The sequence below is a fragment of the Arachis ipaensis genome, chromosome B10, assembly GCF_059453495.1.
Source record: "Arachis ipaensis isolate K30076 ecotype BB chromosome B10, ASM5945349v1, whole genome shotgun sequence".
Classification (NCBI taxonomy): Eukaryota; Viridiplantae; Streptophyta; class Magnoliopsida; order Fabales; family Fabaceae; genus Arachis; species Arachis ipaensis.
The window spans coordinates 29608357-29752535 of NC_142435.1; the positions used below are offsets into that span (position 1 = coordinate 29608357).

Consider the following 144179-nt stretch of genomic DNA (forward strand, 5'->3'; position numbering starts at 1 on the left):
TATAAACCCCACAGTGCCATATCTATTCACAGTTGAATAAACCATTCAAATTTACAGAGTTTATTACACAACAACAGTATAACACAATGATTCAAGTACTTTAATCTATAAGTATTTGTGTACAAATAATTTTTAATTTAAAATAAAATTAAATTACCTATAATACCTAATGAGTTGAAGAGCAAAGACGATGGAGACGGAAAAGGGCTGGTCTGACTCTGACAGATTCATGAAGCTGCTTAGGGAGACAATCAACCACCGCCGATGGAAGAGAAGACCAAGTCGTTAGAGGAGACGACCTCACTGCTGGAGGAGGTGACTGCACCACTAGAGGAGACCATCGACCGTGAGCGTTACGCCAGTGAAGAACGCGACCTATGGAGAATGCATATGGAGAACGCCGTGTAGCTAGAGCTTGGAAGAAATGATGACCTTAGGAGATGGTGATGGAAAGAGAACACCGGAGATAGAGCGAGGTAGAGCCGGTCAGAGAGGAGAGGAGGAGCCAGAGTTTGAGAGTCTGAGTGAGAGTCTGAGACTGAGAGGAGAGTCTAGAGAGTGAGAGAGGAGCGCCGTAAGGTAACATTAGGGATTTAGGGTTAGGTCACATTACAATAGCTATTTATATGATGTGCGGATCTGCAGATCGGATCCACGGGTATCACTGCAAAATCTGCGATCCGATCCTACCCCGTTGTGGATTGTATCTGATCCGATCTGATGACTCTGCGGATAGGATAATATCCGCAAAATTTGAATTAGATGCGGATAATTATTGCGGGTATGCGGATATTATCCGATCCATGTGTAGCCCTAGGTTCAAAGACATGCGGTGGTCAATCTATCGAAAAGTCACTAGCATGAGCTAAGACGGAGCTACGACCAACAGACAATTCAGAAGCAGCCGGCCTTTTTGTCTAGATAAATGAAAGAATACATTGGTCTCTCTCAATACTTGAGACAAACTAATGTTACCAAATGGGTTCAATGGACTAAATTGGCCTTCTGTTGGAATTACCATTTGTGGTATATATGGCTCTGCTGGCGGTTGTGGTTATGGTTATAGTTATGGTTGTTGTTGTGGTTGTGGTTCCGAAATAGGTTCCTGATACTGTTGCTCATAACTTGGAATCAGTTCCTATTGCATATAAGCTAGTACCGCATACTGTTGCTCATAAGCTGGTATCTGATACTATTTTTCATAAACCAGTACCTGATACTGTTGCTTATAAGGAGAAAATGGGTGTCATTGCTCATAACTCGGAAAGGGGTGTTGTAGCTCATAACCCGAAAATGGGTGCTGAGGTCCAGGTGGTGGCGCGGGGTATAGCTGTGGTTGATTCACCTCAAGGTCTGCAGGCACAATGCTATCTGACATCTTTAGGTGATTGCCATACTATTATGTACCACTCATAGTACATCAGGAGAGGGTGAAAGTCGACAATTGCATCTCCTATTTGGAAGACATCATAGTGACCAGAATTTCACATATCGACCCAAACTCTATTCATTTCCCTCTAGCCATGGCACTGTGTTCCAGTCAACGCTTACAATGATCTTGTCCAATTTGGAATTCTTCCTTTGGTGGAAGTTGTGCAAGACCGATTGGCGTCTCATTCAATTTGTTGGGTGCCATTCTATACGCTCGAATGACACCAACGGAGACCTTATGGAGCACACTAACAGATGCAAGGATAATAATAATACGATGACCCTCAGGAACCATAACTCCCATATATGGCTGCCACACAAACTGCACATCAATAAACACGATGACTATCAGTTAAATTATTAAATATAGAAAACTTCTTAAAGAAAATCGTTAAAATATACATCATTCACACCCATGTCATCTAGTTGTTGCCTAAATTACGCCATAGACATTTGACTATAATTTCTTTGTCGGCGCCAATGACTCTATCTAAATCAGTTTAGATTGATAATAATAATAATAATAATAATAATAATAATAATAATAATAATAATAATAATAATAATAATAATAATAATAATAATAATGACGATAACCATTACCGTTGCTCAATTGGAACGCCACCCACTAGAAGCTCATTGCAAGGAACGGGTGCCATCCACGACATACATTCCCATGCCCAAACAAAAATTAGAATAAGTGGTCAGGCTATCTCTTTACAGTCGTATCGCAATGCACAACACAACGACCTGTATGAATGTGCCAGACTAGCTGTCTACCAACTGTAAAGTTGAATTTGATAAAAATCTCGAAGAAGAGGTAACCACTTCGAGTTGGCAGAAGTGGTCGACTTGTTTGGAAACACAATAGTTCCAAGCAAGAGGAATATGTGAGCCCGGACATACTGCTCGATCAACTCTTGGGTGTCTAATGATTCAATGTCTCTGCATTGCTGAACCCATGTTAGGTTTACCTTTTCCAACGTGTGATCGTTGGGACCGGGCTGCCTACCAAAACTTGCTAAGTAATTATCCACCAAGAACTCATGACTGCTGTACATTCTACCGGTCACAGGGTCTCCATTAATCGGCAGGCTAAGCATATGTGTGACGTCTTTTAGAGTAATAGTCACTTCGTCGACTGGAAGGTGAAACGTTTGGGTTTCAGGACTCCATCGCTCTACCAAAGCAATCAACAGTGCAGAATGTCCGCTCGATTCACCTATTCATGAAATGTGATGGAATCCGGTTGATACTAGGATGATTGCAATTATCTCGTTATAATTTTTTAGCGGATCAAGTTTTCTAGACAATAAATTTTCGATAGTCTGCAGAAAAAAATTAATAATAATAATAATAATAATAATAATAATAATAATAATAATTTAATATTATTATTATTATTATTATTATTATTATTATTATTATTATTATTATTATTATTATTATTATTATTATTAACTATACCTAATCATAATAATAATTATTAGTACTACGAATATTAACAGCGACATTAATAACAATAATAATATAACAGCAGTGTACTTAATAATAATAATAATAATAATAATAATAATAATAAGGACAAGTTATCTAATCAAAATGTTTGGAAACCAATATTATCAGAATTCAATTGGTAAACATTGTAGACGAAAATGTAATTTTTATATTTTTATAGAAATTGCGAAAGAATATGGTGGTCTACAAAGTACAGTGGTTTACGTAGGAACGTGAGGAAAAACCTCATCCCTGTAGCGGTTTCTGAACAAACTGAACAATGAAGTCCTACAACAGTTTCTTTATAAATGGCGCATTATAGTGCTCTTATAGAAGTTTACATGTGCCTATATAGTTACTAATTAACACTAATATTGATGGTGTCTTAAACTTGGTGTAAGTGGACTTTTTCATGAAGATCCTTTTTTAGGCATTATTGTCTTTCTCTGTGGCCATGTATGCATAGTCAACATTATTGGAATTGAACCATTCTTGTAGCTTCATCACTAGACTTGATCCAATTTCTCTTCTTCTATAATTTGGTAAAACCTTTAGGCCTAAAACATAACCAACCTTGGCTAATTTCTTTGGAAGGTGGTTATAGATTGTTACCACTTTTATTGAACCTTGAATCACTCTAACCAATTCTTTATCTATTTCTGTCACCTAATACCATTATTCAACACCAATTTTGATTATTATAGTTAGTAGGAGACATGATATGAATGAAAAAATAAAAACAAATAAAAGAAAAAAATTGAATTAAAATCATGCATTGAAGAGAAACTAAGTCAAACTATATGAAGTAATTTGTATATATATTGGTATATATTATATGGTAATGAGTATTACATATGTACTCATTATCATATAAAAAATAATTTGAGTACTCTGATGTTTTAGTAATTTTAATTATTGATTTTAATTATATGTATTATAATTGAGATTATTAATTAAAATTACTATAACACTTGAAATACTTTTTATAATATAGAATAAAATGATTATTAGAGAAGAAAAAAGAAACACATAACTAAGAAAATATTAAATTGGGACATGAATAATGTATAAAAATAAAGATGGGGTAAAGTAAATAATATAAATTTATTATATAATAGTGATGATATTATAGGATAACTATAACAATATATTCTATATAGTATATAGGACAATATGATGGTTAAATACAAGATATAGATTGAATTGGAATGATACATGAAAAGAAAGAAAAGAGAAGGGATATAATTGAATTTAAAACATATGAACTAATTATTAATTAACTTTAATTATTCTGCAGGTCTTATAGTTTCACTGAATTTTTAATTAGGTTATTATACTTTTTTTTCTTTTCAATTGGGTCCCTATACCGTAACTTTTTTTAATTTAGTCCCTATCGTGACAAAAATATTTGAAATAACAGAATATTCTGTTAAAAAAAAAAGAAATATTCTCACAATTAAAATAAAATACATAATTAAAAACACCTCCACATTTTTAAAATACCAAAAAAACCCTTGGTATTTTATCTCAAAGTCAGAGAACTCTGTCCCTAAGTTCTTCTCGGATCTCCCGTCTAGCCGCGTTTCTCCTCCGTAGCATTCTGGTGTCGTCATCTGTGGCGTGGTCATCGTCTGTCACTTGGTGAGTGATTTTTCTCATCCGCCGAAACACTTGAAAGCGACACAGTATGCCTTCTTTCTTCATCCTCCGATCTCAATCCAAAATGAAACCAACATAACATACTCACCGCTACCATTTCCAACACTGGAGGCTGGGGATTTTCGTGCTTCTCCTTTCTCTTCCATCTTCAAAAAGCCGCTGCCATTGCTGCCGAAGAGATCTCTCGCAATGTGCGTATCGAAATCAAATGTCGTTTTTGCTTGTGCCTCCACTGCATTTTCTTTTAATCCGTGATTTTGTTTTGGATTTGTTGTTCTAGTTATGGTTTAATTCCAAGTATAAGCTACGATTTTTGCATTTAACATATAAGAGGCGTCCATTGGTTAGATCTACAGAGCAGAATTAGTTAGTAGAACTTTTGTTACTTATTATGCAGATGGGGGATTCTAATATATTTTGATTTAGGTACTAGTAGAGTATGTAATTGTTGAAGTCTTTTCAGTTTGCATAGCGTTTCGATGCTTCAGGGGAACATTATATTAGGATTTATAAGTGTCAACGTAAAATGAGAACGTGGGAATGGAAGTGAAGGAAATTAAATTGCGATGTCTTTGGTAACAGGGCAAAAATATAAGTGTGACTAAATTGGTATTTGCCAATGACTAATGGTATATGTTCATAATCCTACATTTTTCAGTTGGTGAAAAATATAATGTTAAATGAAAAATTATATGCATTTATAATATGTAGAATGCTACAATATATTTTGATACTTTAAAAGTGTTTAGGATGATTACTGTTGTGATTTGGTACGAGGATTCAGAGTTATTCACTTTGAATTGATCCTGGTTTCAAAATGCAGGTTGTTGCAGTTGTAGACACAGCTTCAAAAAACTTTGCGGAGTTGCATGGCAGTGTTGAGAATTCAGAGCCATAGAAAAATGCCGTTGGAGAGGAAAGTGATGACGAGGATGACAAATTGATAAAATCTGCACTGGATAAATTGGAGAAAGCTAGTGAAGATTCATTACTTAGCCAGAGCTTGATGGCTTTTGATAGATTTGATAATTCTGTTGAGACATTTGCTTCTGGAGCATGGACTGCTTTAGGAAACGCATGGAGAGGGAGCACTAAATTGGTTCAGAGGCTTGAGAATTCAGCATCAAACGTTGCAACATCTGTACAGCAAGGTGGGTCTCCAGTTTCTAATTACAATTCACCGAGGGAAGTACACATTTTTTGCCAATTACACTCAAGAGTTCAAAGCATAACTTGTTATTCTCTTGAAAATTTTGCTTTTTCCCACCTCGAGCTAGAAATTCAGGTAATAAGATTAATTTTTGAAGTTTTTTTCAGCACGACTTATGTTTATAGCATTAAAAATCTTGCTTTTTTTAATCTATAGGTTTGTGGAAGAGAAAACTGAAAAGAAGAGAAAACGGGAAAGAAGAGAAATCTCATAAAAATATGAACTTATTATAGGTGAAAGATAGGGGGTATATAAGTAATTTCATATTTTACTAACATTTTTTTATGTTTAACGTTAACAATGATTTAACAATGATTAAATTAAAAAAATTATGGTATAGGGACCTAATTGAAAAGAAAAAAAGTATATGGACCTAATTGAAAATTCGGTAAAATTATAAGGACCTGCAGAATAATTAAACCTATTAATTATTATAGTGGTGTATGTTATATATATGGTAAAATAAATATTATTAATTAGTAACTATAGGCACATGTAAATCGTTATAGGGGTACCGTAGTTTCTGCAATGCACCATTTGTGAAGAAACCACTGTAGGGGTGTCGCGGTTTCTTCGTTGTTTAGTTTGTTCAAAAATCATAGCAGTTTCTCCTCATACGCGTTCCAACGTAAACCACTACACCTTGTAGCAGTTTACGTTTAATCCAGAATCTACCATACTCTCTCGCGGTTTCCATAGGAATATAAAAGTCGCATTTCAATCTATTCAATAGTTATATTCTGGTAATATTGGTTTCCAAACATTTTATTTAGGTAACTTGTCCTAATAATAATAATAATAACAAAACCGGTAATAATAATTATAATAACAGTAATAATAATAATAACATTAACAAAAATAGTATAATATACTGATAAAAAAATAAAAAAATTACATATTAGTATTATCCATATGTTTAATAACATGTTCCGCAGCTAAGGTAAAATTACAAATCATTTGAACTGAATTAAAATAAAAAAAAATAAAAATTGATATATAGTAGATGAACAACGAAATGTCCTTCATCCTCTCACTCACACACTCACGAAGAACTACTTCACCCTCTTTCTTATTCAACTTTAAAACGCAGGCAACCACAAATATAAAAGCCAAATCAAAGAGAAAAGCATTCAATGGAGGGATACGTGTCACACATGCACTTGCTTATAGAGCGGTGCACCTGCAAAACACAAGTTACGCTTTACTCTGCGCAACTGGAAAATGCAAATTGTGATTTACTTTATCCTGGTTAAACGGGGACACATTTCGAGCATACAATTCCTTATGCCAAACGCAGGTTGCGTTTTGCATGTGTTTTTTTTTTCTTTTTTTTTTTTTTGTTATTACCAAATGCAAGTTGCATTTTGCAGGCTTGTATATTTGCATATCCACATTTCTGCATAACACACCATAATACAATATTGTTGAGTAATACCATTTTTTTCCATTCTTAAATTAATTTTTGACACAATGTAGCACATTTCAGGTATTGAGACTCGAAGAATTAAAAAAGCGCATTTCGAATATTAAGTCACTAGGATAAGTAACATTAAAGATATTAAATATCCCAGGTGATAATGCATAAACTCGAGTTTTCGCATCCGAGATATGTTTGTATTAGTATTCGGGTCTCAATATCTGAGATACGTATAATTGCACCTATATATAGGTTGCAATTGAGATCAATGCTCATTTTAAAATTTTTTTTTTATAAATTTAGAAAGCTTGGGTAAACTTTTTTCAAAGTTCTTTGAAGTACTATGATAAACTAACAATACATGCACTCAAGAGACATCACCTGGCTAAATGTAATGTGATACGTAGTTGGGACATTGAATTTTGAAATTGGTTTGTTTCTCTCTTATTTTAAGTAAATAATTAGTTGACATGTTATGATATTTTGATTTACTTAATTTTAGTTGAAATATTAGGATATTTTGATTTAATTAGTTAGAAGATGTATAAGAATAATGATATGTTAGATTAACTTAATTTAAATAATTAGTTAATATTTTAGGATAATACGTATTGGAATATTAACATCTTAGATTATTTTGATTTAATAAATTAGTGGATATGTTAGAGTCGTTGAATTTATTTAGTTAGAAGATAACTTTTGAAGATAATTAATTAATTTTTTAAATTTAAATAAAGTTTTCTTTTTTACTAAATACTTAATTATATTAGAATATAACTAATTAATGTTGTTATATGATTATATTCATAAAAATATTGTAATTAAATTATTTAATTAGTTAGAAGAGAACAATAGAAGATGATTAATTAATTTTTCAAATTTAGATGAATTTTTTGTATTGAATACTTAATTATATTAGGATATTACTAATTAATTTTGTTATATGATTATATTCATAAAATCGGGTATTTTTTTACTAAATTATTTAATTACTTAATTCTAATATTTAATTACATTAAATATTAGAAATCCATGAATTATATAAGGTTAATTTTTATAATTTAGTTATTGTTAATATTGTTATACGCAATTACAAAAGACTAATCAACCGTATTTTTATAGACATATCGGTTGCACTTGTCACGTCGTACGACGTTGTCTATCCCATAACCTAACATTTTAATATCTGATATATTAGGGAAGCTGGGTTCGAACACGTAGTAAAGCTAAAGGATTTTATGTTTGACAATAGCTTGCTCTTTATTTTTGTTGAGCGGTAAACACCCAAGACCCATAATTTTCACTTTCTATGGGGTGAGGCTATCATTACATTCTAGGATGTGGCTTACTGGTGCACGGAAATTAATTCTGTACAACTGAACCAGCAAGTGCACTAGGTCGTCCAAGTAATACCTGAGGTGAGTCAGGGTCGATCCCATGAGGATTGTTGGTTTGAAGCAAGCTATGGACACCTTGTAAATCTTAGTCAGGCAATTAGAAAAGATGTATGTTGTGAAAAATGCATAAAGACTAAATAAAGATAAATTTACTCAGTAGTTATGAATTCAATGATAAGAAGATGGTTAAGGCTTCGGAGATGCTTTATTCTTTTGGATCAACCTTTCTTACTATCTTCTAAAATTGTAAGTGGTTCCTTCCATGGCAAGATGTAAATGATCAGCGCCGGTTCAATGGCTGCCAATCTTCCTCCTTCAGGCTGAACGCCAGGTTTAGTGTGCGCCTTATCTGAATGAGGGTGAAGCTCCTGCAGTTCATCCCCTTGATGATCCTACTCAAAACACCACAGACAAGGTCGAATCTTCTGGATCTCTAAGAATGTTGCGCCTTGGCTCTAGCCTCTACCACAAAGACTCTAATCTCCCCATGCCTTGGCTGAACTGGTGTTTTGAGAAGTCCCCAACAAAGTCGTGGATTAGCCGTCTAAGAGATGTATAATCAAGCTTGTGGTTCAGTGATCTTCGGTTAAAGACTCACACTGAACCCTTGTAGAATGGAGATAACTTGTCACGCTTCATCTCATTCATAAGGTTGAAGAACGAAGATACATCTTAGGATAGAGTCACACACAAACTGAATAGAACAGTAATACTTTTATTAATCCATGAAAATCAGTAGAGCTCCTAACCTTAACCTAGGAGGTTTAGTGACTTGTATTGAGAAAAATACAATGGAAGATTCGAATGGGCAAAGATGAGGTCGAAGATCAAAAGTCCTTAAACAAGAGTGATCTTCTCCTTTAAATACTAATCTACTAACTAAGGATTATAGAAATAAGATAAACTAACTTGATAGTGCAAAAATCCACTTTTGGGCCCACTTGGTGAGTGTTTGGGCTGAGCTTGAGTGTCTCCCACGAACTAGGGTCCCTTAGGGGCGTTGAACGCTGGCTAAGGACCCCCTTTTGGGAGTTGAACGCCAGCTACTCCTCTATGGGCGTTGGACGCCAGGAATGGGGTAGGTGGCTGGCATTGAACGCCAGTTTTGGGCCTTTATTTCCAAAGAAAAGTATATTTCTGGAAAGTCTTAGATGTTAGCTTTCCATAGCCATTGAAAGCGCGCCATTTGGACTTCTGTAACTCCAGAAAAGCTCTTTCGAGTACATGGAGGTCAGATCTTGACAGCATCTGCAGTGCTTTCTCTGTCTCTAAATCATACTTTTGTTCAAGCTCCTCAATTTCAGCCAGAAAATACTTGAAATCACCATAAAACACACAAACTCAAAGTAGAATCAAAAAATGTGAATTTAGTACTAAAACCTATGAAAATATAATAAAACTTAAATAAAACATAATAAAAACTATATGAAAATGATGCCAACAAGTGTATAAAATATCCGCTCATCACTTACCATCTTAGTTTGTGCACGTATAGTGAGCCGATTAAGGGTTGCACTCAGGTTTCCAGTAGCAAGGACGATTCTACGTATATTATTGTGGGGGCAACTGCCCCCACTACAATTTAGAATTTTTTTTAGTAGTACATGATAATAATATTTATTTGTTCTATTAAATTATTAAAATTTGACCCTGTGATGAGTGGATAATTTATACGCTTTTTGGCATTGTTTTTAGGTAGTTTTTAGTATGATTTAGCTACTTTTTAGTATATTTTTATTAGTTTTTAAATAAAAATCACATTTCTGGACTTTACTATGAGTTTGTGTGTTTTTCTATGATTTTAGGTATTTTCTGGCTAAAATTGAGGAACCTGAGCAAAAATCTGATTCAGAGGCTGAAAAAGGACTGCAGATGCTGTTGGATTCTGACCTCCCTGCACTCGAATGGATTTTCTGGAGCTACAGAAACCCAATTGGTGTGCTCTCAATTGAGTTGGAAAGTAGACATCCTGGGCTTTCCAGCAATATATAATAGTCCATACTTTTCCCAAGTTTTGATAACGCAAACTGGCGTTTGAACGCCCACTTTCTACCTATTCTGGCGTTAAACGCTAGAACTGGCATAAAAGCTGGAGTTAAACGTCCAAACTGGCACCAAAGCTGGCGTTTAACTCCAAGAAGAGTCTCTACACATGAAAGCTTCAATGCTCAGCCCAAGCACACACCAAGTGGGCTCCGGAAGTGGATTTCTGCACTATCTGCACTTAGTTACTTATTTTTTGTAACCCTAGCTACTAGTTTAGTATAAAAACTACTTTTAGTGATTTATTTTAGAATCCTTGATCAATTTTATGCTATCATAGATCATATTGTACACGTTTGGAGGCTGGCCATTCGGCCATGCCTGGACCTTCATTACTTATGTATTTTCAACGGTGGAGTTTCTACACCCATAGATTAAGGTGTGGAGCTCTACTGTTCTTCATGAATTAATGCAAAGTACTATTGTTTTTCTATTCAATTCAAGCTTATTCTTATTCCAAGATATTCACTCGCACTTCAACCTGATGAATGTGATGATCCGTGACACTCATCATCATTCTCACCTATGAACGCGTGCCTGACAACCACTTCCGTTCTATCTGCAATAGCTTGAGTGTGTATCTCTTAGCCTCTATTCCGAAAGATCGGAGTCTTCGTGGTATAAGCTAGAATCAATTGGCAGCATTCTTGAGATCCGAAAAGTCTAAACCTTGTCTGTGGTATTCCGAGTAGGATCTGGAATGGGATGACTGTGACGAGCTTCAAACTCGCGAGTGTTGGGCGTAGTGACAGATGCAAAAGGATCAATGGATCCTATTCTAACATGAGTGAGAACCGACAGATGATTAGCCGTGTGGTGACAGCGCATTTGGACCATTTTCACTGAGAAGACGGACGGTAGCCATTGACAACGGTGATCCCCCAACATACAGCTTGCCATGGAAAGGAGTATGAATGATTGAATGAAGGCAGTAGGAAAGCAGAGGTTCAGAAGGAGCAAAGCATCTCCATACACTTATCTGAAATTCTCATCAATGAATTACATAAGTATCTCTATCTTATTTTATGTTCTAATTATATTTTAATTATCAAAACTTCATAACCATTTGAAATCTGCCTGACTGAGATTTACAAGATGACCATAGCTTGCTTCAAGCTGACAATCTCCATGGGATCGACCCTTACTCACGTAAGGTTTATTACTTGGACGACCCATTGCACTTACTGGTTAGTTGTGCGGAGTTGTGAAAAGGAGTTGAGATTACAATCGTGCGCACCATGTTTTGGCGCCGTTGAGATCACAATTTCGTGCACCACCCTGCAATAATTTTTTACTCAATTTTTAATACTTAATATTCAATTTAGGAACTTCATATTAGATATCTGCTAGAATGATCAATTCTCAAATTTAAATGAGACTGGTGCTCTTTCTTAGAAATCGAAAGAGTACAAATATCTTCTTTTGAAATTAGCTTTACTTTTTCTCGGAATAACTACATTGATTGAAGGTGGATGCTAGCATGATGAACTTGATTTTTTATTCTTCAGCTGAGGAAATGACGTGTAGCAGTGGAGCACTGTGCATGTCATGCATCAACAATATCTGCTGAGGTAAGTGAGTTTTGTAGGCTGCTGGTCGGTTGGTGGTTTAGTTAGGGAATTATGTTTAAGGTTTAATAAACATCACAAGCTATTGAAACTTTTGGTATTTGCGGAGAACCTTTTTTTGTTGAGTTTGGACTTTCTGTTGAATTACCTAATATGCAAAGAATTTTTAAATTTTTTTGTTTGTAGGATGTAATTCGGGTGTAATAATTTTTGTGGATGGACAAATTTATGTTGGATGGCCTTAGAAAAATAAAAAATAAAAGAATGATGTTAGGGTTATAGATTAAAGAAAAAATAAGTATTAAGTTTATAAGATTACATAGAAATGGATAATTTAATACTGTTTAGAGTAGGGGTATAATCGGTTAGGTTTGGTTTGGTTTTGGACCGAAAACCAACCGAACCGACATGTTTGGTTCTTTGATGATATCAACCATTCGGTTTGCAATTTGCAAGACAACCGAACCGAACCAACAACGATTTGTTTCAGTCGATTTTTTCGATTTTTATAAAGCCAATAATCAGAATTTAAATCATCATAAAATGAAGTTTAAACGGTCAATAAACTAAAATGAGTATATCACATCTAAATTTAATATAATTTCAACTTGTCCTAATAATTAAACATAAAAACAAAGATAATTAGAAATGTCTAACAAACAATAAAAACAAACACACTTTAAAACTAAATAAAGACCGAAACAGCCACTTTAAAACTAAATAAAAACCAAAATAGCCACCATGCTAAATCTGAAACTACACCAGATTCATCATCATCTTCTCTGGTTGGTGTAATTTCTACAAAAACAAAATAAAAGAAATTAATATAGATTATAAATTATAAAAATAAACTCTGAAAGGAACTTCAAATTTCATTTTTGCATACTGACGTGGCGGAAATTGACCGATTAAGAAATTAATATAGAAATAACGTTGCGAGTACAGTTCTTAACCAGCAAAAATCCGCTTATCAATTTAGAAGGGTTGTCACAAAATTAGAATAAAATACTGAGAGTATGAATCCCAGGTCGTCTCCCAACGAGTTGACAAAAGAGTGCTATTTTATTAGTCAGAAATTTTCCGAGAATTTTTAAGAGTTGGAGAATAGGAAATTAAATGATTATGAATTAAAGCAATGTAAATTAAAAGAGATTTATGTATTCGAAATAAAAAACCTTGACCGGGGGAATGATTAATTGGAAGTTCTATCCTTGTTGGATTTTCTCAAGTGTAGTATCAAGAGGTTGTTATTTTCACTTAGTTAACCCTTACTAAATAAAGGAAAGTCAAGTGATTGAGCTAACTCTTATTTGCAAGTCCTAATCCTCTCCCTTGGGAAGGATTAGCGTTAGTAAATAGAGAATTAGCCAACAACTTCTAATTTAACTAATCACTTGAGCATTCCAACTCAAGGGTCTCCTTTTAATCAACCCTCAAGTCAAGTTGGGAGTCTACTCCATTGACATGAATGTAACGTTCACAGAAATATAAGAAGGAGACATGATAAATTAAATAAAATAGGAACTGAAAATTAATTAAAGGTAAAAATAATTCTTTGCATTAATAAATCCCAAAATGCAACATACGTATCTGAACAGGGTTAATAAGTAATCAAAAGAGTGAAGGAATAAGAAAACAAACTAGAATAATAGCAACTTCAACGGAGGTAGTGACTCTTCTCAATATCCAAAGCAAAAGCATAAAACTAGAAATCTATGAATGTGAAGAAAACCCAGAGGAAGAGTGATTTTTCTCTTAGATTCCAATCTAAAACTAAAAACTATGCTAATGAGAATGTCTGTTGAGTCTCTGCTTGTCCTCTGGCTCTAGTCTGTGTTTCTGGGCCAAAAACTAGGTCTAAACTCGGCCCAAAATCGCCCCCACCATTTTCTGTGATTTCTGCAGGTTGCGCATGTCACGCGTACGCGTCAGGCACGCGTGTAACACCCCAACTTTCGACACGTCATGACTAATGCCAAATGTTCAGGTGTTACTCGTTGTGCGGCCTACTTAGCTCTAGACTCAGATTTTTATAAATTAATTATCAATAAAAGCCTTTATCGGTTTAATCGTGAACAGATTACTACTCGTGGAATAGCGTTTAGTTGCTCGCAAGGTTAGTTTCTTCAGGGTTGTCGTGTAAGAAAACACAAGGCAACAGAAAGTAACATATATAAACATATATATAATATACACATGAGTTAAGTTCAAGGATACGTGTCATCCATCAAAGTCGAGTATCACACCAAGTTATATGTACAAATACAAAAGAAGGAATCAGTCCCAACCCTCACACGGGTTTCCTAAGCTGGAACCGAACTACTATGACGTCCTACCCCTCTAAAAGTACTACAAAAGTGAGGGGAAAGTGATACTAAGATCATCAAACAGGAGCGAAAGATCCACTGCGACTAACTCTGGAGTGATCGGTCCAAAACATGCTCCATATGAAGACTCCGCCGCGCGCCGGATCTTCATAGCTCAGCGGTTAGAACGAAACTCACAGGGCTCCTCTGCCGGACCCGTCTGGGGAGGGGGAAAAGAAAGAAAAGAAGGGTGAGAACCTAGAGTTCTCAGTAAGGAAAAAGGGGAACCTAGGGTCTTTATCTCTAAGTTGTCGCGAAACAGAAAAAGAACAAACACAGAGACTCAAGGCACAAACATATTTATAACAAGTAAGTAGCATGAACAAGAAAGAAATGGCAGTAAATAATTCACAAGAAGTTCATATGCGCAAACAAGATGATGCATGCCTATTCCTAGCGCAGGCCATGAGCTCATGCGTCGGTTGTCTACCCGCAACCCGACGTTACTCAGAGTGAATCCCGAGTATGGTCCCTTTACTGTGTCAATTAGACCTCATTATAATAACATTTCAATGTGTATCACAGTAAGGAATAGTGCTATCAATTAGGCGAACATTCCCGCATTAGCAATCTCAGGCTATCCATTAGGCGGGCACTTTCGCATTAGCAGTTCGGCACAAGGTCCATTCAACATACACTTTTCATAATTTACTTATTCATTTCAATTATCTCTTTCAAACATGGTTTCTCATTTACTTTCTCTTTATCATGCCTCCGCATCACCAACACTGTAAAACATACCTCCGCATCACCGCCTAACTATACATACCTCCACACCACCGTCTAATTATACATACCTCCACATCACCCATTAACCTTAAACCTTCTTGGAGACAACTTACACATTTACATTTAATTAAATTCCTGAACTTTTATAGAAATTCGGACATAGTCTCCTCTAAAATAGCACTAAAACCACCCTTACGGGTTCCTCAGCTTTAACAACGTTCAAACTTTCCTTAACAATTTACCAAGTAAACATTCTTAATTGGTCATTATACTCTCTTTAATCCCTTTAGTTATTGTAAAAACACGGGTTTAGAAAATACAACTTGGTTCGGGGGCATTCCTACCATAATTGAAATTTGTACAAATCTTTCAAAAATTCTACTATCATTGCAGAAAAAAATAGCAGCGAGTAGTAAATTTATTAAATTCACTAAAAATCCAATTCTCATCCATTGCCTTTTAAAAGTTCATGTACTTAAACAAGACTCTTCCAGATTTCTAGAAAACTAAATTTTAGACTATTACCATGTCACATGTAAAAGTTATGAGGTTAGGAACACAGCCCTGCCTTATACAAATCTGTTTTCAAAATCCAGCAAGCAACTCATACTTTTTGCAACATATCTAATTGGTTAAAAAGAGTTTTGACACGAAATTTAAACTGAATATTTTAGACACATAAATCTTGAGACTGCCGTTGGTTTCAGCCCAATTACTCATCAGAATTATAAATTAAGTGAGTTGGAAGTTGGTACTTCTGCAGTAAAGAAACAGAATTTTCTGCTGAAACCATCAATCTTCAAAAAATCATTTCTCCCAATCTACTTATCAATTAATTCTAAAATTTTTACGAGATATTAAAAACACATTAAAGTTTCATAGAAAAATAATTTCATCAAAAATTATGATCTGGAATGCTCCCAGAAATTCGTTCATTCTGCTGCCAATTATGCAAAAATTGCAGAAATTCTGCATAATGCACTTCCAACAACCTCACATGCCAAATCTTATGTTCAAGCCTAAAATTCATCTAAAACCATAGTTTTACCTTTTTTTTGACTAACTAAAGTTTCTAGCATGGTCAGCATAGCTCTAAGAGGTTATACTCATTAATTTACCCCTTTTTACAAACACACATTCATAACTCAAATTCACTTTTCTGCATTTTTATCAAACATAACAATTCATATAACCTAACCATCATTCAAACACATACTAGAGCCTCATTTATCATAAATCAAGCATATAACAGTTTATCTCTTCTCATCACAAGTACAACCACAAGAATAGTAATCTATTTGTCCTAACCCTTACCTCTTTTAAAGTTGGAAATTCTATTTTTACTTCTTTCTGAAATCAGAACCCTAAGCGTATGGAATTGGAGCTTTGGCCTCTCTTTCAAGAACGAATGGCCGACCTCATCTCAAGCAAGGGAAGAGTTCTTGCCTACAGTCACTACTGTTCTAGCAAGAATTGGAATTAGAATGGCAGAGGTGGAATAAAAGGGAAGAACAGAATTTGAATCTGAAGAAGAGGAAGAAGGAGAGTTGCTAGTTCTCACCCAAAAAAGAAGCTTCAAAGATTCAGAGTGATGAGAGGTGGGGTGCCTTCCTTCTTGTTGTGGATGGCTTCTTCCTTCCTCTTCAGTTTCGTTTTGCTTCCCTTCTCTGTTCTTCTCCTTCGTTGTGCGTGTTTTGGTTCAAAGAAAATGAGAAGCACTATTAACAAGAGATAGAAGAAAAGGAAGTGGGTGAGGCGGTGCATAAGGCTTCGTGGCTTCTCCTCACCTCAACACAGCATCAATGCATGCTTGAAGAGGTGTGACCATGGTTCCAAATGGCGCTGAGAGGAGAAGTGATCAGGGTTAGATTTGTGTAGGGAAAGTTTGGTTCGGTTGAACCGGGAAAAGGAAAAGAAAACCGTGCTTTTGAAAAAGAGGAAGGAAAAACCGAGTTAATGGTTGGTAACACTTTTAGGCTAATTTCTCAACTAATTCATTGTCTACGCTTTATATTTTCATATATCTAATCCTATGCGCGCCAGCGAACGCTGTAAGGAATCAGAAATCATAGGCCTCATGGGATAGGGTGGTTACAACGCGCACGCGTCGCCGTGCAAAACTCCAATCCACGCGCACGCGTGAGCCATGCGTGCGCGTCGCTTCTTGACAAACCCCAATTTGACGGTTTGTTTTGCATTGAATTCAGAATATTTTGATAACCTTTTGTCACATTTAGCCTAGGAATTAGCATGATTTTGTTATCTCTCCCATATTCGTGCTTAAGTGTAAAAACATGCTTTCTAAGCCTTATTTTGATGAATTCTAGTTCTTCTTTGATTCCATAAGATGCCTTGAGGTGTTTGCTAGTGATTCCAGGATTGAAGTAGGCTAGGCATGGATCAAAGGAAGCAAGGAAGGAAGCATACAAGTGGAGAGAAGCATAAAAAGTCAAAGAAGCAAAGTCAGCCATGCACGCGCACGCGCACAAGGCGCTCACGCGCACATTGCAGAATCGACCAGGGACGCGTACGCGTACCATGCGCGCACGCACCGATGATGGCACATGACCTCATTAATGCAACACGTGCCTGGCGATTTGAGAGGGTTTCTGAACCCATTTTTGGCGCCAAATTGCTAAGGGAAAGGAATAAAAGGATGAAGGATTAAGGGGAAGGCATAATAACATCATCATTGTGATAACCATCACTGCCAACTAACTAATCACTTTAGTTTAGGGTTTTAGAGAGAGAAGCTCTCACTTCTCTCTAGAATTAGGATTAGGATTAGGTTTAGTTCTTAGATCTAGGTTTTAATCTTTGCTTTCTTCCACTTCTATCTCTCAATTCTTTGTTACTACATTCAATCTTCTTTTACTCTTTTGTTGTAATTTCCTTTATGTTGTTCTTATATTTTGTTGTAGATCTAGTATTGTTCCTTCTACATTCTTCCAATTCAATAAGAGGTAATTCATAATAAATGTGTCTTCTTTGCTTTTCTATTGTTGATCTCTTGTTTTTGTAGTTGTAGATTCCTTTAATTCTTGCATTTAATAATGTTTACTCCTCTTGCACTCTATGTGTTTGTTGAAATGTCTCTTTTAGTTTTAGTGTAGATTTTGTTCCTCTTGGCCTAGGTAGAGTAATTAGTGATACTTGAGTTATCTAATTCCTTTGTTGATTGATAATTGGAGAGGTTGCTAATTGGTTTGGAGTGCACTAAAGCTAGTCTTTCCTAGGGAGTTGGCTAGGACTTGTGGCTCAAGTCAATTCATCCACTTGACTTTCCTTTAATTAGTAAGGGTTAACTAAGTGGTAGCAATGAACAATTCTCATCACAATTGAAAAGGATAACTAGGATAGGACTTCTAATTTTCATACCTTGCCAAGAGCCTTTTATAGTTGTTAGTTTATTTTCATTGGCATTTACTTTTCATGCTTCTTATCCAAAACCCCAAAATAACTCATAACCAATAACAAGACACTTTATTGTAATTCCTAGGAAGAACGACCCGAGGTCCAATACTTCGGTTTATAAATCTTAGGGGTTTGTACTAGTGACAAACAACTTTTTGTATGAAAGGATTAGTGATTGGTTTAGAAACTATACTTGCAATGAGATTTCATTTGTGAAATTCTAAACCGTCAAAAATCCATTCATCACTTCTCGCTGGTTGTCTCCTTTATTTCTTGTGCTCCTTCCATTTTTGCAAGCTTCCTCTCCATCCTCTAAGCCATTCCTGCCCTATAAAGCCTGAAAACACTAAACACACAGATCACGGCATCGAATGGTATAAAGGGGAATTAAAAATACACAAATTAAAGGCTCAGGAAGCAAGTTTTCAACCATAGAACAAAACTAGGAAGAAATTATAAACCATGCAATTTGTATGAATAAGTGTGCAAAGACTTGATAAAACCACTCAATTGAGCACAAGATAAACCATAAAATAGTGATTTATCACATACCTAATTCAAGTTTCTAAAGCTCCTCAATAAGCTCCTTAAAATAAGTTATTATTAGAGAAGCACCAAGCCAATTTTTTGTGCAAATAAATGCCTCAACAATAACAAAATTGAGAAGTTTGCAACAGACCAGCAACAGCAACAAAATTATAGCCATAATGAGGTTGAAGATTCTACCATTATCAACTTATAACATTCAAAAACTCATGAAATTTCCTAACAAACCAGCAACAACCACAAAATTATAACCATAATTGAGAAGTTTCCAACAGACCAGCAACAACAACAACAACTAATAACTTATCAACTTATAACCTTCAAAAAAATTGTTTCCAACAAACCAACAACAACAACAACAACTAATAACTTCAACTTATAACATTCGAAAAAATTGTTTCCAACGGACCAGTAATAGTAACAAAAAGGCTTATGCAACAAATTGTGAATAACTGAATATACTGTTTCCAACAAATTGTAAGCAACAAATTGTAAATATACTTACTAACCTCTAAAGAAGACATTGTGAGTTGCAGGAGAGGGCTCGGACTAAGTCTATTGCTCGGTGACGGAGACTCGGCGATGAAGAGGAACTGCTCGACGATGGAGAATGCTACTGAGTGACGGAGAAGAACTGCTCAGTTTAGGATTGCTGCGACGGCGCCGACTGGGTGACGGCACAGACTGGACAACTGTTCGGACTGGACGACGGCGTCAACTGGAAGACGATGTGAACTGCACGACACTGCGGGCTAGACGATGGCGCTCTCCAGCTCTTTGCAACGCTTGCGACGGAGATGACTATATAGTTGCGACCTGCGACGACATCCTTGAGAGCGACGATGGACGACTTGCGATTGCGTTGTGAGATTGAGTTGTAGGCTTGTGTTGTGGTTAGGTGAAAGCTGAAAGGGTTAGGTATTTGGAGGTTTTGTTATTAGGTTAAAGGGTAAAATGGTAAAAAGAATGATCACTTAACCACTTCTTCGGTTCAGTTTGGTTCGGTTTAGTTTTAGCCAAGCCAACCGAAAACCAAATCGAACCGATCGGTTTAATTTGAAAAAACAAAAAATCAGTTTTTTTAGTTTTTTATTCGGTTGTTGTAAATTTCAGTTCGATTTTTTGGTAAATTTTGGTCCGGTTCGGTAACTTACACCTCTAGTTTAGAGTTTCAACTTTAAGGGTTTATAATTTAGAAATAGAATTTGTGTTTAAAGTTTATTATTATTAAGGATTTATGAAAGAAATAATTTTTTTGGTATATGATGAATATTTTTTTTCATAATACTTTGTAATAAAAAATTTGAATATAAGTCTAAATTTTGAGAATATAAAATTATATTATAAGAATGACAAAATACGATTGTAATCACTCAATTGTTTGTGGGATTATTTGTGTTTAGGGTAAAGAGATAATATTTAATACGGATAATTTATTTATGTACCATTAATTTGTAATAAAGTATAAAATAATAGAAGGTCAAAAAAAATATTCTGGAGATGGTGAAGGCTTGTTTGGAGTTTAAAATAATTTTATCAGCCACCAACACTACAGTAATTGACTAGGGTTCGAATTTTACATGGCCATAGTATTCCTATTCTACCCGAGGCGTTCCCAACTCCAAAATTCTTGAAAGGCACCCTATGTTGAAACGCAGGTTGGTGAAAGTTTCTAGAATTTCTTTGTAGCAAGTTTTGACGACCCATCCTTTGTTGCCGCCATCTTTTTCTCACAGTCTTCCATAAGTTAGCTCTTGTTGACGAGTTCTGCGAAATTTCGAAGTTTCAAAGGCTTTAAAGTGTGCATCAGCTCATCGTGAAGTCTTCCTTCATACTTCAGACATTTTCATTCTTCAAAACTATCAGGATCTCCTTGGCAAATCTTTGAAAAATGACACAGATCTTCGAACTTTCGAGTATACTCAGCTATTAACATGTTTCCTTGACTCAGTTGCATCAACTCCATCTTCTTAGCTTCGCGAACAGACTTCGGAAAGTATTTCTTATAAAACTCTTTCTTGAAATCTTTGATGCGTGAGCATCTTTTCTTTATTTTCTTATTATTTTAGATATGAATTTATTGAGTTTTATTGAGATTTTAGTGTTTGGAGCTTGTTTAGATGCTACTTTGAGGCGTATTGTGCTTTTAATTATTTCAAGAAAAATCCGGACAATTTTGGCAGAGTTCGTGCAGAAGAAAAAAGAGAAAAATTAATGCTGCCAAGCTGGCGCTAAACGCCACTACCTGGCATTTGGCGCCAGACATTTCGTGCTACGTGCAGGGTCTCTATTGGTGTGGCGCTAAATGCCCCGACCTGGTGTTTAGCACCAGGTGCTCCGTAACTCGTGTAAGGACCTCACGCTAGTGGCGCTAAACGCCGAGCCTGGCGTTTAGCGCCAGGAAGACAACAAAGCCACGAATCTTCTCTACCTCGGCATTTAGCGCCAGTAGCGCAAATTTGGAGTGTACAGAAGGGGCTTCATTAGTAGATTTAGTTAATAATTATTATTATTTTATTTTATTTTCATTATTGTTAAAACAAAATACAATCTTTTGGGCTTATAGTAGTATCATTTTATTTTAGCCTCAAATCAATTAGGTTAGATATAAAAGAAAAAAGGATTCAGCCCTTCGGTCTCTCCTTCTGCTCTTCTCTTCCTCATTCCGCATGAGACACACTTTTTGAAACCATAGCTTTTGCCTGAGTCATGAACAACGAAACTCCCTTGTTAAGGTTAGGAGCTCTGTTTATTCTATGGATTAATACTATTGACAGCCTACTTTTAATTAATGTATTGATTTAAATTCAATGATTGCTTTCGTTTTTCACCTTATGAATTTGAGTGTATTAGAAGATAACTCTTTTTCTACATGATTTCTTGTTGATTCTTGGAAAAGTTAACTTACTTGAATAACAGCTTGAAAGTAACTCCTCCTAAATCACTAATTGTCTGGACTTAATGTGATACGTGACATATAATTACCTTATACTTGGGTAATTAGGATTTTTGTGGCTAATAAGCTAGAATTGGACCTAAACCTTTAATCTTAATTAAGGAGATTAAATCACTAAGAAATTAAGGTTTAATCAATTAAAGTTTGGCATGAATTGAATCTTGCATGATTAAAGTAGTTGGTAAGAATTATTAATCCAGAAAAAATAAATATCTTTGAAACCTTAATTATTCTCTCATATACTTTTCACACCAAATTTACTAATTGTTTTCTTAATTTCTGAATTACTGTTTAATGCAATTTGAACCCCAAAACACTCTTTTCTGCTTGTCTGACTAAGTAAATCACTCAACTATTGTTGCTTGGTCCATCAATCCTCGTGGGATGGACCTTCACTCACCTGAGGTATTACTTGGTACGACCTGGTGCACTTGCCGGTAAGTTGTGGATTGTAGATTCTGCATTAATCTTCCCAAAGAATCTCCCCTGTATCTCGCCGCCACAACCTCTTCACTCCATGGCACCAATGTTCAGCCTCTCCATCCAACATATATGTTGCGAACGCAACGAACTGTACTTCTGTACTTGTTGCGCCCTCAATGACTTCTCTATTCCTCAAAACCAGTTGTCCGCCTCGGTTGCCACAAGCGTCCCCTTGAACTTGGGCGGATTCACCTTTAGGAATGTCGCCAGAGTCATCAATTTGTCATTGTTCTCAACACCTCCAACGCCATTACCATCCTCTGCACGTACCCCACTGCTAGTCCTATTACGCTCGCCACTCCTATCTCCTAAACGGTCAATTGCTCGAATTGTAGCAGTCGCCGTTTCACGCATAGCCTCAGCTATGGTGTTCACTACCGCCATAAAGGCATCGGGATCGCACGTTGGAATACCTCTCAAAACCTCATGTCGTCTACCACGACCTCGTCCCCACGTAGCCGTCTAGACCCTGTTCACATCCAGCAATCAATATTAAGGTGATCAGTCTCAACGTTTCGAGTTAAAGTGTGAATAGTTCCTAAAATGGATACACAACGCAGGCATGCAATCTATATCACAAGGATATCCTATAAGAATAAGACATAACACAGAGTATGCAATGAAGCATGATTCAGTCCATTCTTTAGGCTTTAACAAGAACGAACAGCTCTGATACCAAATTGTAATGACTCAATTTTCAGTATGGTATGCTCATATCGAAACATCGAGTGTTACTAACTTGAAACTATACTGACATTATTATTAATAATATCAAGCCTATAATCGGGTTAACAGAACTCGATTTTTATGAAAAACCTTCCTTAAAGAAAATAAAATCACAACCAAAACGATAAATAGATACATACACAAACAGGATTATAAACTATATATACATATATATATAGCACCCAAAAAATGAAAAGTTAGTTACTCCCTCACAGTCATGAACATATATATAACTCAAAATATCTCTAGAGTCCAGCCTATATAGAAAGCCCCTAATCTGACGCCCATACTAGCCTAGTCTTCTAACCTGATCTCTCGAAAAACAAAAGTGAGAGTCTAAGACAAAAGAAACACTAAACCAGAGAGCTGTCAAAAGAAAATGATGATGTCACTACCTAAGCGTCCTTAGAAGTCAGATCCACAATCTCTATCTCTTTGATGTCCTCGTCGTCAAAAATAATACTCTGGGGACTATTATCACTACTGTTGCCTGCAAAAACTATACCACTAGGAGAAATCTGCTGAATTGCTGAGGGTTGACCAGAAGTTGCGATGGAAGTCCCAATAGGCTCTATGGTGAAAGGGTCAGAGGAGCAAGTAGAAAGAGACTTTATCGATATATCCAAACCTACTAGAGGAGACTCAGGGATGTAGTCATCAACAACAGGGCCAAGCTCAGGCACTGCATATCCATCTTGCTGTGCTGGAACAGGATCTCCATACACATGATCAAAAGGATGATGAACGGAATCAGTATGTAAGTAAGATAGCAGAAAAGCATACGGTGCATTAGGATCAAAGAGAAGTGAAGCTAGCGAATGCTGAAAGGGATGATCTCTAACTACATACTTAAGGACTCGAGACTCCGCGGCCACCACATAGAAGCTGTGAAGGATAGGATCCTTGTACACATAAGGCTGCTCGATCTCATAGAAAATGTCACCCGTCTCCATCTGAAGGGGGTAGGAAGATAGGGGATAAAAATTGGGGAGTTCTTAGTAGGATCGGGGTGAAATAAGTTAATTTGCTTTTTATATAATGGCCACGTGTCCCAGATCAATCAGACCACAACAAAAGAATATAGAGAAAACAACAAACAAAAGAAAACAGTAACATAACATACAATAAAAGATCGAATTCAAAATACACAAGAGATATGTGCAAAAAGTATGATGTATGTCTAGCCCTAGTGCAGGAAATGAGTTTATCTGTAGGTTTCTAACCCACGCCCGACATTACATCCTTACGAACGTTATCTCTAGTTGCCATCGCTTCTGGGTATAGTACCCGATACACTCTTGGGTTATAGCGCCCGCACGGTCTTGGGCTATAGTGCCCGTACCGCTCTCACGATTAAAGTGATGGGTCACACTCTTGGGCTATAGCGCCCGTACCGCTCTTCGGTAAATCACCGGATAAATCGATGACAAGAAGAGTCATTGGTGTAGCACTTCCAACCACAATTATCTCATCACATAATCAAATAACTTGCAGGATATAATAATTCTTTTATCCAGAATTTCACAATTTTTTTAAAATAATAAACTGAAACAGAGCGGGTCATGAGATTTAACTTTAGAATAACTTTTTCGAATATCTCAGAGTTATGCTTAAATTCTATAAATACTTTTAAAAATATGCATAAATATGCCCATTGGACTAAAATACATAAATATGCTTAAACTTTGAAAAATGGCATATTCTATAAGTTACTTTAATTAAATTTACGTATTTTAAAAATTACTCTAAATAACTCTGAACTTTTATAAAAAGACCTAGTCTTCACTGATTACTTTATAAATCATTCAAAATATTGTACAATTTTCAAATACTCAAAATTTTATTAAAATAAGTAAATTGGGCACAATTCTTCTGTTTTCAAAATAAAACCTTTTTCGTTCAATTAGAGTCATTTTTTTCCAAAGCCGTCTTCCACTTTAAACCCGTTATTTCAAACCAATTATTTTTCTTCAACAACCAAACTCAATTAATTCAATAAAGTTTATATATTTATAAATAAATAATTTTTATTTATCAAATCTTTCTCAAAAGTCAAGCCTCTGTTCCTTTTTACTCGAAACCTCTATTCAAAATATTCGTTTTAGTTATATTTAATCCCAAATCAACATCCGACCGATAGAACTCAATTACATACTATTATATAACTCAAATTTCAGCCAATTATTCAACAACATCTCAGTTCCCAATTCCTCAATATGGCCGAATCACAATAACAATTTCAATAGCAATTTAGCTAAAACTTCAACAGCCAACAATCACAGATTTAAACAACAAACACCAACAGACAATAATCTAATCACATATATCAATTAATTCATAATTTTAACCAATTAAAAAGTCAAACCCTACCTCTGTGAAGCGCAGAACACACACAAGATACCGGATGAGGTTTCTGATTGATCAAATAGAGCGAAATCGTCAAAAATTTGGTGGTTTTTCCCCTCCTTTGGTTCGGCCAAACTGGTTCCTGGTAGGGATAGCTCCACTATATGATTCCATCGAACAAGACACACGTCACTACATAGAGGAGGAAGATACAGTCACTTCTATCGAATCAAAATTATTGTGGGGGTCACGAATATCAAGAAATCAAGCTGGAAAGTTAGAAATCAACCAAAATCCTTCCTTTTCTCTCCATGCATGCCTCGGCTGGTCCTTGAGGAAAGAGAGAGAAATTTGTGCTGTTATATAGCTTGATTAGTGACTAAGTATCACTTAATCAAGGGGAAGGAGGCATTGCGACACGCGGCACATTAAGTGCTGCGTGTCACGATTTTAAACCGCTAAGTCAGAGGGGTTCATTTTTAAATATCTTGGAAGGTAATTAAGATAATTAAGCATGATAAAAACTTAATTAATTATCTCAAGTGGTGGCACTTAATTAAAATAAGAATTGGGTAAATTACTAATGTAACTAACATTAGTAAAGCCGAGCTTTTATAATCTTTTGGGCCCAATATCAAGTGATCATCCTTCGTCAAATAAAATTAAATAATAACATAATATTAATATTACATTTTTATTCATTTTATTTAAAGATCGCAGAAAAAACTTATCATAGATGTTACGCGAACAAAACGTAAAACTCGCATATGCAACTTTATCGCAAAACCAGGATGTTACATTCTACCCTCCTTAAAGAAAATTTTGCCCTCAATATTTCTTTTACTTGTAAACAGATGAGCATAGTCTGCTCGCATCTCGTCTTCTAGCTCCCAGGTTTGCCCAGCTTCAACGTTGCATCCCCACGCTACTTTGCCCAAAGAAACCATTTTGCCTCGTAGCTACTTATCATTCTTATTGACAATCTCGACCAATGTTGCAGGGTATGTTAGATCGTTCCGTAATTGTACTATCTCGGGTCACAAGACATGACTCTCGTTGGGATTATATTTCATATGCTGAGAGACATGGAAACATCATGAAGGTTGGACAGAGAAGGTGGAAGAGCTATTTGATACGCGACTGGACTAACTCTCCTAAGGATCTGAAAAGGACCCACGTACTTAGGGTTTAACTTTTTAGTGCTAAGGGTGTGACCTATACCGGTGGTAGGACTTGCTTTTAAGCAAGCATGTTCACTTTTCCTAAATTTTAAAGGCTTACATCTATTATCGGCATAGCTCTTTTGTCGACTTTGTGCCGTCTGAATCTTCTCGCGAATCTTCTTGATCTTAGCGGTTGTTTCCTGTACCAAATCCGGATCCAACACTATATTTTACTCTTTGGTGCCAACACAGTGGAGATTGACACCGTCGTCCATAAATAGTTTCATATGGGGCCATTTCAATACTCCGTTGATAACTGTCGTTGTAGGTAAATTCTACCAGTGCCAATTGCTTGTCCCAGTTTTCCTGCTATTCCATTACATATGATCTCAGCATATCTTCTAATGTCTGAATCGTTCATTTTGACTGGCTATCTGTCTGTGGGTGATAAGCCGTACTTAAGCTCTGTGTCAAAAGCTTTCTGAAAAGCTCCCTAAAATCTTGATGTAAACCTTGGATCTCTGTCGAAAACAATTGAAGAAGGTATTCCATGCAGTCGCACCACTTCTTGAATGTACAAAGGCGTAAGCATTTCCGATGTATAGTTAGCTCGGACTGGAAGAAAATGAGCCGACTTTGTCAATCTGTCCACTATAGCCCATATAACATCATGCCCAACCGACGTCCTCCGGTAATCCAGTGACAAAATCCATGGTGATTCTCTCCTATTTTCATTGAGGCACTTCTAAAGGATGTAGTCTTTCTGAGAGTTTCTGATATTTTACCTTAATCTTCTCACAAGTCAGGTATTTAGATACATATTCCGTCACATCCCCCCTTTAGTCCCAGCCACCAGCACATACTCTTTAAATCTTGGTACATCTTGGTCGTGCCTGGATACATAAAAAATTTACCTTGATGGGCCTCCGTCAAAATTTTTTGACGCAATATTCATTATATTAATATTCTTGGTACTCTTCAAAACTTTTATTCATTATATTAATATTTTTTTTTCAATAAATTATTGAATATATGGTATAATAAGTACAAATAGATTAATAAATTATTTAAATTTAAAAAATTTATTTATTATAAAATTAAATAAATAATTTTTAATATACTTTTTAAATATATAAATAATAAAAATCAAAGTACAGTTAATACATAAATAATAACTGCCCTATGATATATTATTAATATTATGATTTATATAATTTTTTCAATAAAATAAAAATAAATAAACACATTATTTGACATATGTGGCATTTAATGATAATAGTAGTCACAATAATAATTTATAATTATTAAATAATTATAATATTTTTACTAGGTATTGATACATATAAATTTTTTTTGAGTAATAATAAATTTAATTTTTTATCTCTTTAAAAAGATGACAAATTAAGTTTGTCATTACTAAATAAATTTATGCATACCAATGCTGAATAATAATAATAATAATAATAATAATAATAATAATAATGATAATGATAATGATAATGATAATGATAATGATAATGATAATGATAATGATAATGATAATGATAATGATAATGATAATGATTGGGTAAAATATATTTTTTGTCCCTAATGTTTGTTAAAAGTTTCAAAAATATCCCTAAATTTTAATTTGTTTCAATTTTGTCCTTCAAGTTTTTGATTTGCATCAATTTTATCCTTATAAATAATTTTTTGATAATTAATATTTTTTTATAATTAATTTTATCCTTTCGAAATCTCAAGAGTATGCAAGCACTATATCATGGATCATGTGCCAGGCACGATATCCCAAGGGGTTCCCATTTATTCGTGACCAAAAGGCGACATCTCCATGAGATGTGTCGGATTAGCAGTTGAACCGACGATGTGATATCACAGCCAAATAGGACAGGCATTCATCATGTGCATGTTCTATATGTTTGCTTGCTTTGCCTGTAAAATTAGTAAAGCTAATTTTAGAAAATATATAAATAAATAATAACTAAATAAAATGAGAGGTAATAAACAATCTTAGTTTATAACCTTAGAATTTTAATGGTTGAAAAAGAGAAAAATTATATACCTCTAATTGACGGATGGTTCATATTGAAGAGACTCACCTATAAATTGAGTTTTTCTTTAATTCATTTAATCAAGTCATCCAGATAGAATAACATAATATTTCTTTGAGTAGTTTTCTCCTATATATAGAGAGAGAAGTGTGTTCTCCTTTTGTCAAGAGAGAGTGTTATTGTAATCTCCTTGTGATAGAGAGAAGTTGTAATTCTCAAAGAAAGTTATTCAATTATTTCCATATTTTATACAAATTTCTAATTTTTCATCTCTATATTTTGCTGTGTCATTTGTCTGGTACCTAACATTGCCGACTTGCATTGTTTGCCTAATTGTATAAGATGCTTAATTATTGCTTGAATTACTTGATATACATAATTATACTGTGTTTTACTTGTATTGCTATTACTTGTGTTTTCTACGGGGATTGAGGAGGTTCGGTAGGTGGTGGCGATGGGATTGCATGGCGATTACGTTGGCGAAGGCTGTGGGACAGTGGTGTAAATGTTAGTTAAGAAAGTCCTTAAATTAGATTACCCCATTTCATTATGGTTATGAATTTTATTATGCTTTAAGTTTGAATCTCATGATTGATATGAAGTTCTAGGATTGTCTTTGGCGTCCCAGAGTCTTATATCTTACATTACTGGGCACTGTTACCATACTGAGAATCTCCGGTTCTCATACTATATTCTATTGTTGTTTTTTTCAGATGCAGGTCGTAATCCACCTCGGTGAGTTGTGAGATGGTGATAGAGTGGAGGATCCTAATTATCTTTTGGAGTCTTTTAATTACTTTTGTCTAGTACTCTCACGTTTGTATTTTTTTTTTGCCTTAGAGGCTTACTTTGAGAGATATGTTGTATACTGTTTTAACTTTCAAAACTTTGTATGTCTGTATATAACTAGTCAGCCTAAACTCCGCGGGTTGAGGCTAGTATCTTATGAATATTATACTCTTATATCTACATATACCTTGTTATTTTGTATCTATACCTTGTACCTTTATGCTTTTAGCTCCGTGTGAATGTTTTGCGCTTTTGAAACTCTATTTTGAGCTTATTTATTTCTTCATCGGGCTTCTAGATTTACTATTTCTTTCTATATATATTATTGTATAAGCCTTAGGATTGTCGTGACCTTTAGTTATCCTTAGCTTTACGGCATGAGGTAAGGCTTAAGATAATTAGGATGTTACACTCTGTCGTCTGTCGTCTGTCGTGCTGGTCCTCTCTCCATCAAATTTAGGATTATGCAGCAATCGGGTTTAATGTTGAAACCGTCAACATTAAATTTTAAGTTTGGGATTTAGGTAACAAATTTTCTCATCTTGATTCAATGTAAATGTTTTTGGCGGATTTGTGGTACTGGATTTAGAACTAATTAAAGAGATTATTCTAAATGTATGCCAATTTAGAAACTTGGCAATCCATGATCAGAAATTACTTAGTATTGGTGACATAGTCAACTAAAGACTGGTGAATAAGACCATGGTTTAGATGAATATCGGTTAAAATTTGTGTCTCTGTTTTTGAATGTGTGTGTGGGTGGGTGGGGGGATTCATCCCTGGTTGTTGTACACATACAATGTGAAATTCTTCTATCTCATGCTATATACATTCCTACTGCTAGTTATAATGCATTGATGTTTTGTTAAAATTGTGCTGAAAATCTTGATGAGTAAAAAAAATTGTATTATGTTGTTTGTGCTAAGGTTTTGTACTGCTACATATTTGTTCATTTCACCTCTTCATGTTTCAGGAATGGCTTTTGTTGGTCTCGTTTTTTAAGTATTTGTTTTATTTTTAATAATTTGTTCCTATCTCATGATACGCTTTCAGGTCTCTAGAGGTTATGCCAATGTTCCATGAGAAAAGGAAGATAAAGTTAGGGTAATTAGACATTGTTTATGTTATAATTTCTTAATACAGTTCAGGCTTATGTAGAAGAAATTGTGCTTAGATTGTGATTGATAAAAGAAGAAAATATGAAATTATAACTGATTGAATATGAATCTAAGTTCAATGAATTATTTATTTATATTTCATTTAGGTCATATTGAATTGTTTTAAAAAATTTTGTTCGTCGTTGAGCCACTATGCTTGTTATTTATGGGATTAGAATTTTGTAGTTTTATTTTTTCTTGATTGCATCTATAGATCTCATTGGTTATGTTTGGTGGCTCTGAAAAGTAGGTCTCTGCTTTGTATGTTGCAGCAGTGAAAGCTAATTCAGCCAAAAAGATCAAGTTTGAGAGTTTTCAGTTTATTAAGGCAGTTAAGAACAATATTATAGTTTTTCAGTTCATAAGTGACTTGTATGTGAAGAAAAATATTTTAAGGTTTATATTAGACTATAATTATAATTTAGAATGTTTATTTATAATTTATTTATTATTTTATTATAAAATAAATTTTTCAATTAAATTATGGTTCGATTGATTAGACAAATAAATTAATGAATTAATGACTAAAGTGGTTTAATAACTGGTCCAATTTTTAGAACTTTGATAATAACTTACGTGAGAACAATTAGATTGAGGAGCGCATCTAAAAAATTACTTTTAAGGTATTAATTCACAAAATGTAATTTATTATAAATAAAGTGATTAGTGATAATTAAAATGTCTTTATTAGAAAAAAATTGAATTGTGATCATGTTTTTATATAGCTCGTAAATTTATATATTTTTTGAAAAATAAAAAATTTAGGGATTGACATATTATCTTAAAACTCGATATAAATGAAGCATATAATAAGATTGAATACAACTATTTAAGGAAGGTAATGCAAAATTAAGATTATGCAATAGATGTATTAATTGGTTAGAAGAAAGATAAACTATTAAAAATGTATTCGAATTATTTTGGCGCTGATAAAATGCTTTTAAATTTTGTTATTAACAAAAATGTTCTCAAATTATTTAAAGAACGATCAAAGTGTCCAACATTAAATATGTATTTTCAAAAAATACTTTAGAGATTGAATTTTGATGCGATTTTCAAGCATGATTAAAAAATGAGATATTTTTATTTTTATAATTTGGTGATTTTTCGTTAAGTATATATATTGTAATTTTTTTTGTCAACAACCAATAATATTTTTAAAAAATAAAAAAATCTAAGTCAAATTTTTATCCGATTTTTTGTATGTATTTTTTAAATAGTTATCTAAATATTTCTATAAAATTTTAAATCAAATGTATATATATGCAGTTTGTTAAATACAAAAATCGTTTACTGCTTATATAAAAAAAATTATTTTTTGACATTTTTATTACGTTTTTTTGGTGGTATATCCATAAAAGAATGTGTAATTATTGAATCTTATTTTATTGTTGTGGTACGACAATCTCAATTTACAGACGATTGTGTTCTGTATTGCATGGCTAACAATCAAGCATGCCAAATATTAATGCAAATCTTCCAGGCAGGGACGAATGCTTTGATATTGTTATGGGACAAGTATCCTATTAGAATTTGAAAATTTATGAGTAGTATATAAATAATAATAATATATTTGTCTTCTATTATGTTGTTAAATTTGATTTCAGTATATTAAATTATTATAAAAATTATTTATTAAATTTGACTCCACTAATAAATATATAATATCTTTGTGTTAAAATAATCTCAAATTAAAATTTAATTTTCACAGTTTTAGAAGTTATCTAATTTGTTTTTATTATTTGAGAAAAAGTTATTTAGTAATTATTAATAATTTAAATATAATTAAATAATTTTATTAAAATATTATTTAACATTTGTTAAATGCGATAATATACTTGCTTATCAATGTTGTTCCTTTATCCTTTTGGGTTCCCCATTTTGCATTTGTACTGATGTCCTAAGTTTGGATCTACTTGTATTCATTTACTCTCTTAATGAAAATATATATCTTTAGTTAAAGAAAAGGAGAGACAGTAACAAAAAAAAATATAATCTCCATATCTTATTTAGTAGTACTATAAATAAGGCATCAAAATTGAATGAAGGAAACAATTTTCTTTTTCCACTCATCAACCTTTTATTTTTTTCATTTTGTAAATTTAATAGCTAAGGTTAATAATATATAGAGTAATTAAATTTTGCTAAGAGTTAAAAGAACAATTATTGTACATATAAGTTAAATTTTTAAAATAACTAGCCCGTCTAGCTCAGTTGGTAGAGCGCAAGGCTCTTAACCTTGTGGTCGTGGGTTCGAGCCCCACGGTGGGCGTTTTTTATAATTTTTCATTTCCTCCATTTCCATTGCAGAGACAAGGCCAAACGTGCCACCTTTGTATTTTTTTTCCAGCTGGCCCAGATGCGCTTCTTAAAAGCGTTTGAATAAGGTTTTGTTTCGTAAACATGATGGGCCTATAACGGGCTTTCCAGATGGATCACCGAATGGTTCGAAGCCCAAGTACTTACATCAGACGCCACCACTATCCCCCTTTCTCTATATCCAGTGCGAACTTGATTTTTCTGCTCCTTTTTCACTCTCTCACGCTCGACTCTCGCAAAAACCCTCACCACTCTTTCTCTCGCCCTCCATTTCTGAAACCCCAAGCGAGAGCGAGTAGCAGCATCCGAACCAAGCAGGTATGGGTCCGAACCTAGAGTGCCGTATGTACGAGGCGAAGTACCCGGAGGTGGACATGGCGGTGATGATTCAGGTGAAGAACATCGCCGACATGGGCGCGTACGTTTCACTCCTCGAGTACAACAACATCGAGGGAATGATCCTCTTCTCTGAGCTCTCGCGGCGCCGGATTCGGAGCGTCAGCAGCCTCATCAAGGTCGGTCGCATCGAACCCGTTATGGTGCTTCGTGTCGATAAGGACAAGGGTTACATCGACCTTAGCAAGCGCCGTGTTTCTGAAGAGGATATTCAGGCCTGTGAGGAGAGGTATAATAAGAGCAAGCTTGTTCACTCTATCATGCGCCACGTTGCTGAGACCCTAAACATTGATTTGGAGGTAATTTACTTGCTGTTTCCAGCTCAGTTGTAATTTTGCTTTGTATGCGAGTGATTTGAGTATGCTTGTTTTTTGGTTGTTTTATTGGACCTGTGTTGATTGGCGTTGTTGTAAGAGATAGTTGCTTGTTTGGGTGTCTCTTTCTTGGTTAAAGAGGACCAATCAGTGTGATTGTCTAATTTCTCTTGGTGAAAGTAGAAATGTAGAATTACAAGGAAATGATAATTTTTTATGGCATAAAATAGATGTTCAAGAATGTGTTCATTGTCCATGTGTAGAGGGAGGAAATGAAGGGAAATTGGTTGAATAGGATTTGTTTTGAGTTATGGACTGTATTGGAATTGTTACCATAATTAGGAAGGCGTTGGTCAAAGTGGCATATGATGTTCATTTCTTTCTTGGGCTTTGAAAGCCTAATTGGCTTTACTCATGCTGGTAGTATTGGGTAGGTCGTCGACTCTGTTCAATTTGCCTTTTTTCATATTTTGCTAATGTTTTGGTTTGTATTTGTTCGGACCTCGCTTGTGCTATTCGCGGTTCACGTGTTGATTCGTGGAACCTGACCTTTACTCAAACACACCGGAGCTTATTTTCAAGTGATTTGTTGTAGTTCTAACTTAAAAATGCTTTGTTTGTATGCTTAATCATATTGCTTCTGTTCAAGTATGGTGCAAGTATGTTTGATTATACTACTGTCCACGTTAGATCACAGGCTTATTTGGTGTTTTCGCTTTGATTTTTACTCCGTTGTAACTTGTAGTTCTTGCACTATCCGATCTTATAGGACACTTGCAATTTGCAAACATGTCTTTTGATTAAGAAATAAGGGTTATTAGCTTGAACTTCATAAGAAAATTTTCATGAGAAATTACCACTGACTGAAATTTCCTTTGTTGATATAAAACACTATTCATCCTCTTATTGATCTATTATGTTTCTGTCATTATCATAGTCTTCTTTTCTGTAGGCATGTTTTTCTACCTTTCTAAACATGTCTGTCCACTTAATATGTCTTGATATTTAGAGAAAGGGATCTTTGGGAAACTCTTGTTTTTGTGTTAGTGAATAGAACCCTATACATAGATATTTATAATGGTGAAGAATGGTATAGCAGTGTGTTATATAACTAATCTGTATGCTGTGGAAATCATATCATAATAACAATAATAATAATAAATTATGAATATCTGATTAAACACTTTATTTACTGGTCTTACCATTGCAGTTTTGTTTATTGAACTAAATGCAAGTGGCTTTATGCAGGAGCTGTATGTTCACATTGGATGGCCTTTATACCGCAAATATGGTCATGCTTTTGAGGTAAAGTTCCTTTTCTTTCAGAAAAGAAAATATTTTCCTAACAGTTCTCTGAAGATGCTCTGAAAAGTTTATTGACTATATGCACCTCTTTTTATGCAGGCATTCAAGATAATTGTGACGGATCCTGATTCAGTGCTAAATGCCCTCACCCGTGAAATCAAGGAAGCTGGCCCTGATGGGCAAGAGGTAAATATTTGTTATAATAGAATAGAACTATAGACTACCTGCCACGTAAATCACACTGATGAATAAAGTTTTTTTTTTTCTTTTTTTTTTTTTGCCGATTCCCATAGGTGACAAAGGTTGTTCCAGCTGTCACAGAAGAAGTGAAGGATTCTCTAGTAAAGAATATTAGAAGACGAATGACTCCCCAGCCCCTGAAAATTAGGGCAGATATTGAAATGAAATGTTTTCAATTTGATGGTGTTCTTCACATCAAGGTCTTAGCCTTTTCTCTGGCCCTGAATTGCATAAAAAGTTCCCTTTTTCTTTTCAACATCTAGTCATATAGTTTGCATATAACGTGCTATTAAGTAATTTCTGGTTGCCTATTTCCTAAAGTATTCTGAGGCATGGTAATTTCTCTAATATGCAGGAGGCCATGAGGAAGGCTGAAGCTGCTGGAAATGATGACTGCCCTGTAAAAATTAAACTTGTTGCGCCCCCACTTTATGTGCTTACCACTCAGACTCTCGACAAGGTTAGTGCAACGTTGACAGAAAGTTTGATATGTTAATTGGCTTTTGACCTGAATTCAGTTAGTGCCTACTAGTGTATGGCTTTGTTTTTTTTATTGTGGGTGTTTTGGCACTACAACTCGGTAAGTATAGTTTTTCCACATGTATCAATCATCATTAATCGACAGCTGCTGTCATTAATGGACTCGATCTAGAATTTTTTCCCTATTCAGTTCAAAGTTTTTTGAAATTTGTTGCTTTGTTATGTATTCGTTTTAAAGGTTGGAAAATTGTTCATATGACAAGGGGGGAAAAAAAAAGAGGAGGGGGGGGGGGGGGCTAAGGCAGAGTTTATGAGTGCAAGAGGGAATTAATTGAAAATATCTTGCATTTACTGAATTTATATGGTGTTCGCTGTGGTAAATCCTGTTACCTTCAAAACTAGGATGGAATTGTTTATACAGGAATAACTGTTCTTTCCTACATATCCTTGGAATTAATTAATGAACCTAAAGTGGAAACTAGAGAAAAGTCTGATACAAGCAATTCATATTCCATTCATGTCTCCTGTTTGGGAACTCTGATAACTTAGCTGCTGTTGTAATTTATTAGCCATATTATATTATAGTACACAATACACTATATCATATCATATATGGTCCAATTGAAAGTGATGCTCATTTTGTAATAAACTTGACAGGAGCAAGGGATACAAGTCCTCAACAATGCCATTACTTCTTGCACCGAGTCAATAGAGCAACACAAGGGTAAACTTGTGGTGAAGGAGGCACCTAGAGCGGTGAGTGTCACTCCTCTATATTTATCATCTACATTTGTTTACACGTGTACATATTCTGTCCTCTGATTTCTGTCTGTGGAAACTTGTGATTTGACGCTGCATTTTTATGCAGGTGAGCGAACGCGATGATAAATTGCTTGCTGAGCACATGGCAAAACTACGACAAGATAATGAAGAAGTCAGCGGCGATGAGGACAGCGAAGAGGAAGAGGACACAGGAATGGGCGACGTCGATCTGGATAACAACGGCACCGGAATCACAGAGTGACACCAGACTGAAGGTAGTGTGTAAGGCATAGATAGCAAAAGATGGCTTTACTAATTTTTGTCTTTGATTTGATTCTTTTCAAACTGTTTTCATATGCGGTTGTATCATACAAACATGAAATACTATATGTTGAGAGGTTTTGTAATTTGCTATATTACTATGGAGTCTCCGCAAAAGGGTGTTCAACCCAAACTACGGTGTTTTACAGTTACATTAGAAAGTCCATCATCTCTCTATTAAGACGTTTCTATGCTAATTTCAGTTAATGTTGGCCACCGGTGCTCTCGTTGCAAAGCCCACGTTTAGATGCACTCGCTTATGATCCACTTGTTTCAAGTTATTTTTAAAATAATGGTTTGCTTTTTGAAGCCCTTTTTGCAAAATTCTTATATACACATTTTGTTGGAAAATGAATCTTTTCAATTTTTTTTCTCAATTGATTTGTCAAATATGTTCTTTCATCATTTAATATTTTTTCATCCAATTTTTCTTGTTTCACTTAGGGTGTAATGAGAAATTATACTTGGTAAAATAATTGAAAAAAAAATTGATAAGATCTATTCTCTATTTTGTTGTACAATATTCTAGCGTGCGAAGTGCATTGATCCCCTCTATGCAAAATTTTAGGCGGGTCTTTACTCTTTATGGAGAGCTTATGCGAACTGTATAAGTTTGGTTGTAATAAAAAATGAATACGGGTGGATGAAATTAACAAAATAAAAAATGACTAAGACTTGATGATTTTTCTTTTAGGTGAATATGAGAGTTGATGATTTGAGTTGTTATTTGTAGAAAGAAAAAAAAAATAAAAAACAAAGAAAAGAAACATTGGCTCATTAAAAAAATTGTTTTTTAATCTGTCCTTTGCTAAATTGTTGTTAACAAGAACAATTTAGAAGTTGTTAATTCCACCCCTTCATTTCAATTTACGTAGAAAAGGAAAATTAGCCAAGGCAATGTTTTATAAGCTTCAACACAAACAGAATAAGCTATCATATAAAAATAAAATTTTGATCTAAATCATATCTAACAATGAGTTAAATTTGATTATATGCCGACATAGGATGAGAATGTAAATTTCCGAAACCCATGGTCCATGGATGTGACATTTTAGTATTTTACTATCATGTCCATGGTTGATTGTGACAGAAAACACTAAAACCTGTCATTGTCGGTCAGATGCATGACCTAAAAAATAACTTTCAAGTTTGAAGCATTATAATATGCCGTCATATTGGCAGAAAATGTACAATAGAATCTGTCAAATGCATATTCTAATCTGTCACTACTCTGCAAAATCACGGTCTTCTTCTTTCTGTTCTATTCTGCCCCTCTCAAGGTACAACACCAACACAATGTTACTATTATATTACACTACCTTCCTCGTCATGCAATATCACTCTTCTTTGATCCGTACCCTCAGATTCAACGCTTTATTAGCTCCACCTAAGGATTAAATTTAAAATCAAAGCACAAAGATGCTGGTATGTCATTTTCACCGACTCTCTTTCCACAAGTCTTCATTAGATTCAAGGATTTGAGTTCACACCAAAAAAAAAAAAAAAAAAAAAAAGAGAAAAAGCTAAGTTCTCACAAAAGCCAAATCTTCTTCTCTTCCTAACATCACAAGAATTAGTTGTTTGGATCATCGAAAATGGCGATTCAAGTTGAGGGAGGAATCTTGAAAGAGAGGAAATACCCTTTGGTTTTCGTGATATTGTTGTTGCTCATTTGTGCCGTGGTTCTTCTCTTAACCAACACTGCTTCCACCTTGAATCCAACGAGTTTCTACCCTGATGCCGAAAACCCTGAGCCACTCTCAGAATCAATCACAGAAGAACAAGAGAAGCCGCCCGAAGAACAAAGAATATTGCCTCTGAAAAAGGAGGAGGATGATTTCCGTGACGATTTTGTGGATTCGATTATTCATTGGGAAGTTTGTAAGGGTGGGATTGGGGTGGATTACATGCCATGTTTGGATAACATGAAGGCCATTAAGGCTCTAAGGTCAAGGAGGCACATGGAGCATAGGGAAAGGCACTGTCCTAAATCTAAATTGCACTGTTTGCTGCCACTTCCCAAAGGGTATCGGGTCCCCGTTCCGTGGCCTAAGAGCAGGGACATGGTGAGATTGATACTTTTTGGTAAGAAAAGAAATTATGATTCTTAGTGGTTGATTTGACTCTGATTTTGCTGTCTGCATAGAAAATTTTAAAGACTGTTTCATTCTCTTGATATGATCGGTTTTGTTTTTCTTCAAAACCAAAGATGATTTTGTACAACAATTGAAAATTGTTTGTAACTTAATTTGACAAGTTGATTATTTCTAAGATGGTGAGGTTGATACTTTGAGCAAGAAAATTTGTGGTTCTTAGTGATTGCTTGTATGTGATTCTGGTATCTGTATAGAAACCATTTGATTTTTGCAATGATAAAGACTCTTTCTTGATTGTGGTCTAAGATTGTGCTTTGCATTTTACAGAGTTTAAGAAATTTGACACCATAGTGCTACTTGCCCACTTCCATTTCGGTTTACATTTTCATAAATCCATTGATGAAATTTACTTCTGGTTCTGTTTTTTTTCAGATTTGGTATTATAATGTCCCTCATACAAAGCTTATTGAATACAAGAAGGAGCAGAATTGGGTGGTGAAGTCTGACAATTATCTCGTCTTTCCCGGAGGTGGTACTCAATTCAAAGATGGAGTTGATCATTATGTTGAGTACATAGAGAAGGTATACCATAGTACTAAATTATCATTTTTTTTTTCTTTTTTTTTTCCCTCCTCCCTGTTGGACTTTTCTTCTAGAAATAGAGGAATAAACAAAGATTTGAGAGGAGAAGGATATAGGGACCAAGATGGAAGATTTTCTTTTGATTTACTTGCACACAATTCCTTTTGAGAATGAGCCTGTTAGCATAGTAATGGTGTAGTCTAATCCAAGAATCAGAAAATTGAAACTAGGCCACCATAAGATGCGAAATAAAAGGGCAGCTCGGTGCACAAGCATCCCATATTAATACGGGGTCTAAGGAAGGGCTGCACCCAAAAGGTGTAATGTAGGTAGCCTAACTTGATAATGACATCAGTCTCTAAATCTACTGCTTGAACATGTGACCTTGAGGTCAAACGGAGACAACTCAACTGTTTTATTCAATTTATCCGCTAATAAGTGTCGAATTGGCAAGATTGGTACCTAAAAAAATCAATACATTCGGAAATAATTTATATACGAATTTGTCAATTTGACACTTACCAGTCGATGGAGGTTGTATGTGGCTAATAATAATCTGATATTTTCTACAGGGCAAGAAGCTATGAGCTTAAATAATTAGTACCATACACATGTTCTTGTGATATTAGTATATTTTGATAGTATTGATTTCGTTGATGTCTCTTTTTTTTGGCAGACACTACCAGCAATTCAGTGGGGCAAGAATATCAGGGTGGTTCTTGATGTTGGTTGCGGCGTTGCTAGCTTTGGTGGCTATCTTCTGGACAAAAATGTTCTTACCATGTCATTCGCACCAAAGGATGAACATGAAGCACAAATACAGTTTGCTTTGGAGCGAGGTATTCCAGCAACCCTGTCTGTCATTGGGACACAGAAGCTGACATTCGCTGATAATGGATTTGATTTGATCCATTGCGCACGATGCAGGGTTCACTGGGATGCAGATGGTACTTTTACCTACTTTTCTTCTTCTATAATTATCTTCCATGTTTCATCTGCTAGGCCATGTTTGGTAAACGTCTCAAGACGGAAATTGCTTTGGTTTTCCTCTAAATAAGTCTTGTGTTTGTGTATTTCTATGTTGAGACAATTTCCAAACTAGGCTAAAATTTGATAAAACTGTGTATTCACAAACCTTGCTCATGCCTTCAGGTGGGAAGCCATTATTCGAGCTCAATCGAATTCTTAGACCAGGCGGTTTCTTTGCCTGGTCTGCAACACCGGTTTATCGTGATGATAATGAAAGAGATAAGAAAGTGTGGAAGGGTTAGTCTTTGACTTCACACCTTTCTGCTTCTGTTTTTTTTTATCATTTTATCTCCTTTTTCTCCATGCCTAGAAAGTAGACTATATTGACAATAGGCTAATAAATATTACCACCTTCATTTCAAAATTTCTGGCAATTTGGGCAAAAGGTGGTATATTGAAAAATCAACATATCACCTTATTCAAATGAACAGATATTTTGAAACAAATCGAGTATTATTCGGAGATACAAGTTTTAATCTTCCGAGCAACTATGTTTTAAGAAATAAAGCATTTTTTTTCTTTTCAAACATGGCATTTTGATTTCATGAAGAATGTTAGAAAACATGCAAAATATTCTTCTAAGAATGGATATTGTTATTTATTTCTGCAGCCATGGTGAGAGTTACAAAAGTAATGTGCTGGACTGTCGTGGCTAAGACCGTTGATTCAAATGGAATTGGTCTTGTTATTTACCAGAAACCTAACTCATCTTCCTGCTATGACAACCGAAAAGAGAACGATCCTCCAATCTGCAAAAATATGGATACCAAAGATAAACCATGGTAGTTAGCTATATCACCTTTTGGCTTATATATCTTTGACATTTATATATCTACAAAATTTTGGTTTTTGATAACAACATGACAGAGAAATGTACAAACATCATTGCAGCTTTGATATTTTTCTTTTCATGAATTTTGTATAAATACAAATAATTAGACTTATGCGTCGGGTTTCTCCCCGAATCCTGTATAATGCAAGATGCTTGTGCATTAGGCTGCCTTATGCTTAAGCAATTAGTCTCTCTGTACAACATGTGGTCGAACTTTTAGTATAATAATATCTTGGCATCTATAATTTATTATTCAGAAAAGTTCCATAGAAATTGTTAATGCATGATCAATACTGATTTTAGCTTTATACATTTATTTCTATCTATTGCTAATTTTTCTTTGCACAATTATGTTTAGGTATGCCTTACTCAGTCCCTGCATTACCCCTCTTCCAGTTGATAGTAATGGCAACATACAGAGCTGGCCCATGCCTTGGCCTCAGAGGCTTACCGCTAAGCCTCCTAGCTTATTCACCGTACCGGATGCCGGCGAGACGTACTATAACGACAGCAAACACTGGTCTAAACTAGTTCCAGAAGTTTACATGAATAGCCTTTCTCTAAATTGGTCAAGTGTCAGAAACATTATGGACATGAACGCTGGTTATGCAGGGTAAATATATAATATATGTTTCTTAGAGATTAGTTAGTTTTCTTGCCCTTTTTCCCTTTAGATTATTGAGTTTAATTTCTATCCATGGTAAATCCAACAGTTTTACGCGAGTAAAGGTCTATTCTAGTTTAAATTGTGGCCGTGTTCAAATTGGTTCTTGAGATTTAAAAAATGTAATTTGGTTTCTGAAATTATACTCTATAATTCACTTTTGTCAGAGATGGACCAAAGTGAATCACAAAGTATAATGACCTAATGACATTATTGAAATGTCAAGAATCAATTTAAAACTTTCACACAATTTCGAGGACTCGAATGAACCTTTACTTAGTTTTGAGTTAATATCTAATCAAATCCTGTTATGAAGAAATCACTTTCTGTTAACTTGACATACATACATACTTTAATTGGAAGTTAGTGTAAACCCTTTTTTCTTTTTTGAAAGTGCACATACCAATTAAACTCTAGATTATTAACTAAACTTGGATTTCATTATGAATTATGATACTTGATCACTTTTGCCTGAGAACTGATACTAGATTATTTATTTTCAGATTTGCAACAGCACTAATTGATCTACCAGTTTGGGTGATGAATGTTGTACCAATAGATATGGCAGATACTCTGGGCATTATAAATGACAAAGGGTTGATAGGAATGTATCATGATTGGTGCGAGTCCTTTAACACCTACCCTCGCACCTATGATCTTCTTCATTCTAGTTTTCTACTAGAAGCTCTTCAGAAACGGTATGCGTATGTTATTCTAAACTCTAAAGAGTTTAATTTTGATACCATCAAATTTTTTTTAATCATATTCATTCTTTCAACTTACCATTCAAGTATATTAAAGATATATTTCAATATATTATTAAAGTTTGTTTTATTCTTTTCATATATACACAGAGTAAAAATAATTTTTTTTCAGCCAATATTTTTTTTCATTAATCTGTACTTGTCAACTACTTTATTTATTGATTACTGGTTAAAAAAAATTCCTTAGCAAAACCTAAAAAGGAATAAGTAGATAACGTCAATATATCAAAACTTAAACTCACTTTTTCCGTGAGTTTCGTTAATTTGTTCTACTAAGCAAAAGCATGTGCTTTTTAAAGAATATGGTTTTATAATTTTGTCATTTTAGCTATGTTTTGGGACTTCAACAATGCTAAGAAACCAACATGGTTCAGCCAACAGGTATTGGACCAGCCAAAATGCCCAATAAAACAAAAACAAAACACATTGTTTGAAATTACTTTTTTACCTTCGTTTCACCTATATCCACCAGCCACTTACCACCACTATTGGCCACCCTCCTGCCGCCGGCGCTGGTCATCTTAAATTTTATACTCTAAATTAGTTTTATTTTGTTTCTTATTTTTTTAATTGTGTTTTGGACGTTTTTATTTTTTTTAGTTTTAGATTTTTTTAAATAATCAATTATTAACTACTTTATTGGTTGAAAAGTATTGGTTCTCAACACTTTCTCTTATGACTTTGTATTTGTTAGATGTGACATTATGGACGTGGTTGTGGAGATAGATCGCATATTGCGGCCAGAAGGGTACCTTGTGGTTCAAGACTCCATGGAAGTGATTAGAAAGCTTGGTCCAATCTTGCGTTCACTTCATTGGTCTGTCAAGTTGTATAGAAATCAGTTTCTTGTTGCCAAGAAGAGTTTTTGGCGTCCGCAGCTTTCATAATAATCATCTTTCTTCTTTTATTATACAATCTTGTTATATGAATTCACTTTTGATATAGGAAACCAAACAAAAGAGAAAGGGAAGTAGAGAACGTGGGAAAAAAATTGTGAAGTCCACAACTATTATTGTAGACGCTAAAAGTGAACACACACGGTAATATTTTTTCTTTAAATTATATTATAATGTTACAGATTGTATGATCAAAAAGTTTTTCTGGGAAGGAGAAAGAAAGTTAGGAATTTTAGATATGATGTTCATGTTTCAAACCTATAATGTGCCCAAATTATTTCCATGATTTAGAGTCATAAACTTTATATATGTGTATACATTGACATTATAAATCAAATTCGATTCTTAAGTTTGTATGATAAATCAAGTAACTACACAAAGGGGATGCTCTGAAAAGAAAAATGTTTTTCGATGAAATATAATGATTTAACAATGAATATGTGATATGTGAAGAAAATTTATATTTTGGTCAAATTTGATTTACTTATGCTCAGCAAATAATAAAATCAACTTTAATTACATACTAAATCCGTAAATCGCAATTTAACTATTTATTCAAACTTAGTTCACTCATTTTCGGTCCCATAAAACTAAATTTGATCAGATATTACTAGACTTTTTACGTATCACGTTCTTATTCCTCAACCATACTATTTCAGTATTTCATCAAAAAACCTTTTTTGCTTCACTCCACTTCATCATAGTATCCACCATGGAGAATTTTTCTTGGCCTCAATTTATAGCTAACTTGTTATTTGTGTCATAATTAATAAATATGAATTTGTTGTGAAATAAAAGATATATATAATAGAGATGTATAAATAGAAGACTCTAGTATTAAAATAATTAGCCCAATAATAATTTATATATATATAATAATATAATATGTTGTAATGTGTATATATATACAAAGATAGAAAGGAGTATTAAAAATAAAGAGAGAGAGAATCGCATTTGTTTATTGTTACAATCTCAATATAATAAAGATGATTAATATTGCTATTAATATTATATGTAAAGAGTAATAGAAAATAGAATTTAAAATACTTATAAAATAAAAGAAGAGAAAGAACTGTAGTAGTAATATAAAGAGAAGAGTATTTGATTGTAACATAAAGAGAGAGTATTTGATTTTATTATTGTTATGTATATTCTCTTGCCTCAGATCATGCTTTTATAGGCAAAGAGAAGTTTACTTTTCAAACTACATTTATTTCTTTCATCCTAAGAACTTGTTCTCTTCAACGTAGAAAATGGGTTGCCCATTAAATGGACATCCATTCTTATCCTTTCCTAGTCACAACACTCCCCCTTGGATGTCCATTTAGGATTATGCCTCGTTAAAACCTTACTAAAGAAAAACCCAATGGGAAAAAAAAACTTTAGTGAAGGAAAAAGAGTACAAAATCCTTTGTGATGAGAACTGCCTCATTAAAAACCTTGTCAAGAAAAATCCAATGGAAAAAAAACTTGACCAAGGGAAAAAGAGTACAGTCTCCCCCTCTTGCTGACATCATTTAATGTCTCGAAATCGGCGCATCCCAATCTTATGTACCAATCTTTCAAAGGAGGATTTTGGGAGTGACTTTGTAAATAAATCTGCCAGATTGTCACTTGAACGGATCTGTTGGACATCAATTGTCCCTTGATTTTGAAGGTCATGAGTGAAGAAGAATTTGGGAGAAATATGCTTTGTTCTATCACCTTTGATGTATCCACCCTTAAGTTGAGCAATGCATGCTGTATTATCTTCAAACAGGACAGTTGGAGCTATCTTATGATCAATCAGTCCACATGATGATAGAATATATTGAATCAGACTCCTCAGCCAAAAACACTCGCGACTAGCTTCATGAATCGCCAGTATTTCAGCATGATTAGAGGATGTTGCAGCAATCGTCTGTTTCGTGGACCTCCAAGATATAGCTGTACCACCATATGTGAACAGGTATCCTGTTTGAGATCTCCCTTTATGTGGATCAGACAAGTATCCAGCATCTGCATAGCCAACTAATTGTGACTTGGATCCATAGGGATAAAACAAACCCATATCAACCGTCCCATGAAGATATCGAAAGATTTGTTTGATTCCACTCCAATGTCTTCTGGTTGGAGAGGAACTATATCTTGCTAGTAAATTCACAACAAATGATATGTCAGGTCGCGTATTATTAGCAAGATACATTAGCGCTCCAATGGCACTAAGATATGGTACTTCAGGACCAAGGATATCTTCATTTTCTTCTTTAGGACGGAATTGATCCTTTTTCACATCTAAAGATCTTACAATCATTGGGGTACTTAATGGATGTGACTTATCCATGTAAAATCTTTTCAAGATCTTTTCTGTGTATGTTGTTTGATGAATAAAGATCCCACTTTTTATATGCTCGATCTGCAGGCCGAGACAAAACTTAGTCTTTCCAAGATCTTTCATCTCAAACTCTTCTTTTAGAGTTTTTATAATTGTTGGAATCTCTTCAGGAGTCCCAATGATATTTAAATCATCAACGTACACAGCAATTATAATGAATCCGGATGCAGATTTCTTTATGAAAACACACGGGCAGATATCATCATTCTTGAATCCGTTTTTGGCCAGATACTCAGTAAGACGATTATACCACATTCGTCCAGATTGCTTTAGACCATATAAAGATCTTTGCAATTTGACTGAGTATAACCCTTGCGAATATTCATTGGATGGTTTAGATATCTTTAGTCCTTCAGGGACTTTCATATAGATATCACGATCTAATGAGCCGTATAAATAGGCTGTTACCACATCCATTAAATGCATATGCAGTTTATGATATGCAGATAGGCTGACCAAATAACGCAATGTTATTGCATCCACTACGGGGGAATACGTTTCTTCATAATCTATACCGGGCCTTTGTGAAAAACCTTATGCCACAAGTCGGGCTTTGTAGCGCACAACTTCATTTTTCTCATTTCGTTTTCTCACAAATACCCATTTGTATCCAACAGGTTCTACATCTTCTGGTGTACGGACTATAGGTCCAAAGACTTCACGTTTTGCAAGTGAGTCTAATTCAGCCTTCATGGCTGCTTCCCATTTTGGCCAATCATTTCTTTGTCGACATTCTTCGACTGATCTTGGCTCAAGATCCTTACTTTCATGCATGATATCTAATGCCACATTATATGCAAATATTTCATTGACAATTGTCTTATTTCGGTCCAATTTCTCTCCTGTAAAGACATAATTTATCGAGATCTCGTCATTTTCACAATTTTCAGGTACCTGAACGTCTTCTGGCGTTATATCAGAATTTTGGACAACTGCAGGTGTCTTTACTATGTCTTTTTCAACAGGAATCGTATTTACCTCTTTTCTCTTTCGAGGATTTTTATCTTTGGAACCGACAGGCCTGCCACGCTTCTGGCGTGTATTTGCTTCAGTGGCAGTTTGTCCAACTGGGACATCAATTCGAATTGGGGCATTTTCCGCCCTGCCACGCTTCTGGCGTGAATTTACTTCAGTGGCTACTTGTCCTACTGGGACATCAATTCGAATTGGGGCATTTTCCGCTGGTATATACGACTTGGTTATCCTCTTTGTATCGGAAAATGCATCAGGCAATTCATTTGCTATTCTTTGCAAATGTATAATCTTTTGAACTTCCAGTTCACATTGCCCTGATCGAGGATCTAAATGCATCAATGATGATGCATTCCAATTAAGTTCCTTTTCAGGAAACTTATTCTCTCCCCCTAATGTTGGAAATTTTGATTCATCAAAATGACAATCCGCAAACCGGGCTTTAAACACATCACCAGTTTGTATCTCAAGATACCTCACTATAGAGGGAGAGTCATATTCAACATATATCCCCAATTTTCTTTGGGGTCCCATTTTGGTGCGATTAGGTGGCGCAATGAGAACATATATCGCACACCCAAATATTCTTAAATGGGAAACATTTGGCTGCTGGCCAAAAGCTAATTGCATAGGAGAGAACTGATGGTACCTCGTTGGCCTCAAACGAATAAGTGCTACAGCATGTAAAACTGCATGCCCCCAAACCGAGGTTGGGAGATTTGTTCTCATAAGCAAGGGTCTAGCAATTAATTGGAGACGCTTAATAAGTGATTCTGCTAACCCATTTTGTGTGTGAACATAAGCTACTGGATGTTCAACACTTATTCCATTAGCCATACAATAAGCATCAAAAGCTTGGGAAGTAAATTCACCAGCATTATCAAGACGAATTGCTTTAATTGGGTTTTCTGGAAATTGTGCTTTTAATTGAACAATTTGAGCCAGTAATCTCGCAAACGCCAGGTTGCGAGAAGATAATAAGCACACATGTGACCATCTCGAAGATGCGTCTATTAGGACCATAAAATATCTAAAAGATCCACATGGTGGATGAATAGGTCCACATATATCACCTTGAATCCTTTCTAGGAATTCAGGAGACTCAAATCCAATCTTTACTGGTGATGGCCTTAAAATTAACTTCCCTTGAGAACATGCAGCACAACAAAATTCACTAGTTTTAAGAATCTTCTGGTTCTTTAGTGAATGTCCATGAGAGTTTTCAATGATTCTCCTCATCATGGTTGTTCTCGGATGACCCAATCGGTCGTGCCAAGTTATGAACTCATTTGAGCTAGTAAACTTCTGGTTTACAGTGGCATGTGATTCAATTGCACTAATCTTGGTATAATACAACCCAGATGAAAGTGAGGGTAATTTTTCTAATATAACTTTCTTATTTGAATCATGAGTTGTTATACATAAATACTCATGATTTTTCTCATTCATCGTCTCAACATGATATCCATTTCGGCGAATATCTTTGAAACTCAACAAGTTTCTCAGAGACTTGGTAGATAATAGTGCATTATTTATTATAAATTTTGTTCCTCCAGGAAACAAAATTATAGCTCTTCCGGAGCCTTCTATCACATTGCCTGAGCCAATAATAGTGTTAACATATTCCTCTTTTGGCACAAGATGGGTAAAATATATATCACTTTTGAGAATAGTGTGCGAACTTGCACTATCCGCAAGGCATACATCTTCATTACATATCCTTGTCATTCTCTTCAAAAACAAATAATAATAAAATGAGTAGTATGCACAGTTAAATTGAATACTTGATCAGAATTATTTTCTAAGAAACACTGTACATAAAATAATGTCATATACCAAAATTTTATTTTAAAATTTGACACAATTAATAATTTCAAAATTCATAAATATCAATATTTCATTATTTATGTACATCACATTTGAAACTTAAATACATAGAAAATAAAACTTTAACAATAAATTTTTTTTTTACATTATTTATTTACATAGATACTTCACAATTTCACATATTAAACTATTCCATCATTGATCAAATGGCCAATATTTCCTTCAGGGTCCTCAAAGAAATCAGATACATCATAATGAGTGGTGGAGTTCTCAGCATCATTTGAAACAAAATTTGTTTCCTTTCCTTTGTCGTTCTTTTTCAAAGATGCCTGGTAAAGATCGACTAGGTGCCTTGGGGTACGACAAGTACGTGACCAATGGCCCTTTCCACCACAGCGGAAACACTTCTCCTCGGTTGATTTATTCTGCCCGATATTCTTTTCTTTGTCCCACTTCTGGTGAGATCCTCTCTTTTGAACATAATTCTTTTTTCTTCCATAATTTTTTTTGTTATTAAAAGCTTGCCATTTACCTCTTCTGGGGTAATGATTTGCCGCATTTACTTCAGGAAATGGGGCGGCGCCAGCTGGGCGCACTTCATGATTTTTTAATAACAACTCATTGTTGCGTTCAGCAACAAGAAGGCAAGAAATTAACTCAGAATATTTTTTAAACCCTTTCTCTCGATACTGCTGCTGCAGGAGCACATTCGAGGCATGGAAGGTTGAGAAAGTTTTCTCCAACATATCATGATCAGTTATTTTTTCCCCACACAATTTCATTCGTGAGGTGATCCGAAACATTGCAGAATTATATTCATTTATAGATTTAAAATCTTGTAAACGCAAATGCGTCCATTCATATCGGGCCTGAGGAAGTATCACCGTTTTCTGATGATTATACCTTTCTTCAAGGTCTTTCCAAAGATCTGCAGGATCTTTTAATGTAAGATATTCATTTTTCAATCCTTCGTCAAGATGACGACGGAGAAAAATCATGGCTTTAGCTTTATCCTTCTGGGATGCATTATTTTCAGCCTTAATGGTATCTCCAAGATCCATTGAATCAAGATGGATTTCAGCATCTAATATCCATGATAAATAATTATTTCCAGATATATCAAGAGCATTGAATTCAAGATGAGAGAGCTTCGACATAATGAAAATTTGTTACCTGAGTCTTCCTAAAAATTTGATCAGAGTCTCGTGCTGATAACGTGTTGTGAAATAAAAGATATATATAATAGAGATGTATAAATAGAAGACTCTAGTATTAAAATAATTAGCCCAATAATAATTTATATATATATAATAATATAATATGTTGTAATGTGTATATATATACAAAGATAGAAAGAAGTATTAAAAATAAAGAGAGAGAGAATCGCATTTGTTTATTGTTACAATCTCAATATAATAAAGATGATTAATATTGCTATTAATATTATATGTAAAGAGTAATAGAAAATAGAATTTAAAATACTTATAAAATAAAAGAAGAGAAAGAACTGTAGTAGTAATATAAAGAGAAGAGTATTTGATTGTAACATAAAGAGAGTATTTGATTTTATTATTATTGTGTATATTCTCTTGCCTCAGATCATGCTTTTATAGGCAAAGAGAAGTTTACTTTTCAAACTACATTTATTTCTTTCATCCTAAGAACTTGTTCTCTTTAACGTAGAAAATGGGTTGCCCATTAAATGGACATCCATTCTTATCCTTTCCTAGTCACAACAGAATTAAGGGTTTTTTTGTTTTTTAACCAATAGAAATACTAATCTCAGTTCTCATTTTGGTTTCACATGTAGTATTTATTAATATTTGATCAGAATTTCATAAATATGATCTAATCCACAAGCCTATAGAATTGGATCCTATTCAATCTAAAAAAGAAATTGGATCAGATATATGATGTTTAGAGAAGTATTTGCGTATTCAATCCGCAATCTGCATATGCAATTAAATAATGAAAAATTATAAATAAATAAAAATATAAGTTGTTATTTTATGTTTGGTTGTACACTGGTGTAATTTTATTATGTTAATAGTGTTTAAGTGTTTTTTTATTTGGTTTAGTTTTCAATTTTTGTTGCATTCTTTGAATGTTGGTATATTAAAATAAATTTGTATTATTACTTGTTTGTCGTTGTTGGAATGTTAGATAATTAGATTTGTTGTTTTAATTCTATTATTATTCATTATATGTTTAGTTATTTTATTTTCTATTATTTAAAACATATTGTTTAATAATATTCTGGAAGTAAACAAATATAAAAAGAGTGAAAAAAAAAGAAATATTGACTTTATTTAAAAAGAAAAGTTAAAAATTATATATATATTTTTTGTTTTCGTGGTCTAGTAATATCTGATCCCATTTAATCTGTAAAATGGGATTTGAGCCAAAAAATGCAAATATCTAATTCGATGTTTTGAGTGCAAATCAAATTGAGATTTTGTTGTTGATATCTAATTCAATTTACATGTCATAAAACTCACTGGTTTTTTGTTTTAATTTTTTAACCAAAAATATTATCTCAAAGTATAAAAAGTTTCTCTCCGTCCACACTTTTCAATCTCTGGTGATCTCTCTTCAAAGGAATTTTGTGTTAGTTCCATATCTTATAACTTTGATAATTAATAAAAATAAATATAATTTATAAATATCATTAATTCATTTGAAAATTTCTTCGTGAAAAGTGAATTGGGTGAAGAGTAGTAAAGATAGCAACTAAATAATTTAGGAATGTGCATTACATGTGATACGCTTTATTTTTAATATTTTTTTCTGTTGTAAAAAAAAATTCATTAAAAAATACTAGAAAAAAAATTAAATAGGTCCCTAACATTTTACTCCGTGGATATTTTTGTTACTGATCATTGAAAAATACTTTTAAGTCCTTGACGTTCTTAAAAATTGGGCGGATTAGTCCCTCCGTCCAAATGTCTCCGTCAGACTCAACAGAAAAGTCTGACGTAGCTTCCGTTCTGCTTACCTGGCATTACAGCTGTCCACGTGGCACGTTAGTGAAATGAAACTTTTGAAAAATGGACAAAGAAGTCCCTGTCTCTCAATGCGACGTCGTTTACCCCACCACCACCTACCAAAGCCACACTTTCTTCATTCCCTCTCCCAAAAACTCATTACACATCAAGTTCATCATGTTCTTCGACTTCAAGAAGGTTCAGAGTCAGGGCCTACAACAACACCAACAAGTTTGGAAATTTCCTCAACTTGAAGCCTGCCCATCAACCTGAACCCTTGGATTTTGATCTCCCATGGTGCCATCCTTCTGATCGATCTTGTTTCGACGTGATCATCATTGGATCTGGCCCTACAGGCACTCGCCTAGTAGAGCAAGTTTCCCGCTATGGAATTAAGGTTTGTTGTGTTGATCCTGACCCTCTCTCCATGTGGCCTAACAACTACGGTGTGTCGGTGGATGAGTTTGAAAGTATTGATCTTGAGAATTGCTTGGAGGGTGTGTCTCCAATGGGGTTAAATTTCACAAGGAAAAGGTATGGGGAATGAGCCTTACTTGAGAGCTAATAATTCCAAATTTTCTACTTTTTTGTATGCAATGCCTTTCAGTTCCAATATGATATTTCTTGAGGAAACTTCCCTTGTTTGCTGTCCGATTTTGTCTTACATGGAGGTGAAGAAAAGGATGGTTGCAAGGCTAAGGCACTTAGGAATCAGAGTGAAAAAGATATTGGAGGATTATAAGTGTTTGATTCCAATGGGGGACTTCTTCCTAGGATCCCTCAAAATGTAATGGCCATTGGCGGCACTTCTGGGATAGTACACCCTTCGCCAGGGTACATGGTGGCTCGAACAATAGCCGTTGCACCATGTGTAGCCATAACCATAGCAGAGTGCCTTGGCTCAACCAGAATGATCAGGGGGAAACAGCTCTATGCTAAGATTTGGAATAGCATGTGGCCAATTGAGAGTGAGCTCAACAGGCAATTCTACTCGTTTGGATGGAGACTTAGTTGAAGCTTGACTTGAATGGATCCAGGCGTTTCTTTGATGCATTTTTTGACTTGAAACCTTACTATTGGCAAGGGTTCTTCTCTTCAAGATTGAATCTAAAGGAACTCGCTTGGTTAAGCATTTCACTCTTTGGACATGCTTAAAACCCTTCCAGGTTTGACATTGTAACAAAGTGCCCAGCACCATTGGCTAAAATGATAGGCAATATTGCCTTGGAATACATTGGATGATGCAAGGTTGTGAAACATGTACCATAGTCAATGTATTTTCATGCTTCGGTGAAATATGAGGTATTGTTGAAGGGGCCTTAAGCTCTGGTGGATTCTGCTGAGTGATTCTCTGAGTTGGTGCTGGTGCATGCGCCTCTCTTCCAAGCTTTGTCGTCGGGAAAGGTATTGAGAGCAAGAGTTGGTGGAGTTGGGAGGGAGGAGGCAGTGGTGGCGGATATGCTCTTAGGAGAGACAGGGACTTTTTTGTCCATTTTTCAAAAGCTCCATTCCACTAATGTGCCGCGTGGGCAGCTGTAATGGCAGGTAAGCAGAACGGGAGTCACGTTAGACTTTTTCGTTGGGTCTGACGGAGGCATTTGGAGGGAGGGACTGATCTGTCCAACTTTTAAGGATGTCAGGGATTTAAAAGTATTTTTCAATGGTCAGGGACGAAAATTTTTGTAGGATAAAAGGTTAGGAACCTATTTGTCCTTTTCTCAAAATACTATTCACCGTAGCATTACTCATATAAAACCTATACATTTAGTACGAAAACACCTCAAAAAGTAATTGAGTTACCGATCTATCTTAGAAGCTACAAAGAATTAGTTCTTACTAACAAAAACAAAAAAATAATTGATATAGTGTCTAAAAGTCTTTGTCTAACTTATTAAAGAAGATTAAAAATTAATATTTAAATTTAAAAGTATAAAAATAAATAATTATTGAATATTCAAATTTTATCATAAAAAATAAGTTAGATAAAAATTAAACATTAATATAAATTATAGGCAACATAGAATTCACTAAACAAAAAATTATCCTTTTAAGATTTTAGAAAATCATTCAAAATAATAAATACCTTTTGACCTCAAAATATGAGGGTGTTGAACATGACAAACTGATTATAAAAAAAAAGAAAAAGTTTTTCTCACTTTATTACAATAAGTATCAATAGTTTTTTATTTATGCTACAAAGCATCATACCATGTGTTCTTGCAAGGATACTCTTTCCGAGCTATACGTCGGCTACTTGTTGATCCTGGTATGCTTGGTAGCTTGAGCCGGATCGGGAATATCCTCGTGAACTCGGACTCGAGCGTGGTACCTGCAAAAAAGACTCCGACGCCCAAGTTAGTAAAGGAATAATTTAAATGAAAAGCGTGTGTACAAGTGCGGATGTTGCTCCGAAGTATGGTGTTGTGAGATGAGTTATTGTGTGTTTTATCATTAACACCGTGCTCGTTTTATAGCTTAGTGTGGGGTAGAACAGTTTGCTTCGTCCGAGATTCTGGTGACTGTTTTCATTCCGAGATTGTGGGGAGTGTTCTGTTGAGATAGAGCCGTTATGCCGAGGTATGACTCGGTTTTATCCGAGATCTCAGGGGTACAGTACACAGCCCCCAAACTTGACTTGATGTAATTTCAGCAAGTTGAGTTTTTTCTTAGAGTTATTCCTCGGCATTTTGAGGTAGAATACTAAAGCCCCCAAGCTCAACGCGCATTTTAAGCTTGGGCTCAAAAGTAAATGGATTTCAGAAAATATAAAAATAAAAGTAAAAATTCTTTTTGAAAAAAATTTTTGCTTTGTAAATTGGGCTGCAATAAATTTGCGCTTTAGGTGTGATGGAGCCGGACCGTTTTGCATTGGGCGGGTAATTGTTGTTGTTTCAACTTCCCACTAAAATAGTGGGTTGTAATTAAACTTGTGCCGTTTTGGAAAACACGAGATACGACTTCAGTTTACAAAAATTTGATAAGTGTGAGAAGACATGTCTTCCAGAGGTTAGTCTTCTCCTCTTCTAACTGTCTTGTCGTCTTCTCAGTGTTCCTTTCATTTCTTCCCTTTTGTTTATTATTTGAAAAAATGGCTAAAGAAAAAGAGAAAGAAAAGGTGAAAGTTGTCGAAGTAAATAAAGAAAACCCTTATCATTGGGTTCATGTTGATGTGAAGACTCGTGCGTCGTCATATTGTGATCATGAGTCGCTTCGTGTTTTAGAAGCCCCAAAGTTTGTTAAGGGGGGTTCTGGCATTCGTATTGAGTTTCTTCCCTGTTCTAGTGAGGAGAGGGTTTGTGAGAGGAGAAGGAACTAGGGTTATTTTTATATGTATGTTCCTTGTTTGTCTGAGTTGCATGTGAGGTTTCCTTTTTCATATTTTGAATGTAAGGTTTTGACTCAGCTGAACTGTGCTCTGTCGCAGTTGCATCCAAATTCCTGGGCATTTTTGCGTGCATTTGAAGTTCTGATGTGTTTTCTGAAGTCTCCTCCTTCTCTGAATGTTTTCTTTTCTTTGTTTCAATCGAAAAGGGTTCGTAAAGGGCTTTGGGTGTTTCTAAGTAGCTTCCCTGGTCGCTTTCTCTTCTTGTTGTATAAATCTTCTTTTAAAAACTTTAAATCGATGTTTGTGAAGGTTTGCTCTTTGGAATCTGAATATCCTTTCTATTTAGATGATGATATGAGATAGAGAAATTCCCTTTGTATTGGTGTTCGGAACCGTTGTAAATCCTCGAAGCAAGTGAGAGAAGTGAGGAAGAGGACTATTCGTTAGTTTTTAATTGAAAACTTTGCTGCTGGGGAATGTTTGTCTATTCCTGATTTATTGAAATATGAAGAGGAAAATGACATGGAAAGGTTGGAATTGTATATAGGTAATTTTGTTTTTTATGTGTTTTGATTTTGTCTGATTGCGTATTTGTTCACTTTCTACTTTTTGTTGTGGTAGGTAGTAGGGTTCCGAATTTGAATGTTGCTAAGTTTCAGGCGTATTTGAAAAAGAAAGGTGAGAAAGGTGGTAGTACTTCTGGGGTTGTGAAAGAGACAGATGGGGATACCACTTTTTTTGCTGCTCAGCCTCCTCCTTCTCCAAAAAAGAGAAAAATCTGAGTTAGAAAAGTCTTTGGAAGTGATATCGGAAGGTGACCAAAGTGCTGCTGTGAAGTCTGTTTTTGAAAGGCAACAAAGATTGCATGGTTTTATTCCTGGGGCGAACTCACATTCTTTGTTTAGTGACCAATTTCTGATTTCTGAGCTTGCAGATCATGTATCTCAATATTCTAGAGATATAGGTCTCACACATCGGACTGGAGTCGAGGGGATGGAAAAATTTATTCAGGTTGGATTTTCTTCTTTTTTTTTTTGTTTTTTCGTCCCTGTAGAGTGTTTTGATCGATTATGTTGTTGTCTCTGCAGATTGTTGCTTCTCGAATGTTGTGTGTTGGTAGTGCTACTGAGTTGTTGGGTTCGGAGCAATAGGTAGCGGTTGAGGTGTCATCTCTTGAGCGTTTGTTGAAGGAAAGGAAAGAGTTTGTTGTTGGCGTGACCACAAAGATGAAGGAGAAGGAAGATGAAGTTAGTCGCCTCCAGGAACAAATTAGATTGCTGCAAGCTGAAGTTAAAGAAAATGATAAAACCAAAGGTGAAATGACTGCTCATCTTAACGAGCTTAAGGAGGAAAAGATAGACATGTTCATAGCTGGGTTTGATCGTGCCGTCAACCAAGTCTCATTGTTTTTCTCGAACTTTGATGTGCGAAAACTCAATGTGGAAAAAATTGTTGTTAATGGTGAGCTTGCTGATGATGAGGTTGGCGAGGAGCAGGCTGAGAGCATTCCTCCTCCTTCTTGAAAGACATTTGTATTTTTAGTTTTGTAGCTTTCCGATTTCATCGGAGTATTTTGGACTTGTGTTGCCCGACCGTTTTGGTGTCGATTTTGACCTCTTATAATACTTTATAAAAAGCTCTTATGTGTATGGATGTTAATTGTAGCCTTTGTGTGCTAGTTGGATAATAGATATTGAATTTGGTAATAGTTTTGTATGGGTTTTATATTTGTTTGATGATATTCTGAATTGGCATTTCCGACTTATGTGGTCGGTTCGATTTATTAGATGGTCGCAATTTCCGACGTTGACTTGCCGATTTGATTGATATGCATTTAGTATTATTTGAAATAAAGGTAGTTGAGCATAATGTGAAATTCATTGATATATGAATCAGTCGTTTAAGGAAGGTATGAAGTGGTCGGCCTCGTTAAAACCTGTCCGAGTAAAACCTTCCTTAGGGATAAAACCTCATGATCAGGAAAAAGAGTATCTGGTCATTTCATATTTACATAAGATCTCAACTGTAATAAATTTTTAAAGATGAAATGTTCCAAGTGTTGGAAAGGGGTGTTCCTTCTAATGTTTCGAGGGAGTATGCTCCTTTTCCGATGACCTTGGAGATGCGGAAAGGGCCCTCCCAGTTTGCAGCTAGTTTCTCGTGTCCTGGTGGTTTTCGGACCTCTTCCATTTGTCATAGGACCATGTCCCCTCTTGTAATGTTCTTGGTTTCACTTTTTTGTTGTACTACTTTCATATTGTCGTTTGCATGGTCCGCTGCCTTAGTTCGGTAAGAAATCGTTCTTCGCTTATCAGATCGAGCTCTGTTGATCTAGCTTCTGTGTTGTCCTTCTCATCAAAGTATTCGGCCCGAGTGGACCCTTGGCTGATCTCTATAGGTATCATGCAGTCTGCACCATCTACTAGTCAAAACGGGCTTTCATTTGTTGTTGTGTGGGGTGTTGTGTTATAACTCCACAATATTTCAGATATGAGCTCGGCCCATCGTCCCTTAGCATCTATTAATTTCTTTTTTAAAGCCTGCAAGATAACTTTCTTAGCTGCCTCTGCGAGCCCATTGGTTTGTGGGTGTTCGACGGAGGAAAAACGGTGCTTAATATGTAAGTCGGTTAGATATGATGCGATCTTTTTATCCGTAAACTTCCTGCCATTATCAGATACGATTTTCCTAGGTAAACCGAATCTACATATAATTGATTTCCAAATGAAATTTTGTACCTTTTCGGCTGTAATTTTCGCAAGAGGCTGTGCTTCTATCCATTTTGTGAAATAATCGACAGCTACTAGAAGAAATTTTACCTGTCCTGTTGAGATTGGGAATGGTTCGAGTATGTCCATCACCCACTTATGGAACGGCCAGCTGAGGTCAGAGGTATGTAATAGCTCGGCTGGGTTGTGGATGAGCGGGGCATATCTTTGGCATGCATCGCAGTTTTGTACCTTCTCTCTGCAATATTTTCTCAATGTCGGCCAGAAATATCCTGCTCGGAGTATTCTTGTAGCTAGACTCCTACTTCCGGTGTGGTTTCTGCAGATTCTATCATGTAGCTCGTCCATGGCGGTTTCTGCTTCTGCTCGGTCGAGGCATTTCAGAAGAGGTCGGGAAATACCTCGCTTGTATAGGTCGGCTCCTAACAAGGTGTACTGGTTTGCTTTGTATCTGAATGTCCTTGGGTTTTCGCCTTCTGGTATTTCTCCACTTTTTAAGTAGTGGATGAATGCGCTTCGCCAATCTTCTTCCTGTGACACGCTTAAAACAGATTTTACATCTAAACTGGATTCCGTTAGTGTAAGGTGATGCAGTACGTCTGTTTGATCGGCTATCCTATATGTAGCTAATTTCGATAAAATGTCGGCCTTGAAGTTTTGTTCTCTAGGTATATGCAGTATTTTGAAACTTTAAAAAGAGTTCATTAAGGTTTTAACCGAGTTCAAATATTTTTCTACGAGTGAATCTCGTACCTGGAATTGACCGTATGCCTGTTGTACCACGAGGAAGGAGTCACAGTGTACTTTTAGGCTGGAGATCCCTATTTCTTTGGCTAATCTTAGGCCTGCCAGTAAAGCTTCGTACTCATCCTGATTATTGGTTATTTCGAAAAGAAATTTGATTGACTGTTTGGCTTGGAATCCATTATTGTCCTTCAGGAGAATTCCTGCTCCGCATCCATTTTCGTTTGATGCTCCATCCACGTATAATTCCCATGTTTTGATGTATGCCTCCTTATCTGTGCATTCCGAAATGAAGTCGGCCAATGCTTGTGCTTTGGGTGATCCTCGCGATTGATATGATATGTCGAATTCAGAGAGCTCTATTGCCCATTTCGTCAATCGTCCTGCTAAGTCTGGCTTCGATAATATTTGTCGTAGAGGATGACCTATCCGAACTATAATTGGGTGTGTTTGAAAGTAGTGCCTTAATCGCTGAGCAGTGATAACCAGACCGAATGCCAACTTTTCTATCATCAGATACCTTGTCTCGGCATTTTGTAAGACTTTTCTTACAAAATACACCAGATGTTGTTCTTTTCCTATTTTTGTTACAAGCACAGAATTGATAGTGTTAGTGGAAATTGAAAGGAATAGAAAGAGTGGTTTACCTTGCTCCGTCTTTTTGAGTATAGGAGGTGACCCCAAGATATGTTTGAATTCGGAAAATGCTTTTTTGCAATCTTCTATCCAAAAAAATTTATCCGACTTCTTCATGGTTTTGAAGAAATGATAGGATCTAGTTGCTGCGGGTAGCAAGAATCTGGATAGGCCTGCTAGGCAACCTAAGTCGTTGCACCTCTTTGATCGTCTTTGGTGACTGCATGTTTAGGGCTGCTTGACATTTGTCAGGGTTTGCTTCTATACCTCGGTTTTTCAACAAAAACCCGAGGAATTTGCCTTTCTGTACGCCAAATGCGCACTTTTCTGGGTTTAGTCTCATATTATAAGCTCGGAGTTGTTGGAAAATCTCCTGAAGGTCGGCTTGGTGTTGTTTTTCTGAGCTGGATTTGACGACCATATCATCGATGTATATTTCGATATTCCGTCTGATTTGATTTTTAAATATTTTGTCCATCAGTCTTTGATAAGTCGCTCCTGCATTTTTTAGTCCAAAAGGCATTACCTTATAGCAAAAATTACCTTGGTCGGTTACAAACACTGTCTTATCTTCATCATCTGAGGGCATTTGTATCTGGTTGTATCCAAAGTAGGCATCCATGAAACTTAGTACTCGGTATCCAGAGGTGTCGTCTACTAGTCTGTCAGTGTTCGGTAGTGGGTAGGAGTCCTTTGGGCAAGCCTTGTTTAGATCTGTGAAGTCTACACACATCCACCATTTTTACGAGCTTTTTCTAACCATAACCACGTTTGCTAGCCATGAGGAAAAGCGAATTTCTCGGATGAAACCTGCATCAAGTAATTTCTGTGTTTCTAATGCTGCTGCAATTCTTCTTTCTGTGCCTAGGTTACGTTTCTTTTGTCTGATAGGTCGGGCATTAGGGTTGACCGCTAATTTGTGGCATATGAAGTTTGGGTCGATCCCTGGCATGTCAGAAGGGGTCCAGGCGAACAGGTCGGCATTGGCCTTCAATATGTCTTCCAAGTTTTGTTTCGTTTCTGCAGAAAAAGCTGAACCGATGTTAGTATATTGATTTATTTCACCTGATTGTACCTTTTCTAGGTCGTCTGTTGGGGAGGGGCGACTGTTATTGTCCCTGGGGTCCATTTCAACCAGGGTAGGAATGCTTTCCGAGTTGTATACGGAATGGATTCTTGGAATGGCCTCCTTTGTGATTTTCTTTAAACTCGCGTTGTAGCATTGTCTAGCTTCCTTATGGTCGGCATGGACCGTTGCCACTGTGTTATCCTGCAAAGGAAACTTGACACATAGATAAATGGTAGAGACAATAGCTCCAAAAGAGTTAAGGGATGGGCGTCCTAAAATGATATTGTAAGGACTAACACAATCGACTACCAGGAACTGGATATCTAGTGTTTTGGAGTTTGGGGATTCTCCCAATGTTGTTTTTAACCATACATAACCTGATATAGGGACTTTTTCACCTGAGAACCCTGCCAACTCTCCTCCTGATGGTTGCAATGCCTTGTCGCCCAGCTACATCTTTTTGAATGTGGAGTAGAATAGGACATCGGCACTGCTTCCTGGATCGAGCAGGACCTTCTTTACGGTTAGTTCTCCCATGTGCACCGAGATCACTACTGGGTCGTCTAGATTTGGCATCTGTGATTTAAAGTCGTCAGTATTGAAACTGATGTGGGTAGTTGAGGTCGGGACTGGTGGGTTTTGATGAGACCCTTCCATTGTCATCATGGTCCGATAACTTCTTTTCCTGGCTGTGTTAGTGATTCCTCCTCCAGCGAAACCACCTGATATGTAGTTTATGACTCCCTTGGAGGTCGGGGTCTCTATCGGGCCACGCCATGTTCCTTTTTCTTTGTAATCCGAGGCATACTTCGATATGTTCGTGTTCTCGGTTGGCTCCTTCCGACTTTTGGAGCTAACGTATTTGTCCAGTAGTCCTTGTCTTGCTAACCTCTCCAGTAGGTCTTTAGCTACTACGCATTCATCAGTGGTGTGACCGAACTTTTGGTGGAATACGCAGTGTTTGCTTTTGTATACGTATTTCTGATCTTGGTATGTTCTTGCCATGATTGGTGGCTTTATGAGTCTATTGTGCAGTATCTCTTTAATGATGTCTTCTCTTTTGGTATTGAACATGGTATATGAATCAAATTTCGGAGTTAGTTTAAAAGGTTTTTTGAAATCTTTGTTAAGGGACCTGTTCAGCTTGTCTTCTTCCTTTCGTGATGGTGGCCTCTAGTTCCTTCATGTTTCACGCAATTCCTCTATTTTGATTTGTCCAGTGGCTTTGCCTCGGAACTCCTCTAACGTTTTTGGTTTCGCCACAGCTATAGCTTCCTGGAATTTTCCAAGTCGGAGGCCACTTTTGATGGCGTGCAACTGTACTTCGGGATTAAGGTCGGGGATTTCCATGGCTGCTGTTTTAAAGCGTATCATGTAATCCTTTAGGCTTTCGTGTTGCCCTTGTTTGATTGTGCTGAGGTAGTCTGAATCCCTCACATAGATTTTAGACGCTGGGAAATGATTGATGAACATCTTGGCGAACTCGTCAAAGCTGGTTATGGATCCTGCGTGCAAATTAGAAAATCATAATAAAGCAGCTCCATCTAAAAAAGTGGGAAAGGATCGGCACAGGATGGGATCGGAGTCGTTATTTAGAAACATCATAGATTCGAATTTCGTGACATGAACTTTAGGATCTCCGATCCCCTTATATGGTGTTAGGGTCATAGGGAGTGTAAAGTTCTTAGGCATTTTGAAATTCATTATCTCCTCGGAAAACGGGTTGGTTCGCCGTCTTCCAGTTTTTGGGGGGTGTTTCCCCTGTCTTTGTGTTGGACTCTGCTTGATGTTCTTCGTGTTGATTAGCGTTTGTCTTTTTGCTATCGACTTTTCAATCTCCGTTATTTTGCATTGCTGCTAACAGTTCGGCCATCCGCTGATTTTCTGCTAAGAGAGCGGCGTTAGCGGCCATGAGAATGGCATTTGTTTGAGGAGGTTGCTGGGTCTCCGAGTGGTCAGTCATGCTTCCTTTTCTGCAAAGAAAAAGGGGTACAATGCAGATATGGATAGGTTATAAAAATTAAAATATCGAGGCGGGGTGAAGTTAAACTTTCCGGCCCTACGGTGGGTGCCAAATGTTCTTGCAAGGATACTCTTTCCGAGCTATACGTCGGCTACTTGTTGATCCTGGTATTCTTGGTAGCTTGAGCTGGATCGAGAATATCCTCGTGAACTCAGACCCGAGCGTGGTACCTGCAAAAAGGACTCCGACGCCCAAGCCAGTAAAGGAATAATTTAAATGAAAAGCGTGTGTACGAGTGCGGATGTTGCTCCGAAGTATGGTGTTGTGAGATGAGTTATTGTGTGTTTTATCATTGACACCGTGCTCGTTTTATATCTTGGTGTGGAGTAGAAAAGTTTGCTTCGTCCGAGATTCTGGTGACTATTTTTATTCCGAGATTGTGGGGAGTGTTCTGTTGAAATAGAGCCGTGATGCCGAGGTATGACTCGGTTTTATCCGTGATCTCAGGAGTACAGTACACCATGTATAAATCCTTTTTGTATTTTTACACACTATATATACAAGTGAAGAGGCTTTAAGAAGAACTAAAAAGAATAAAATATAGCTTGATATTTTATCTAAATGTTCATCTTAAGTTCTCTTTTTTTTTTCTACGTATTCTTCTTAGCTTAGAAGAGTTGTCTTAGTTGTTTGTAATTTAAATTATTTTTTAATAAAATCTCATACTAAATTAGTAAATAACATATTTAAGTAGTTCCTACATTGTATAAAATCTTGAAATAAGAATATTAGATCTTATATGTGTATCTCATATACATCTTTATTATATTCTTCGTACTTCGATTCCATAGTGATTATTCTTGAGAATACTTTAGTTAAGAATATCTTAGGTGTTTAATCATCTAAGTCAAGCTTAGCCAAAGAAGATCTGATGCAATAATATTGAAAATGGAGAATCAAATACTTATTCAAATAGTAAAACTCTTCATATTTATTTATTAGAGAGCTAGATTCGGGTGTTGTTACTGCACTACTATACATTATGGTGTACTCTTTTAAATTCATCTCTTTATTTCCTTTCGTTATATTTCTTTAAAACTTCATAAACATTCTTTTAACTGAAATCTAACTTTACCTTCTGCCTTAGTCCATATAACCAATGTTTAAAATTGAACATAAATTTTATAATTTCTTTTTATAGTAAACCACTCATCATAAATCCAAGAGGAAGTGAGGGATAGTACAAAGAACAAACACATCAACCTACAACTAAAACATATCAACAAACAGACACTACCATCTAATATTGTTAGTTGATATAGACCCTTATTATACTATATGCTAATTATAGTAAAGTTGGTTAGTTAGAGATTACTAACTGTTAACTTACCTTAATTAGTTAGTTGCTTTTGGCTTAATTAGAGTTAGTTAGTTCACAAGCTGCTGTATACATACTGCAACTGTATCGAATTTTATTTTTGTGATTTTCTATTCTCTTTCAACAAAAAATATGAATCATTTCATCACTTTCTTTGCTACTCTTCCTTCTTGCCTTCTCTGTCACTGAACCTTCCACAGCTCCACTTTTCATATGGTACGGTGAGCGTGGAAGATTCGCATCTGTGAGAGGAATCGATCAAAGCTCAAGACTCAAGAGGAAGAACAGATTGTTGTTGAAAGCTCCCGATTCGGCCCATTCATGGCAAATGAAGAGTGAATGAAAGATCCATTCTGAGCAGTGGAGGACGAGTATTCTCCAAGTGACATTCAATGTCTCACGAAATTTCTGAACTAACTTTCAAGATTTGGAAACCTACACCTGCAAAACAAGATGAACCAGAATCCACTAGCTGTCGCTGTAAGTTCGACTTTGAATTTTGATCCACACAATCCCTATTACATGCATCTGGTGTGGTAATTTATAACCCACAAACTAACCGGCAAGTGCACTGGGTCGTACCAAGTAATACCTCAGGTGAGTGAGGGTCGAATCCACGAGAATTGATGGATTAAGCAACAATAATTGAGTGATAAGCTTAGTCAGGCAAACAGAAAATAGTGTTTGGAAGTTCAAAGGCATTAAAAAGTAATTAAGAATTTCAGAAAGCAAGTAGTAAATGAGCTGTGAAATATATATGGGGAAATAGTTAAGGCTTCAGAGTTATCTATTTTTCTGGATTAACTTTTCTTACTAACTATTTTAAAAATGTAGGATTTAATTTATGGCAAACTGTATGTGACTAGACCCTAATTCCTTAGACCTTTCTAGTCTCCTCTAAAATTCATTAACTATCAATTTCTTGGTCAATTAATTCCAATTAGAAGCTGCATGATCAAATTCCAGTTTATATGCCACAAAAACTCTAATTACCCAAAAATAAAAAGATTATATGTCACGTATCCCGTTAAATCTAGATAATTAAAATTTAGGAGAATATGTTTTCAAGCTGTTGTTCAAGTAAAGAGCTTTTCCAAGTTATACAAGAACTCAAATAGAAAGAGGGTCATACTTCCGTTCCACCCAAATTCATAAGATAAAGAACAAAAATAATTCTTAAATTATAAACCCATACATGAATTAAAATAGAAAAAGCAATAAAATCAATCCATACAAATAAACAGAGCTCCTAACCTTAACAATGGAGGTTTAGTTGCTCATGGTTCAGAGAAGAGAACTGTGGAATATGGAATGTAAATTTGTATAGAATTGGAAGTTCCCCGGGACCTCTCCCAAAAGAGAGGTTTCCTCTCCCTTTTACATCTAATCCTAATAATTTAAAATCTAATATCTAAAACTAGAATAATATCTTTTCCTAATTTAATATTTGAATTTTAAATCAGAATAATAAGCAAGTCTTCAGTTGATGGGTGGAGACCACTTGTTTTGTCCATTCTGCAGCTTCTAATCTGTGTTTTTTGGGTTGGAAACTAGGTCAAAACAGCCCAGAAATCGCCCCCAGCATTTTTCTGCATTTTCTGCACGTGGCGCATGTCACGAGTCATGCGTACGCGTCGATGGTCTTTTTCGCGAGTCACGCGGATGCGTCGGTCACGCACGCGTGTTACTGTGCAAATCTTCAAATCACGCGTACGCGTCAGTCACGCGCATGCGTCGCCATGGAAAGCTCCAAATCACGCGTACACGTCAGTCATGCGTACGCGTCGATCTTTGCTGCCATCTCCTTTGATTCTTGTGCTACAGAAACTCCATCAAATCCTGCCGAATGCAACCTAAAATAAACAAAATTGCACAAGACTCAAAGTAGCATCCACATTGGCTAAAAGATAATTAATTCTTTATTAAACTCAACAAATTAGATGCAAATTCACTAGGAAAAGATAGGAAAGATGCTCACGCATCAGCATCCAGGAGAGAACCCTGGGATTTTCATTGTAAATGTGACCTTAAATGCATCTAACTACGATTCTTGGGCTCGTGCAATGCGATTAGCCCTCAAATCAAATAATAAGCTACAATTTATTGATGGCTCATTACCTAAACCTGATGAGAATGACAAAAATTTTTTGGCGTGGGAGAAGTGTAACACATACACCGTTACTTGGATAAATCTCTCACTCAGTAGTGAAATTTCCCAAAGTGTAATCTGGAATGAGAATGCTTGTGATATGTTGAATGACCTTAAACACAGATACCACCATGGAGATGTTTTTAGGATGGCTGAATTGGAAGAAGAAATGTATAGTGTGAAGTAGGGTGACCTAAGCATAATTGCGTATTTCACAAAATTGAGAGCCCTATGGGTGGAATTGGACTGTCTGGAACCGATTCCTCAATGCTATTGTGGAGCTGAGTGTATGTGCAGATAAGGCATGCTTAGAAAATATAGAAGAAACAAGCAAGTTATGAGACTCCTTAGGGGACTTAATGAAGAATACAGTGGTGTGAGGCTACAAATCATGCTGCAAAAACCAATGCTTGATGTAAATGAAGCTTTTTCAATGTTAACACAACAAGAGAGACAGTTGCATTTCCCTGATGTGAATGAATTTTGAATTCTCATGAGCTCAGCTGATTTGATTGAAAGTGTGAGAAATCATCATCCTCCTTCAAATGGTAATTTTTGATAAAGAAGAAGGTCAAACAGAGGCAGAGGAGGTAGAAGACCTCCTAAAATATGCTCTTACTGTAACAAAACAGGACATTTGGTGGACACCTGTTACAAGAAGCATGGGTTGCCCCCTCACATGAGATAGCAACCATACAGAGCCATGAATTGCACAATCGTAGAACCTAGCAATGAAATTGGAGAAGCCAGTGATAGTCAATTGGATTTAACTTAAAAGAAATAAGGTAAGAATTCTCATCTCATGATATCTCAAGAACAAAGAGAAACATTAATTGCATTACTTTAATAAGGGAATAACCAAAATAACACTTTGCACATGAGTTCACATATTTCACACATCTTATTCACAAAATCTTTTTTTTTTTTCAAATTCATGGATAATAGATAGTGGTGCCACTGACCATGTGTCCTTTTTCCTCAAGAATTTTTTTAGCTATCACTACATTGATCCCATTCTTGTGAAATTGTCTGATGGAAGTCAAACCTTGACAAAAATAGCTAGAATAGTGATTTTTTCAAATAACCTGTATCTCACTGAAGTGTTATACATACCATCGTTTATCTTTAATCTACTATCAGTATCTAAGGCTACAAAATAATTAAATTGCCATTTTTCATGACTGACATGTGCTGTGAGATACAGGACAGGAGTACTTCAAAGATGATTGGGTGTACTAAAGAATCAAATGGACTTTATACATTGAGAGTTAGCACACTGTGCTCACAAACTATCACCACATCTGCATCATCATCCTGCACATCAAAGACTTTTAGAATTGTACCAGAAAGTCCTTTTCAATCACCACACACAGTAAAAGTTGCACAACATTCTACACACCACACTCACATGTTTTCAAAATATAATATAAAAAATAATGCCAAATTCTGGCATCTTAGGTTCGGGCATGTCCCTAAAAGTAGATCTATTATAATAAAGAAAGATTTTCCTTTCATAGAATGCACAGGTGATGTAGAACCTTGTAATTCTTGCCGTTTTTCCAAACAAAAGAAATTGCATTTTATAAGAAGCGTTACACAATCTTCTAAAGATTTTGATTTGGTACATCTAGACATTTGGGGGCCTTTAGCCATCCCTTCAATTGATGAGCATCGATATTTTTTAACAATCGTTGAAGGCAAAACCATGTTCACCTGGGTTTATTTTTTCAAATTAAAGTTTGAAGTACCAATCCTAGTAAAGAATTTTGTGACACACATTGAGACACATTTCGAAAAAATCATCAAATGCTTCAGGTCCGATAATGGACCCAAATTTAAATTGATTTCATTCTTTAAAGAAAATGGCATTATTCATCAAACATCCTGTGTCGAGATACCACAACAAAATGGTGCAGTAGAGAGGAAGCACCAACACCTATTGGGCATGGCTAGAGCATTTCTATTCCACTCTTCAATTCCAAAATCCTTTTGGACCTATGCTGTTAGCCATGCCACTTTTCTCGTAAATAGGTTACTAAGCATCGCTTTAAAGGACACATCACCTTATGAACTATTATTTTTTGAAAAATCAGATTTACCGAGTTTGAAAGTTTTTGGTTGCTTGGCTTATGCTATCCCTCTCACCACACATAGAAAGAAGTTAGACAAACGGGTAAGGAAGTTTGTATTCTTAGGCTATAAGTCACACATTAAAGGTTTTATCCTGTATGATATTAATTTCAGAGAATTATTTCTATCTAGAAATGTTCAATTCTATGAGAAAGTGTTCCCTTTTGAAAAGAATTTAGATTCTACACCTCAGGGTCTTGTACATGCACATAGTCAGCATATAGATAGCACAAACTTGTTTTCTCCCATATATGATGAGAATCAAAATCATTCGAATAAGATTTTTGAGCACACACAAATTCTCACTAGTCCAGGACAACAATCACAATCTGTCAAGTCAGAAAATGATATATTGACATAAATTAAAAATCAGGAATCACATTCATCCCAACATTCACCATTACCACCACTGCATTCACGTCCCTCATCACCTCCACAAATTATTCACCCCACTGTTATTCAAAGAGTGAACAGAATTAGAAAACTACCAGCCTATTTGGATAACTATCAATGTGCGATGTTACCATCATCGATCACACATTCAATCACCAGGTACCCTCTTTAAAAATATATCACTTATAGGCGACTCTCACCAAATTATAGAGCTTTTTCTCTAGCCGTGTCCACCATTTCAGAACCAAAATTATACAATGAAGAAATTCAACATCCTTGTTGGAAGAATGCAATTAATGCTGAACTTCTTGCTCTTGAAAATAACAAGACATGGGTGCTTACCAAACTGCCTCCTGGAAAGAATGCAATTGGATCTAAATGGGTCTTTAAGGTGAAATTCAACGTTGATGAGACTGTTGAAAGGTACAAGACTAGGTTGGTGGATAAAGATTTTAATCAAAAAGAGGGATTCGATTATTTTGACACCTTTAGTCCGGTAGTTCGCATGACAACACTGCATGTTTTACTCACTATCGCAGTCCCTAAGCGGTGGTATCTACACCTGTTAGATGTCAATACATAATTTCTTCATGGGGATCTGCCAGAAGAGATATACATGAAGGTCCCTGATGGTCTTGAAGCCCCTGCTGGATTAGTTTGCAAGCTTAACAAGTCCCTTTATGGACTGAAACAAGCTAGTCGCCAGTGGAATACCAAGCTTGTCTCAGTTTTTTTCTAAAGCTGGATACGTACAATCCAAGTGAGACTATTCACTCTTCACTCGAAGAACTCCATCTACTTTCACAACCATTATAGCCTACGTTGATGACTTGGTTTTGGCAGGCAACGACATTCAAGAAATTACCTGGATCAAACGGCTTTAGACAATCGCTTCAGCATCAAGGACCTGGGAAAACTCAAATATTTCCTTGGCATGGAAGTTGCATACAACACTAAGGGGCTTGCTTTGTTCCAAAAGAAATACACCACATATTTGATAGAGAAATTTGGGTTGATTGAGGCCAAAATCCTGTATCCACGCCGATGGATTATTCCACTCATTTATTAAAGACCTCTGGAGACTATATGGATGATTCAAAGATCTATCATCGCCTCATTGGTAAACTACAGTACTTGACTAACACAAGGCCTAATATTGCATTTGTGGTGGACAAACTCAGCCAGTACCTAGAGTCCCCAATGACTGAACACTACAAAGCTGCTCTGCGGATACTTCGCAACCTCAAGAAGGCCTCTGCCGCGGGTCTCTTCTTCCCTCTAACCACTAATTTCAGCCTCACTGGGTTTGTGGACCCTGACTGGGCAACTTGTCCAGACACAAGGAGATTTTTTTCTAGTTACTGCTTCTTCCTCGGGACCACTTTAATCTCTTGGAAGAGTAGCAAGCAGCAAACCGTGTCTCGATCATCTTTGGAGGTGGAATACCGGACATTGGCGAATGCGACGTGTGAAAGTCTATGGCTTCTTTGGTTATTAAGAACTTTTGGCATTAATCATGCACAACCATTCACCCTCTATAGCAATAGTCAATCCACACTCCACATGGCCGCTAATCCAGTTCTACACGAGAGGACAAAGCACATAGAGGCTAATTTCCACATTGTGTGAGACAAGGTCAATGGAGGGATCTTGAAGCTGCTCCCTGTCACATCTGCTAACCAAACAGCAGATTTGCTCACCGAAACACTTGCTCCAAGACCCTTCCATTCATGTTATCGTAAACTAGGGTTGTTAGACCTTTACATTCCTAGTTTGAGGGGGGGGGGATGTTAGTTGATATAGACCCTTATTATACTATATGCTAAATATAGTGAAGCTGGTTAGTTAGAGATTACTAACTATTAACTTACCTTAGTTAGTTAGTTAGTTAGTTTTGGCTTAACTAGAGTTAGTTAGTTCACAAGCTGTTGTATACATAGTGCAACTGTACTGAACTATATCAAACTCATAGCCAAATGGGTGAGAATTCATAGTAATAAGAGAAAATAAAAACAAAAGCTAATAAGAAATAAAGAAAACAAACTCCTAAAACTAGCAAACAAACCAAAAATCAAGCTATCACAATATCAACATATATACAATAACCAATAACAAGCGCACATTTGCAATTCTCCGTCAACGGTGCCAAAAACTTGACGAAGGAGAAATCGTCAGTTTAGAATTTTCACAAAAATAATCTCGTCGAAATATAGATCCAAACCAACAATTAACCCTCAATCAAAGTTTAATTTGTTTGTCACTTAAGTCAAACCAATAAAAATCGAGAGTATTTAAACCTCGAGTCATGTTTCAAAGGAATTGCAGAAAAGTGTACACATTATTGGTTATGAGATATTTAGGAGTTTTTGTAGTAAGAGACAAGAAACGTAAATAACAAGAAAGTAACCTAACAACTAAGGAAGGTCTTGGCAAGGGGTGAGAATTAAAATTTCTATCCTTATTGTCATTCTCAAGTGTGATGGCAAGTGTATTTTGGTCTCACTTAGTTATCCTCTAACAATTGAAGAAAAATCAAGTGAGCAAAATTGACTCTAATCCACAATTCCTAATGAAAAATTAGCTTTAGTAGAGTTCAAGCCAACTAGCAATCCTCAATCACCAATCAACATTAGATTGTGATAATTCAAGAGTCTCCAAGTTACCAACCCAAGACAAGAACACAAAAATCTACTCTAAAATCCAACCAAGCATTTTATCAAACACTTGGGAGGCATAAAATGAAAGAATATTAAAATAGCAAGAAATATAAAATCTAAAACTAACAATTGCAAGAGAATAATAACAATAACTCAAACCAACATCAAAGAAACATAAAACATCAAAATGGCATCAAAGGAACTCAAAATTAACAAGGGTTCATAAACATGAAAGTAACAAAATAAAGAGAATAGCAAGTAAAACTACAAGAACTATAATGCTAGAATAATAAAAAGTAAAGGAAACTAAATTAAAACAATAATTGAAACCTAAATCTATGGAAAAAGTAATCTAAAACCCTAATGTCTAGAGAAAAGAAAGAGATTCTCTCTCTAAAAATCTAACCTAAAACATGCGAAAAACCTCAACTAACACTACTTGCCTCATCCTCCTTCAATCCTTGGGTTCAATAGCATCAAAAATGGGTTGAATTGGGACCAAAATGAGCTAGAAATCCCGGATCATGTTCTGCATTATGCAAGTCACGTGCTGCATGTCACGCGTATGCATGAGGCATGCGTACACGTCACTTAACTCCATGTCAACTATAGAAAATTACATATCATTTTGAATCCCCCAGATGTTAGCTCTCCAATGCTATTGAAATCGTCTCATTCGGAGGTCAGGATTGACAGCTTAGCAATTCCTTCATTTCTTCATGAATTCTCCCACTTTGCATGCTTTTCTTCTATTTCTTCAAGTCATCCTTACCTTCAATACCTTAAATCACTCAAACAAACATATGAAGACATCGAATGGAATTAAAGTGAATTATATTTGGCAAATTAAGGGCCTAAAAAGTATGTTTTCAATCTTAAGCACAATTTAGGGAGAATTTATAAAACCATTCTATTTTAGTGAATAAATATAGGAAAAGTTGATAAAATCCACCAAATTTAATACAAGATAAACCATAAAATTGTGGTTTATCAGTATACCTAGATGGATATAAGAGGGGTTTTAAGACTGGCTGCCGCTCATTGATCAGACTCGATGGAGCCTTCTTGAAGACTCGATTCGGGGGACAAATACTCCCAACAATGGCTCAAGATGGCAACAACCATACAAATCCAATTGCGTGGACAATTGTTGATGTCGAGAATAAAGACAATTGGAGGTGATTTTTGGACCTGCTACTTGATGACTTGGGTGACTACATGGCTAACAAATGGGCTTTTATGTCAGACATGCAAAAGGTAAATGAATAAATGTATTTATATATTTTATTGGTGTTTGTTGTGAGGACTGTTATTAGTACAGTTAAAATATTTGGGTGGTCGATTTGAATTCAATTAAGTTAATTGTAGAGTCTGATTGAGGTCATTTAGTATACTTAGGGTGTGTGTTTGAGGCACGATAATAGAATTTGCATGTGTTATTAGTTTAGGGTTTGGCTTCAGCAGTAAAGGAGCTCATGCCCAATGTACACCATAGATTATGTGTCTGACATCTATAGAAGAATTTTAACAAATAGTGGAAAGAGTAGGAGTATAGAGGACTATTATAGGAGTGTGCTACGAAAATAACTCGCTATGGTTTTTATCAGAAGATTGATAGGTTAAAGAGGTTTAACGAGCAAGCTTGGGCATACTTGGATAAGTGGCCTAGAGAAGCATGGACAAAGGCATATTTTCGACACGATAAAAAAATTGACAATATTTATAACAATGCTTGCGAGGTTTTTAACTTAAGGATCAAGGAATATAGAGCTAAGCCAATAATCACCTTGTTAGAGGAGGTTTAGATGTTTGCGATGCGGTCGATTACAAAAAACAAGGTCAAGTTATCCCACCATGTTAGTAAACTCCCACCAATACAACACAGTAAATTGCAGAAAATCCGAAAAGAATCTCAAAAATGGACACCGGTTTAGAGTGGAGATGAAGAGTATCGAAGATTCATGGTTGGCCTACCAATATGACTGTTGACTTAGGAAAGAGCATCTGCACTTGTAGATTTTGGCAAATAATAGATAATAAAGTTATTATTAACTAGTGGTTCCTATTTGCTTATATCATTTAATTAAATAGATTTTGAAATAGATAGTGGCTGGTTTGTATTTAATTAAGTCTTGTTTTTTGTTTAACAAGATTTTTGAGTATCTGTTTCATAATATTTGTCTTTGTAGACATGCCGCGTGTCCATGCATATGTAGCCATCTCCAAGATTAATCAAAATCCTGAGATACCTACAGACACTCTCTCAATCCAAAACCAAGGCAGGATCTTTGGGAGAGAAGCCAACACAACAGGCCTCATGCACTCAAAATGAGGAAAAGTCAGGGCTAATAACCAAAAAAAGAAGGAAGGATGCCGATGAAGAGCCCTCTGGTGTTAAGAAGTCAAAATCTTCAATTAAGTTGAAGAGGCAATACAAGAAATTCACATGTACTTACTATGGTACGAAAGGGCACACAAAGAGGAATTGTGCTCTCAAGAAGGCTAATGACATTGCTAATGCCCTTGTTACTGCAGTGATAAACTACTATTTTATGGTTTATCTTGTGCTAAATTGAGTGGTTTTTATCAGTTCTTTGCACACTTATTCATGTAATCCGCATGTTTTACATTCACCTTCCTAATTTTGTTCTATGATTGAAAACTTACTTCCTAAGCCTTTAAATTGTCAATTTTTAATTCTCCTTTATACCATTCGATGCCGTGATTTGTGTGTTAAGTGTTTTCAGGCTTTATAGGGCAGGAATGGCTTAGAGGATGGAAGGGAAGCTGCCAAAAATGGAAGGAACACAAGGAACTATGGAGCTGACCAGCGAGGATCGACGCGTACGCGTGACATGCGTCACGTGCAAAAATTGCAGAAGACGCTGGGGGCGATTTTGGGATGGTTTTGGACCCAGTTTTCAGCCCAGAAACACATACTAGAGCCAGGGGACAAGCAGAGACTCAACACACATTCACATTCACTTAGTTTTAGTTTAATTTTAAATCTTGGAGATAAAATACTACTTCCTCGAGGGTTCTTCATATTCATAGATTTCTAGTTTTATGCTTTTGGATTGGATATTGAGAAGAGCTACTACCTCCGTTTGAAGTCTTTATCATTTCAATTTGCTTTCTTATTTCCTTACTCTTTTATTTTTCATTCAGTTTGTTCAGAGTTACATATGGATATCTTTGATTTTGGAAAGTATTAATGCAAAATTTGTTTTTATATTTAATTTCATTATTTGTTTGATTATTTAATTACCATGTCTCCTTTCTACTTCCTTTACATGTTTGCGAAAATGGCATCCATGTCAATGGAGTAGACTTCCAACTTGACTTTAGAGTTGATTAATAGGAGACCCTTGAGTTGGAATACTCAAGTGTTAATTTGTAATTGGAAGTTCTTGGCTGGCTCTCTAGTCTCTGACTCTAATCCTTCCCTAGGAAGGGATTAGGACTTGGGAATCAGAGTTGGTTAGTTACTTGACTTTCCTTTATTATGTAAGGGATAACTAAGTAGAACGACAACCTCTTACTATTACACTTGGGAAAGTTCAACAAGGATAGAAATTCCGATTAATCTTCTCCTAGTCAAGGCTTTTTATTTCAAATATATAAAACCTCTAGTTAATTTTCATTGCTTTAATTGATAGTCATTTATTTTTCCGTTCTCCAACTCTAAAATTTCTCAGAAAATTCCTGACCAATAAATTGCACTCTTTTGTAAACTCATTGGGAGACGACCTGAGAATTCTACTCCCAGTGTTTTATTCTTAATTCATGACAACCCCTTTCTAAATTGACAAGCAAAATTTTCGTCGGTTAAGAATTGTACTTGCAACGTTATTTCCATTATAAATTCTTAATCGACAATTTTTCGCCCGTCATGCAGCATCAGCTATTATTGTAAAATCAAAAGGTTCTAAGGCTGGAAAGACTACAAACCCAGCAAATGCTGCTATTGCTAACACACAAGCGGGTGAGATTAATGCAAATGCTCCATTAGCACCACTTCAAGCTGTTGATGATGTACAAACTTCAGAGATTGAACTCACCCAACCAACTTACTCGCAGCTAGAAAATTAAGAACGTGTAATGATTGGTTTCTAATATTTGATTAATTGTTGATTGGTTTATATTGGTTTATAATACATGATTAAGGTAGATCCAATTGGTTGATACAATTTGATTATATTTGATTGGTTTCTATTGGGTTGTGTTGGTTTTTTTAATTACATTAAAAATTTTACTAGGTCCCTCCATCAGATCCATCTCCACCTCTATAACAGGTGACAAGGCCTAAAAAGCTACAATCTAAGAGAAAAACAACTTCCAAGGTAAACCTAATGCAATGAGCACGTTCTGGGACAGTTACACGCTTGGTAGAGTTTATAAAATTTGTCTCCACCTGCTTCACACCACCAACAACAAAATAGAATATGATTTACAATGTTGACTGAAAGAAATTGTGTAGGACACATTTTGTAGAGAGCTATTTTAAACTATGCTCTTTTGATATTTTTAGACTCAGTTATGTAGGGTATTCTGTTTTGGCTAGGATATTTTGAAACTATGTTATGTAGGATATTGTGGTATGTTACAAATATTGTTATTGCTAATATTGCTTATCACTGATGACAATGATTAATTACTCTGAATGACTAAATGAATGACTATCTTTTTTTTTATAACTTATTTTGTAAAATTTTATACCTCTTTCATATAATCTCAATTTTAAACAACTTTCACAGGATACATCATTACTCAAGAGAACATAAAATCTCATTTCTATTTTGTCATCAACTTCCAGCTTTATAAAAAAACAATCAAATACATAACAATATTTCATTCCCATAATTGATATCACATTTTGTTGAGTTAAGAAATTAACTAAATTAATTAGTGATGACAAACATTATTTTTGGTAAATAAATAATTAGTATGGATTAATTATAAATTGCATATTACTAATTATTTATTATGTGTTGCAGGCCATAATTCAATTCAACCAGCCCAATTGGAATAAAATAAAAAAATCAAAAGCTGAGGGCTAGTAATTCAAGCGAAGCTCAAAAGAAACAAAGCCAAAGAAATCAAAACGGGTTGCTTAATGGAAATCCAATCCAAGCCCGTATCCATCCCACAAAGCTTCTCTTTTAAGATTGAAGTCTTCACTCTTTCAATGTGCAACGTTCACCTCTGTGAGTTGATCAGAGTTTCAAAAAAGTAAGAAAGAGAAAGAGAGAGGGCTTCCTCCCTAAGCAAATCACCAAAGAAGCAAGAAAAAGAATGATTAAGCTTGAAACGCAGAAGTCTAATCAGAAAATCCAAACCAAATCAAGCTTAGGTTAAAGGTAACATATCTCCTCTTGCATGCATCAGATCTTCTTCTCTTCTTCCCAACTCTCTGCTCTATCCAAAAATGGCGTTCAAGGAAAAGTTGTTCTCTGCCCTATTCTGCTTTACATCTATGGTCACAAGTGATACTTGGGGACCAAGTAGTTTCTCAATGGCTAAGATCAAGTTGACCATGAAAAGATTTCTATGGTTACTGTTTTATGACTTTTGGTCAAGATGAGGAAGTCAGAAGGAAAATTTCTACTCTGAGGATTAAGGAGAAAAAGTGAGTCTATGGGTTGGTGAAGCTCAAGGCTCAAGATGTTGACCTTGGAAGAAGAACCCAACAACATACAAGGAGATAAAAGAGGTTTGCTGTTCATTTAAAAAAAAGGAGAGAAAACCAGTGAATAGAGGTTTTGTTCTGAAAAAGCTCTTTGAAGAAGTTCAACTAACTGGATAGTGTAACCTAATCAAAGGTGCATTCCACCAGTATGAAGAACTGAATCAGAGGCTTGCTAATCTGGTTTTTTGCATAACACAGAGGCTGTTGATGAAGTCAATCTCCTTCATGTTTTACAGATTGTAATGTACTTTTCTATGTTTATCTTTCTGTAATTTCTTGTGAGAAAAGGCATATTGAGAGAGCTCAAGTAAAAGCCATGAGTGAAAAAAGGTTGAGTGATACACTTGAGAGAAAAGCCTAGAGTTATTTTCAGATTTCTTTAGGTATGTCTATGTCTTGTATCTTGTACCTGTAAGGTATCCCTTTCTTAGTTGGGTTAGCACTAAGAGGAAAGAGTTAGGTATTAGCATAGCCAATGTCAAGTTAGGTTAGAACTTGAGTGTGAAAGGATTGGGTCAATCCTGTGAAATTGGTGTATGTAATACTGTTAACTATAGTGAAAATTCTTCCATAGTTATGGAGGAGACTGGACGTAGGTTGCATAGCACAAGGCAACCGAACCAGGATATATGCTTGTGTTAGCTTTTCTCTTCTCTGCTGTGTTCTGTTTTCTGATATTCATGAGACAAAAATAAATTATCTCATAAATTTCCGCTGCTGAGTTCAAACAGAATCAGAATTCAAAGTTTGTTTTAAAGGGTCACAACAGCAACTTAAAAGAAAGGCATAGATTCAACCCCCCTTCTCTAAGCCTACCACAACCTTCAATTGGTATCAGGAGCTAAGGTCTTAAGAATCAAGCTTAACCGCTTTGAGCAAAGATCCAATGGCGAACAACTTGGGCACAACCACAGTTGCCTACGCCCTCACTGAAGGCCAGTCAAACAACTGGCCACCTTTCTTCAATGGGAAGAACTACTCCTACTGGAAAGAAAGGATAAGAATTTTCATCAAATCCATTGACTACAACATATGGAAGATTATCGTGAGCGGTCCAAAGATCCCAACAAAAACAAGTGCTGATGGAGTGGTGACTCCAAAAGAAGAAGCTGAATAGAATGAGGATGATAAGAAGAAGATAGAGCTGAATGCTAAAGCAATCAACCTTCTTCACTGTGCGATAAGCTTTGAAGAGTACCGGAAGGTGTCTAGATACAAGACAGCCAAAGAAATCTGGGAAAAACTCCAGGTTACACACGAAGGCACCAAACAAGTAAAAGAAACGAGGATTGATATGTTGCGAAAAGAGTACGAGATGTTTAGCATGAAGGATGGAGAAAGCATTGATGAAGCGTTTGAGAGATTCTCAATCATAATAAACAACCTTGATGCTATGGGTACAAACTATGCAGAACAAACCTTGGTGAGAAAACTCCTTAGAAGCCTCACAAAAGAATGGGAAAACACTGCCACTGTCCTAACCGAGAGTAACAACATAAGTCCCATAACCTATGATGAGCTGAGAGGAAAACTCCTTGCCTATGAAGCCACACACACAAACACAGACTCAAAGAAAAAGGGAATAGCCCTCAAGTCACAAATAGTACCGAAAGAGAGTGAGTCTAGTGATGGTATTTCAGATGACGAGCTTTTATTTTTTGCTAGGAGATTTAGAAGGATGATGAAGAACAAGGGCAAATACAAAGGTTCAAGTTCAAAGGAGCACAAGATCGACTTGAGCAAAGTGACGTGTCATCACTGCAAGGAGGCTGGACACTTCAAGCTAAACTATCCAAAGCTCAAAAAGGAGGACAAAGAAAAGAAGGAAAGGAAGAGAGTACTCATGGTAGCTTGGGAGGATTTTGAGAATGACTCAAATGAAGAAGAAGAATCTGAAGGAGATGACAAAGACTGCTTCATGGTTGGAAACAACAATCTTGATGAGGTAAACTATTATGATTTGACCATTGAGGACTTGCATGCTATTATTGATGATCTCACTTTAAACACATCAAAACTGCTTGACAAATACAATGAATGCAAATCTGAAAGAGATGTGTTAAGAGCTGAAAATGATTTTTTAAAAGAAAAAGTGAAGGAAACTGAATGTGCTTTGGACATCATTGAAGAAAACAGATTTCTAAAATCTGAACTTGAAAAATTAAAAGGAAAGCACATTGTGGATCCTTCTCATGAGTTAATTGCTGAAAATGAAAGATTAAATGATATGATTAAAAGGCTGAATGGTGACTTAGCAAAATTTGCTCAAGGTTCTAGCAACTTGGACAAATTACTTGCAAGTCAAAGACCATTGTTTGAAAAATCTAGTTTAGGCTACATAGCCAAGGAAGATGCAGTTTCTAATACTTCCTATATAAAATTTGAGGCTTCTTCATCAAATAACAATTCCATACCAAACAAATCGGGTATTGGATATGTTTCAACTCTTGAAGAAAAATTTGATGAAGTATACACAAGTGAAACTGAGCCCTCACCAAGAACTGATCCGAGATCAAACCGGCCAGGTTTGGGTTACACTTCGAAAAATGAGGTTGCTTTCAAGAAACCACCATTTTACAACAAAACCTCATTTTCGAAAGGTAAAAATGTTCAAAAAAATTCTAGTGAAAATACTTTTGCAAAGAAGACTAACTTTAATAAAAATCAGTTTGTCAAAAGAAATGCATCTCCTCCAAAAACCAGAAATTTTCAACACTTTAATCATTTCAAGCAATATAACTCACCTCAATTTCAGCGACACACATCAGAAAATTATTGTGTCAATTGCAAGAAATTTGGTCACTCATATGCAAAATGTTTCATTGAAAAGAGAGTTGTAGGAAACAAAGTTTATAATGTTGTTTGTGATTTCAATGCACTTGGGCAACCAAGATGGATTAACTTCAAAGGATCCAAATTAATTTGGATACCTAAGGCTACTTGAAACTCTTCATGCAGATTTGCCTAGCATCCAAGAACAAAAATGACATGTGGTACATGGATAGTGGATGTTCAAGGTACATGATTGGAAGGTCAACTTACTTCATCAAACTAAACAAGTATGATGGAGGTTTTGTGACTTTTGGAGATGATGGTAAAGGTAAAATCATTGCTGTTAGAAAAGTAGGTAATGAACAATCTACTTTCATTGATGATGTACTTTTGGTATGTGGTTTAAAGCACAATCTTTTGAGTATAAGTCAGCTGTGTGATTTAGGATATTTAGTTGTTTTCAAAAGGCTTGAATGCTGTGTTGTTAATGAAAAGACAAATGAAGTGATGTTTGTTGCCAAGCATTTCAATAATATGTATGGACTTACTCTTGATGAACTAAAGGATCAAAATGTAGCTTGTCTTCACTCTAAAGAATCTAAAAAGTGGTTATGGCACAGAGATTGGGCCATGCAAGTATGTTCCAAATAAACAAACTTGTAAAGAAAGAATTAGTAAGAGGTCTTCCTTTGATAAAGTTTGACAAAGACATCACTTGTGATGTTTGCCAAATGGGAAAACAAACAAAAAGTTCTTTTAAACCAAAGGAAGACATCTCTACTAAAAGACCACTTGAGTTGCTACACATTGATTTATTTGGTCCAACAAGAACTCAAAGCCTAGGTGGTAAACATTATGGGTTAGTAATTGTGGATGACTACACTAGGTTTGGTTGGGTTTTATTTATTGCACACAAAAATGAAGCCTTTTCGGCCTTTGAACCTTTTTGCAAGAAAATTCAAAATGAAAAGGATTTGAAAATCTCTTCTATAAGGAGTGATCATAGAACTGAATTTGAAAATAATTTGTTTGAATCCTTTTGTGAGGAATTTGGAATATCTCACAACTTCTCTTGTCCAAGAACACCATAACAAAATGGTGTTGTGGAAAGAAGAAATAGAAGCATACAAGAGATGACAAGAGCTATGCTTTATGAGAGTAATGTTCCAAAATTCCTTTGGGCTGAAGCGGTTAACACGGCTTGCCACATTTTGAATAGAACAATCATAAGGAAATTTTTGAAGAAAACCCCTTATGAACTTTGGAAAGGCTACCCACCAAACTTGGATTACTTGCACATCTTTGGATGCAAATGTTTTATTTTAAATAACAAAGAAAATTTGAGAAAATTTGATCCAAAGGCTTATGAGTGTTTGTTTGTAGGATATTCCACAACTAGTAAAGTATATAGGGTTTATCATCAAGATGCTAGGATTATTGAGGAGTCCATACATGTTTCATTTTGTGATACTAACTTAGTGCAAAGCATTTTGGAAGATTGTGATACAGGAAATCAAGCTCAAAAGGAAGATGAAATCACTCAAAATCATGAAAAAGAAAATTCTGGTCAAACTGAACCAGAAATTGCAACTGCTGAAAATTCGAGAGATAATTCTATTTTGTCTCATGAATTTGAAAGAAATCCTGGAAACAGCAGCACCCAGAATCTCTTGGTGACTGAATCTGCCACCGAATCCACCAGACCTCGTGAATGGAGGTTCTTGAAGAACTATCCCGAGAAATTCATCATTGGGGACGTTTCTCATGGAGTGCAAACAAGGTCTTCCACTAGAAAGGCAAATGAAGGATCAAACATTGCCCTTCTTTCACATATAGAGCCTTAAAATGTCAAGGAAGCCCTTAGTGACCCTTCTTGGGTTAAAGCTATGGAGGATGAGCTTCTTGAGTTTGAAGAACCAAGTGTGGACTTTGGTTCCAAGGCCAAGTGGAAAGAAAGTGACCGGCACCAAGTGGATATTTCGAAACAAGTTAGGAGAAGATGGTAGCATTGCAAGAAACAAGGCAAGGCTAGTGGCACAAGGATATGACCAAGAAGAAGGAATAGACTTTGATGAATCCTTTTCCCCTGTTGTCCGAATGGAAGCCATAAGACTTCTCTTAGCTTATGCTGCATTTTGTGGTTTTAAATTATATCAAATGGATGTGAAATATGCATTTTTGAATGGAGTGATAGATAGAGAAGTATATGTGGAGCAGCCTCCTGGTTTTGAAAATAAAGAGCATTCTAATCATGTTTTCAAATTATCTAAAGCTCTCTATGGTTTAAGACATGCTCCTAGAGCTTGGTATGAGAGACTTAGCTCTTTTCTTTTGAAAAATGGTTTTCAAAGAGACACCACTGACACAACTCTATTTATCAAGAACTCTAACGATTCTTTTATTCTAGTCCAAATATATGTTGATGACATTATTTTTGGATCAGCCAATGAATCCCTTTGTTCTGAATTTGGAAAACTCGTGACAAGTGAATTTGACATGAGTATGATGGGTGAACTTAATTTTTTCCTTGGGCTGCAAATTAAACAAATTGAAAAATGTATTTTCATTCATCAAGAAAAGTATGCCAAGGAATTAGTTAAGAAATTTGGTATGGAAAATGCCAAACCCATGGGAACTCCCATGCATCCTAATTCTAAATTAGATAAGGGAGAAACTGAGAAAGATGTTGATGAGACTAGGTATAGAGGAATGATTGGTTCTCTTATGTACTTAACTTCCTCTAGACCCGACATTGTGCAAAGTGTTGGATTGTGTTATAGGTTCCAATCCAAACCAAAAGAGTCACATCTTTCTGCAGTTAAAAGGATCATTAGATATGTTCATGGCACATCCAATTTCGGTCTTTGGTATCCTAAGATTGATGATTTTTCTGTAGTTGGTTATTGTGATGCAGATTTTGCTGGTGATAGAGTTGATAGAAGGAGCACTTCAGGCTTATGTTGCTTCCTTGGGAAGTCCTTGAATGTTTGGTCAAGTAAGAAACAGCCAACTGTGGCTCTATCCACTGCTGAGGCTGAATATATAGCTGCTTCTTCATGTTGTTCTCAGCTTTTATGATTAAAAACACAGTTTACCGATTACAAATTAAATGCTGAAAATATTCCTTTGATGTGTGATAACATGAGTGCCATTAATATTTCTAAAAATCCAGTTTTGCACTCTAGGACTAAACATATTGAAGTGAAGTTTCACTCAATACGAGAGCATGTCCAAAAGGAGATATTATCATTCAATTTGTTGAATCGGAGGAGCAATTAGCAGATATTTTCACAAAACCATTAGCTGAGGATAGATTCTGCATGCTTAGGACTTGTCTAGGAATTTTGAGTTATGATTATTTGTTTGAAACATGCTGATATGTTTGCTAGAGCCTTTTGTCTCATAAACAGGTATGAGACAATTCTGGGCAGAAAAAGAGCGTTCCCCTTTAATCAGCGTGATCTGGGCTTATTTCAAGTGCAAAATGATTTGGGTCAACCTCAAAAAATCATATCTAGAATGGTCCAATGTGTTTCCATTAAATTCAACTATCCCTGGACCCAAATATGAATGTTACATTTTTTGGTTAAATTTTTTTTGTTGGGCTGTGTGTTTAAATTGTTTTTTGAAAAAGTTTTATTTTAACTTTTTGTCCAAAAAAAAAAAGATTTCCAGTTTAATTTAATTTTTTTAGGATTTCGAATATTTAAAATTAAATTTCCTTGTTTTGAAAATCAAATCAAATCTTTCTTTTATGAGGTCATGTCTTTTCAAGTCTTTTCAAATGGTGATGCAGTTGCATGGTTTTGGAAATCTACTTTTGGGTACAGTTACCAACACTCCCTCTCTTCCCTCCATAACTTCTCCTCAAACTCTTCAGTTTCTTCCCACTCTCTTTACTGCTTATCTTCCCTCAAAAGCCTAAATATCACCAAATGAGGAAGAAAACCATTGCTAAAAGGCCTCCTCGTGAAAAAATCTTCAAGCCTCTCACAAAACCCTCAACCCGCTCTCACGGCCGAACCTTCACTCCATCTCCTTCTCCTCCTACCTCTCCTCCTTGGTGTGATCCCATGGCACGAACCAAAAATCCCTCTAGGGTTACTCCTTTCGCCAAGAAGATACAACAGACGAAAGAACCTCCATCCAAGCCAGGGTCATCGAAACTGAGTTCATCCAAGGGAAAGCGACCAGCCGCACCTGAACCTCCACCTGAGTCCACACAACCAAAGTCTAGGTCTGTTCCATCACATTCTCAAAGAGGTAAAACTCGAGTTCCCCTTAAGTCAGTTAAAGAACCAGACATTGGCCCTTTTGATCATAAAGCTCACTTTTTGACTTCTCATTCAAACTATAACCCTTATAGATTCAAATCTGCCATGAACAATGATTTTTATGAGGGGGTTATCCAGTATCGTACCCTATGTCCCTCTTTTCTCGCTGATTTGCCTTCTTTGAAAAGAAAAGGTTTTCCATTTGTTGATAACTTGATTTTTCTGGACTGGAATCACCTTTTTGACATCAAAAATCCTGTTTATCCCTTGTTGGTCAAAGAATTTTATGCAAACATGACTTATCATGAAGGCACTGCTCACACATATGTAAAGGGCCGAGACATAGTTTTAAATAATGAAACTATCAGTGATGCTTTGAAGTATACCGATGTTGGGCCTTGTGCTTACACTTCGGTTAAGTGGGATGAAGGTGTTGGAATTTCTTATCATGATGCATTGGCACACATCTGTGAACATGTCTCTTTAATTGATGGCATTACACCCATTTTTTTTTTCGAAAACAAAGGAGAAGTTTTTGAAAGAGTTTTGAAAATTTTTTTGAAAACTTTTTGAAAATAAAACAAAAAGAAAATTACCTAATCTGAGCAACAAGATGAACCGTCAGTTGTCCAAACTCGAACAATCCCCGGCAACGGCACCAAAAACTTGGTGCGCAGAAATTGTGATTACACTTTGATTATGTAAAATTCATCGCTCTTTCTTTCCTTGGTAATGGCGCCAAAAACATGATGCCAATACCATGGTTCACAACTTCGCACAACTAACCAGCAAGTGCACTGGGTCGTCCAAGTAATACCTTACGTGAGTAAGGGTCGAATCCCACGGAGATTGTTGGTATGAAGCAAGCTATGGTCACCTTGTAAATCTCAGTCAGGCGGATATAAAATAGTAATGGGGTTTTCGAAAATAATTAATAAAATAGCGATAGAAATACTTATGTAAATCATTGGTGAGAATTTCAGACAAGCGAATAGAGATGCTTTCATTCCTCTGAACCTTTGCTTTCCTGCTATCTTCATCCAATCAGTCTTACTCCTTTCCATGGCTGGCTTTATGTAATGCATCACCATTGTCAATGGCTACTTTCGGTCTTCTCTCGGGAAAATGATCCAAATGCCCTGTCACGACACGGCTAATCGTCTGGAGGCATCACCCTTGTCAATGGTTACATCCTATCCTCTCAGTGAAAGTGGTCAATGCACCCTGTCACGGCACGGCTATTCATCTGTCGGTTCTCGATCATGCTGGAATAGGATTTACTATCCTTTTGCGTCTGTCACTACGCCCAGCAATCACGAGTTTGAAGCTCGTCACAGTCATTCAATCATTGAATCCTACTCGGAATACCACAGATAAGGTTTAGACCTTTCGGATTCTCTTGAATGCCGCCGTCATTCTAGCTTACACCACGAAGATTCCGATTAAGAGATCTAAGAGATACTCATTCAATTTAATGTAGAACGGAAGTGGTTGTCAGGCACGCGTTCATAGGGAATGATGATGATTGTCACGTTCATCACATTCAGGTTGAAGTGCAAATGAATATCTTAGAAGCGAAATAAGATGAATTGAATAGAAAACAGTAGTACTTTGCATTAATCTTTGAGGAACAGCAGAGCTCCACACCTTAATCTATAGAGTGTAGAAACTCTACCGTTGAAAATACATAAGTGATAATGGAGTTCATTGGTCTCAGCCCCAGAGGGGAACCAGAGTAACCAAGACTGTGAATACAATGATAACAAGTTCTATTTATAATAAACTAGTCACTAGGGTTTACAGAAGTAAGTAATTGATGCATAAATCCACTTCCGGGGCCCGTTTGGTGTGTGCTTGGGCTGAGCTTGAGTGTTACACGTGTAGAGGTCATTCCTGAAGTTGAACGCCAGTTTTGGTGCCAGTTTGGGCGTTGAACTCCACTTTGCAACTTGTTTCTGGCGCTGAACGCCAGAATTAGGCAGAGATCTGGCGTTGAACGCCAGTTTGCGTCATCTAAACTTGGGCAAAGTATGGACTATTATATATTACTGGAAAGCCCTGGATGTTGAGTTCTGTAGCTTCAGAAAATCCATTTTGAGTGCAGGGAGGTCAGAATCCAACAGCATCAGCAGTCCTTCTTCAACCTCTGAATCTGATTTTTGCTCAAGTCCCTCAATTTCAGCCAGAAAATACCTGAAATCACAGAAAAATACACAAACTCATAGTAAAGTCCAGAAATGTGAATTTAACATAAAAACTAATGAAAACATCCCTAAAAGTAACTAGATCCTACTAAAAATATACTAAAAACAATGTCAAAAAGCGTATAAATTATCCGCTCATCACAACACCAAACTTAAATTGTTGCTTGTCCCCAAGCAACTGAAAATCAAATAGGATAAAAAAATAAGAGAATATACTATAAATTCCAAACTATCAATGAAACAGAGCTTCAATCATATGAGCGGGACTTATAGCTTTTTGCCTCTTGAATAGTTTTGGCATCTCACTTTATCCATTGAAGTTCAGAATGATTGGCATCTATAGGAACTCAGAGTTTAGATAGTGTTACTGACTCTCCTAGTTCAGTATGATGATTCTTGAACACATCTATTTTATGAGTCTTGGCCGTGGCCCTAAGCACTTTATTTTCCAGTATTTCCACCGGATACATAAATGCCACAGACACATAATTGGGTGAACCTTTTCAGATTGTGACTCAGCTTTGCTAAAGTCCCCAATTAGAGGTGTCCAGGGTTCTTAAGCACACTCTTTTTTTTTCTTTGGACCTTGACTTTAACCGCTCAGTCTCAAGTTTTCACTTGACACCTACACGCCACAAGCACATGGTTAGGGACAGCTTGGTTTAGCCGCTTAGACCAGGATTTTATTCCTTTAGGCCCTCCTATCCACTGATGCTCAAAGCCTTGGGATCCTTTTTATTTGCCCTTGCCTTTTGGTTTTAAGGGTTATTGGCTTTTTGCTCTTGCCTCATGGTTTTAAGAGCTTTTGGCTTTTTCTGCTTGCTTTTTCTTTTTCTTTCTATTTTTTTCGCCTATTTTTTTTCTTTTTTTTTTTCTGCAAGCTTTGTTCTTTGCTGCTTTTTCTTGCTTCAAGAATCATTTTTATGATTTTTCAGATTATCAAATAACATGTCTCCTTGTCATCATTCTTTCAAGAGCTAACATATTTAACATTCTTAAACAACAATTTCAAAAGACATATGCACTGTTCAAGCATACATTCAGAAAACAAGAAGCATTGTCACCACATCAATATAATTAAGCTAAGTTCAAGGATAAATTCGAAACTCATGTACTTCTTGTTCTTTTGAATTAAAACATTTTTCATTTAAGAGAGGTGATGGATTCATAGGACATTCATAACTTTAAGACAAAGTTACTAACTACTAATGATCATGTAATGAAGACACAAACATAGATAAGCACATAACATAGAAAACGAAAAACAGAAGAAATAAGAACAAGGAATGAATCCACCTTAGTGATGGTGGCGTTTCCTTCTTGAGGAACCAATGATGTCCTTGAGCTCTTCTATGTCTCTTCCTTGTTTTTGTTGCTCCCAATAGTTTTGTGGAGGAAAATGCATTTGAGGCATCTTCGGGATCTCATGGTGATGAGCTTCATACGCCTCTTGAGCTCCATGAATGGGCTCTCTTGCTTGCTCTATCTTTTTCTTAGTGATGGGCTTCTCTTTCTTAATAGGAATGTCTCCTTCTATGAAAGCTCCAGGTGAGTAACATAGATGGAAAATAAGATGAGGAAAAGCTAGCCTTGCCATGGGGGATGACTTTTCGGCTATTTTGTAGAGTTCATTAGAGATGACTTCATGAACTTCTATTTCCTCTCCAATCATGATGCTATGAATCATGATGGCCCGATCCACAGTAACTTCAGATCGGTTGCTAGTGGGGATGATGGAGCATTGGATGAATTCCAACCATCCTCTAGCCACAGGCTTGAGGTCCAATCTTCTTAGTTGAACCGGCTTGCCTTTGGAGTCAATCTTTCATTGAGCTCCTTCCACACATATGTCCATAAGGATGTGGTCCAACCTTTGATCAAAGTTGACTCTTCTTGTGTAGGGGCATGCGTTCTCTTCCATGTTTGGCAAGTTGAACGCCAACCTCACATTCTCCGGACTAAAATCTAAGTATTTCCCCCGAACCATTGTAACATAGTTCTTTGGATCTGGGTTCTTACTTTGATAATGGTTCTTGGTGATCCATGCCTTAGCATAGAACTCTTGAACCATTAGGATGCCGACTTGTTGGATGGGATTTGTTAGAACTTCCCAACCTCTTCTTTAAATTTCATGTCGGATCTCCGGATACTCATTTCTTTTGAGTTTGAAAGGGACCTCAGGGATCACCTTCTTCTTGGCCACAACATCATAGAAGTGGTCTTGATGGGCTTTGGAGATGAACCTTTCCATCTCCCATGACTCGGAGGTGGAAGCTTTTGTCTTCCCTTTTCCTTTTCTAGAGGATTCTCCGGTCTTAGGTGCCATCAATGGTAATAGAAAAACAAAAAACTTATGCTTTTACCACACCAAACTTAGAATATTGCTCGCCCTCGAGCAATAAAAGAAAGAATAGAGGAAGAAGAAGAAGATATGGAGGAGAGGGGGAAGGTGAGGTATTTCGGCCAAGAAGGGTATAGAGGGGTTGTGTTGTGTGAAAATGAGGAAGAATGGAGGGCTATATATAGGGAAGGGAGAGGGTTGAAGGTTCGGCCATTTAGGGTGGGTTTGGGTGGGAAATTGATTTTGAATTTTGAAGGTAGGTGGAGTTTATGAGGTAGGTTTATGGGGAAGAGTGGATGGATGTGAGTGGTGAAGAGGTGATGGGGAAGAGAGATTGAGGTGATTGGTGAAGGGTTTTGGGGAAGAGTGTTTATGGGATTGTGTGAAAGAGGGGTGAGAAGAAGTGAGTAGAGGTAGGTGGGGATCCTGTGAGGTCCACAGATCCTGAGATGATCTTGTGGGTCCACAGATTCTGAGATGATCCTGTGGGGTCCACAGATCCTGAGATGATCCTGTGGGGTCCACAGATCCTGAGGTGTTCAAGGATTTACAACCTTGCACCAAATTAGGCATGTAAAATGCCCTTGCATACAACTCTGGGCGTTCAGCGCCAGGTTGGTGCCCATTTTGGGCGTTCAACGCCTATTTACTGGCCATTTCTGGCGTTGAACGCCAAAACCATGCTTGTTCTGGGCGTTCAGCGCCAGCTCCTCTCCAGGGTGCAATTCTGGCGTTCAGCGCCTAGATGATGCCCATTTTGGGCGTTCAGCGCCCAGATACTGCCCATTTTGGGCGTTCAACGCCAGAACCATGCTCTGTTCTGGCGTTGAACGCCAGGCAGATGCTTCCTCCAGGGTGTGATTTTTCTTCTGTTGTTTTTTTTTTATTATTCCATTTTCAATTTTTTTTATTTATTTTGTGACTCCACATGATCATGAACCTATAAAGACATATAACCAAGAAAAATATAGTTAGATAAAAATTGGGTTGCCTCCCAATAAGCACTTCTTTAATGTCAATAGCTTGACAGTGGGCTCTCATGGAGCCTCACAGATGTGCAGAGCTTTGTTGAGACCTCCCAACACCAAACTTAGAGTTTGGATATGGGGGTTTGACACCAAACTTAGAGTTTGGTTGTGGCCTCCCAACACCAAACTTAGAGTTTGACTGTGGGGGTTTGGTTGACTCTGCTTTGAGAGAAGCTTTTTCTGCTTCCTCTCCATGGATGCAGAGAGAGATCCTTGAGTTGTAAACACAAGGTTGTCCTTATTTAATTGAAGGATCAATTCTCCTCTGTCCACATCAATCACAGCTCTTGCTGTGGCTAGGAAAGGTCTTCCTAGGATGATGGATTCATCCTCTTCCTTTCCAGTATCCAGGACTATGAAATCAGCAGGGATGTAAAGGCCTTCAACCTTTACTAACACGTCCTCTACTTGTCCATAAGCCTGTTTTCTTGAATTATCTGCCATCTCTAATGAGATTCTAGCAGCTTGCACCCCATAGATTCCTAGTTTCTCTATTACAGAGAGGGGCATGAGGTTTATTCCTGAACCAAGGTCACACAGAGCCTTAAAGATCATGGTGCCTATGGTACAAGGTATTATGAACTTTTCAGGATCCTATCTTTTCTGAGGCAATGTCAGTTGATCCAGATCACTTAGTTCATTAGTGAACAAGGGACGTTCATCTTCCCAAGTTTCAATGCCAAATAATTTGGCATTCAGCTTCATGATTGCACCAAGAAACTTGGCAGTTTGCTCTTCAGTAACATCCTCATTCTCTTCAGAAGAGAAATACTCATCAGAGCTCATGAATGGCATAAGGAGGTTCAATGGAATCTCTATGGTCTCTAGATGAGTCTCAGATTCCTTAGGTTCCTCAGAGGGAAGCTCCTTATTGATCACTGGACGTCCCAGGAGGTCTTCCTCCTTGGGATTCACGTCCTTCTCCTCTCTTGTGGGTTCGGCCATGGTAATTAATTCAATGGCCTTGCATTCTCCTTTTGGATTCTCTTCTGTATTGTTTGGGAGAGTACTAGGAGGGATTTCAGTGATCCTTTTACTCAGCTGGCCTACTTGTGCTTCCAAATTTCTAATGGAAGACCTTGTTTCATTCGTGAAAGTCACAGTGGCCTTAGATAGATCAGAGACTAAATTTGCTAAGCTAGATGGATTTTGCTCAGAATTCTCTGTCTGTTGCTGAGTGTATGATGGAAAAGGCTTGCTATTGCTAAACCTGTTTCTTCCACCATTATTAAAGCCTTGTTGAGGCCTTTGATCCTTCCATGAGAGATTTGGATGATTTCTCCATGATGGATTATAGGTGTTTCCATATGGTTCACCCATGTAATTTACCTCTGCTATTGCAGGGTTCTCAGGATCATAAGCTTCTTCTTCATAAGAAGCCTCTTGAGTACTGTTGGATGCAGCTTGCATTCCAGTTAGACTCTGAGAAATCATATTGACTTGCTGAGTCAATATTTTGTTCTGAGCCAATATGGCATTCAGAGTATCAATTTCACGAACTCCCTTCTTCATAGGCGTCCCATTACTCACAGGATTCCTCTCAGAAGTGTACATGAACTGGTTATTAGCAACCATGTCAATGAGTTCTTGAGCTTCTGCAGGCGTTTTCTTTAGGTGAATGGATCCACCTACAGAAATATCCAATGACATCTTTGATAGCTCAGATAAACCATCATAGAATATATCCAGGATGGTCCATTCTGAAAGCATGTCAGAAGGACACTTTTTGGTCAACTGTTTGTATCTTTCCCAAGCTTCATAGAGGGATTCACCATCTTTCTGTCTGAATGTTTGAACATCAGCTCTAAGCTTGCTCAGCTTTTGAGGAGGAAAGAACTTGGCTAAGAAAGCCGTGACCAGCTTATCCCAAGAGTTCAGGCTGTCTTTGGGTTGAGAGTCCAACCATATTCTAGCTCTGTCTCTTACAGCAAAAGGGAAAAGCATGAGCCTGTAGACTTCAGGATCTACTCCATTAGTCTTAACAGTATCACAGATCTGCAAGAATTCAGTTAAGAACTGAAAAGGATCTTCAGATGGAAGTCCATGAAACTTGCAGTTCTGCTGCATCAGAGAAACTAGCTGAGGTTTCAGCTCAAAATTGTTTGCTCCAATGGTAGGAATGGAGATGCTTCTTCCATGTAAATTGGAATTTGGTGCAGTAAAGTCACCAAGCATTCTCCTTGCATTGTTGTTGGGTTCGGCTGCCATCTCCTTTACTTGTTCGAAATTTTCAATCAAGTTGTCTCTGGATTGTTGTAATTTAGCTTCTCTTAGTTTCCTCTTCAGAGTCCTTTCAGGTTCTGGATCAGCTTCAACAAGAATGCCTTTTTCTTTATCCCTGCTCATAAGAAAGAGAAGAGAAAAAGAAAAGAAGAAGAATCCTCTATGTCACAGTAAAGAGGTTCCTTATTGTTAGTAGAAGAAGAGAAGAAGAAGAAAAAATTCGAACACAGATAGAAGAGGGGGGTTCGAATTTGGTGAGTGATGTGAGGAAGAGATGTTAGTAGATGAATAAATAAATAGAATAAGATGAGAGAGGGAGAGGATTTTCGAAAATAATTTTTGAAAAAGAGTTAGTAATTTTCAAAAATAGTTTTTGAAAAATGTTAGTAATTTTCAAAAATTAAGATTTTAAAAATTGAAATAATTAGTTAATTAAAAAGAAATTTTGAAAAAGAGGGAAGATATTTTCGAAAATTAGAGAGAGAGAGAGAGTTAGTTAGGTAGTTTTGAAAAAGATAAGAAACAAACAAAAAGTTAGTTAGTTAGTTAAAACAAATTTTGAAAAGATAAGTTAGGAAGTTAGAAAAGATATTTTGAAATCAAATTTTTGGAAAAGGTGAGATAAGAAGATATTTTTGAAAAGATATGATAGAAATTAGTTTTTGAAAAAAGATTTAATTTTTAAAATCACAATTAATGACTTGATTCACCAGAAATCACAAGATATGATTCTAGAACTCAAAGTTTGAATCTTTCTTAACAAGCTAGTAACAAACTTGAAATTTTTGAATCAAAACATTAATTGTTATTGTTATTTTCGAAAATTTGATATAAAAATAAGAAAAAGATTTTTGAAAAATATTTTTATAATTTTCGAAAATAACTAAGAAAAATGAAAAAGATTTGATTTTTTGAAAAAGATTTTGGAAAAGATAAGATTTTTAAATTGAAAATTTGATTTGACTCATAAAAACAACTTGATTTTAAAAATTTTTGAAAAAGTCAATCCAATTTTCGAATTTGATGAGAGAAAAATGGAAAGATATTTTTTTGATTTTTGAATTTTTTTATGATGAGTGAGAAAAACATGAAAATTATGCAATGCATGAATTTTTTTAGATCAAAACAATGAATGCATGCAAGAATGCTATGAATGTCAAGATGAACACCAAGAACACTATGAAGATCATGATGAACATCAAGAACATGTTTTTGAAAAATTTTTAATGCAAAGAAAACATGCAAGACACCAAACTTAGAAATCTTTAATGCTTAGGCACTAAGAATTCAAGAATGCATATGAAAAACAAGAAAAGACACAAAACATGCAAATGCAAAGATCAAACAAGAGGACTTACCAAGAACAACTTGAAGATCATGAAGAACACTATGAATGCATGAAAATTTTCGAAAAATGCAAGATGAGTATGCAATTGACACTAAACTTATAACATGACTCAAGACTCAAACAAGAAACATGAAATATTTTTTATTTTTATGATTTTATGAATTTTTTTTTTTTGTATTTTCTTTTAATTTTTTTCGAAAATCATTTTGAAAAAGAAAAATAAGGATTCAAAATTTTTAATATGAATTCCAGGAATCTTATGCTCTAAAGCTCCAATCAAAGGGTCAGGCATGGCTTAATAGCCAGCCAAGCTTTAGTATGTAACTCAGACATGACACGTCTAACATGCCCTACAGTCATAGCTTTACAGCCAGACATGCTTTATGAAACACTAGAATTCATTCTTAAAAATTCTGAAGAAAAACATATTTTTGAAAACATTTTTTTTTTCGAAAACAAAGGAGAAGTTTTTGAAAGAGTTTTGAAAAATTTTTTGAAAACTTTTTGAAAATAAAACAAAAAGAAAATTACCTAATCTGAGCAACAAGATGAACCGTCAGTTGTCCAAACTCGAACAATCCCCGGCAACGGCGCCAAAAACTTGGTGCGCAGAAATTGTGATTACACTTTGATTATGTAAAATTCATCGCTCTTTCTTTCCCTGGTAATGGCGCCAAAAACATGATGCCAATACCATGGTTCACAACTTCGCACAACTAACCAGCAAGTGCACTGGGTCGTCCAAGTAATACCTTACGTGAGTAAGGGTCGAATCCTACGGAGATTGTTGGTATGAAGCAAGCTATGGTCACCTTGTAAATCTCAGTCAGGCGGATATAAAATAGTAATGGGGTTTTCGAAAATAATTAATAAAATAGGGATAGAAATACTTATGTAAATCATTGGTGAGAATTTCAGACAAGCGAATAGAGATGCTTTCGTTCCTCTGAACCTTTGCTTTCCTGCTATCTTCATCCAATCAGTCTTACTCCTTTCCATGGCTGGCTTTATGTAATGCATCACCATTGTCAATGGCTACTTTCGGTCTTCTCTCGGGAAAATGATCCAAATGCCCTGTCACGGCACGGCTAATCGTCTAGAGGAATCACCCTTGTCAATGGTTACATCCTATCCTCTCAGTGAAAGTGGTCAATGCACCCTGTCACGGCACGGCTATTCATCTGTCGGTTCTCGATCATGCTGGAATAGGATTTACTATCCTTTTGCGTCTGTCACTACGCCCAGCAATCGCGAGTTTGAAGCTCGTCACAGTTATTCAATCATTGAATCCTACTCGGAATACCATAGACAAGGTTTAGACCTTCCGGATTCTCTTGAATGCCGCCATCATTCTAGCTTACACCACGAAGATTCCGATTAAGAGATCTAAGAGATACTCATTCAATCTAATGTAGAACGGAAGTGGTTGTCAGGCACGGGTTCATAGGGAATGATGATGATTGTCACGTTCATCACATTCAGGTTGAAGTGCAAATGAATATCTTAGAAGCAAAATAAGATGAATTGAATAGAAAACAGTAGTACTTTGCATTAATCTTTGAGGAACAGCAGAGCTCCACACCTTAATCTATGGAGTGTAGAAACTCTACCGTTGAAAATACATAAGTGATAATGGAGTTCATTGGTCTCGGCCCCAGAGGGGAACCGGAGTAACCAATACTGTGAATACAATGATAACAAGTTCTATTTATAATAAACTAGTCACTAGGGTTTACAGAAGTAAGTAATTGATGCATAAATCCACTTCCGGGGCCCGCTTGGTGTGTGCTTGGGCTGAGCTTGAGTGTTACATGTGTAGAGGTCATTCCTGGAGTTGAACGCCAGTTTTGGTGCCAGTTTGGGCGTTGAACTCCACTTTGCAACTTGTTTCTGGCGCTGGACGCCAGAATTGGGCAGAGAGCTGGCGTTGAACACCAGTTTGCGTTATCTAAACTTGGGCAAAGTATGGACTATTATATATTTCTGGAAAGCCCTGGATGTCTACTTTTCAACGCAATTGGAAGCGCGCCATTTTGAGTTCTGTAGCTCCAGAAAATCCATTTTGAGTGTAGGGAGGTCAGAATCCAACAGCATCAGCAGTCCTTCTTCAACCTCTGAATCTGATTTTTGCTCAAGTCCCTCAATTTCAGCCATAAAATACCTGAAATCACAGAAAAACACAAAAACTCATAGTAAAATCCAGAAATATGAATTTAACATAAGAACTAATGAAAACATCCCTAAAAGTAACTAGATCCTACTAAAAACATACTAAAAACAATGTCAAAAAGCGTATAAATTATCCGCTCATCACTATGCCATTTGAGTTATAGCTCGTTGGTCACAAATTAGTTTTTTTTTTTGAAATAAAAAGCTCAAAACAACATGGTGGAGCATCAACGAAAAAGTACTAAACAAATAAAATAAACTAATTCCTAATCATCTTCGATAAAAGTCATCAACACCAAAAAAATCAAATATCACTCCACTTTTTGTAACTCTTAATCGACCTGTTGACTACCCCTGCAATACCTGATTCTTGATTCCTGAAGATTCTGTCATTCCTTTTCAACTAAGTGCTCCAAATGATAACAATGAAACCAAATTCACCAACATTCTATCAATTCGACTACATGATTGACCCCTGAACAACGTAAATTTACGGTCATTCAACTCTATATCCACTAGTTCTATAATGCTGATACACTAGCGCCTTTTCTTTCTTGCAACTGCACAATCTCATTGAAGACACCCATGTAGCAAAGAAGAACTTGACATATTTCCGATAAAAAAACTCAACTATTTCCACACAGCTAGCTTCTCTTCACATGTATGCACACCATACACTAAGCAAACCGCACAAATGAAAATTATTGTTTGTCAATTCCCCTTCTATACACAACAATCTCTCTCTTTTGTAACAATTACTCCACCTAAAAATCATATCATCCCACATTATTAATAAACCTCCAGAAGCATACCTTCCGATCCCACAAATTCTGAACCCACCGCATCATTACTCCAAAATTACACTACATCAAACTTAGTAATCACCTCCTTCTTTGTCTTTATCAATCCTAACATATTCACAATATTTTTACGCTTAAATTTTTTACCATTTTTCACTTTCTAACACCCCTTAAACCCCTCATATTCCACGAACTAAAATCATTTATAAACTTTATTACACACCTTATTTCAGTTTTTGGGGCGGCTCTTTCTTGCTTTCTCTTTCTCTTTTGCTTGCCTTCTTTTTTGTGTCAATACTTCATTTTGAACTTGGAGAATAGCCATAATGTCCTCATCCTCGTCATATAAAATAGCTCCTGATTCGACAGACAGGTCCCAAGCAGCCCTATTTTCAACCATATCTTTATCCCAACTTCCTCCGTGCTCATCTTGATTAGTTTCACAGTCTGTATCCTGCTATGAGTCCCCCGAATCTTCCATGTTCCTTACAACTCCTTCATCATCCAACCCAGTTTTCTACACTACTGTATTCTCATCCTTTAAATCTGAATCCTGCACTGCATCACCCCTTGTCAAACATATGCCAACATGCTGCTTAACACTCCCGTCCAAACTAGCGTGGGTCTCATTAACTACACTTGGTGAAATGTTTTCCTCTGCTGTGCTGTTCGAACAATTCTCTACACCTCCACCAATCTCCTTTCCGGCATGATTCTGTTCGTCGGGTGCATCAGGGGCTTCACGCTTCTCCCTACCCTCCACGCCATCAGGCTCAGCACGGACATTATCACCTCCGCCACTAGCAGCTGACTTCTGCGCTGCTCCCAGAACTTCCTCGTCAGCGCTGTTCACCGTGGCATCAACCTATTCGCGAACTCCATGACGAGCCATGATAAACCACTATTTTATGGTTTATAATGTGTTTAATTGTGTGGTTTTATCATGATCTTTACCCACTTATTCATATGATTAGCATGCATTTATATTTCCTTCCTAAAATTATTACATGATTGAAAACTTACTTCCTAGAGACTTTTAATTATGTATTTTAATTCTCCTTTATTCCATTCGATGCCGTGATCTGTGTGTTAAGTGTTTCAGGCTTTATAGAGCATGAATGAGTTGGAGATTGGAAAGGAAGCTTGAAAAAATGGAAGGAACACAAGAAATTGAGGAGATGACCAGCGAGAAGTGACGCGGCCGCATGGCTCACGCGACCGCGCGGATTGTAATAGCGTAAGTGACGCGGAGGCATGGACGACGCGCCTGCGTGGAAAAGCAAAACGCCGAATGACGCGTCCGCATGAATGATGCAATCGCGTGATGTGCGCGATCTGCATAATCTGCAGAATTTGCTGGGGGCGATTTTGGGCTCTGTTTGGACCCAGTTTTCGGCCCAGAAAAGCAGACTAGAGCCAGAGAACATGCAGAAACCAAAGACAACATTCATTCTACACAATTTGAGTTTTTTAGATCTAGTTTTACTCCTCCTCTAGGTTTTCTCTCTACACATTCATAGTTCTTAGGATTTTTATTTCTATTGCTCTTTGCATTGGGATATTGAGAAGAGTTATTACCTCATCAAGACTTCGTCATTCTAGTTCGTTTTCTTTACTTGGCTTTACTCTTCCATGTCCTTTGATTTACTCAATTCTACTATTGGATTATTTTAGAATTTATTAATATAAGAGTTACTTTTATTTTTAATTAATTTCTTTGAAGTATTATTTATCATGTCTTTCTTTAATTCCCTTTCCTATGTTATGAGTTCTACATTCACAATGAGCGAGTAGTTCCCTAACTTGATGGGGAGTTGATTGAAAGGAACCCTTGAGTTGGAATGCTCAAAAGAGAAATTGTAATTGGGTTTATTGTTGGATTTCTCTCTAGTCACTAACGCCAGTCCTTCCAAGTAAGCGGATTGAGACTTGTGGATAGAAACAGCATTCCAACTTGTTTGACTTTCCCTTACCTAGTAAGGGATAACTAAACAGAACAACCTTCAATTATCAATTAATCTTGAGAGTACTGCAACAAGAATAGGGCTTCCAACTAATCTACTCCCAGTCAAGGCTTTTATTTAAATTACTTAATTTTTCCAATTTAATTTCCTGTTTATTCAACTCAAACTCTTTTTGAAAACATCTGATTAATAAAATAGCACACCTTTCTGCAACTCGTTGGGAGATGTCCTGGGATTCATACTCCCAGTATTTTTATTTTAATTTTTGTGACAACCTTTCTAAATTGATAAGCGGATTTCTGGTTGGTTAAGAACTATACTTGCAACGTATATCTTATAACAATTCTTAACTCGCCAATTTCCGCCACGTCAAGCCACGCCCCTCTCTTCACCGTCGCCCGCAGCAGCCAACAAAGAGGCCCTTTTAAAACGCACAATGACGTACTCTTTGTTGCACCACACAGGCACTTCGCTGCCACACCCCACTAACATATTGAGCCTTATATGCTTCAACCCAACCCCAACTGAACTTTTGTTCAACACCAAATCAACCCTTTCTTTCCATTTATCCTCATATTCCCAAGTCTCCATTCTTTCAGAAATTACTTCGTTACTAATTGTTTGAGATCCCATAGATTCCGCACTCACCATAATTGTTGGATACACCAAAGGATTATCCGTTCGCGTTTTCAAAAAACTCTCGTGCCACTCAACAAATCCTCAACGGCAATTACCTTTCTATCCTTGTCATGCTTTGCCTCTCGTAGCCCCTGTGGCATCATTACCACCGCATTCCATTCCAACTCCAACGGTTCCCTCTGAGCTTCTAGTTCTTCACTTCCATGGTGTTCCAATACAACTCTCTCTTTTTCGTTCACCTCAATATCCTTTCCTTTGATTTTTTTCTATTTTTCATCAGGAGACTCCCTAACATCTTCATCGTGCCTAGTGATTTTTTTCCGGACATCAATCCTCCTCCTATACTTAGCCTCACCCAAAAAGATCTCTTTGCTCTTTAATCGCATTCCATTCATCTCATTGATGGCTTTTAATGCTCCTCCTTTTGTAGTATACCTGATGAAAGTAAACAGATGGATCCGGCCATACTTCTCTTTACGTGCCAAATAGATGTCATTTATCCTTCCTATCCACTTGAACATATGAAACAATTCATTCTTCGAAACATTGCCAGGTAAATTATCCACAAAAATTGTGAATGATTCACTTTTCAATCGGAGATACCTTTCCAGTTCCAAACTCGTGGATCTTTCCCAACATGGGACTGTCTAACTTTATCCCACCTTGCATTAGACATAAATTATGTTATGAGAACATTGAGGGTGGTTTAGGGTTCAGAGAAAATAACGTTCAAATTTTGAGAGCGGAAGAGAGTCTCTAGTCACAAATTAGTTATCTTACATTATATGATTTATATAACAGTAATCTCGATTATTATGATTAATTAAGTTATTATTATTTTTTATTTAGAATTAAATGAGAATAAAACTAGAGATATTATTTTATTTGGTTTTTAGAATTTAATGGGTATTACACTTAAATATAAATAGTAATTTTAAAATTTTAGTCCCCAATACATAAAAGTTGTCTCAGTAACACTTTTTTCATCAAAAGAATTACGATTCAACTTTGTCAAAAATATAAAAGATTTAGGTTAAAGAAAATCAAATAATCAAACTCTTTCGATTATACTCACAAATTCAAGTATGTTTTTACGTTCTTAGGTTTTTTTTTTATAATAATTTAATATGGATAATTTTAAGAGCGAGGAAACAAAAAATTTGCAACAAGTATATAGACGCAATGTAATTGTATATTTAAGCTCCTCAATATCGGATATAACACTCTTTAAATTTAATTGTTCTACTATTATCTTTTTTCACATGCTTAATGCTCTCCAAATAATCTTATCCAATGCATTATGGGCTACTTTGATTCTATCTTAAACAATAAGATTAAAATATGAACAAAATAACGTACATAACAAAATTTATCGTTACATAGTAAATAAATCAGACACATCCAAAATATTTTTCAAATGATCAAAACAAGGGTCATTAAATGATACACGTGTTTAAAGTAACAAAAAAAAATTTATCAATTTTTTACTCATATAAAAGTACAGAAATTTTATAAGACAACTCAAATCTATTATAAAAATATATATATATAACAAAAATTAAGAATTTTACTATGTAGCTTACAATTCCCATCAATAAAAATGTGTAATCAAGTATATATTTCTCATTGTTGATAAATGTCAAAAGATTATATGTTAAACAAACTAAATAAAAGTTAAAATTTTTTTTATCTTAATCTTTTTTCACCTAATATTATTTTTAGATGGGAGAACTAAATATAGACTTATATATCTTATTAAATTCTTAGTTTTTTTTTATTATCAACCATATTAATAAAATATCATATTAATTATCTAAGCAACAAACAGTTATCGTGCAAACTTTGAATCTATTTTAATATAATAAAATATAATATTTTTGTCTTACCAAAAAAAATATATAATATTTTTGGTAAATCATGAAAACATACTTTAATTATTTATATTTAAACAAAAATTTATCTATAGATATTTTTATATAAAGTTAATAAATAAAAATTATTTTTTTTATTTAATTATATAATTATTTTTAATTATCAACTTCATATAAAAATAACTGTATATAAATTTTTTTTTTATATTTATATTTTCTCACTTTATGCATATATTTATTATTTTTTATAGATATTGTTTTATCATAATTTAACTATTTTAATTTAATTTTGATTGAATGATTAAACTTTCAAATCCATAGCTTAAACAATTTTATGTCCAATTTAAGTTTCACAACCTTACAAAAAAAAATCAGATAAAATTCCCAAAATCTTCTCGCACAAAAAATGCAGCAATCTCTACTGCGAAACGTGAACAAGCAAAGCAAGCAAAAATGAAGAATAAAATAAAATAACTTCATATTGTAGTGATATTTTAATAACGACGAAATGTCATCCTTCCTTTAATGACATAATTATTCCAAATATTACCTCCCATACACTTCTTTTTAATCCCCTCTGTCTTTTCATTACATCACTAATCACACTCTACAGTACCCACTCCGTACGGCTCTCTCTTCAGTCACTATCACTAACAAACCTGAAAGCACCATGACCATATGGCCAACCACATGGCTGAAATCACACCGTAAAACCCGACCCGCAGATCTGATCCGATCCCAGTCCTCAGGCTTTTCTTGCTCTTCCCTCAAAGACATTGAAACCCTTCTCCAATCCGAACCCATACCCGAACCTGATTCTCCCAAATCACCCAAATCAATCTTCCGCCGCCTCCGCATAACCACCTCCCTCCTCCGCTCCTTCTCCTCACGCTCCACCGCCACCACCGTCCGCCGCACCTCTCCGCCACTCCCGCCGGACTCCGACGCCGGCTCCGTCGTCGTTTACTACACCAGCCTCCGCATCGTCCGCCGCACCTTCGATGACTGCCGCGCCGTCCGCTCCATCCTCCGCGGTTTTCGCGTCGCAGTCGACGAGCGCGACGTCTCAATCGACGATAGATTCCGCGACGAGCTCCATGCGCTCCTCGGCGGCGGCCGCCGAAGCACCATGCTCCTTCCGTGCGTGTTCGTCGGCGGCGTGTACGTTGGCGGCGCCGAGGACGTGCGGCGGTTATACGAGAGCGGAGAACTTCAGCGAATGATCGAACGGCTGCCGAGCTCGCAGCCGTACGCGTGCGAATTCTGTGGAGGGATGAGATTCGTGGTTTGCGACGAGTGTTTTGGGAGCCACAAGGTTTATTCAATGGAGAGTGGGCTTAGAAACTGCAACTCTTGCAACATCAACGGCTTGATTAGGTGCCCTGCATGTTACTTCGTGCTCCCGCGACCCACCAAGTAAATTACCCTTCCCACAATTACCAATTTAGACAAATATTTACATTAATTTCTAAAGATTTTAACAAGACAGTTTAATTTTCGATAAATTTTAATCACTAAATCAATTTATACTCGTTTATTTTGTTATAACAATCTCACATCAAACTTTGATTAAAAAAATTAAACAAATTAGTTTATGTCATTATTTAATAAAACTATAATACTTCTTAAAAAAATTTAAAATTCTTTAATTAGCATATCTATATGACCGATCATTTGATATAAAAATTAATGTCTAATAAAATAAAAATTTGACATTGATTTAATAATTAAAATTTGTTAAGAACTAAAATATTTCACTAAAAATTTATTACAGACTAATTTAATGTACTACTTATCAATTTTATGATAAAAATTGAATAAAAATAAGTTTAAAATATGAATATATAAGTGATTGATGAATTATTTTCTACAGATCGAAAATTTTATGCAATATGATCAGTTTGTTAAATATGGATTATAACAAGTAAAAAATTTGGACGCTAATGATGTATAATTCAAATAACATAGTTTTTCATATTCATCTAAGAGGTTGTGGATTTGAGTTTTTTTTATCTTTGGTTAAAAAAAAAAGGTAACAAATTAGGAGACTGTTTTTTAAAACTAAAATTGCTTTTGTCACCTATAATTTCGCACATTGATTTTCTTTTTCCCCACTATGAAGCAATTTTCTTGAAGATTATGTTAATTGTTTTTGTTTTAATTGATTGTTTGATTGACAAATGGTTAGTTGTGGAAGTCTAGATCACCGCAAGATGAGTTAGTAAACAATGGAGTTCATTTTCAAGACACTTCTCAGTTTGGTCAATTGACGATGTCAATAAAATTCGCACAGCGCTCCAATCATTTCAGCTAACTTCTGTTGAGCGTTTTCTTTTGTTTGGTATTGTGATTTCTAATGTATTATATAAACTTTATTTAAAATTAAGATGCAGATTAGATAACGTGGTTATGGATGAGGGACTATATTATTCCCTTAAATTAAGTATTGGGAATTCATTTTTCCTTGTTTTAAATTCTAAATCTACTGGCACATCCATTGGATTGCTTATAAACCAGCAAAAGATTATTTATGATTTTCAATAGTAGATATTATGGTCGTGAGACAAAAACTAAAAATGTATTAAGAAATAGAAGATAAATAAATATTTTATTTTAATTTAGGAGAGTCTTCTATTCTTCTTAGTAATCATAAATAGAGGTGATTTAGTCACCAAAAAAAAAAAGGTGATTATTTTAAAAAAAGTAATTACTGTATGCTAAGATTCTAATATGTCACCTATATATTGTATCTTTAAAAAGAATATTGCATATATCTCTTTTTTAATACTAAAAAAAACGAGTAAATTTCGTAAATAAATAGATTCTGGCACAAACTAAGAGTTTTGAAAAGTAGAACAGTAAAAAAATCTCTAAAAAAAAATTAAAATGTGACAAAATCACCAAACCATCAATTCTCTTTGATTCGTTTAATAAAAAATATTGGACATAAATACCGATACAGTAAATAAAATTTGCATCATGTCAATTTTTTTTATTGATGTAATTACTAATTAGGACTAATTAACTCCTAGATATTTTATCAACTATTTGAGTTTTTTCCTTTCTTTTTCAATCTTTGAAACTATTTTCTTTTCAACGCCATAATTTACTCATAAAAGAACTGTAAAAGGTTTTATCTCCTCCTGTACTTTGAGATTAACGTTTTTATGTCACATGGAATGATATGCAAACAGTAGATAGTGAGGACACAACTCCCCATGATGATTTTGTCATCGGTTTTGTAAAGTGAGGTCAGGCGTCAGATTTGTCTTTTTGTTTCCGGTACTTCGTTAAGATTTTAAAAAGTAGTAATAATTTTTTATTTAATTTTTCTGAAAAAAATCATCCCTTTAAATGTTAAAAAAGCTTTTAAATATACCGATATATCGGTATTTCAATAAATTTTAATAGTTGATTTTAATTATATATTATATTTTTTTATAATTAAAATTAATAATTAAAAATTATTAAAATATATCGATATACTTAAAAATTTTTTTAAAAGTTAAATAAGTATGTTCTTAAGATATTAGGTACGAAATCTGTTTTTAAAAAAATTATTTCGATAAATTAGGATGACCAAATTTTAATAATATTAATTAATAATATTCTATCAAATGAAGGGAAAAATTAATAATAGATTAGATATTTTACTCCTCAAAAAGTTCAATAACCAATAATAAATTTGGTGAAGATGCCAAATATTTCCTTCCAATGATCAATTGTATTGATTTATATTGTAGTTACAAAGGCATTTTAGTTTTGGTTATTATTTTCTATAATAAAGAGAAAGAAAATTAATCCAAATGACTTAGTCTAGTAGTTAGTTTACTAGTTTGAGTAAGTAAATGTTGAAAATTTAAATTTTATTTTGTATATGCAGTAATCTAGTGACCACCAACAAACTCTTAAATAAAACTCTAATTTAAAAAAGATTAGTTGTTGAACTATTCGGGTTAAAAAATACCCTAAAAAAAATTAGAATATATAATTTAATGCACAAAAATATCTTTGACTATATTTTCTAGAGATATAATCCCTCTCCCTTTTTCTTTCTTTCTCATTTTGAGGTATAATACATCTTCATTTCATTTGCTTTACTTTTCAACCAAATAAACTTAAAAGGATTTAAAGATCTAACATAAATCCAACTTTTACTATTTAATATTTAATAAAACATCTAATATTTGTTAAACCAATTTCAAATGTTAACTTTTAATTAAAATTTCATCATGGTAATAATTACGATTATTAAATAAGTCAATTCAACGCATTAAATCGTGACTATTTAGACAAATAAAATAGACGGAAATGTCTTTATTCTATTGACTTTTAAATAGAAAATTGCCAACGCATTTCAGATCAATAATTAGCTTTAAATTGGTTTAATATTAGAAAAGTGATGTCATTTCTAAATTTGATATTGTTATTCTTATTTTATGTATTTTTTTAATTTATATCCTTCATTTTCATTATTTTATTTTCTCTGATGATAGGAAAAAAATTTTCGTTAAGGATAATTTGGCATTTAAAAAGTCACATGTGATTTTCTTTTCAATTTGTCTTCAAAGTTTTAACTTAATTTGGTCTCCCAATTTAACAGTTGTGACTCATGTTAGTTTTTTATTCTATTTTTTTTACAAAATCGTTAATAGCATGAGAGATAAATTGATGACCGTCCCGTTAGACTTTTTAATGGCTAGCTACCTAAGGTGACATTTAAAATGTTTTACCTCAATTTGCTCCACAAAAAAGCCATTAAAACCTTTAAATAAGATTAAGATTAGGATTCTAAATACAAATATGGAGCACACTAAAGTTAAAAGAAAAAAAATTCAATTGCCACTTTAGATATAGAAAGTCTAGTGAGATAATCGTTAATCCACCTCAACATGTCGTTAACAGTTCTATGACAAAAATAAATTTAGGGACTAACGTGAGTTATGAAAGTTAAGTTAGATGACCAAATTAAGTAAACTAAAACTTTAAAGATTAAAATGAGATGTGAGTGTATAATTTCAAGCACTAATTTAAGTATTAACTTTTTATTAATTTAAAAATCTTAGTGAGAATTTTTTTTTTTTTTTTTTTTTTTTTTGCTTGAACAAAGAGAACGAGGGAGATTGGGTTGGTTCACACTTGAAAATATGGAACTTTAGTGGGTTACAATTACATTGTTGTAAAAGTAAATAATTTGGACATAATCAACTAACACATTTCTTTGCACTTTTTTTTTTTTGTTTTTTATGGTATCTATCAGTTTTACAGGTCAAAAACTAATTTATCGTAAATTTAAACTTCATTAGAAGGTTTGTCGCTAGCTAATGGATTATTACATGCACAAGAAAAAATTTAAACCCCCAATCTTTACTAAGTAAACACGTAATTTTTTTCTGTACATTGTTAGGACAAATACAAAGTGTCTTCAATAGCGAAAAACAGGATAAAATTTCATAAGATATTAGATACGAAATCTGTTTTTAAGAAAACAATTTTGATGAAATAAAAATTTTTCCTAAAATGAGAATGACCAAATTTTAATAATATTAATCGAGAATATTCTAGCAAATGAAGGAAAAAAATTAATATCTAATGTAATATCCTACGACTCAAAAAGTTCAACAACCAATAGTAAACTTGGTGTAAGATGCCAAATATTTTCTTTTCAATAATTAATTGCATTGATTCATATTGTAGTTGCAAATGTATTTTGGTTTTGGTTACTATTTTCAATAAAGAGAAAAAAAATTAATTCACATCATTTAATCTAGTGATTACTTCACTAATTTATTTAAGTAAATGTTGGAAATTTAAATTACACTTTGTACATCCAATAATTCATTGGCAACTAGCGAATTTTTAAATAAAATTCTGATTCGCAAAAAATTAGTCGTTGGCATGTTGGATTGAAAAATACCCTTTAAAAAAAAAAGAAAATTAGAATATATAATTTAGTGCACAAAAATATCTTGATTATATTTTTTAGAGATATACCTCCTCTCCCTTTCTCTTTTTTTTTTCTTTCTCATTTTGAGGTGTAATACATTTTCACTTCATTTGCTTTACCTTTCAACCAAATATACTTAAAAAGGATTTAAGGATCTAATATAAATTCAACCTTTTCTATTTAATATTTAATAAAACATCTAATATTTGATAAACCAATTTCAAATGTCAACTTTTAATTGAAATTTCATCATGAGAATAATTACGATTATTATGTAAGTCAATTCGACGTATTAAATCGTGACCATTTAGATAAATAAAATAGACAAAAATGTATTTATTATGTTGACTTTTAAATAGGAAGTCGCTAACCTATTTCAGGTCAATAATTGACTTTAAATTGGTTTAATATTAGGAAAGTGATATCATTTCTAAATTTGATATTGTCATTCTCATTTTATGTATTTTTTCAATTTATATCCTTCACTTTCATCATTTTATTTTCACAGATGATAGGAAAAAAGAATTTCATTAAGGATAATTTTAGAATTTAAAAAATGACATGTCATTTTCTTTTTAAATTTATATATAAATAATTTTTTGATATTGTTTTCAGTTAATATATTTTTTTAGAATTAATATACAAATTGGTCCTAAAGTTACACTTTTACTTCAATTTGATCCTTAAAATTTCAACTTACTTAATTTAGTCTCATGATTTAGCATCTGTGACTAAGGTTAGTTCTTTTTTTTTTTTTTTTACAAAATCATTAACTATATGGGAGATAAATTGATGACTGTCACGTTGAATTTTTTAATGGCTAATTTTCTAACATGACATTTGAAACGTTTTACCTCAATTTTCTCGGTAAGAAACCATTAAAACCTTTAAGTAAAGATTAGGATTAGGACTCTAAACGCAAATATCGAGCAAACTAAAGTAAAAACTAAAATTTTAATTGCAACTTCAGATATAGAAGTTTAGTGGGATAGCCGTTAGTCTATCTCAACATGCCGTTAAAAGGTTTTATGACAAAAGCAAACTCAAGCATTAACGTGAGTCACGAATGTTAAGTTAGATGACCAAATTAAGTAAATCGAAATTTTAAAGACAAGATTGAAATGTGAGTGTAATTTCAAGCACTAATTTAAGTATTAACTCTTCTTTTAATTTAAAAGTCTTTATCAAATTTTTTCTAGCTTGGACAGAGAAAACCGGAGAGATTGGGTTGGTTCATACTTGAAATGTGAGAACTTTAGTGGGTTATAATTGCATTATTGCAAAAGTAAATAATTTGAATTTAATCAATTAACACATTTTTTTATTTTTTTATTTTTTAATTTTTCATGGTATCTTTCAGTCTTATAGATCAAAAACTAATTCGACACAGATCTAAACTATATTAAAGGATTTTGTTGTTGGCTAATGAATTATTACATCTATAAAAAAAAATTTAAACTCCTAATTCTTACTTAAGTAGACAAGTGATTTTTTCCGTACGTTATTAAAACAAAATACAAAGTGTCTTTAACGGAGAAAAACAGGATAAAATTTCTTAAGATACTAAAAATGAAACCTGTTTTTAAAGAAACAATTTCAATAAAATAAAAGCTTCCCCTAAAATCAGAATGACCAAATTTTAATAATATTAATCGAGAATATTCTAACAAATGAAAGGAAAAAAATAATATCTAATCTAATATCCTACAATTCAGGAAGTTCAACAACCAATAGTAAACTTGGTGTAAGATGTGTAATATTCCAACTTTTTAAATTATATTCATTATTCAATAATTAATTAATTAAATTATAATAATTTAAAATTTAAATTCATAATAAAAAATAAAAAATAATGTATTTAAAAAATTAACATATCTAATTTAAAATTTAAAAATATAAAAATATTAGTTTTAATAAATTTCTAACCCACAATAAACAATCTTTTAAGATATAGTCATAATTAATTCTATATTTATTAAATTTAAATGATCTTAAGTTACATAAAAATATAACAAAACTAGATTTATTCTTTAAGTTCAGTGTAAAATCAAATTCAAATTAAATTAGGTAGATAAATCTATTACAAGTTTATAGTAAAAAATTACGCTCTAACCAACCAGCCTGATATACTAATAGTATTTCATAAATATCTCAATTTGTGGTTATTCGATTGCTTCGTTTAAAGCTTATTTTAAAGCTAAAAAGACTACTGAATAATGTGATATAAATTCATATTAAGGATGAGGAATTTTAAAGCTAAAAAGACTACTAAATAACGTTGTACAAATTCATATTAAGGATGAGGGATAGGAGATTGTTTTATCAATAGTTATGCAAAATGAGAGAATTAGGATACCCTATCTGTCTTATTTAATCTTTACTGAGTGATTACAACTGTGGTTATGATGTTTATTTTTATTTATTATATTATCATTTTTACATGAGTAAAGTTTGTCATTATTTTTGTGTTTATAATTTAGTACGCCCACTTTCTATCTTAATATCACTAGGTCCACTTATACTTTTCAACTAGTAATAATGATTCTTGTGATCAAGGTTCTCACTATTTTCAAATAGCTTTAAAAAATAAAAACTAGTTATTCACTATTTTTTATGAGATATTTTATATTAAAATTTTATTTTTTTTAAATTTCATAAAATCTGAGTATCAACAACCAATATAATCTAAATAAGGTTTAATGCTAGTTTGAAAATATTAGGATGTTACATTTTTTGTATCAGAATAATTTGATCCATTAGGACTATATTCTATGCTTGCAAGATTAATTCATTATCATTTAGTTATAATTAATGTTATGCAATAAAGTCTTTTTTATGTGATAAAATTGGATTAGAAATATGTGATCATCTAATAGTAAAATGTGCTCTTAAATATTTTGTTTGAAGCTTATCACTATATTTATTTGGTCAAAATATGCATGTGTCAATGTCAAAACATAGATCACTTAGGAACACTCTACTCATACTTAAAGATATAGCCAAATGCACACGAGACATTCTCAAAAAAATAAAAAAAAAGGTTAAAAATATTATTCACATGCTCATATAGAATAATGAGTGACAAGTTATATAAAAATAATTTTGAAAATAGAAGACCAAACAACTCACAATTTGCATCATAAACTAATAAGATTAACTTGTCTGATTGCTGTTAGGTGATTGCATATGATTGATTTAGTGATATATAGCTAGTCGACTAATTATGTCTTTGCAAATGTGATTTGTATGATTTGTTTATTTGAGTTTGATGTGCTTGAACATTTCTTGATGATTGATGATCTTTTTTGCTGGTTAGAGATTAGGCCATAGATTCAGATTCTTGCTTTTGAGTAATATAGAAATAGTAAGTTGTATAGCCAATTTTTTGGTCTACGTATCACTTTTCAAGTAAGATAAAATTTCGATGAAAACTTAATAAGTTTAATTTGCTGTCACCAAAATTTAGGATTATTCAAAATCTTTAGAGAGATTTATGATTTTTGAAAGTAAAATCGCCTAAAAGTTTTTAAAATAAGAGAATTTTAAAACAGAACAGTAAATTTTCAAATCAAATAACTTAACTAACAAGTAGTATCAAAGTCATCTATTTTATAAATAGAGAATGATATCTCATTTAAGATATTATTGCTATGTCAGCTTTTTTTTCAAATTATAATATTTTTTATAGATTTTTAATTTTTTTTATTATCTTCATATAATAACTTCTACTAACACTGTCTCTTAATTAATAATAAATTTAATATCATTATTAAGCTATTTTTTTAAAAAATATTATTTATTTTTCATTAACTCTATTTAATATCATTAGTTCTATATTATTCTATTATTAGATCAAATAATTTATATATCATATTTTGATAAATTTTAAAATTTTTGAGATAGAATTATAAGTTGTGAAGTCAATTGATATTCCACGATATTAATATAAATTATTATGAAAATATTTAAATTTATTCTTTATAAATTTATTCTTTTTAAATTATTTAAATAATTATAGAATTTTATTCGACAATAATAAATATTTTCAGTAAAGTAAGAATTATGAAAGATTTGTTTGAGTGACAACAAAATAATCACTTTTTTATTTTCTTATCAATAATTAGTTTAAATATAACTCATTTAAAACAAAAAAAAAATTGACTCTTTCTTTTATGCCTTTTCAAAAAAAAAAAAAAACAATTTATTTACGCAAATACTTTAATACACATAAAGATAAATCAACAAAATTAGTTTTATTATATTGTACTATAGAAATTATCATGATACAATTTCTTTTCTTAGTATTGTATAGATATTTTATAACAAATTATAAAAATATTTTTTTATTATTAATTATCTAAAGGATTATGTACCAAATATTTTCATCCATTGCACAGATTTTTATCTAGTTAAACTTAATAAAAAAAAATCATTAGTCTGTAGTTTATTTTCAAAAATTTTAGCTCAATTATTAGGCCCATAGAATTTATATTTAATTTTTAGATGGTTGAAAATGATCTTTTTAAAAATATTATAAACATACAACTAACTTCTAAATTTATAATTAATTTTACAATATTTAAAATGATATATGACAAAAATTAAAATGAAGTTAAGTGTCTCTAGAATATTCCTAACAAAGAAACAAGTTAGTGTAGAGTCGCAAAGAAAGAGGATGTGGGGTTGTTGTGAGAACAGTGACCCTCAATTTTTCTTTATTTTCTGGAGTAGATATATTTAGAAAACTATGATTTACAAAAATCTCATTTTGAGACAGTAACTATATGGGTACAAAGTTTACACGAATTTGAGGTTATTAAGAGATAGAATTCAAAATATCTAAATTGTCTAGTGACAGATTTAGAAAGTTGGATTGGAATGTAAACTAAAATTATTCTTAGACATAAAAGATAGGACCTAAAAGATATATTTGGATAAAATTAAGATGATATTGAAATTTAATATTTGTAAACCCATGTTTAATGGTCAACTTCAGATAGTTAGACGAAATGCACACTGTAGACTAATAGAGAAGTTAGAATTACATGACATGTAAGACATAGATGAGGTGTAACACCCTAATTATCAAAGCTTACGCTTCCGGCTGTGCGACTCTGATAGCTGTGGTGTTACGACGACTCTTAGAGTATTTAATACTAAAATATGAGCCTATTTAAAATTCTAAACCGTATTACCTGTAACACCCTACCACACAGAGCCTTATGCTTAAGTCATAAGACAGAGGTGGCGAGGTATTATGACCTCCAAAAGTAAAATTTAGTACATATAGTATTGTGAAAGATGTTTATAGCTAGGAGCCTTTGAAGAAAAGGGATAAAACAAAACCGTTAAATTGAAAAGCGCAACACTCCGATCGATAACGTAACGAAACACATAAAGGGTAAACCAACTCGAAAATATATATAAGGAGTGCCAAAAACACAAATATCAAAAACTCAGGATCTGGTTGCGAAGGAAGCCGGCCCGAGCATAGAAGTGTATACAAGTATATATATATATATATAGGAACCCAAAGGAAACCCAAAGGGTGAAATACAAAACCTATTCTCCAAAGCAACCTCTAAGAGGAGTCAAAACAGTATATTTATACATTATTTAGTGGAGATAAAGTATCTAAGTAAAAACATAAGACCAAAAATCAAGTCCTGAGAACCAAGGATCTTCGCTAATTCAGAAGTCTCCAGCATGCCTCAGCGAGAAGCATCACGTCCTGCATCTGAAAACCACAAAATCCGCATAGGTGAGAACTGGAGGTTCTCAGTATGGTAACAGTACCCACATATCTAACATGTAATGTCCTGGGAAAGCCGAAGGCAATCCTAGAACTTCCACCAGATAAAATCAAAGCTTATAAACAGGATAAACCATAAATAGCAACTGACTAAAGATCCCCAGTCTAACTAACATTCCCCTTTCCAAATCCTGCAGACCTCCCAACCACCATCAGTAATATAATATGGCAAACACAATTATGGCAGATAAGAAGATATACATATAGGAAGCAGATATGACATTTAGACAATTAGCAGGTAATATGCAGTCCATTAGGAAAAACCAAACAATTCACATAGTATGCATATGATGAATGCCTGTCCTAATGGCTGATGATATCATCTGTCGGTTATATAGCCAACCCGACAAGTCCTGGTAACTAACCATTGGACTGTCCCTCTGTCGTGCATCCCCAACTCGAGTTATACTCAATCATAAGTCATAATTCATATCCAACACCCTCACTGGTGTATATTCACGGGGGCGAGCTCATCCGGAACTTTCAGTGTCCGGTCACACTTACGACATAGGGTCAGCAGAGTATCGAGTCTCCACCTGGAGCACATGGTGGCTAGCCATTGCTTTCTCCCAGGGAAACTCGTATCTCAGATAGTGGAAGTGCAACATTCACATTTCATTCAATAAGCATATATGCAATCATACTCATCCATAATTCAATAATGGCTCCGCCATAATACGGCAATAACGCAGCCATCCGGCTCATAATTCAATCCATAACCAGCCAATTCAATAACAATTACAGCCCTTCGACTCATGGCAAATCAAGCACTTCCACATTCATCCTCCGTATCTCATACAATGATCCTTCATCATCATTCGTCATTAATTCTTCCTTTTTTTCATCCACAAGTTACCACGTTTGCTAGCCCTTCTTATTGCTAGGGATATTATCAAGTTTTAAGACATAAGGGGTGAGATCGGAGGCCTAGAAGTCTGAAATTTGGCTTTAAAAACTCAAAAATCAACTGTGGGAAGAAAACAGGGTTACACGTGCGCATCCCTCCATGCGCACGCGTGGATGGGAGAAAAGCCAAGTGACACCTACGCGTCAGCCACGCGTACGCGTGGGTGCGTTTTGTGCCCCAGGCACAAAACCAGCACAACTCAGGCACAAATCTCGGAAATTTTGGCTGGGCCAATTGATTTCACTCATCGACGCGTATGCGTTGGCCACGTGCACGCGTGGGTAGTGAAACTTTGAAAACCACGCCTACATGTGGGAGTGCTTTTTGCCAAAAATTTTTCTAAGTTAAAAAACTGCAGAATTCACAATTTCAACCCCAATCTTCCGACGGGCATAACTTCTTCGTTTTAAATCATTTTTCACCCGTTCTTTAAACGACATAAACTTCCCGGATCAAATTTCATTTTTAAATAAGTTTGGCACAAAACGGGGATCCGGAGTCTAAGTTATGCTCCATCAAAGTATGCCCAAAAACAACATTTTCATGCAAAACCACAAAGTGCCATTTTCAAAACAACCAATTCCAACCCTTTGTAAAATCAACCAAAACATACCAAAAATAAACCTCAAGCCTCCTCAACTCAAATGTTAACATTTTGATCAAAACCATAACCATCAACCCACTATATTGACCAATCTCATCAAATAATCCAATTTAAAGCACAATACCATGTTATATATATTTTCCTCATTCTAATTTCCAACAACACCATTTCCAATCAATCATCAATACATACAATCATCACCACCTTCATTCTCAACATGGTTTCACCCACATTTCAAACTCAACCAATTATCAATCATATATCAAAACATGCATATCTCTCATGCATCACACTACCAATATATCAATCTTCATAATCACATATATGACTGGTATGCGAAATTGTTACTCAGGTTGTGAATTATTGTTCGAAATTGATTCCTTGGCGATGGCACCAAAAACGGATGCACAGAACCATGGTCTAAACATATCTTCACAACTTCGCATAACTAACCAGCAAGTGCACTGGGTCGTCCAAGTAATAAACCTTACGTGAGTAAGGGTCGATCCCACAGAGATTGTTGGTATGAAGCAAGCTATGGTCACCTTGTAAATCTCAGTCAGGCGGATATAAAATAATTATGGAGTTTTCGAAAATAATATAATAGAATAAGGATAGAAATACTTTTGTAAATCATTGGTGAGAATTTCAGATAAGCGCATAGAGATGCTTTTGTTCCTCTGAACCTCTGGTTTCCTGCTGTCTTCATCCAATTAGTCTTACTCCTTTCTATGGCTGGCTGTTTGTAAGGATGTCACCGGTGCCAATGGCTACTTTCAATCCTCTCGGGAAAATGGTCCAAATGCTCTGTCACAGCACGGCTAATCGTCTGGAGGCATCACCCTTGTCGTTGGTTGCATCCTATTCCTCTCTGTGAAAATGGTCCGATGCGCTGTCACTGCATGGCTAGTCATCTTGGAGGTTCTCGATCATACTGGAATAGAATTTACTATCCTTTTGCGTCTGTCACTACGCCCAGCATTCGCGAGTTTGGAGTTCGTCACAGTCATTCAATCCCAGAGTCCTACTCGGAATACCACGGACAAGGTTTAGACTTTCCGGACTCTCATGAATGCCGCCATCAATCTAGCTTATACCACGAAGATTCTGATTAAGAGATCTAAGAGATACTCATTCAATCTAATGTAGAACGGAAGTGGTTGTCAGGCACGCGTTCATCGGGAATGATGATGATTGTCACGTTCATCACATTCAGGTTGAAGTGCGAATGAATATCTTAGAAGCGAAATAAGATGAATTGAATAGAAAACAGTAGTACTTTGCATTAATCTTTGAGGAACAGCAGAGCTCCACACCTTAATCTATGGAGTGCAGAAACTCTACCGTATGAAAATACATAAGTGAATAGAGGGTAGGCATGGCCGAATGGCCAGCCCCCAAACGTGATCAATAGATCAAAATATAATCCAAAGATGGTTCAAAAGATGATTCCAAAGATGATCTAATACAATAGTAAAAGGTCCTATTTATAATAAACTAGCTACTAGGGTTTACAGAAGTAAGTAATTGATGCATAAATCTACTTCCGGGGCCCACTTGGTGTGTGCTTGGGCTGAGCTTAAAGTCTACACGTGGAGAGGTCATTCTTGGAGTTGAACGCCAGCTTTTGTGCCAGTTTGGGCGTTGAACTCCACTTTGCAACTTGTTTCTGGCGCTGGATGCCAGAATTAGGCAGAGAGCTGGCGTTGAACGCCAGTTTGCGTCATCTAAACCTGGGCAAAGTATGGACTATTATATATTGCGGGAAAGCCCTGGATGTCTACTTTCCAAAGAAATTGGAAGCGCACCATTTTGAGTTCTGTAGCTCCAGAAAATTCATTTTGAGTGCAGGGAGGTCAGAATCCAACAGCATCAGCAGTCCTTCTTCAACCTCTGAATCTGATTTTTGCTCAAGTCCCTCAATTTCAGCCAGAAAATACCTGAAATCACAGAAAAACACACAAACTCATAGTAAAGTCCAGAAATGTGAATTTAACATAAAAACTAATGAAAACATCCCTAAAAGTAACTAGATTCTACTAAAGACATACTAAAAATAATGCCAAAAAGCGTATAAATTATCCACTCATCAATGACCATACAATTGAGTTCAACCATTCAACAACATCAACTATTCAAATCCTATCTTAGGACCTCTAGCCTAAGTTTTCACACCACATTACATTTTAGATACAGGAAACCAAGACCATACCTTAGCCGATTTCCCCGCTTAACCCGGAGTATTTCCAAATCACTTTTTCACAAGCTCACCAAGCTCCAACACGTCCAAGAACATATTTTTATCACATCAAAGCCCTTTTTCAAGCTTTCCAAAATCTCAATCAAGCTTCAATATTCACATACATACCACCTAAGCCACCATTATTACATTTAAACACAACAACTCAATATCCAACATCATAAATCAACAAATTCCACTAGGGTTGAGAATCTTACCATACCCAAGGATCAAGGAGACAAAATTTCTCTTCTCCTTCAAGCTAGTTAGGTCCTATAATATCAAAGAGCCCAAAATCTCAACACTTTTCACCCAAAAATTCGAATTTAAGGTTGAGAAAACTGGACTAGATCTGTGGCTTACCTCAAGAACAAAGTAGTGGGTTTTGTAGAGCTCTTCGCAGTGAATGCATGGCCATAAATGGTGCAATAATCGGAGCTCCGGATCAAAAGTTATGGTAGTTTAAAGATCAAATGAGAGGTAGAACTTGGAGAGAGTGTTCTTCCCCTCCCATTTCTTTTTTTTTTCAACGTGTTCTTGTGTCTAGTGAGGAGAGAGAGTGCTGAAATGAGGATTTTAGGTTTAGTTTGGTTGAGCCAAGGGCCCAATTTGGGTCCGGTTGGCCCGGTTTGGTCCGTTCGGTCCAATCTTGGGCCGATTTCTACAAAATTGGTATCGAAATTCTCGTTTCAACCTCCTCTATCATATTAAGCCATAAAAATCACATTTTTGGCTTTCTAGAATAAATTCTCATTTATGGGCTAATTAGCCATTAATTAATCGGGTTTTATATTCTACCCACCTAATTGGGGATTTTGCCCACAAAATTCAAATCCAATTACCTGAGAATAAGTGCAGGTAATCAGTTCGCATCTCCGACTCAAGCTCCCAAGTGTGCTCCTCAACCGGCTCGACTCCTTGCCACTTTGACTAATGAGACCTCTTTTCCACGCAACAGTTTGATACTAGTATCGTCAATTCTGACCAGAGTCACCGGAAGCATCAAATCTTCTTTTAACTGAATCGATTCAGGTTCTAACACATGGCTAGCATCAGGAGTATACTTCCGAAGCTGCGACACGTGAAATACGTCGTGCAGGTTCAAAAGGTGGGGTGGTAGAGCCATCTGATACGCCATCGGTCCAACCCTCTCCAGGATCTGAAATGGACTGATGTATCAAGGATTCAACTTCTTCGCTTTAATTGCCCTACCTACTCCTGTGGTTGGAGTAACTTTAAAGAAAACATGGTCTCCTTCCTCAAATTCCAAGGGCTTCCGCCTCTAATCGGTGTAACTTTTCTGATGACTCTGTGCAGTGAGTATCCTATCTCGGATTTTCTTAACTTGTTCGGTAGTCTCAGCTATCATCTCCGGCCCCAACAAGCTTCTCCCCCTAGCTTCATACCAACATAGTGGAGATTGACATTTTCTCCCATACAAAGCCTCATATGGAGCCATTCTGATGCTCGCATGGTAGCTATTATTGTATGCAAACTCTACTAATGGCATATACCGATCCCAACTCGCCGGTTGGTCCAAAACACAAGCCCTCAACATATCCTCTAGTGTTTGGATTGTCCTCTCAGATTGACCATCTGTCTGAGGATGGTAAGCCGTACTCAAGCTTAATCGGGTTCCGAAAGTCTTCTGAAATACACCCTAGAACCTTGAAGTGAAATGAGGATCTCTATCAGAAATTATAGTAGTAGGCACACCATGCAGTCTCACAATCTCCCTTATGTACAAGCGCGCTAACTCCTCAAGAGTATAGTTCATCCGAATGGGTAGAAAGTGACCTGACTTGGTCAATCGGTTCATAATCACCCAAACAGCATCAAAACCGGTACTAGTCCTTGGCAATCCAGACACAAAGTCCATCGCAATGCTCTTCCATTTCTATTGAAGAACTTCTAAAGGTTGCAACGTCCCGGAAGATCTCTGATGTTCAATCTTCACCTTCTGACAAGTTAAGCACTTTGAGACGTATTCTGCCACATCATTCTTTATATCTGGCCACTAAAACATCGTCTTTAAATAATGGTACATCTTAGTACTCCCCGGGTGAATAGAGAATCCGCTTTTGTGTGCTTCTTTTTAGATATCTTGTCGTAAAGTGCCAACATCCGGCATAATGATCCTATCCTTGGATCTCCATAGCCCATAGAGAATCCTCTGACACTCTCCACCACTTTCCTTGCTCAATAGCTGGCAACACCTTCGGTAACACGTCATCATTTTCATGAGCCTTTAGGAGTTCGGATTTAAAGTCACTTGAGATCCGTAATCGACTCAAACACAGAGTTTCAGACACTTCTTGAACACCAATCTTCAGACTCTCGAATTCCTTAAGTAACTTCTCTTTTTGAAGCATCATCCAAGCAGCGTACAACGACTTCCGACTTAACGCATCCGCCACTACATTAGCTTTCCCTGGATGGTAATTCAACTCAAAGTCGTAGTCCTTCAGTAACTCCATGCACCTCCTCTGCTGCATATTGAGCTCTTTCTAATCAAAGAGGTATTTCAAGCTCTTGTGATCAGAGAAGACTCGAAACTTAACCCCATAGAGATAACGCCTCCACACCTTCAAGGCAAACACAACTGCAGCAAGTTCCAAATCGTGCGTAGGGTAGTTAACTTCATGAGGTCTCAACTGTCGTGAGGCATACGCCACCACATTATGATGCTGCATCAGCACACACCCTAGACCCTTTAGTGAGGCATCACAGTACACCTCAAATGATTCGTTCGGCTCAGGTAATACCAACACAGGCGCGGTGGTCAACTTTCGCTTCAACGCTTAGAAGCTCTCCTCATACTCAGGAGTCCAAACAAATGGCATATTGACGATCTGATTTCTATTGGTAAAGAATTTTCACAAATATTATCGGGTTGTAAGTATAGTTTCTAAACCAACAGAGAATCCTTTCGTACAAAAGTTTTGGTTGTCACTTAAGCAAACCCAATAAAATTTATAACCGAAGTATTTAAACCTCGGGTCGTATCTCAAGGAATTGCAGCAAAGTACGATTTATTATTGGTTGTGGAAAATAGTGTTTTTGGGTTTTTGAAAAAGGTTTGAATGAGAAAAAGAGATTGCAAGAATTAATAAATCAATAGCTAATAAAACTCTTGGCACGATATGAAAATTAGAAGTCCTATCCTAGTTATCCTTATCAATGGTGATGAGAATTATATTTTGCTCCCCACAAAGTCAACCTCTAACTATGAAGGTAAGTCAAGTGGATAAATCAATTTAACACCTAAAGTCCTAGTCAACTCCTAAGGAAAGACTAGAGTTATAGGAATTTAAATCAATCAGCAAAGATAACAATTATCAATCACGATGAGTTTGACAACTCAAGAGTTACCAATTAATCAACCAAAGCCAAAAGAAAAAAATCTAAATTATTTAGATAAATAAAGGAAAGCAATCATAATTCTGAAATACCTCAAATTGCATTAATAAAAGAAAATCAATCCAAATATAAAGAGTTCATAAACTAAATTGAGAAAATAAATAAAAGGAATATTAAACCTGTAAATTGAGAAGAAGAAATCCTAATTCCTTTAAGAGGAATCCTAATCCTCAATCCTAAGAGAGAGGAGAGAACCTCTCTCTCTAAAAACTACATCTAAATCTAAAATTCTGAATTGTGAATGTATGATAAGTTTTCCTCCCCTTTGATTCCTGCATTCTCTAGCTTATATTCTGTGTTTCTAGATTCAGAATTGGGCCGAAAAAGGGTCCAGAAATCGCTGGGGGCATTTTCTGCAGATTCTGGTACGTGGCGTCTGTCACGCGTTCGTGTCATCTGGCAGTTTTCCTTGTCACGCGTACGCGTCGGTCATGCGTACGCATCATTTCGTTCTGCTCAAGGCACGCGTTCATGTCAGTCACGCGTGCGTGTCGATGCCTTTTCGCGCTAGGCACGCGGCCGCGTCGTCCATGCGCTCGCGTCGCTGCCCTTTTCTTCAAAACTCCATTTTTGTGCTTTCCTTCCATTTTTGTATATTTCCTTTCTGTCCTCTAAGCCATTCATGCCCTATGAAACCTGAAAATACTTAACACACAAATCAGGACATCGAATGGTAATAAAAGATAATTAAAAATTAATATTTTTAAAGCATAAGAAAACATGTTTTCACATATATCATAAAGTAAGGAAGGAAAAGTAAAACCATGCAATTTACATGAATAAGTGGGTGAAGTATTGAGTAAATCACTTAAATTGAGCACAAAATACATCATAAAATATGGGTTTATCATGCATCCTAGTGGGTTAACTTTGTCAACGGCAAAGCTATTTGCGAAAAGCCCTTGATGAATCTTCGGTAGTAGCCAACTAAGCCCAGAAAACTCCTTATCTCAGTAACTGAGGTTGGTTGCCTCCACTCCATCACTGCTTCCACCTTAGAAGGATCTACAGCTATCCCCTGTTTACTTACCACATGACCTAGAAACTTCACATCATTCTTCCAGAATTCACATTTAGACAGATTCGCATAGAGTTTCTTTTTCTTCAGTATCTGCAATATGGTCCTCAAGTGTTCTGCATGCTCCTCTTCAGTCTTGGAATAAACAGTATATTGTCAATGAAGACAACAACAAATTTATCCAAAAACGGACGGAAGACTCTGTTCATATAGTCCATAAACACTGTAGGAGCGTTTGTCAACCCAAAAGACATCACAGGGTACTCGTAATGACCATAACGAGTCCTGAAAGCAGGTTTAGGGATGTCCTCACCCCACACCCTTATCTGGTGATAACTGGATCGCAAATCGATCTTGGAGAAAACTCCAGCTCCTTGTAACCGATCCATGAGATCGGCAATCCTTGGCAATGAGTACTTATTCTTTATTGTGACCTTGTTTAGTTGTCTGTAATCCACACAGAGCCGCATACTCCCATCTTTCTTCTTTAAGAGATGTTCTTTATCTCTGTTCCTACGCATAAACAACCAGAAGACAAGAAAATATGGGACTCTCTATGTCAGAGTGTAGAGAAGTCCCTGTGAGGTAACCTGTATAAAATAATAAAATAAAAATACTAAGTAAATAAATAAAACTTCAAAAATTTTAAAAATAAAAATAAACAGAAAAAATTAAAATAAAAATAAAAATAAATAGAGGACACCAAACTTAATTTCAGAAATTAAAGAAAAATATTAGTGCTATTTTTTTAATAAAATAAAATAAAACTAATAGAATATAAAAAGTTAAAAAAATAACAAAAAAGAAACAAAATAAAACGGAAAAAAATGAGACTGAAAAGAAAAATAAAAAATAAAAATGACGAGATTTAAATAAATAAAATAAAATAAAAATTCAAAAGGAAGTAAAACAATAAAGAAAACGGGGACAGGGGGAACGGGGGAAACAAGACGAAACGTACGGAAGTAAACAAAAATTAAAAAGAAAATTTATAATAATAAAATAAAACTAATTAAAATCAAAACGCCTAATCTAAGCAATCAAATAACTAATAGTTGTTAATCACTATCAATCTCCGGCAACGGCGCCAAAAACTTGGTGCGGCATTTTACAACTCCCAAACTTACCGGCAAGTGCACCGGGTCGTACCAAGTAATACCTTACGTGAGTAAGGGTCGATCCCACGAGGATTGATGGATTAAGCAACAATAGCGTTTGATAGGATTAGTTAGACAGACAGAAAATGGTGTTGGGAGTTCAAAGACATTAAACAATAGCAAAAATATTAATGAAGGGCAAGTAATTAAGTTGGGAATAATATATGGAGAAGGCAGTTACGACTTCAGAGTTATCTATTTTCTGGATTGACTTTTCTTATTAACTATTTTAATTATGCAAGATTTAATTCATGGCAAACTATTTGTGACTAGACCCTAATTCCTTAGACCTTCCTAGTGTCCTCTAAAATTCATCAACTGCCAATTCCTTGGTCAATTGATTCCAATTAGAGGGTGATGATCAAATTCCAGTTTATATGCCACAAGAATCCTAATTGTCCAAAAATAAAGGGATTATATGTCACGTATCCCGTTAAATACAAACAATTAGAAATTCAGGATAATATGTTTTCAAGCTATTGTTCAAGTAAAGAGCTTTTCCAAGTTTTACAAGAACTCAAATAGAACATGGGTCATACTTCCGTTCCACCCAGATTCATAAAATAAAGAACGAAAACAATTATTGAAATATAAATCAAAACATAAATTAAAATAGAAAAATAATATTACCAATCCATACAATAGACAGAGCTCCTAACCTTAACAATGGAGGATTAGTTGCTCATGGAATATGGAATGTAAATTTGTATGGAATAATGTTGTGGAATGTTCTTCTAGAACCACCCTATTGGGATCCCTTTTATAACTAATCCTAATAAATTTAAAATCTAATTTTTAAAATTAAAATAATATCTTTTCCTAGAATTCAAATTTGAATTTAAATTCGAATCAATTAACAAATCTTCAGCTGATGGGTGGGGACAACTTGATTTGTCCATTCTGCAGCTTCTAATATGTGTTTTTCTGCGTTTTCTGCACGTGGCACATGTGACGCGTCTGCGTCGTCCACGCGTTCGCGTCATTTGTGCAGATTCCAGTCCATGCGTTCGCGTCAGGCACGCGATCGCGTCATTGAGATTTCCTCCATTCCGCGCGGTCGCGTGAGCCATGCGTCCGCGTCGGTATTCGCTGGTCATCTCCTTGGTTTCTTCTCTTTCTCTGCAGAGACTTCATCAAATCCATCTGAATACTACCTAAAATAAATAAAATTGCACAAAACTCAAAATAGCATCTATAGTGGCTAAAATATAATTAATTCTTAATTAAACTCAACAAATTAGATGCAAATTCACTAAGAAAAGATAGGAAAGATGCTCACGCATCACAACACCAAACTTAAACTGTTGCTTGTCCTCAAGCAACCAAAACTAATATAAGCTTAGGATGTGCATTTGCATGAGAATGAGAGTTCGATTAAGCTCATGTCTCTTCTTATAGTGAGATTTACAACTGCAATCCTGAACAGTTTTGGGTATTTTTGTTTCTCCATCCTCTGGGTATTTTTTTCTTTTTGGGGACTTCCTCCTTGGTGGATGATGCAGTTCCAACACCAAACTTAGGTTTGATGTCAGGCGGAATTCTATCGGTTGTTACCACAGGAGGTTTGAGTTGCAAATTCTGCTGTGCATGATCAGGGGGTTCTTGAAGGTTTGGAGCAATAAGCTCAGCCTGCGTGCACCTCTCTTCTTCACCTATTGAATGCACATCTTTGAAGACATGAAAGACCAGTTGCTCATTATGCACTCTAAGCACTAATTCACCCACTTCTACATCAATCAGAGCTCTTCCAGTGGCTAGGAATGGTCTTCCTAGAATTATAGAGGCATTCTCATCCTCCCCTGTATCAAGAATGACAAAATCTGCTGGGAGGAAGAACTTACCCACTTTGACCAAGATATTCTCCACTAATCCGTATGCATGCTTCATAGATTTGTCCGCCATCTGTAATGCTATCTTTGTGGGTTGTGCCTCTTGGATCTGCAGCTTCTTCATCACAGACAAGGGCATTAAATTGATGCTTGCTCCCAGATCACATAACGCCTTCTCAAAGGTTGTGCTCCCAATGGTGCATGGAATTTGAAAGCTCCCTGGATCTGGCATCTTCTTTGGTAAGTTATTCTGAATGATGGCACTGCATTCTTTAGTCAGGACCACTGTCTCATTTCCCTTTAAAGGCTTCTTCTTTGACAACAGCTCCTTCATGAACTTGGCATAGAGAGGCATTTGTTCTAAAACCTCAGCAAAAGGAATATTTATTTCCAGCTTTATGAAGACTTCCAAGAACTTTGAAAACTGTTTGTCCTTGGTCTCCTTTTGAAGTCTCTGAGGATATGGCATTTTAGGCTTGTACTCAGGAGCCTTTGGCAATGTAGGATAAGTGTCAAGAGAGTCTGGGAATGGGTTGTCTGCACGCTTTGGAGGGGTGTGTTCCACTTATCCCTTCTTCTCCTCTGGAGCTTCCTTTTTAACTAGCTCTTCATTGGCCTTGGTCTCAGAGCCAGCTACTTTACCATTTCTCAATTGAATAGCCTTGCAATCTTCTCCTGGGTTCACCACTGTATCCTCTTGAAATGTACTTGCAGACCTCTCAAGTATTTGCTTGCTCAGTTGGCCCACTAGCACCTCTAAGTTTCTAATAGAGGCTCTGGTTTCCTGCATAACTTGTGCTTCCGTACTTGCCACTTGTTTACTTATTACGGTGATAGCCTTGCATTCCTCTCTTGGATTTGGAATTGTGTTACCAGGAAGGCTATTAATGATCCTCTGATCAATTTCATTAACCTTTGTGGCTAATTGACCCATTTGAATCTCCAGGTTCTTGATGGATGCTCTGGTTTCCTGTCTAAAACCTGTCAATATTGCTTCCAAATCATTGTTCTGCTGGAAACCGCCCGGAGAACTATTGTTGAAGATCTGAGGTCTCTGAGGTTGGTCCCTCCACCCAAAGTTTGGGTGATTTCTCCATCCCTGAATGTATGTCTTAGAATATGGATCATTGTTGGGATTTCTAGGACCACTCCCCATGTAATTCACCTGTTCATAAGAAGGTTGAGCATAATCATGATTATCATTTTGAACAAAATTACCTGCCATATCATAGGAGATTTCTTGTGGTGAATTTTGTGTGTTGATAGCTGAGACTTGCATGCCACCCATCTGTTGAGTAAGTAGATTTATTTGTTGAGACATCAGCTTGTTCTGAGCAAGAAGAGCATTAACAGCTTCTACTTCTAACACGCCTCTCTTCTGAGGGGTCTCAGAATTCACAGGATTCCTATTAGATGAGTATAAATATTGGTTGCTTGCAACCAATTCAATCAGCTCAATAGTCTCCTCTGGTGTCTTCTTCTTGTGTAGTGAACCGCCTGTAGAAGTGTCTAGGCTCATTTTGGACGTCTCACCTAAGCCTTCATAAAAATATCTAGTTGGGTCCACTTGGAGAACATGTCCGGAGGACATTGCCTAGCCAGCAGCTTGTATCTCTCCCAAGCTTCATAAAGAGTTTCACCCTCCTTCTGTCTGAAAGTCTGAACCTCCAACCTAAGCTTAGTCAGCTTCTTTGGTGGGAAAAATTTAGTGAGAAATTCAGTAACAACCTTTTCCCAAGTATTCAGACTCTCCTTTGGTTGGGAATCTAGCCATTGCTTTGCTTTATCCCTCAGAGCAAACGGGAAAAGCATGAGTCTGTACACCTCTGGATTCACTCCATTTGTCTTCACAGTATCACATATCTGCAGAAAATCAGATATGAACTGATTTGGATCTTCATGAGGAAGTCCATGATACTGACAATTTTGTTGCACTAAGGTGACCAATTGTGGCTTCAACTCAAAGTTGTTTGCATTTATAGGAGGCACCACAATACTTTTTCCATAAAGATCCGCAGTAGGGGCAGAATAAGAGCCAAGCACTCTCCTCTGTTGATCATCTCCATTCGGATTTACCACATTGGCATTAGCATTATTATTTTCCATAGTGGATTCTGCAGCCTTGCAAAGTCTTGCTTGTTGTAAACGTCGCATGAAAGTTCTTTTACGTTCAGGATCAAAGTCTAAGAGATGTTCTTTGTCTCTGTTCCTGCGCATAAACAACCAGAAGACAAGAAAATATGGGACTCTCTATGTCAGAGTGTAGAGAAGTCCCTGTGAGGTAACCTGTATAAAATAATAAAATAAAAATACTAAGTAAATAAATAAAAATTCGAAAATTTTAAAAATAAAAATAAACAGAAAAAATTAAAATAAAAATAAAAATAAATAGAGAACACCAAACTTAATTTCAGAAATTAAAGAAAAATATTAGTGCTATTTTTTTAATAAAATAAAATAAAACTAATAGAATATAAAAAGTTAAAAAAAATAAAAAAAAGAAAAAAATAAAACGGAAAAAAATGAAACTGAAAAGAAAAATAAAAAAATAAAAATGACGAGATTTAAATAAATAAAATAAAATAAAAATTCAAAAGGAAGTAAAACAATAAAGAAAACGGGGACAGGGGGAACGGGGGAAACAAGACGAAACGCACGAAAATAAACAAAAATTAAAAATAAAAATTTATAATAATAAAATAAAATTAATTAAAATCAAAACGCCTAATCTAAGCAATCAAATAACTAATAGTTGTTAATCACTATCAATCCCGGCAACGGCACCAAAAACTTGGTGCAGCATTTTACAACCCACAAACTTACCGGCAAGTGCACCGGGTCGTACCAAGTAATACCTTACGTGAGTAAGGGTCGATCCCACGAGGATTGATGGATTAAGCAACAATAGCGTTTGATAGGATTAGTTAGACAGACAGAAAATGGTGTTGGGAGTTCAAAGACATTAAACAATAGCAAAAATATTAATGAAGGGCAAGTAATTAAGTTGGGAATAATATATGGAGAAGGCAGTTAAGGATTTAGAGTTATCTATTTTCTGGATTGACTTTTCTTATTAACTATTTTAATTATGCAAGATTTAATTCATGGCAAACTATTTGTGACTAGACCCTAATTCCTTAGACCTTCCTAGTGTCCTCTAAAATTCATCAACTGCCAATTCCTTGGTCAATTGATTCCAATTAGAGGGTGATGATCAAATTCCAGTTTATATGCCACAAGAATCCTAATTGTCCAAAAATAAAGGGATTATATGTCACGTATCCCGTTAAATACAAACAATTAGAAATTCAGGATAATATGTTTTCAAGCTACTGTTCAAGTAAAGAGCTTTTCCAAGTTTTACAAGAACTCAAATAGAACATGGGTCATACTTTCGTTCCACCCAGATTCATAAAATAAAGAACGAAAACAATTATTGAAATATAAATCAAAACATGAATTAAAATAGAAAAATAATATTACCAATCCATACAATAGACAGAGCTCCTAACCTTAACAATGGAGGATTAGTTGCTCATGGAATATGAAATGTAAATTTGTATGGAATAATGTTGTGGAATGTTCTTCTGGAACCACTCTATTGGGATCCCTTTTATAACTAATCCTAATAAATTTAAAATCTAATTTTTAAAATTTTAAATAATATCTTTTCCTAGAATTCAAATTTGAATTTAAATTCGAATCAATTAACAAATCTTCAGCTGATGGGTGGGGACAACTTGATTTGTCCATTCTGCAGCTCCTAATCTGTGTTTTCTGGGCTAAGAACTGGGTTAAAACAGCCCAGAAATTGCCCCCAGCATTTTTCTGCATTTTCTGCACGTGGCGCATGTGACGCGTCCGCGTCGTCGACGCGTTCGCGTCTTTTGTGCAGATTCCAGTCCATGCGTTCGTGTCAGGCACGCGATCGCGTCATTGCGATTTCCTCCATTCCACGCGGTCGCGTGAGCCATGCGTCCGCGTCGGTATTCGCTGGTCATCTCCTTGGTTTCTTCTCTTTCTCTGCAGAGACTTCATCAAATCCTTCCGAATGCTACCTAAAATAAATAAAATTGAACAAAACTCAAAATAGCATCCATAGTGGCTAAAATATAATTAGTTCTTAATTAAACTCAATAAATTAGATGCAAATTCACTAAGAAAAGATAAGAAAGATGCTCACGCATCACAACACCAAACTTGAACTGTTGCTTGTCCTCAAGCAACCAAAACTAATATAAGCTTAGGATGTGCATTTGCATGAGAATGAGAGTTCGATTAAGCTCATGTCTCTTCTTATAGTGAGATTTTTACAACTGCAATCCTGAACAGTTTTGGCATCTCACTTTATCCCTTGAAGTTCAGAATGATTGGCATCCCTAGGAACTCATAATTTAGATAGTGTTATTGATTCTCCTAGTTCAGTATGTTGATTCTTGAACACAGCTATTTTATGAGTCTTGGCCGTGATCCTAGGCATTTTGTTTTCCAGTATTACCACCGGATACATAAATGCCACAGACACATAACTGGGTGAACCTTTTCAGATTGTGACTCAGCTTTGCTAGAATCCCCAGTTAGAGGTGCCCAGAGTTCTTAAGCACACTCTTTTGCTTTGGATCACGATTTTAACCGCTCAGTCTCAAGCTTTTCACTTGACACCTTCACGCCACAAGCACATGGTTAGGGACAGCTTGATTTAGCCGCTTAGGCCAGGATTTTATTCCTTTGGGCCCTCCTATCTATTAATCCTCAAAGCCTTGGATCCTTTTTACCCTTGCCTTTTAGTTAAAAGGTTTATTGGCTTTTTCTGCTTGCTTTTTCTTTTTCTGTCTTTGTATTTTTTTATTTTTTATTTTTTATTTTATTTTTTTTAATTTTTTTTCGCAAGCTTTGTGTTTTTCACTGCTTTTTCTTGCTTCAAGAATCAATTTTATGATTTTTCAGATTATCAATATTAATTCTCTTTTTTTTTCATTATTCTTTCAAGAGCCAACAATTTTGACATTCATAAACTTCACTATCAAAAATATGCACTGTTCAAGCATTCATTCAGAATCACAGAAAATACCACCACATCTAAGTAAATGAGACTACTCTAAAAATTAAACTCAAATTCTCATGCACTACATCTGTTCTTTCTTTTTGATTTCAAGCTTAGTGGGTAATACATGAGACATCTTTCAGAATTAAAGCACTTAACAGAAAAATTAAGCTAGAACCTAAGAATCTACTAATAAAGGATCATGCAATAAACAAAACAAAGTAGCAGGAAACCAGAACATACATAATAAAATCGGGAGGGAATAAAAAATGAAAGGAACTCAACCACCTGGGTTATCTTAGCGGTTGTTTTATTCTTCAAGTTGTGCTCCTTTGTGAAGATGATTCGCCTCCCTTTTTGTGCCATAGGAATAAACAGAAAACCCTTAAACGAAGCGTCAACACTAAACTTAAAGGTTTGCTTGTCCTCAAGCAAACAAGAACTGAAAATAGAAGAGACAAATATTAAGATGAAAGAAAAATAAAAAGATAAGAGAATAAGAGAGAATTAGGATTGGGAGAGAGAGAGAAAGAAAACTGGGCGGTGCAAACGACGCGTTCGCGTCATTCATGCGATCGCGTACGTCGCGCATTCTTCATAATGACGCGTTAGCGTCAGGCACGCGTCCGTGTGTCCTGGATTTTGTGCGATTCGCGCGAAGCCAGTCGCGTGCCCGCGTGACTTTCTGTTCGCATGGCTTGGGAGCCAAATTCTCATACGGCGCATTCGCATCGTGCATGCGCACGCGTGGATGGCCATATGTGCAACTGACGCCAACACGTCAGTCACGCGTCCGCGTGACCAAATTTGTGCTTTTAGCACACTTCTTGCCCCAAGTCGGCACAACTCTCTGCCCAAACGCTCTTTTACGTCGAATTTGCAGGTCTCGCGTTCGCGTCAGTGACGCGACCGCGTGAATGGTGAAAATCACAAACGACACGAACACGTGAGGTACGCAATCACGTAGGATCGTTGGTGCGAAAGGCTCCATTCTGGCACCACTCCCGCGCAACTCTCTGTAACTTTTTATTTTTCTCGCACCCCTAGATGACGCGTTTGCGTCAGCAACGCTTGCGCGTCGGGTGCTTCTTCTTTTTTTTTTTTTGAAATATAGCTTGAGGTGTTCGGTTCCTGGAAGAACATAGCTGCATGATCAGAAAATTAGTAAGAACTCAATAAAAATAAAATAACTAAGAAAACTACTACTACGAAAAATAGCTAAGGATACGAAATTATCGGATTGCCTCCCGACAAGCTCTTCTTTATCGTCACTAGCTTGACGGTCAGCTCCTCTAAGGAGGAGGATCATAGGGGCTCAGCTCTTCACCCCTTACTTTGAACTTCTTTCCTGTGTCTCCATAACGTAGCTCAATATGCTCCAGAGAGAGGATTCTGATTACTGTATAAACCCATGCTGGATTACTGGTCAACACCACCTTCATTCCTGGGGAGAAACCTTCAGTGGGGATCTTTTTGTTTCTCCATCCTCTGGGTATCTTTTTCTTTTTGGGGACCTCCTCCTTGGTGGATGATGCAGTTCCAACACCAAACTTAGGTTTGATGTCAGGCGGAATTCTATCGGTTGTCACCACAGGAGGTTTGAGTTGCAAATTCTGCTGTGCATCATCAGGGAGTTCTTGAAGATTTGGAGCAATAAGCTCAGCCTGCGTGCACCTCTCTTCTTCACCTATTGAATGCACATCTTTGAAGACATGAAAGACCAGTTGCTCATTATGCACTTTAAGCACTAATTCACCCACTTCTACATCAATCAGAGCTCTTCCAGTGGCTAGGAATGGTCTTCCTAGAATTATAGAGGCATTCTCATCCTCCCCTGTATCAAGAATCACAAAATCTGCTGGGAGGAAGAACTTACCCACTTTGACCAAGATATTCTCCACTAATCCGTATGCATGCTTCATAGATTTGTCCGCCATCTATGATGCTATCTTTGTGGGTTGTGCCTCTTGGATCTGCAACTTCTTCATCACAGACAAGGGCATTAAATTGATACTTGCTCCCAGATCACATAACGCCTTCTCAAAGGTTGTGCTCCCAATGGTGCATGGAATTTGAAAGCTCTCTGGATCTGGCATCTTCTTTGGTAAGTTATTCTGAATGATGGCACTGCATTCTTTAGTCAGAACCACTGTCTCATTTTTCTTTAAAGGCTTCTTCTTTGACAACAGCTCCTTCATGAACTTGGCATAAAGAGGCATTTGTTCCAAAACCTCAGCAAAAGGAATATTTATTTCCAGCTTTCTAAAGACTTCCAAGAACTTTGAAAATTGTTTGTCCTTGGTCTCCTTTTGAAGTCTCTGAGGATATGACATTTTAGGGTTGTACTCAGGAGCCTTTGGCAATGTAGGATAAGTGTCAAGAGAGTCTGGAAATGGGTTGTCTGCACGCTTTGGAGGGGTGTGCTCCACTTCTACCTTCTTCTCCTCTGGAGCTTCCTTTTCAACTAGCTCTTCATTGGCCTTGGTCTCAGAGCCAGCTACTTTACCATTTCTCAATTGAATAGCCTTGCAATCTTCTCCTGGGTTCACCACTTTATCCTCTTGAAATGTACTTGCGGACCTCTCAAGTATTTGCTTACTCAGTTGGCCCACTAGCACCTCTAAGTTTCTAATAGAGGCTCTGGTTTCCTGCATAACTTGTGCTTCCATACTTGCCACTTGTTCACTTATTATGGTGATAGCCTTGCATTCCTCTCTTGGATTTGAAATTGTGTTACCAGGAAGGCTATTAGTGGTCCTCTGATCAATTTCATTAACCTTTGTGGCTAATTGACCCATTTGAATCTCTAGGTTCTTGATGGATGCTCTGGTTTCCTCTCAAAAACCTGTCAATATTGCTTCCAAATCATTGTTCTGCTGGAAATCGCCCTGAGAACTATTGTTGAAGTTCTGAGGTCTCTGAGGTTGGTCCCTCCACCCAAAGTTTGGGTGATTTTTCCATCCCTGATTGTATGTCTTAGAATATGGATCATTGTTGGGATTTCTAGGACCACTCCCCATGTAATTCACCTGTTCATAAGAAGGTTGAGCATAATCATGATTATCATTTTGAACAAAATTACCTGCCATGTCATAGGAGATTTCTTGTGGTGAATTTTGTGTGTTGATAGCTGAGACTTGCATGCCACCCATCTGTTGAGTAAGTAAATTTATTTGTTGAGACATCAGATTGTTCTGAGCAAGAAGAGCATTAACAGCTTCTACTTCCAACACGCCTCTCTTCTGAGGGGTCTCAGAGTTCACAGGATTCCTGTTAGATGAGTATAAATATTGGTTGCTTGCAACCAATTCAATCAGCTCAATAGTCTCCTCTGGTGTCTTCTTCTTGTGTAGTGAACCGCCTGCAGAAGTGTCTAGGCTCATTTTGGACATCTCACCCAAGCCTTCATAAAAAATATCTAGTTGGGTCTACTTGGAGAACATATCCGGAGGGCATTGCCTAGTCAGCAGCTTGTATCTCTCCCAAGCTTCATAAAGAGTTTCACCCTCTGATGATAAGTCATCTTAGCCTAGTTTCACTAGCCTTTTTCTTTTGTTTTCAATTGATTTTATGCACTTTCTTGAGCCATAAGTAAGCCAATTGGGTAGAATTTCATGTTTCCTTTGATTCAATCAACCATGGATAAATTAATGCAATTTCATGAGATTTTGTGCTATAATTGTCATATATTATGAAAGAATAACAATCTCATGATTTTGAGCATAGCTTTGATGTCTTTGATTGATTGATGATAGGTGAAAAGAGCTTTGAAGAAGGTTGAAGAAAGAGGGAATGGCTAGGAGCAAGAGAGAACAAAAAGCTTGAGCCAAAGCTTGCCTCAAACTTTAGCTCAAACTTTTGGAAGAGTTGAAAACACCCTGGATGGAGCAAAAGCTTGCGCCAACGTTTGCCTCAAGCTTTTTGGCAAACGTTGGCGCCACAAAACAAACACCCTGGAGGAAAAAGCTTGTGCCAACGTTTGCCTCAAGCTTTTTGGCAAACGTTGGCGCCACACCAACATACCCAGGGGAGAAAAAGCTTGCGCCAACGTTTGCCTCAAGCTTTTTGGCAAACGTTGGTGCCACAAAGCATACAAGGGGATCCACGTTTGGCTTAAAGTTTGACCTCAAACTTTAGCTCAAACGTGGATGGCAGCAAAAGGGGGTGGCTGATATGAAAAGCTTGAGCCAAAGTTTGCCTCAAACTTTGACTCAAGCTTTAATGATTTATGGCCCGGTTCACAATGGGTTTCTCTCCAACTCCAAGAGCAATCAACAGAGGCTTTTGTCAACCCAATTCCATCAAGAGCAAAGGCCCAATTCAAGGCTTGAAGACCATTTAAAGAAAGTGTATAAATAGCTTAGGATTTAAGTTTTCGGGGAGCTTTTCTTTTGGGAAAATTGGGAACACTTACAGAGAGAGCTCACCTTTACATTTTTAGTTGTTGTTTTTAGAATTAGAGAGAATTGGGAAGGAGAATTGATCTCTCTTCTTCCTTGTTCTTGCTTGAGCACTTTTTACTTTTATTGCTTTGGATCTTAGGTGAAGAATTGAAGAACTTCTGTTTCAATCTCACCTTGAGATCTTGTTTAATTTTCTGCATAATTGAATTTCAATTTCTGTTCGTTGCTTCTTCTTCTACTCTCTCTGTAATTTACGTTTCTTTATTTCCTTTGCAATTGTTCTTGTTGGATCTAGGAAGGCAGTGAGATCTAGACTTGGCTATCTAGTCTCTTGAGTCCTGAGATCTACAGCTTTCAAATTTCAATTTCCTTATTTCATTGCTACACCAAGCTTATTCTCAGTTTCATTTAAGATCCAGTTTAATTGAATCCATTGCTGTTTGTTGAATTTTACTTTTCCTTGTTTAATTTCTGCAAATCCAATTCCCAATTCCCTTTATAATTCAAGTCATTTACATTTCTTGCACTTTAAGATTCTGCAATTTACATTTCTTGTAATCTAAGTTTCTGCAATTTACATTACTTGCACTTTAAGATTCAGCCTCTTTAATTCCTCTGCACTTTAAATTCTTGCCAATTGCCCCTCTCCCTTTAAATTTCATGCAATTCAGCTTCTGTCAAATGCAAATCACTCAAATCAACTCTTGTTCGCTTGACTAAATCAACCACTAAACTAAAATTGCTCAATCCTTCAATCCCTATGGGATCAACCTCACTCCCGTGAGTTTTATTACTTGATGCGACCCGGTACACTTGCCGGTGAGTTTTGTGTTGGATCGTTTTCCACACATCAAGTTTTTGGCGCCGTTGCCGGGGATTGAAATAGATTGACAATGATTAAGTGAAGTGGAGATCTAGATCAAGCACTTTTTCTTTTCTGTTTCTTTAACTTTTAATTAACCCACTAACTGTTTGAATTTTTGCTTAAGCTAACTCAAACTTCATTCTAGCAATAGATTGAAGTGTCACTGGTTTTTGTATGTTTCTTGTGTTTTGCTTGTATGTCAGATACAAGAAGAGAGATCCCTACCTTTCATGAAACTAACGCAAGAATCCTCCGAAGGCTAAGAAGAGAAGCAAGAGAAAAAAATGTTGCTGGAGAGGAAGAATCAGATGAAGAATATCATGAATTGGAGGAACACTCAACAAATCCAACAAATCCACCAGTGAGAATGGCCAACAACAATGGTCAACCCCAAAGGAGAGTATTGGCTTCATATACATTTGCTAATCCAAGGCATTGTGGGAGTAGCATCCTTACCCCAAATGTCGATGCAAATAACTTTGAATTGAAGCCCCAACTTATCACCTTGGTGCAGAACAACTGTTCTTATGGAGGAGGCCCCTTGGAAGATTCAAACCAGCACCTATCCACCTTCCTGAGGATATGTAACATAGTGAAGACCAATGGTGTGCATCCTGACAGTTACAAATTGTTGTTGTTTCCATTTTCCCTGAGGGACAAAGCTACTCAATGGTTGGAGTCATTTCCAAGAGAAAGCATCATCAATTGGGAGGATCTAGTGAGCAAGTTCTTAGCCAAGTTTTATTCTCCTCAAAGGATCATTAGGCTCAAAACAGAGGTTCAAATATTTACTCAGATGGATGGAGAGTCATTGTATGAAGCATGGGAGAGATACAAAGCTTTACTCAGGAAGTGTCCACCAGAGATGTTTAATGAATGGGATAAACTCCAAAATTTCTATGAAGGACTGACAATGAAAGCTCAAGAGGCACTTGACTATTCAGCAGGAGGCTCGATGCAACTCATGAAGACAGCTGAAGAAGCTCAGAACCTCATTGATATGGTGGAAAACAATCAATACTTCTTTGCTCATCAAAGACAACGCCAACCATCACTAAGGAAAGGAGTGTTAGAAATGGAAGGGGTGGACACCATCCTAGCTCAAAATAAGATAATGCAACAGCAGATTCAACAACAATTTGAGCAGATGGCTAAAAAGATTGATAGTTTCCAAGTTGCAGCAGTCAACACAAGCCAATCATCAACCAAATGGGGGCAAAATAAAGAAAACCAAGAAGATCAGCAGCAGGAACAACCTCAATATGTGTACAACCAAAGCTCTGGCCAAAATGAAGTCTATGGTGACACCTACAATCCATCCTGGAAGAACCATCCAAACATAAGATGGGGAGATAACCACACTCAAAACCAGCAACCATGGCAACGAAATTCAAACCAAAACAACTCAAGAAACAACCAAAACCACAACCAGCAAAACACTAACCCCAATCCATATAGAAAACCCCAAAACAACCACCCAAATTCTAGCTACTGTCCACCCAATAACCAAACCACTAACCAAAACACCTACCATCAACCTTCAACACCCCACAACCAGCCACAAACATCACAAGACACTCAAAGGATCTCCAACTTGGAGATATTGATGGAAAAGATGATGAAGCACCAAGAGACAATGAGGATGGAGAAACTCATGAAAAATCAAGAGATGGCAAGACAAGATCAAGAAGCAGCAAGAAAAGACCAAGAAGCAGCAAGAAAAGATCAAGCCACAACAAGCAAAAACCAAGAAGCTTCAATCAGAAATCTCGAGAGGCATATGGAGCAAATGGCTAAACAAATTGTAGAGATGGGTGAGAAGCAATCAAATGCATCCCCTAGTGCCACTCAAGACCACCCAAGGGACAAAGGAAAAGCTACAAAGTGGGAGGAGTGCAAAGCAATCATAGTGGGAAGTGAGAAAGAAGCCATCAATCAGGAAGAATACAACAGACAAGTTCCACAAGAAGAGACAGAAGAGAGAAGTGAAGAGGAGATAAAGACTAAGAATGCAAAAAGCTCAAAGAGAGACAAGGACATCCTTGAAACCCAGCTACAAGAGAAGAAGGAAGGGGTGAAGCCATATATCCCCAAACTTCCATACCCTCAGAGGTTCAAAAAAGAGAATGAGGATAAGCAATACTCAAAGTTCCTGGACATATTCAAGACACTCAGCATCAATATTCCTTTCTTAGAAGCACTTGAACAGATACCAGTGTATGCCAAATTTATGAAGGAAGTGCTGACAAAGAAAAAGTCCCTAAAAGAAGGACAAATTGTTGAGATGACAATGGAATGTAGTGCTATTCTCCAAAGAGAGTTGCCAGAGAAGAAAGATGATCCTGGGAGTTTTTATATACCTTGCACCATAGGAAACATAACAATTAAGAAGTCATTCTGTGATCTTGGTGCAAGCATAAATTTGATGCCTTTGTCTCTAATGAGGAAACTCCAAATTGTCGAGCTGAAATCCACACGAATACTTCTTCAAATGGCTGATAAATCCATTCAGCAAGCACTTGGAGTTGTAGAAAATGTGCTGGTAAAAGTGGGAAAATTTCTTCTCCCAGCTGACTTTGTCATCCTGGATATGGAGGAGGACCCTAACACTCCCATCATTTTGGGGAGGCCCTTCCTAGCTACGGGCAGAGCATTGATAGATGTTGAAAAGGGGGAATTGTTGCTAAGAGTGCATGATGAGCATCTAGCATTCCATGTTTTTAAAACCTTGCATGAGCCCATTCAAGAAAAAGATTCTATGAAGGATAAGGCCAGAGATCAAAGTTTGAAGGAGGTAGTCAATGAGTTAGCTCCAAGACTTCTAAATCCATGCTTGAAAGCAGTAGAGATGGTGCAACAAACCAAAGAAATCAAGGAGGAACTAGATCCAAAACCTCCAGATGAGAAATTTAACATCTCAGATAAGAAACCACCAAGGCAGGGAGTATCTTTTGAGAAAGAAAAGAAGAAGAGGCCAAAAGGGTGGAGAAACAAGAAGATCCCTACTGAAGGCTTTTCACCAGGGGATAAAGTAGTGTTAAACACCCAACCAATGAAGGTGTCTCCACAATCATCTGAATACTACACTGTGAACCAAGTCCTTTCACTTGAACACCTAGAGATCATCAAAGAGGAGACCAGAAGAAAGTTCACAGTAAAAGGAGAAAAGCTGAGGCACTATGATTTTCAACCTCCATGATCAAAGAACAAGATGTCAAGCTAGTGACATTAAAAGAGAGCTTGTTGGGAGGCAACCCAACCTTTGGTAGTTTTCTTTTCATAGCCTTTTCAATAAAAATGTTGAATAATTGGTATGCATTGCAAGGATCTAAGTTTGGTGTTGCACACCAAAATAATTTAAGGGAGAATGAAGGATTCTAAGTTTGGTGTTCCACCAGAACCTCATTTAAAAGCACATTCTCACTTCCTGCACAATACTAGCTCCAAGCAATCAAACAGATTATTCAACTACTTAACTGCTCTCTAGTTTTAACTCCATAACCTTTAGCAAGGACACAAGATTTTACATATAGTTAACCTGTTGCATCAGAGGAAGTGGCAAGGAATTAAGTTTGGTGTTCCCACACCAAATTAAATCCAAAAGCCACACTCAATTCATGTATACTAACCAGTCACCTAAGGTCTTGAGAAGCAAGCAACTTTTGAGAATTGTGCAGGGAACTAACCACCAATTGAAGACATCATGCACCACAACTCAAAAGGGGCACAACAGAAGGAAGAACAAAAGAACTGCAAACCAATAGGTTGTATCTATACTTAACTCTTGCGGTTGAGAAATGCTTTGAATTATGACTTGCTAAAGTGTTCATCTAGTATAGGCAGAATCACTCTTGGCAATAAGTAAGCTAGTCTAAGTGTGTGCTTGTGTGTTTACTTTCACCTAACTAAATGCATGCTTTGTCCCTTGCGTCCTTAATTCAATAAAAGAAATGTTTGGAATGTGAAGTAAGATAGTTCTTTGTTAGCTGGAAGTACAATAATAGTGAGTGGTGGTATGAATGTATGATTGTATGATAGCTCACTTTTAGTGAATAAAAGAACTAGATTGTCTCCTTTTAAGTAAAAAGTAGCTCACTGTCTATGAATCTCAATCAAATAAAAGTCCTTAGTTGAAAAGAAAAACAAAAAGAGAAAAGAAAAAGCCAAAAATAGCAACAGAACAAAAGAAAAATAAAAAAGGAAACAAAGCTAGACACCAATAGCTTGAACCTTAGAATATATGCCTGTGGTGTCTTTGTACTAGGATCTGCTTGGATTATTAAGTTCTTTGGAGTGCATCAACACTTGGTGCCTTGGGTTAACTAACCCGGGATCATCAACTGAAAGTCCACTATCAAGAGCAACCTAACTACAAGGCATTTAGTAACCCAAAGAGGTGTTGGGCATCAATGTTCTAAGAAGGAATGTGAGTCAAGTGTCTATAGTGAATAATGTGTCAAGCATAAAGAAAGAAAAGAGCTTGTTACACATGACACTGAACTAAATGCTTATAGAAAAAAAATAATAATCAAGGACAAAGGAATAATGAGGGGTCATAGCAGTGTGTTGCTTGATGCTTGGAGGAGACTTTCTAGGCCTAAATATCAATAAGAAGTGAGTGTTTACATATCTACATAAAACCCCATGAGCTACCAATAATAATCTGCTAGCATAAACATCTTCTTCTATTTCATTCTTTCTTCTCAATAATTCTTTTCTTGTTTGGGGACGAGCAAGCTTTAAGTTTGGTGTTGTGATGACAAGTCATCTTAGCCTAGTTTCACTAGCCTTTTTCTTTTGTTTTCAATTGATTTTATGCACTTTCTTGAGCCATAAGTAAGCCAATTGGGTAGAATTTCATGTTTCCTTTGATTCAATCAACCATGGATAAATTAATGCAATTTCATGAGATTTTGTGCTATAATTGTCATATATTATGAAAGAATAACAATCTCATGATTTTGAGCATAGCTTTGATGTCTTTGATTGATTGATGATAGGTGAAAAGAGCTTTGAAGAAGGTTGAAGAAAGAAGGAATGGCTAGGAGCAAGAGAGAACAAAAAGCTTGAGCCAAAGCTTGCCTCAAACTTTAGCTCAAACTTTTGGAAGAGTTGAAAACACCCTGGATGGAGCAAAAGCTTGCGCCAACGTTTGCCTCAAGCTTTTTGGCAAACGTTGGCGCCACACCAACATACCCAGGGGAGAAAAAGCTTGCGCCAACGTTTGCCTCAAGCTTTTTGGCAAACGTTGGCGCCACAAAGCATACAAGGGGATCCACGTTTGGCTTAAAGTTTGACCTCAAACTTTAGCTCAAACGTGGATGGCAGAAAAATGGGGTGGCTGATATGAAAAGCTTGAGCCAAAGTTTGCCTCAAACTTTGACTCAAGCTTTAATGATTCATGGCCCGGTTCACAATGGGTTTCTCTCCAACTCCAAGAGCAATCAACAGAGGCTTTTGTCAACCCAATTCCATCAAGAGCAAAGGCCCAATTCAAGACTTGAAGACCATTTAAAGAAAGTGTATAAATAGCTTAGGATTTAAGTTTTCGGGGAGCTTTTCTTTTGGGAAAATTGGGAACACTTACAGAGAGAGCTCACCTTTACATTTTTAGTTGTTGTTTTTAGAATTAGAGAGAATTGGGAAGGAGAATTGATCTCTCTTCTTCCTTGTTCTTGCTTGAACACTTTTTACTTTTATTACTTTGGATCTTGGGTGAAGAATTGAAGAACTTCTGTTTCAATCTCACCTTGAGATCTTGTTTAATTTTCTGCATAATTGAATTTCAATTTCTGTTCGTTGCTTCTTCTTCTACTCTCTCTGCAATTTACGTTTCTTTATTTCCTTTGCAATTGTTCTTGTTGGATCTAGGAAGGCAGTGAGATCTAGACTTGGCTATCTAGTCTCTTGAGTCCTGAGATCTACAGCTTTCAAATTTCAATTTCCTTATTTCATTGCTACACCAAGCTTATTCTCAGTTTCATTTAAGATCTGGTTTAATTGAATCCATTGCTGTTGTTGAATTTTACTTTTCCTTGTTTAATTTCTGCAAATCCAATTCCCAATTCCCTTTATAATTCAAGTCATTTACATTTCTTGCACTTTAAGATTCTGCAATTTACATTTCTTGCAATCTAAGTTTCTGCAATTTACATTACTTGCACTTTAAGATTCAGCCTCTTTAATTCCTCTGCACTTTAAATTCTTGCCAATTGCCCCTCTCCCTTTAAATTTCATGCAATTCAGCTTCTGTCAAATGCAAATCACTCAAATCAACTCTTGTTCACTTGACTAAATCAACCACTAAACTAAAATTGCTCAATCCTTCAATCCCTGTGGGATCGACCTCACTCCCGTGAGTTTTATTACTTGATGCGACCCGGTACACTTGCCGGTGAGTTTTGTGTTGGATCGTTTTCCACACATCACCCTCCTTCTGTCTGAAAGTCTGAACCTCCAACCTAAGCTTAGTCAGCTTCTTTGGTGGGAAAAATTTAGTGAGAAATTCAGTAACGACCTTTTCCCAAGTATTCAGACTCTCCTTTGGTTGGGAATCTAGCCATAGCTTTGCTTTATCCCTCAGAGCGAACGGGAAAAGTATGAGTCTGTACACCTCTGGATTCACTCCATTTGTCTTCACAGTATCACATATCTGCAGAAAATCAGATATGAACTGATTTGGATCTTCATGAGGAAGTCCATGATACTGGCAATTTTGTTGCACTAAGGTGACAATTGTGGCTTTAACTCAAAGTTATTTGCATTTACAGGAGGCACCACAATACTTTTTCCATAAAGATCCGCAGTCGGGGCAGAATAAGAGCCAAGCATTCTCCTCTGTTGATCATCTCTATTCGGATTTACCACATTGGCATTAGAATTATTATTTGCGATAGTGGATTCTGCAGCCTTGCAAAGTCTTGCTTGTTGTAAACGTCGCCTGAAAGTTCTTTCAGGTTCAGGATCAAAGTCTAAGAGATGTTCTTTGTCTCTGTTCCTGTGCATAAACAACCAGAAGATAAGAAAATATGGGACTCTCTACGTCAGAGTGTAGAGAAGTCACTGTGAGGTAACCTGTATAAAATAATAAAATAAAAATACTAAGTAAATAAATAAAAATTCGAAAATTTTAAAAATAAAAATAAACAGAAAAAATTAAAATAAAAATAAAAATAAATAGAGGAAACCAAACTTAATTTCAGAAATTAAAGAAAAATATTAGTGCTATTTTTTTTAATAAAATAAAATAAAACTAATAGAATATAAAAAGTTAAAAAAATAACAAAAAAGAAACAAAATAAAACGGAAAAAAATGAAACTGAAAAGAAAAATAAAAAAATAAAAATGACGAAATTTAAATAAATAAAATAAAATAAAAATTCAAAAGGAAGTAAAACAATAAAGAAAACGGGGACAGGGGGAACGGGGGAAACAAGATGAAACGTACGGAAATAAACAAAAATTAAAAATAAAAATTTATAATAATAAAATAAAACTAATTAAAATCAAAACGCCTAATCTAAGCAATCAAATAACTAATAGTTGTTAATCACTATCAATCCCTGGCAACGGCGCCAAAAACTTGGTGCGGCATTTTACAACCCACAAACTTACCGGCAAGTGCACCGGGTCGTACCAAGTAATACCTTACGTGAGTAAGGGTCGATCCCACGAGGATTGATGGATTAAGCAACAATAGCGTTTGATAGGATTAGTTAGACAGACAGAAAATGGTGTTGGGAGTTCAAATACATTAAACAATAGCAAAAATATTAATGAAGGGCAAGTAATTAAGTTGGGAATAATATATGGAGAAGGCAGTTAAGGATTCAGAGTTATCTATTTTCTGGATTGACTTTTCTTATTAACTATTTTAATTATGCAAGATTTAATTCATGGCAAACTATTTGTGACTAGACCCTAATTTCTTAGACCTTTCTAGTGTCCTCTAAAATTCATCAACTGCCAATTCCTTGGTCAATTGATTCCAATTAGAGGGTGATGATCAAATTCCAGTTTATATGCCACAAGAATCCTAATTGTCCAAAAATAAAGGGATTATATGTCACGTATCCCGTTAAATACAAACAATTAGAAATTCAGGATAATATGTTTTCAAGCTATTGTTCAAGTAAAGAGCTTTTCCAAGTTTTACAAGAACTCAAATAGAACATGGGTCATACTTTCGTTCCACCCAGATTCATAAAATAAAGAACGAAAACAATTATTGAAATATAAATCAAAACATGAATTAAAATAGAAAAATAATATTACCAATCCATACAATAGACAGAGCTCCTAACCTTAACAATGGAGGATTAGTTGCTCATGGAATATGGAATGTAAATTTGTATGGAATAATGTTGTGGAATGTTCTTCTGGAACCACCCTATTGGGATCCCTTTTATAACTAATCCTAATAAATTTAAAATCTAATTTTTAAAATTAAAATAATATCTTTTCCTAGAATTCAAATTTGAATTTAAATTCGAATCAATTAACAAATCTTCAGCTGATGGGTGGGGACCACTTAATTTGTCCATTCTGCAGCTTCTAATCTGTGTTTTCTGGGCTAAGAACTGGGTTAAAACAGCCCAGAAATCACCCCCAGCGTTTTTCTGCGTTTTCTGCACGTGGCGCATGTGACGCATCCGTGTCGTCCACGTGTTCGCGTCATTTGTGCAGATTCCAGTCCATGCGTTCGCGTCAGGCACGCGATCGCGTCATTGCGATTTCCTCCATTCCGCGCGGTCGCGTGAGCCATGCATCCGCATCGGTATTCGCTTGTCATCTCCTTGGTTTCTTCTCTTTCTCTGCAGAGACTTCATCAAATCCATCCGAATGCTACCTAAAATAAATAAAATTGCACAAAACTCAAAATAGCATCCATAGTGGCTAAAATATAATTAATTCTTAATTAAACTCAAACAGGTGTCTAAATGCCCACCAAAGACCCTTTTCTGGAGTAAAATGCCAGAACTGGCACCAGAACTGGAGTAAAACGCCCAATCTGGCACCCAAGCTGGCGCTTAACTCCAAGAATGGCCAATACACATGTAAAGCTCAATGCTCAGCCCAAGCACACCAAGTGGGCCCCGGAAGTAGATTTCTGTACTATCTCCACTTAGTTACTTATTTTCTTTAATCCCTAGTAACTAGTTTAGTATAAATAGCACTTTTTACTATTGTATTCACATCCTTGGAACACTTTAGATGTTTATGTTACATTTGGGGAGGCTGGCCATTTGTCCATGCCTATGCCTTTTTCTCTTATGTATTTTCAACGGTGGAGTTTCTACACCTCATAGATTAAGGTGCGGAGCTCTGCTGTTCTTCATAAATTAATGCAAGTACTATTGTTTCTCTTTCAATTCATGCTTACTTCTTCTCTAAGATATACTCTCGTACTTAATTCAGTTAAATCAGAATGAAAGGGTGACCCTTGACAATCACCCACTATCTTCGTTACTCGCTTAGCCAAGATTCGCGTGCCTGACAACCGCAAGCGGTCTACATGATGTTCAACGTAGTCATTGGATGACAGCCGGAGTATATTCTCTTGAGTCTTTAAGCCACGATTCGCATCGTCTCTCCTGACAATAGAGCATTCGAATCCGTGATTAGAACCTTCGTGGTAAAGGCTAGAACCAATTGGCAGCATTCTTGAGATCCGGAAAGTCTAAACCTTGTATGTGGTATTTTGAGTAGGATCTGGGAAGGGATGACTGTGACGAGCTTCAAACTTGCGAATGTTGGGCGCAGTGACAGTGTGCAAAAGGATAGAGAGATCCTATTCCGACGCTAGTGAGAACCGACAGATGATTAGCCATGCGGTAGCTGTACCTGGTATTTTTCATCCGAGACGAGAAATCCGACAGTTGATTAGCCGTGCAGAAACCGTACCTGGTATTTTTCATCCGAGAGGATCATACAGCTTGCCATGGAAGGGAGCACGCATGGTTGGAAGAAGACAATAGGAAAACAGAGGTTCAGAAGCAACAAAGCATCTCCAAACGCTTATCTGAAATTCCTACCAATGAATCACATAAGTATCTTTATTTTATTTTATATTTTATTTATCTTTTAATTATCAAAACCTCATAACCATTTGAATCCACCTGACTGAGATTTACAAGATAACCATAGCTTGCTTGAAGCCGACAATCTCCGTGGGATCGACCCTTACTCACGTAAGGTATTACTTGGACGACCCAGTGCACTTGCTGGTTAGTTGTGCGGAGTTGTGAAAAGTGTGAATCATAATTTCGTGCACCAAGTTTTTGGCGCCGTTGCCGAGAATTGTTCGAGTTTGAACAACTGACAGTTCATCTTGT

At 35.8% G+C, this 144179-nt stretch overlaps 3 protein-coding genes, 1 long non-coding RNA gene, 2 other non-coding genes and 3 pseudogenes across 7 annotated transcripts; 7 read left to right on the top strand and 2 right to left on the bottom strand.

Moving 5' to 3' along the window:
• Positions 1-14376: 14376 nt before the first annotated feature.
• On the bottom strand, positions 14377-17147 carry LOC148579544 (uncharacterized). The gene is made up of 3 exons (XR_015880837.1): positions 16879-17147; positions 16632-16775; positions 14377-14748 (listed from the first exon to the last, which is right to left on the bottom strand). It is a non-coding gene; the product is annotated as an uncharacterized LOC148579544 (long non-coding RNA).
• A 16000-nt stretch (positions 17148-33147) lies between these two features.
• Positions 33148-33220, top strand: TRNAK-CUU (transfer RNA lysine (anticodon CUU)). The gene has a single exon. It is a non-coding gene; the product is annotated as a tRNA-Lys (tRNA).
• A 220-nt stretch (positions 33221-33440) lies between these two features.
• On the top strand, positions 33441-37266 carry LOC107622772 (Eukaryotic translation initiation factor 2 subunit 1). Its single transcript, XM_016324794.3, has 7 exons — positions 33441-33962; positions 35226-35282; positions 35382-35468; positions 35576-35722; positions 35878-35982; positions 36660-36758; positions 36871-37266. Exons 1-7 carry the CDS (start codon positions 33588-33590, stop codon positions 37024-37026), a joined length of 1026 nt encoding a protein of 341 aa, XP_016180280.1. The 5' UTR covers positions 33441-33587; the 3' UTR covers positions 37027-37266.
• Positions 37267-38424: 1158 nt separating this feature from the next.
• On the top strand, positions 38425-44187 carry LOC107622771 (putative methyltransferase PMT23). The gene is made up of 8 exons (XM_016324793.3): positions 38425-39151; positions 39614-39763; positions 40440-40710; positions 40916-41029; positions 41403-41574; positions 41983-42237; positions 42792-42986; positions 43747-44187. The coding sequence occupies exons 1-8, from the start codon at positions 38681-38683 to the stop codon at positions 43937-43939; spliced, it is 1821 nt and encodes a 606-aa protein (XP_016180279.1). The 5' UTR covers positions 38425-38680; the 3' UTR covers positions 43940-44187.
• Positions 44188-52641: 8454 nt separating this feature from the next.
• Positions 52642-53347, top strand: LOC107620454 (capsanthin/capsorubin synthase, chromoplastic-like; annotated as a pseudogene).
• Positions 53348-60281: 6934 nt separating this feature from the next.
• On the bottom strand, positions 60282-61613 carry LOC148579545 (uncharacterized; annotated as a pseudogene).
• Positions 61614-69707: 8094 nt separating this feature from the next.
• Positions 69708-70250, top strand: LOC107620452 (secreted RxLR effector protein 161 pseudogene; annotated as a pseudogene).
• A 21040-nt stretch (positions 70251-91290) lies between these two features.
• Positions 91291-91398, top strand: LOC148579546 (small nucleolar RNA R71). Its single transcript, XR_015894304.1, has one exon. It is a non-coding gene; the product is annotated as a small nucleolar RNA R71 (small nucleolar RNA).
• Positions 91399-101094: 9696 nt separating this feature from the next.
• On the top strand, positions 101095-103112 carry LOC107621753 (uncharacterized protein At5g39865-like). 2 transcript variants are annotated; one of them, XM_016323757.3, is made up of 2 exons: positions 101095-102016; positions 102803-103112. In XM_016323757.3, exons 1-2 carry the CDS (start codon positions 101271-101273, stop codon positions 102912-102914), a joined length of 858 nt encoding a protein of 285 aa, XP_016179243.1. In that variant the 5' UTR covers positions 101095-101270; the 3' UTR covers positions 102915-103112. The 2 variants fall into 2 exon arrangements, with proteins under 2 accessions (XP_016179243.1, XP_016179244.1); XM_016323758.3 differs by having other exon boundaries at positions 101101-102016; positions 102789-102944.
• Positions 103113-144179: the final 41067 nt, after the last annotated feature.

What these genes read in the sequence shown, in the direction of transcription:
- LOC107621753 (XM_016323757.3), top strand. Translation starts at nt 101,271, where the DNA reads ATGACCATATGGCCAACCACATGGCTGAAATCACACCGTAAAACCCGA. An exon ending in GTGCTCCCGCGACCCACCAA is followed by an intron (nt 102,017 to 102,802) that starts GTAAATTACCCT and finishes GTGGAAGTCTAG; the next exon opens with ATCACCGCAAGATGAGTTAG.
- LOC107622771 (XM_016324793.3), top strand. Translation starts at nt 38,681, where the DNA reads ATGGCGATTCAAGTTGAGGGAGGAATCTTGAAAGAGAGGAAATACCCT. An exon ending in GGCCTAAGAGCAGGGACATG is followed by an intron (nt 39,152 to 39,613) that starts GTGAGATTGATA and finishes GTTTTTTTTCAG; the next exon opens with ATTTGGTATTATAATGTCCC. An exon ending in GGTTCACTGGGATGCAGATG is followed by an intron (nt 40,711 to 40,915) that starts GTACTTTTACCT and finishes TCATGCCTTCAG; the next exon opens with GTGGGAAGCCATTATTCGAG.
- LOC107622772 (XM_016324794.3), top strand. Translation starts at nt 33,588, where the DNA reads ATGGGTCCGAACCTAGAGTGCCGTATGTACGAGGCGAAGTACCCGGAG. An exon ending in CTGGCCCTGATGGGCAAGAG is followed by an intron (nt 35,469 to 35,575) that starts GTAAATATTTGT and finishes CGATTCCCATAG; the next exon opens with GTGACAAAGGTTGTTCCAGC. An exon ending in CCACTCAGACTCTCGACAAG is followed by an intron (nt 35,983 to 36,659) that starts GTTAGTGCAACG and finishes TAAACTTGACAG; the next exon opens with GAGCAAGGGATACAAGTCCT.